At 31.4% G+C, this 107,246-nt stretch overlaps 8 protein-coding genes and 8 long non-coding RNA genes across 21 annotated transcripts; 10 read left to right on the top strand and 6 right to left on the bottom strand.

The window, feature by feature from the left end:
* Positions 1 to 10,661: 10,661 nt before the first annotated feature.
* LOC139905872 (uncharacterized) lies at positions 10,662 to 11,704 on the top strand. Its single transcript, XR_011780978.1, has 3 exons — positions 10,662 to 10,739; positions 10,839 to 11,123; positions 11,184 to 11,704. It is a non-coding gene; the product is annotated as an uncharacterized lncRNA (long non-coding RNA).
* Positions 11,705 to 23,986: 12,282 nt separating this feature from the next.
* LOC121120291 (uncharacterized) lies at positions 23,987 to 26,241 on the bottom strand. The gene is made up of 2 exons (XR_005864997.2): positions 25,994 to 26,241; positions 23,987 to 25,356 (listed from the first exon to the last, which is right to left on the bottom strand). It is a non-coding gene; the product is annotated as an uncharacterized lncRNA (long non-coding RNA).
* A 12,613-nt stretch (positions 26,242 to 38,854) lies between these two features.
* LOC121121099 (uncharacterized) lies at positions 38,855 to 43,462 on the top strand. Of its 2 annotated transcripts, none has more exons than XR_005865344.2 (5): positions 38,855 to 39,166; positions 39,220 to 39,939; positions 40,497 to 42,342; positions 42,441 to 42,580; positions 42,750 to 43,462. It is a non-coding gene; the product is annotated as an uncharacterized lncRNA (long non-coding RNA). The 2 variants fall into 2 exon arrangements; XR_005865343.2 differs by having other exon boundaries at positions 42,719 to 43,462.
* On the bottom strand, positions 43,444 to 47,738 carry LOC121121097 (uncharacterized). Of its 2 annotated transcripts, none has more exons than XR_005865339.2 (5): positions 47,599 to 47,738; positions 47,298 to 47,510; positions 44,696 to 44,968; positions 44,372 to 44,636; positions 43,444 to 44,316 (listed from the first exon to the last, which is right to left on the bottom strand). It is a non-coding gene; the product is annotated as an uncharacterized lncRNA (long non-coding RNA). The 2 variants fall into 2 exon arrangements; XR_005865340.2 differs by having other exon boundaries at positions 44,712 to 44,968.
* On the top strand, positions 45,151 to 45,399 carry LOC139905855 (uncharacterized). Its single transcript, XR_011780947.1, has 2 exons — positions 45,151 to 45,275; positions 45,348 to 45,399. It is a non-coding gene; the product is annotated as an uncharacterized lncRNA (long non-coding RNA).
* Positions 46,845 to 47,387, top strand: LOC121121098 (uncharacterized). The gene is made up of 3 exons (XR_005865342.2): positions 46,845 to 46,981; positions 47,075 to 47,176; positions 47,249 to 47,387. It is a non-coding gene; the product is annotated as an uncharacterized lncRNA (long non-coding RNA).
* A 183-nt stretch (positions 47,739 to 47,921) lies between the features above and the next one.
* On the top strand, positions 47,922 to 52,008 carry LOC121121095 (traB domain-containing protein). Of its 2 annotated transcripts, none has more exons than XM_040715975.2 (5): positions 47,922 to 48,060; positions 49,334 to 50,031; positions 50,112 to 50,330; positions 50,452 to 51,144; positions 51,213 to 52,008. In XM_040715975.2, the coding sequence occupies exons 2-5, from the start codon at positions 49,617 to 49,619 to the stop codon at positions 51,590 to 51,592; spliced, it is 1,707 nt and encodes a 568-aa protein (XP_040571909.1). In that variant the 5' UTR covers positions 47,922 to 48,060; positions 49,334 to 49,616; the 3' UTR covers positions 51,593 to 52,008. The 2 variants fall into 2 exon arrangements, with proteins under 2 accessions (XP_040571909.1, XP_071745729.1); XM_071889628.1 differs by having other exon boundaries at positions 47,927 to 48,060; positions 49,316 to 50,031.
* On the bottom strand, positions 51,840 to 52,869 carry LOC121121096 (uncharacterized). The gene is made up of 2 exons (XR_011780946.1): positions 52,532 to 52,869; positions 51,840 to 52,316 (listed from the first exon to the last, which is right to left on the bottom strand). It is a non-coding gene; the product is annotated as an uncharacterized lncRNA (long non-coding RNA).
* A 2,637-nt stretch (positions 52,870 to 55,506) lies between these two features.
* Bdp1 (transcription factor TFIIIB component B'' homolog Bdp1) lies at positions 55,507 to 58,447 on the top strand. Its single transcript, XM_040715895.2, has 2 exons — positions 55,507 to 57,099; positions 57,164 to 58,447. Exons 1-2 carry the CDS (start codon positions 56,201 to 56,203, stop codon positions 57,882 to 57,884), a joined length of 1,620 nt encoding a protein of 539 aa, XP_040571829.1. The 5' UTR covers positions 55,507 to 56,200; the 3' UTR covers positions 57,885 to 58,447.
* Positions 58,227 to 61,307, bottom strand: Aasdh (Aminoadipate-semialdehyde dehydrogenase). The gene is made up of 3 exons (XM_040715894.1): positions 60,660 to 61,307; positions 60,166 to 60,595; positions 58,227 to 60,105 (listed from the first exon to the last, which is right to left on the bottom strand). Exons 1-3 carry the CDS (start codon positions 61,305 to 61,307, stop codon positions 58,436 to 58,438), a joined length of 2,748 nt encoding a protein of 915 aa, XP_040571828.1. The 3' UTR covers positions 58,227 to 58,435.
* LOC121121034 (uncharacterized) lies at positions 60,953 to 61,799 on the bottom strand. Its single transcript, XM_040715896.2, has one exon. It carries the CDS (start codon positions 61,797 to 61,799, stop codon positions 61,311 to 61,313), a length of 489 nt encoding a protein of 162 aa, XP_040571830.1. The 3' UTR covers positions 60,953 to 61,310.
* Positions 61,800 to 70,166: 8,367 nt separating this feature from the next.
* On the top strand, positions 70,167 to 71,245 carry LOC121120482 (uncharacterized). The gene is made up of 2 exons (XM_040715368.2): positions 70,167 to 70,515; positions 70,618 to 71,245. Exons 1-2 carry the CDS (start codon positions 70,300 to 70,302, stop codon positions 71,020 to 71,022), a joined length of 621 nt encoding a protein of 206 aa, XP_040571302.1. The 5' UTR covers positions 70,167 to 70,299; the 3' UTR covers positions 71,023 to 71,245.
* LOC121120481 (F-box/LRR-repeat protein 20) lies at positions 71,169 to 74,540 on the bottom strand. Of its 2 annotated transcripts, none has more exons than XM_040715365.2 (2): positions 74,290 to 74,540; positions 71,169 to 74,235 (listed from the first exon to the last, which is right to left on the bottom strand). In XM_040715365.2, the coding sequence occupies exon 2, from the start codon at positions 73,598 to 73,600 to the stop codon at positions 72,128 to 72,130; it is 1,473 nt and encodes a 490-aa protein (XP_040571299.1). In that variant the 5' UTR covers positions 73,601 to 74,235; positions 74,290 to 74,540; the 3' UTR covers positions 71,169 to 72,127. The 2 variants fall into 2 exon arrangements, with proteins under 2 accessions (XP_040571299.1, XP_040571300.1); XM_040715366.2 differs by having other exon boundaries at positions 74,330 to 74,517.
* A 946-nt stretch (positions 74,541 to 75,486) lies between these two features.
* Positions 75,487 to 77,257, top strand: LOC121120480 (SET and MYND domain-containing protein DDB_G0273589-like). The gene is made up of 2 exons (XM_040715364.2): positions 75,487 to 76,160; positions 76,325 to 77,257. Exons 1-2 carry the CDS (start codon positions 75,582 to 75,584, stop codon positions 77,231 to 77,233), a joined length of 1,488 nt encoding a protein of 495 aa, XP_040571298.1. The 5' UTR covers positions 75,487 to 75,581; the 3' UTR covers positions 77,234 to 77,257.
* An 83-nt stretch (positions 77,258 to 77,340) lies between these two features.
* LOC121120478 (uncharacterized) lies at positions 77,341 to 80,883 on the top strand. Of its 2 annotated transcripts, none has more exons than XM_040715362.2 (7): positions 77,341 to 78,172; positions 78,492 to 78,789; positions 78,854 to 79,018; positions 79,088 to 79,846; positions 79,912 to 80,185; positions 80,349 to 80,510; positions 80,576 to 80,883. In XM_040715362.2, the coding sequence occupies exons 1-7, from the start codon at positions 77,987 to 77,989 to the stop codon at positions 80,673 to 80,675; spliced, it is 1,944 nt and encodes a 647-aa protein (XP_040571296.1). In that variant the 5' UTR covers positions 77,341 to 77,986; the 3' UTR covers positions 80,676 to 80,883. The 2 variants fall into 2 exon arrangements, with proteins under 2 accessions (XP_040571296.1, XP_040571297.1); XM_040715363.2 differs by having other exon boundaries at positions 77,365 to 78,434.
* A 3,625-nt stretch (positions 80,884 to 84,508) lies between these two features.
* LOC121120416 (uncharacterized) lies at positions 84,509 to 86,205 on the top strand. The gene is made up of 2 exons (XR_005865056.2): positions 84,509 to 85,484; positions 85,541 to 86,205. It is a non-coding gene; the product is annotated as an uncharacterized lncRNA (long non-coding RNA).
* Positions 86,206 to 107,246: the final 21,041 nt, after the last annotated feature.

Below are 107,246 nucleotides of genomic sequence, written 5' to 3'. Positions count from 1 at the left end.
TACCATTTACTTCATGATCAGAAAAATAATCAGATTCACTCATCCTTGTGTGTAAACCATTCGTATGATATAAAGATGATTTCATTTCATTTATCTCGACTCAAAATTCAATTAATTGATACTCGTTGGTTTTAAATCAAATCCAATACTAATAATAATCATATAGGACATTCACGAAGATGGACTCCTATTTCACCGTTTTTGGGTGGAATGGGAAGAAATATCTTACATTAAACTTTATTAACAAAAACAAATATATATATATATAGTCAATATGTTTAAATTTAATTATGAACTGGCCAAATAAATACGAGTATCTTAATACACATGTATCTTTTGATATGTTCGGAGAAAAAAAAAATATTATCACTTTTATTTTTTGCACTTAAATGATTTTGTATAATTAGGTATATACTTAAACATAGGCGAAGTTTACAGGAGGTCCAGGAGTCCGGTCTCTGAACCTCAAGATTTACTATATGAACTGAACATGTATATTTTATATAAATACAATTTGGTCATCCCGTCAACGAATTTCAAAGTCTTAAACTTCTCCCTACCCCTAGTATAAATTTCAAACTCAGCCTATGATAAGTACGGATCCTTCAATTAATAATTAATCATCAATAAATATTTAATAATGTTATGAATTAAGTGGTTTTCTTTTTCTTGAAAGTCGTTTAAGCTTCTATATCTTGATCCTCATCTGTAAGAATAAATTATTTATTTTAGAACAATGTATAACAAATTATATATTTATATTTTATTGGGGTACAGAATTAACCTTTATTTGATTTCTATTAATACCTACAGATATGACGAAATGTCAAATAAATTTGTATATTGTATATTATACATACATTGTTGTAGCAGTATTTGATGCGTTGATTATGAAAATATGTGTAGCAGGTCAGGTTTTTAAGTATTGTTAACTTCAATTTTGACTATTTATATAGCTTATCTAAAAAAATCACTTGAAAATATTCAATTTATTTATTTTTATATGTGTGTGCTTATATTTCTTGTGACATCAGTATAATTCATACCCTAGGAAAAAGTAATGTCAAAATCAAAAATTAAGCAATTTTAATTTATATTTTAGGATGAAAAACACTTCAGTTTTAAAGTATTCAGAAGCAAAATGAGGTTAAAAATATTCGAGATTTAGTGCTTCGATAATAACAACCTGAAAAGATTTATGATTTTTTTTTAAAGTTAATAATTTAATACATCAGATTTCGATCATTATTCGTTTCAGAGAAGTATTCTTAATCCAAAATAATTTTTAATAAAACCTACCTAAAGCTTGCCTGCCTTTTCAAAAATGATTTTACTTCAATTCGATGACAAGGACCAATTTTATTTTCATAAGAACCTGAATGGTTCTGGAACGATGATTGTATTCCACAGGGTTAGTCTTATTGGGAGAGTTACAAGTAATAAAAAATTACTCGTAATCAAAGATATCACTCGTTTACCAAATTGAAAACAACACTCGTTATTCGATGCATTAACAAACAAATTGTTTTATATTATGAGGTATTACAGTATACAACAGAAGGGCTAGTTGATAAAAAATCCACTTTTTAGCATATTACTTAGCTCGTAAAGTTTTATTGAGGTGTGCATTTAAATAAAAATTTAGGGAATGAAAATATTCATATTTTCTCTTCTGATATGAAACACTAATATCTCACATACTTAACCGATTGACTTTATTTAACTCTTAAATTAAAGAAAAATATTGTATTTTTATTCAATCACAAGGGTTTAAGAATTTAAGTGACTACTTGAATTTTAGAAAAAATTACTCCGAATGTGTCTCAGCTCAGAATTGTCTGTACTCACCCCCTTTAAAGAACCTAAAGTGCACTAAAAGGTAGTTATTCCACTAAAGTGCTGAAGCAAGCACAACTCATAGAAACTTCAAATAATATTGAAATTCAAACTATCACTGCCGCCATTAATTTTGGTGTTTTCATATTATTATGTGATCAATATCTACATCGGTAAAATAAATTTGATAACAAATGATATTTTTTTTTTTTTTTGTAAATTAGCCAGAAACAAAAGTTTTTCATGCCATTCCATAAAAAATTAATTTACAATCGAAACATAATTATAATGTAGATATTTATTATATTATTTGCAAAATATATTTTTTTTCAATAAAAGTTTGTTTCAAATATGTATTGATTATCACAACTGCGATAACTTGCTCAATCGATGGGATAAGTTAGGTAAAACAATTACCAACATATATTACTACTAAAGTACCATTAACTATCATATGAAATCGTTGTCAAAAACTGTATATTTTTTTAACTTTGCAAGACATAAACTCAGATTTCAGCTTCACTTTTATAAGCTGAGTAATAAGACAAAATGTGGTAAATATACCAAATAGTCCCGATGTTTCCATACTACTGCAATTAAGTATTGAAATATTTTTTCTAATGGGGGGGGGATGATTTCACTTCTGCAATACTGTTTTTCTCCTAAAATTTCTTATTTTTAATCGATTTCAAATTGATTTTGTTTATCAAAACTAATGAAGTCCAAGAAACTATGTATTTAATATCACTACCATTCAGGATGGGGAAACATATATTATCTCTTAAAATAAAAAAGTTATTGAGATTACGCATTTGCTCCCACCTGAATAAGGAATCTCTACCATTAATTAAGGCAAGGATTAGGTTGTTGAAGGTCCATTGTATCATTACGTCACTCATGAAGTATATACCTGCATAAAAATAAAATGGAAAACTACTTTTTGACATGCCTCAAGAGATCTGTCAGATTTTGATATGAAACTCACGTTATATTATACCAATCAAATATATGTATTAGGTAGGTGTATATGAAAATATATAAACTTTCTATCGTTTATTTTTTTAAATGGGGACCCAAGAGGGTTTCATGTTTCTTACTTGTACAGAAACACATTAACATAAATGGAAATTTTCTAAATTGATGGTTTCATCGATAAAATTTATTTATAAGTTAGTAGTAACATAAAGTCATTTATTGATTATAAAATATGAATTAATCAACGTAGAGAATTATGTCTTGTCGTAAGAGCATTTATGACATCATTTCTTCAATGAATTTTTATTATCCAATAGGTAATAAACCCATCAAAAACTTTTTTTTAAAGGGAATTAATAAATACCATTGATCTAGCTGTATTTGTAAAGAGTTTTGAGTTTTCAAAGAAATATTCTATAAATTGTAATAAATAAGCAACAACGAAGAAACTTATCTAAAATATTTCGAGTTAGAATTAAAAGCAATTTCAAAGTTTTTTCGGATTTGAGAAAAAAAAAAAAAGTTATTCCAGAAATTTACAACTTGGTGTAAATGTAATACTGACAAACTTATTTAAATATATATTTTTTAAAGTATGATGAATCACAATCCAAAAGTTCCGTGAATAATTATTATTCAACTGTAATTGTGCTCCGTTTAGAAAAAAAAACAGTTTTCAACACATTTTTGAGATAATATAGGAAATCCACATTCATATTTTAGGCCTACTGCGCACAATGTGTACAAAATTTGTAACGAATTAAGCGTATCGTGGTCAACTATACATAGGAAAAAATGACTTCTTATAGGAAGAGAAAATCATACTACTAAAAATACAAATGTATTTCGGGTGAAAATGCTTTTTATTGCCGAAACATCTTTACCCTCCATCCTTGATTACAACATATGAACACGCATTGAGGCCTGCGTATGAGATTAGCTTGTACAAAAGTTGAGTGTCCTCAATGAAACTACAAGTTAAAAATGGAACAAACTTGAGGAGGCTATTGTATCAGAGTCTGCTTGTCACTTCGAGGCCGGTTGAAGTATGTTATTGAAGAAAAATTCTATTAAATAAAATATAATTTTTAAGTTTTTTGTACGATATATATGAATATAGAAAGTGTTTAGTAATAAATATTTAATTGATAAGCTCAAAGTAATCTAAATTCTGTCATAATTATATTTAAACCCGCAATGTATTTTTTCTCTTTTTCCCCTTAATATATAATTTAATGTTTTGAATTGTGTTAAATCTTATTACATGAAGCCAAAGTCTTAAAAGTAATATCAAATAAAGAATACTAAAGAATTCATAGATGTTTGTTTATTAGGACTCGGGATCTGAGTAACCTCTTGCGTTATGTTTTGTTGTTGGCCCATGTTTTATTAGATAACTAGTCCGATCTAAAATCTCAAGAGCAAGTCCGATTGAACGCAAAAGTCGTCTATAGTAAATCTTTAATTAATCAAATCTAAATTATATATAACGACAAACCATCTATCTTGGTTTTACTGGCATTAACCTCATTAACACAAAAATTTACAACTTATTTTGTTGTCAGCTGTCTGTTTTTCTGCCTCTTCCCCCTTAATCAGTGTTCTGAGCGTTGATTGGTAGAAATAGAATTAACTTTTATTAATTTTAAAATAATTTCTTACCATTATTAAATAACAATTCTTTTTTGAATGTATGGAATTTGCTAACTACCAACTGATTTTTTGTTATTGTTTTCTTTTTGTGAGTTTTTTTAATGAAAGGTTGCGGTATACAATCAAATTAACAGAGTGCCCTTAGCATAAACATAAGTGTGTTATGTCTATGTTATTGTTGTTATTGTTTTTAGTTATAAGTATGCAAGAGTTTCAAATTTGTGTAATTTTACATACATTAGGAAAGAAGTATTAAAAACTTAAGTTGTCCATTCATATGGAGGGCTCTACCACTCTTCAAAGTTTTGTAAAAATTTATTTTTTCACATATTTAAACTGTATGTCTAAAAAAATAAAAAGTGAATTTTTAAACGTACTTTTTGTATTAAAATTAATAATACAAAACATAAAACAATAAAATAACCTAGATAAAACTTATAATCCTAGACAAAAACTTAGAATTTAAACTTATTTTTGTTTGGAAAATTTGGTATTTCTGCTAAAAATTAAAATCTAGTTCTAATAAAGCCATTTCTATAACTAGCGTTAGTTACAATTTGTGAGGGATCGGATATCAACTTAGCACATCTTGGAACCAGTTCAAAAGGCTTGATATATTCTATACATATATTGTTGATCTGTTCTTTGTCAAGTTAGGCAAATTACCAGTCTCTGCACTAAAGCGCGCGGCAGTTTTATTTTTACAACCAAGTAATCGTTTTCCAATAGATCCGGAATATTTCCTTGGACCCAAAGTGATTTCAACTAAATAATAAATGGCAAAGGAGTAACTTATCGATATGAAAGATACAAACTTTAGTATAAAATACTTTAATGAGAAATAGCTTTTTTGTTTCTCCCATTGCTTCTGACGTCGTTTAATGAATATAGCCATTTTTTTCTAATCACCGAACCCTATAACCATTTCACTCTTATTCATTTAATCCAAACAAAATATATGTCTCGTAGATGGGAAGTTTTTTAGATTTTATAAAGATCCAAATGAAGTGAATTTAGGAAACAACAACGTCAAAAGCATATCGAATGACTACAAAAAATATTTTAGTTTGTTTGAAACCCCTTATTTTGTTTGCTTTTTAGGATATCTTTTCAAATTTAAGTAGTTTTACATTTATTTTTTTAATTCATGCTGAAAATTGAGTATCAATCTTTAATACACAATAAAAAAATCCATCTGTAGACCCCAAAAGAAAATATAAAATAACCATTAAACCCCGGAAATAAAGATAAGTTGAAATTTTGTTAATTAACTTTTGACATAAATGGTATTAGCTTTTTTTTTTTTTTTTTTTTTTTTTTTTTTTTTTTTTTTTTTTAATATGAAAGCTTTTATTTTGGTTTATGAGCACTTTTAAGGACATTGATATTTCTTATGATCCCAAGTATTGCATTATTTCCATGAAATATGAAATAGATGAAAATAGAAAAAGTTATTTCCTAGGGTCAGTAATTATTAGGACATTTCTGGTTAAATTTCTTTTACTTTTTTATAACTTTATATCTTTATAAGGTGCAAACTTTAATTAAATTGAGTAATACTGAAATTAAGGTTTTTTTATTGGGGTTCCCCGGTTGGAGTTTGATACAAAAACTGAGGGTTTTTCAGACTTTAAAAAGCTTTTACAAGTATAAAGGTTTAGCCTTTAAAGCATTTACATAAAAATCAAGTTTATATGGAATAACTATGATTCAGTGAGATATTTCGACATGAAAGAACTATATATATGAAAATCAAAGTAAATAATAAATTGATACAAACATTTCAGTGTTTGAAAAATGAACTATTTATTACTTTATCTTGATTAAAATTAATAGAAAATGAATATAACCAACAAAAAAATCGAGTAAATTAAGAACCTTACTTAGAAGCTAATATCTTTTTATTTTTTCTTCAGGTGCTTTATATTATAACTGAAGTTATAGAATAGACCTGATATTTCAATCTAACAAAAAGTCTTTAAAAAAGATTGATTTTATATTGACTTTAAGCCAATTTAGTTTTTTATATTTGCTAGAGTAGGTCTGCCCGGCGTTGCAGGGACATTAAGAAATTTGAATTAATTAATAACTCTTCTACTTAATGTTAGATAAAAAATAAACACCGTAAAATTTTAAAATTTATTTTCATGTTGGTTTTATGAGTATCTGTATACTAACGTATAGGAATTATAAAGGCACTCTTCATTCACGTGATGAGGAAGTAGTTGCTTTATTCTAGGTCAGACGCTGAATTCGCAGTCTTACATCCACTTTCCTGAGCATCAATGAAACCTTCCAATATCTCAAAATATACCCCAGCTCTTAGATTGTACAGATGAAGTACTGTGCCAAAATGCATTTTAAACCCTATCGCTGCTGCGTTTCTAGGCCCAAAGGAACCCTTCTAATATGTTATAATACAACCCCTGCCCACAGATTCTACAGGTGAACTGCTGCGCTCGAGGCAAATTAAATTTATATGCGACCTCTTCCCCGAGCATCAAGAAAACCTCCTAATATCCCAAAATACCCCCTGCTGTCAGGCTGTAAAGGTGAAGTGCTGAACTAAATAAAGTATAAAATTTTACTCTCGCCGTGTTTCTACTTACCAAGGAACCCTTCTAATATGCTTGAATACACCCCGTCTACGGGTTGTGGGCTTCCACCACTGCTTCCTTGAGTATCAAAGAACCCTTTTAATAGCTTAAATATACCCGGCCCTCAAGTTGTGTAGGTAAAGTCTAAAAATTATATTTTAAGGCCGGCATGACCCCAAAGACCAAAAAAATATTACCAAACCCTTTTTGGAGCTATAAAACCTACATAAAAAATTTCAGAAAAATACATTCAGTAGTTTGGCCGTAATAGAGGTACAAACACACAGACATTCACATTTAAAATATACTATTAAAATTTTTAATAAAATAAGCGGGTTAGGTTGCGTTGAATATAGATAAATATAATATTCCGGGGGGGGGGAAATTAATTGAGAAGTCAGAGACTAAAACAAGTTTATAGAGGCTTCATATTCAAAATAATTCATTATTATTCACCCACTTATTTATTACATAGCAAGTTATAAACTAAAAAAATTATATCTCTCAATAATTGAAATGTAAAATTAAAGTGTAATGTTCTACGAACACCACCACACAGACGGAAGCAACGGACCGGAGTAAAGTCAATAAGAACACCTTTGGATTGGGGGTACAATCATACACTCTGTAAGGGATTACATTTAAAAGGATGTACATACTATGACTATTAAAATATACAAACTCGTAAAAACACCTACCTATCTATTTAAAACAAATCCCTACGTCATGATTTAAAAGTAAATAAAAGACAATGCATTACATAAAGTTAGATAGATAGAGTTATCATTCTTCAAGATCTTAAAGAAAGTTTCCATTTAATTCTATTATTGTGTAGAAGTTAGAAGACTTTCGCTAGTAAAAGTTTATATTGGTCAAGTTTAATGTCACCGATGTAGTCAAATAATGCCTTATAAGTTTTCCATTACAAGAATCTCACCCAGAAGATCAAGTTAAGAACAAGTTACAATCTACTCTCAATCATTCATATATCCAAGTATTTAACTATTTATTGTTCAAAATCCATCGACCATGCTAACTTTTAATGAGAGTGCCATCAACCCTACTTTGGAAAAAATTAGTGGCAAGCAAAATTAAGAATAAGAACTCTGCTTCTAGAATAGCTCAGCAAAGATGTTAGAGAAACAGAGCTTAACTTAATCAGGTTAGCCTGGATGTGATTCACAAGAATCCTTTTACCACAATGAATGAAAAAGGGCTGCAATATAGAGTGGCCACATAGTTCATTTTCACAAATAAATCAAGTTCTGATTCTGTTTTATACTCCTTCTGTGAAGAGGTTGTAGAACCCTCAGAGCAGTTATTAATCTTATGTTTCTTCGTCTCCTCTCTAATTTCTGCGGAGAATACGATCGTTGCAAAACATTACGGATATTTCCTCTCCAATGAAGATCGGTTGGTCTCAATGGGGCCAACTATTTCATCGGAAAGGAGATAGGGACAGTCATTTCAAAGTTCCATAATGTAGATCATCTTAGTTTAGAATTTTAACATAAAGAAACTAAATATAAACAAAAAAAAAATTAATTTTTCATTGGCTATTTTAATTTTATTATATTTGAAGTTATAAAAATCATTAATAGGAAGCTTTAAAAAAATTAATTTTATTAACAAATAGATTCCAACTTAAAACCAAGAAGTGTAAAGATATCTTCATCTTCAAAGCTCCACAACTTAACAAATCCTTTCAAAACCAAATGCAAAAAAATTAAGCAGAACAAGGAAATAACCTGGATATTATTATGAATACACTCTTTTTTTTCATATTTTTTCTTCTTTGACTTCTTTTAACGTATTTAATCTGCTCAGCCTTCTCCTTATTTTTTTATAAAATAGGACATAGAAAGTGAGATATACTTTTTGTATGTTTTTTTCTAACATTATTTCTTAAATTCTATATCTATTGTTATTATTTCTTTTTTAAATTACAATCTAGTTAACATTTAAAGTTATAAAATAAATATAATATATATTTGTAACATATAAGTAGTGATGGAATGATTAATCAGAATTGGAGAATTGGGTGGTTTTTTTTTTGGTATCAGCATTGCGAAAATAATGTTTAATTTGCGATTCCGATTCTTATGTACTATTATAATGTACATAATTCTCTGATTTTCTTTTTCGAGCCGATTATAACATGTAAATCTTTCAAAACTGACTTCCTTTCTATGTGGAATTTATAATTTATGTTTTCCCACAGGCAACACTATGTAGAAACTTGTTGACTTTTGTGCAGTGTGTACTCTTAATTCCAGTTCGTTTCAAAAGGAATCTTTTTTGATTTTCCTAGACAAGCGGGAGTGCAGACACTCAAAAGTCCCCCTCAGATCCAAGGTTATAGGATCACGCGTTTACAACTAATGTTTGACTTCTACCAAGCTTCTAATATACACGTCATAGTAGATGAGTCGTTGCGTGTTTTGTCAAAATCTGTTTTTCTTGCCCAACAGTCGGTACTATACATAAAATTGAAAATTCTAGCAATAGTGACGTCATAAAATATGAGTGGTTGCGTGTTTTGTAAAAATCTGCGTGTCTTGCCCAGCAGTCGGAACAATACATGAGATTGAAAATTATAGCTAGCCTGATTACATGATGGTCTAATCTTATATTTCTATTAACCTTGCTCGTACCAATAGACATAAGAGAAACTTGTCTGCATTAAGATAGATGAATGATAATTAATAAATGAATATTTGCTAATGCATGAGGGCGCTATTAAACATAAATATGAATGGTCAAAATTGATTTGCTAGCTATTAATTCCTTTGGCATATCCTTTGAGATTTAAGCATAAATATAATCCCTATTCCTCAATTTTAGCATTTCTGTACTAAAGTATTATCTATGTAACTATCATTATCTTCTTTGTTTAAATAGTAGTTATAACTTGAAGTGAATTTACTGGTTTTAAAATTTTAATAGGCATTCCTATTCAATAAATATATATTTTTTAAATCAATTTTCCCTCTTTAAGAATGAATATGAAAAAAATAATATTAGCTGTCTAAAAACATTTATTTTTCTAAATATTATCATATGCATTCATATTAACAAGCATCAGTACCAATAAAAAACATATTGATTATAAGTTATATCCAAACTATAGTAAAATATTCCTGTGTAGACTATATTAAACTGTTGAATTACGCTTATGACTATGATTTAAATAAGTTAAATTAATTCTTAAAATCTTAATCTTGGAAAATAAATTACGAAAACAATTTTTCAAATACAAGTTTCAACATTTGTTTAAAAAATTTTGATTTTTTTTTGTCTGACGAGTTTTTTAGAGAAAAAAAGTATTATGGTGACTAACACGTATTCTGGTAATTAACGATAATTCAGGCAATTAACGAGTATTCAAGAGAGTAACGAGTAAAGTTCGTTATTCCTCGACTGTTCTGTTATTTTTATTTTAAGAGAATCAAAAATACGCATGCAGCAAAATTCAATTCTCGGCACATCACTATAAATATTAGTTAAATTAAATAAAGGAAGGCGACTTATTTTATCAATTGTAATTCTTAGAAATTTATAGCAAAATTGTATTTTTTAACTATTTTTTTAAATATTAAAGTATTGGAATCGACATTTGGATTTTTTACTAGAATCGCTGCTGGAATTTTTTTGGAATCGTCCCAGCACTACACATAAGTATGTATATTATTGCAAAACACATGGAAGTGCGCTTTTTTACTACCACTCAGAGGTGATGTTTCAAATATGAATTATTTTACCTTGCTATGTTGTTAGCTGTCGATCACACTCCTTCAAATTAGCCTCGGCCGTGGTTTATACGTGTCCTACTCAAAGATGTAGTTCCAGCCCAAGTTAGGATTCTGAGGTGAGTATTCATCACTTCCCAATGGTGGACTCATGTTGGCCAAGTGGCTAAGGTCCATTCCGAGTGACACAAGTCATTACTTATTAGACGCCATCAGCTAGCTCAAGATTGCGTGGCAAACATTTTACGTCCAATGATTTCGTTGCTGTATCTGTGGACACAAGACGTGATAAAGGGAGATCTCTTCAGCTCAGGTAATGAATTTAACTAATTACAATAAGACGGGTACATTTTGAATATTTTTTATCTTTCAGACGTTTGAAAGAAGATGTCATTCCATCACAATCGCCTAATCTTCCTCCCTACCTATCATCACCACCACCCATCCCTAGACCAACGAGAGCCTAAACTACCAGCCAAAGTTTCCAGTTACAAAAATGAACGGTTCAAAGCAAACGAAAAATGATAAGTTTTTGCAAACAGTCCTCTCGATAAAAAATACTTGCCGAGCATGTATCTCTCTCCTGAAACATTGCATTCAAGATTTGTTTTACTACAAGTTCCAAATGTTGTTTGGTCAAAATAGTCCATTCAGATGACAAAGAATTTGATATTTTTGCCAGCTTATTCAAAATATATCATAATCATACTCAACTCAAAAACAGCTGTGTATACCATAATCTAAGATTTTCTGAAAGAATCAACACTGTAACGGAAGCCATCAACGTTGCAGCTTTTTTGGGATCCAATGAGATTCAGAAAGACACGGATATATATGATAATATTTGTAACCAATTCCTACAATTCATTAACTCAGCAAACATTAATCATCTACAATATTCGAAGTTATCATTTTTTCCCCAACAAATTATCCCCATCTTCAATTATATTCTAGTAGGTTATAAATTTTGAGTATTTAGGCTAGAAATGTTTACCTCTTCTTGGCCGGGCACGTTTTTTCTTTCACTTCCATGTGTTTCTAGTCTTCCTTGATTATTATTTATTGACATAAGATAACTTTTTATCTAAGTAATAAGGATTTTCTTTGTTTTTCCTCTATACTTCTCCGTCCCCCAAAACAGAAGTGTCCAACTACAGGGCAGAGTGTACCTATATTCAGCGTGCAGCGTGTGTTATCGTTGTGCTAGAGACCATACCAGCACTAGTTACTAGTAATGTATTAGCAGGAGAGAGAATTAAAGAAAAATGAGCAGCAGAATCATTTATGATGAGAATCCAATGCAGAATGGGCATGTCTTAAAAAAAGGACCCGAAAATTAACATGGTAACCCTCACAATTTGAAGAATGTTTTGGAGGAGAGAAAGTATAATGTTCATGACGTTTCTTTATATCAACTACAATCAGCTGTGATAAGGGGAAAAGGAGAAAAGGATATAAACATGGACATTTGCTAGAATTACTCCGATGTCTATCCCCAATTCTACTCTGAGTCCAACAATTATAACTCCGCAACAAACCCTCAGGGTTACACTCGATTTTATATGAGGACATACGAGTGTTAAATCAGGTTTTGAATATAATTGAATCTATGGAAAAAGGATATTCACTATTCAGGAACTAAATGATAATGACAATTGCTATGGAAAAGATCATTCCTTCTTCCCACGTACGATTCTAAAAAAAAGGGCCAACTAAAAATACACCCGTTTTTTTTATCATGGATTAGCATTATTTTTTATCCTTGAGATCTAAGTATAAAGTAATAATTAGCTAATAAATAAAATATTATTAAAAAAAAAAAAAAAAAATTAATAATTAAAAACGAATTATTCATTGAATAAAAACAATTGACTTAAGATAAATTTTTTTTCAGTGCAAATGACAAAAAATGATCCCCAAGGAGTACTTACAACAAACTTACAAATGAATTTGTTATCATAACTTCACATTTGAACTTAGGAAGCATGAATTATTTTGGGATCTTTCAGGAATGTAAGGGTAAAACTAGATTACTTTTTTTTTCTTCTAAAACTATAAAATAAATTACTTAAAATTCAAAGTATTTATTATTTACGATCGCAATTCGGAATTTCTTATAATACCAAAATTTCAAAATTGAATTCTTGGGATCTTGCTGAACTACAATTTTCTGGGAATGAAAACCCCATGTAGGTATTAATGAAGGTAATGATAATATTTCTTTAAATAACCTTAATTTAATTCAAAAATAAACTTTTTACTTTTGGTAACTCACACTTTTTCTTGGACATGAGGCATGAACTAATATTTGCGTAGTAATGAGCATCGAATCGATTGTTTTTATAAGAACTTTCATACCAATCCACGATAATTTTTTCCATTTTTATGTAATGAATTTGAAGACGATCGTTATTCTCCAAAAATTTTGAGTTTTTTTCCCTTTTGGATTCAATCGGAAATATGTTGCTCCAATTCTCAGATGAATTCCGGTACGATAAAGCATCCCTCTAAAACAAAAGAAAATATTATTTCATACATGTTCGTAAATACACAATGTATGCAATATCTTGAAATAATCCATTTAAATTACTATAGATAAAGATTTATATCCAGTAAGTTGTAAATTTGTCCAAATTATAGATGAAGTCATTTACAGTTCAAATGAGCAAAGGTTAATCAAGTTTGAAGGATTAAACATTGCAAGAATGTTATATAATACGCACGCTTTTTTAACCTACAAAGACCTAAAAATTTTCTATCTTAAGTTTTATTATTAGAATAGTTATTAAGTGAAAGAGGGAATTTGAATAAAACAGGAATGTAATTAATGTTTTAAGAAATGACAAAATCTTTATTTATAACTAATAATTATTATTCTGAAACATAAAATAAATAGATCAACCAAAAAAATTATTTAACTTCTTAGGACTTTACATTCAATTCTCTTATTCATTTCCTAACTGTTGTGATAAGGATAAGATGTAAAAAATAGCTTTAGGAAGTAAAAAAAAGTGTACACGTTCAATGTATAGCGAATTCTTTTGCGTACTTATCACTTTTTAGCATATGTATTACTCAGCTTATAGAAGTAATATTAAGATCTGAGGGATTTATTTTTTTCAAAGTTCAAAACAATATGCAACTTTTAGCATCAATTTCATGACATAGTTAATGACTGATATTTATATAAATAACCAGTGGGAGTAACCACAATTGCTCAAAATTATTAGTCATCGACAAACAGTGAAAAAAAAGTAAAGTTTGCTTTAATAATATACATATGCAGAGTTGTATAAAATATGAGCTGTCGCTAAGTAAAAATAAAATAAACCAAGACTGGACATTACAAACCTCACAATTTGAAGAATATTTTGAAGGAAAGTAGCTTAGCTGTGATCCTGTTTCATTACATTAGCTCCGAGAAGCTTATGATAGGAAGGAAATAAACACAAATCCCACTCTATATCTAGCAAAGAAGTACCCAGGAATTACTTCGATGTCGATCCTCAAATCTACTCTGACCCCAATATTAACCATCCAACATCTCTTTAGTATTACTCTCCGTCATTCATGAGCATTCATACTCGTGGTTCCTTTATGTTTATATGTTATCTTCAAGAATTAATGAATGAAGATTACAACTTTGGAAAAAGAAAATCTCGAGATTGCTATCTTGAAAAAAATATCGTATGCGTTAAGATCATATTTTATATAACTATAAATATGTGCTCCCCTTATATTTTCTTTCGTTGCTACATTGTTATCTCTCAGATCAACTACTCAAGCAGTTCTAAAATATTAAATGCAAACACAAAAAAGGGTATCAACAGATTTACAAACTTTACTTTATTATTAAAGGTAATCGGCATTACACATATATATTGAATTATCTTTTTTTTAAATAAATTTTATTATAAGATTCAGTGGCGTCACTAGACCCTGGGGGGGGGGGCTTGATGCCCCTAAAAAGTTTCTAAAGCCCCAAAACATATGCTCTTACATATATATATATAACCATATATATTCATATATATTTATAAGTCTTTCTTTGATGTTTTGATGTCAAAATGGTCAAACAGATCAGTCTGAAATTGAGCTAGTAGACATATAAAATAACTAAGCAGGTTCTGACGATATTTTGTTGGACCGCCGAGGTCATTAAGATATTGTTTTTGTCCGAAATAAATTTGTCCTGCCCTTCTCTATTTCTATACATCTCTCCTTCTCTCTGTCTATTCCCTATTCTCTTCTTCCTCTGTATCTTTCTACTCTCTCTATCTTTCTCTTTTCTTCTACCTTCATTCTTTGTTTCTACTTTCCTCAATTCACCCCTGCAACACCGGCACCCTATGTTAGTACATATCTAAGATCGAGGAGCTAGATGATATTGTCCGACACAGGTTTATAAATTCTTGAACATCAGAGATATCTCTTGTTCTAGCATCCTGCGGAGGAGATTATCTTGATGTCTTAGGAAAGATTAGCTGAGCAATTGCAGGATTTGCTTAATCCTTAGATTTAAATAATATATTTATATTTTATATAAATATCTATATAACGTATTCGCAAATGCACGTAGACTTCCATGGATGAAGTCTCCACCTTGATGTATAACTATAGTACAATAATTGATGTAAGTAGGGATTTTAATATCTCTTCATGGTATTTTGATGACGTAATGGACTGCATATGTGCCAATGATTCTTCACAACGGACCGTAGCAGTGACATTCCGTGATTCCTTCCCAATGCTTTGAATCCTATGTATTAAAGTTTGAAGAATTGGGATTGTCTAGCTTTTTTACCTTTGTGTTTCAAATTTCTCAAAGCTGGAATAAAGCGGTAAAAAATCAACTAAATATATAAAACTAAGAAGAAGTAGTATTCCTTCTATTATTATCCAAGGTGGAAACGTTGCAAGGTAAAACAGTACAAGGCAAACACGTCTCAAGTCGAAAGTGGCACTAGGCAAATACGTACAAAGAGGAACCGTTTTAGGGGAAAATGTTCAAGGCGAATCTTCCTAGAATACATAATATAGTTACATAATAATATTAAAGATAATCACCTACTGATTGCCTAATAGATATAATAGGTTGGAGAAAAAGTATTTTCGTATATTTCGATTAATTTCAATCCTTTATAAGAAGTGTCAATTCAATTTAAGCTTAGGATACCCCGTTCTATTTGAGAACTTGTTGCCAACCAATCCAACTTAATAATTCCCTTCTTGCAGAAGCCCTGGTCCTGTGCTAAAAAAAATAGGACAAAAAATTTTCACAGACCACTATTGAGACAAAATTTGTACCTCCAATTGCCTTGGCCATAGACAAGAACAGGTAGTAGTCACTTGTTGCGAGGTCTGGACTGTAGGCTGGATGAAAAAGCATTTCCTATCCCAGCTTTTGGAGCTTCTGGTGCTTCATCAAAGATTTGTGGGTCCTGGTGCTGTCTTAAATATATCTTGTTGTCTCCTATTCATTAATGCTGGTCGCTTCTGTTGAATATCCAATTTCTAACGATCAAGTTATTCACAGTGGAGGGCAAAATTGATTAGGTGCAAAAATCTTTCGAACCACTGTTGTGTAACACGAACCGAAAGAACATCGGCTCAGTATATATTACAAATGTTCTTAGTCGCTTTCGACGCGTTTTCTCCTTTTGGGTAGTAAAAATGTAAAATATAGCAAATTTCTTCCTTTGAGACCTCTATACCTGACACAAGATCCGATATGGCTAATAATGAACAAGATAAACTTAGTTTTAAAAAAAGTGGTAGGAACTACGAAATTTCTTTTTTCCCAAACTAATAAATTGTTACTCTTGAAAATAATTGAGCTTTAACGATGAAACAATAATAAAACATTTATGACTAGGAATTTTAACTGTTAGATTATATAAAATTAGCCAGATTTTAATGTTCTGCAATTAATTGAAAAATTAGAACATGTATTTCTTTTCATTTGGATAATTGCCACTGCAATCAATATGTGTGGACTGTAAACACAAAATTAAGTCTAGAATATATTTGTAAAAAATTATCATTAATTTCTAAAATCGAATTAATTTGATTAATTCTTTGAAGGCCCTGCAACCTATAAGGGTCAAACTATTTTCTGGCAATTTTCCAAAAAAAATTATGTATTATTAGTATTAATGTGCGTCCTTTATTATATCACTGGGATATAATTTGAAAAAATATTTTCACAATTTATTGAAATTGAACATATATAATTTGTGAATAGATGATAAAACCATTCTCCCCAAATGACACATTAGTAGCACAGGCTAAAAAAGTTAAATGCTATTACTTATTATAATCTTTTTTTTTTTGTCCATAGCTTACCTATAAGTAGAGTAAATAGAAAAAATTAGTAGAGTAAGATGCTCCTGAGCTCTACCACCATTTCTTGCAATGTGATTAATGATACAAGACACTATATAGGTCGGTTAAAAAAAAAGAATTGAGTGAGTGATAACATATGGAATAATACACTACGACTCCAGTTGTCAAATTTTCTTTCAACAAGTTATTCCTAATTATATCCACATTTGGTTGAAATGGAACATATATTTGTTCCAATGGTCCTTTTAGGATTAAACTAGTTAAAATGCATTGTCATAATGAAATATATAGAAATCTATAGATGAATTTATTTTATTAATCTTCTTATAAATCAAATGAAGATTCTAAACTATAGTTAGCAGTTTCGGATATATCAATTCATCCCAGAAATTTGAATTTAATACCTCCAAATTTCTAAATGCGCCTATAAAATATTGAACTCTTGCCTGTATGTATAGATACATATAATGAAAACTAAATTGGACATTCCTCTTTTCTTGATTTTTCTTCAAGGTTATTTTAGTACTAACTCACTATAAAATACATATGACGTCATTATTGCATAGTTAACAAATTATTAATTATTCTATTTTTCGGCTTCAATTAATCAGAAATGGTTTACAATTGGCATCTACTAACTTATATTGATGGATTTATCTACATATTTCTAACTGAATGTTTTCTATTTTAGGAAAAAAATTTCACTTGATCAATATGTTTTATTAGAAACGAGAGACTAAGGAGTCTAGCAATTTCATTTAGATACAAGCTCCAAAAGACAATGACTAATTTATATAGGTATGCATATGTAGTTTTCTATTCAAAAATGGCCTATGAGGAGGGAGAAAAACTGAATTATTCGATAATCTACATAATAGACATTACGTAATTTTTGATGAGCAATTATATAAAAATTAAGCTTATGAAAGATTTCATATCTGTAAATGGTATAATACAAAGATATATATTTTTTTTCTTAAAATGAAATTAGTATGTATATATTAAATGGCACAAACATAGCATTTTCTACATAGTTACAGAAACCCGACAAATATAAATATATTCTGACTAAAAATGGGCCCAATTTTGCAATGTTACATCTCTTTCTTAATTTAACTTATGTTAGTGAGATTTGGTATCAATTGACTCAATCATCTGTTTCGGCTTACTACACGGGGATCGGGACTTCTGGATAAAATATTATGACCGATTGTGGTATTATAGAAAGATCTAAGAGATTATCACAGTTGTAGCGTTTCGAAGAGGACTCTCGAAGAACTAGAATTAGCTTCGGATTCAAACATATCAAATGAACAGAGCAGGATAATAATATTGAAGCAAGCCATACTAATTGCCAGTCAAACTAATATTAAATTCAAAGAGTATTGTATATACTGTTACTATTAATCATATATAATTTCTAGTATTATGTATATGCTGGTAATATACTGTTGTTATTCTCTATGACGTCAAAATCTGCCTGTCTTACCCAGAAGATGGTACGACACATCAAATTGAAAATTTTAGCAAGCCCGATTACATGATGGTCTAACCTTGTATTTCTATTAACCTTGAGTACCCCTACACAACAAGGTTTACTCTTTGTTAAGGGAACTTTGAGTCTTTTTAAAACATACATTTGAGATTATCTTTTGATTAGGTCCCCTCTAGATTATGGCAAGCCATTCAAAGTATTATGAAACACCCCTAAGCAAAAGATTTTGTAAAATTGAAGAAGTTTATTTGTTTTATTTAATTTGACACCCCTAAGAAATTCATCGCATCAAGATCATGGACCCTGCCACTATTAAATGTAAAATAGGATTATTGAACTTATTTTGAACAAGTGATCTTACTAAACTCATAAAAACTTCACCAATTAATTAATTTAAATATTATCTGACTGGAATAATAAAATGTATCTAGTTTGTTTAAGTTAAATCATTTAGTATTACCCCCCTTCCCTAATAATATATATTAATAAACTGATTAGTGTACAATTCTTCTTTTTGGAAATAAAAATATGGTAGGTGGAATCGACGTAAAACTCAAGAACAACACTATCGGGATAAATAATTCTCTTGAATCAATGTGTGTAGTATCGTGTCCTGACTATTCCTAGAGAAGAAATAAATATACTTTATGTATATGGACTTCACACAAGATTCCTAGGTCAATTGGATTAATGGATTAAATGTAATAATATAATGTTTACTCATACTTAATTAGTGCAAATATGTTTAACCAATTAAAGAAACATTAAGAAAAAAACTTAGTTTAAATATGATGTTATCATTTAATACAATGATTCTCAAACTTTTTAAATTACATGCCACCTGAGAAAATATCAAGATCTTCAAGTCCAAGTACCACCATTGTTTAAAAAATTATTAGATGATTTTTTTTATATTATATTTCTTGACCTTTTTTCTAACACTCCCCCTTAACTAAAGTCTCTGCATACCAAAGTTCAAGAACTAATAATTTAATATATCCAAATGATAGAAGAAATAAATTAACTTTAAGTATCTCTCATGGACAACAATAGATTATCATTATTCTTAATGTAGGCATAATTGAAATATTTATTATCTCTTCAAACATTGAATCCTTGATAGTCGAGATTGATTTATGAAAACATCACCTGATATTTATGATAACTAGCGATTGAACTTTTGTATAGAAAAAAATACAGTTTTAAGATAAAAAAGGATAAATGATTGGTACTGTTTTTCTTTTTTGAAATTATGTTGATTTTTTGTTAGATCGCTACAGTGGAAATATTCCCTTACAATGAAGAATTTATGAACTCTTACTCCATCTTTGTTGTAAATAATGTTAAAAAGACATCTATTTATAAATAAAGTTTATCTAAACTATTATTATCCGTATTTTAATTATGTTATGTTGTATGTTAAATGTAAAAGGTAATCCTCCGTATGGCAATGACACATCTTTGCCTCTCAAAATTATTTATTCAATTATGAGATCTTATCAGTATTTACCAAGGGGTACCATAAGTCTCGCTCCCCCCTTTTCCTTGTGTTCTACAAAAAAAGATGTTCCTAATTATATTTAACCAAGATTCAACAAGTTTTACGTCCAATTCGGAGGCATCCGGGGACGGTTTCTATGGTAAAGCCTAATAGCAAATATATCAGGCCCTATGCTGGGTAGATTAACAAATTTTAAAATACCATAAATAATAAAAAAATAAACATCTTCAATAAAAAATAACTTATTTTAAGAAAGTAAAAAAGTTTACTTTCCAAAAAAAGTAATTTAATGAAATATGCACAAAATTTATAAAAAAAGAAATAAAAAATTATAAAAACGGTCAATCGGAAAAAAAGGAAAGGCTTCGTATTTATTTTATAAGCAAGTGATTTAAAAAAAAAATCCAATTTGAATTATCAAAAAATGAAAAGATTATCCGCATATTTATCCTTGCCTAACACCCTGCTCACGCTAAACTCGTCCCTGGATACTTTTTTTAAAGGTTTTGGAGAGAACTAAACAGTAATTTCAAAACTATGAGATTGATATATCCCTATTACTTAGACCTCCGCGCTTACAAAGCAGATAAATCATCTTTTTAATGTGACATTTGTATTAGGATGTTTACATTTACAAATGTAATTAACATTATTGCATCGAATCACTAATTAAATATACGTCCATATTGTGCATGCTAAGATATACCTTCATCTGTTCATCATATCATTAATAAATAATTAATTTAACTTAATGAGAGAAGAAAGGAAAGCAGGAATGATTTAGGATTAGGCAAGTTGTATTCATGAATGCATTTGTTATTCCATAAAAATGTAGACATTTTTTGTGAGTATATTTATACATACATGTATATGATGGAACAGAAAAATAAGCATCGTCATTAAATAAAACAATACCATCGAGGAGTTATAATATTACGTATAAATAAATTAATACTTCTAATAAAACCCATTTGTTCATTTTGCAAATGCTATATGGGCCATAAGTGTTAGTGATATATTGAATAGAATAACACAATTTATCCCGTTTATGAACTATTTGTTTTCATAATGTTTTTATTGGATTATATTTAAAAGGGATAACTGATGCCACGCGACCAAAATATCTTATATAAAGGGAATAGTATTTCTTTCCAAAACCTTGTTTTCGTAAAAAATCAGCATTTAATTATTTCATAATATAAGCTTCATTTAGTTATACAAACATATATACTCATTAAATAAAATATTAAATACACATGAAGAATAATTTGGTTTTTTCGAGCTTTGTTTTAGAAATGATACAGTATATATATATATATATGCGCCGATACATACAGTAACATATATATGTTGCAGTTAAAGTAAGGAATCCTAAATTATGCTGAATAACTAGTTATTGTGCATAATAACTGAACAAGACTGTTAATATCCATAATAACTGAAAAAGATAGTTAATGTGCAAAATCCTTCAAATCATAAATTTTATATTATCTTCCGAGACCCTTTCCAGAGACGCAAATTGATGCAAGTCTATAGGGCTGGATTAAGAATAAGCACCCTTTGTCAATTCATGTATTACAATCAGGTTCCCCATCATCTATATCCCCGGCTGATATCCCAGCCCACGGGCTGTGTTGCGTGCCAAGACGACTAACAAACGTACTGGAACCCGCCACCAATTCATGTAATATCATCAGAGAAGCCATCCACTGTATACACGGTTGATATCACAGCCACAGGTTGTGTTGCGTACCAACACAACTAAAAACTGCTTGGAATCCACCGCCATCCCATGTAATATCATCTGGAACGTCATTCACTGTAACCCCGGTTTTTATAACAATCCACATTTTGTCGTCTTATGTGCTAGCACGACTAATAAACGGGTTGGAACACACCGTTAAGTCCAAATATGATGATATTACAAGAATTAGCGTTTGGTCATAACCCGTTTGTTATTCGAGTTGGCATGCAAGACAGCCTGTAGGTCTGGATATCAACCTTCTATATAGTGGATGGCGTCTCTGATGATATTAAATGTATTCGCGGTAGATTATACATTAGTCGCTTTGGTACGCAAGACAACTCGCGGACTGGGATATGAGTTGCAGCTGTAGTGCATGCCGTTTCTGATTATATTATATGAGTTGAAGGTTGTTTACAACCCGTTTGTTAGTTAACTAGTTATTTTGAATATTCTCGGATTTCTTACTTTAACTGCAACATATGTATTCACTTATACAAGTACATCATTTGATTTTATAAGAACCGCTGAACCTGTGCCGGGCACAACCTTGACAAATCAAGGTCAAAATCACAGAAGAGGTCAGAATTGCATAATTTACCATCCCTTTAACAAGTTAAGATATAGAGCTGAAATAATCTGTTGAACTACGAAATAGTGCTGACTCAGCATACTGATACCATCACTACAACAAAGGAATATTGGTATCATCTCTAGATCAAATTATTATCAAAATAAGTAAGCTTGAAATCCAATTTATATTGTTGAAAACTAGTTATGGATTTCTTTGCGCCTGGTGGTACACAATATATATACATATTAAAGTATGAATGCAATATATATTAAATTTCATTAAATTCAACATGTTCAACATTGCACATTTTTTACTTTAACATGGAGAAGAAATTATATGACCATCCCTAGGCGGAGGTGTGTGCACTTCCAAGTCCCCAGTCTAGTCTTATTTGATAATAGGTATGAAATGAAAAAGGGATTTAAATTAAAACAATCGGGTAATGAATATCTTAATGACTTAAAAAATAAATTTATTTATATTATATATCAGAATAATAAATAACACTCTTATAAAAAATTTAAAACATTCATTACACGAATATTTTAATTAATTCTTATTTATCTCTTTAATTTTATAACTGTATATTCTACTAATAAAAAGACTATTTATATTTTATGTCGTCTGTACCATGATCACATTCCTAGATTGCACAAGAACATGCTAATCTATCAGAATACCTATTAATTGATTTATTGATAGTTTGGCTCTACAAATGGGAAAGCTTAACCTGAAGACAAAAGAATTAGTAAATATTGATATGTTGAACAACACAGGCATTGGAAGAACTTGACTGACCTTTAATCAAAAATAAATCATTCTGATCAGTTGTTTCAAAATTTTGGAACGTTGAAATAATACTTCTTTATAATATTACCGGCAGAAAAAAAATTACGAAATTACAAAAAAAATTGCAAAGTTGGGATTTGTGAAGCAATAGGAACTACTACGAATGTAAATATTACAGATGTCTATAACAATACGTTATCCCATTGGCCCAAATCTAGAGATTAAGCGTAATAAATGCATTTCTTAAATCTTTTTATATACCTATACATACATAATATATATGTTTGTTTGAAGATAAGTGGGCTATTATTGTGTTCTTTTATAACAAGTAATAAATCATTTTAAAAATTGAATATGATAATTGATAATTTGTTATATGGTAAATTTTAGCTACGACATCTACATAAGAGGCTTTTTATAATGATTTGGCACCAAAAGTGTATGATACTTGTGGATTATACAAGCGAAGGAACAAGATGGTTTTTTTTTTCCTTGTTATATATTAGTCGTCTTAACATTCCCTTCTTGTTTTCTATAGCTATCCTTCAAATACCAGAAAATATCTTATGTTATGTTATGTTTAAGTTATGTAACAGAGGTGGGAAAGCTTCTCTGCATCATCACAAATGTTATATATAGTAGTTTTATTTGTAAACAATTTCTATAAAGAAAATTGGAGACCCACATCCCCTGAAAGTTAATTATAAATTAAATAATCAATCAGTGAGTATTTGCATAATTTTTATAATACAAGTCGAATTATTATTTATATAATTTAATACAATGATATTAACGAGTGAGTCCATTAGATATAAAAAATTATACAGTTTCTGCTGCCACAACTCAACAAATAAAGGTGCAAAATATAATAAAAGAGAAGAATGTAGATTTGTTAACAAAGCAAAAATCAATGATAAGAAAGTCCTCTCTGTATTTAGGGTAAATTTTGTTACAGAAAAGAGAGATAAAGGTTCGGCAAAGTAATGTGGAAACCCTTCGCAAAGAAAGATTGTTCCACTAATCAAAGAAATATATCGTAATTGAGTGCTGGATTATAAATATTTTTTTAGTCAATTAGAGATAACTCTAATATCATATAATCAAATATTCGTTTGGGGAAAAAGTAATTTCATTTTTCTGCCCCTCTTTTCTAAGTAAGTATAATTTTTTTACTATTGGTCACATGGATCATATACTATACAGCGTTGTAAATGTGTGAGTATATACTACAAACGCTTTTTAAACAGTATTGCGCTTGACTAGTGCAGTCGTGACTTATCGTTCATCGAGTATGGAGGTCTCAAGGAAGAAATTCGCCATATTTTACATTTTTAATACCTGAAAGGGAAAAATGCATTGAAGACCACCATAAAAATTTGCGATGTATAGGGGGGCAATACTCTTTCGGTTCGTGTTGCACAACATTGGTTCGAGCTATTTTTCCTCCCGATCAATTCTGCCCTTTACTTTGAACAATTCAACCATTTGAAGCTGGCAATTGAACAGAAGAGGCCAGTATTGTTGAATAGGATACAACAAGAAATCATCAAGACAACGCCAGGCCGCACACATCTTTGATGACGCGCCAGATGCTCTGGGAACTTGAATGGGAAGTTTTCAAGTATCCAGCCTTCAGTCTGGACCTGCCACCAAGTTCTTGTCTATGGACAACGCGCTTTGGTGCACAAATTTGGCCTTTTAAAATTGACTGTCCGATTTTTTGCCAATTGGTACAAGGATTTCTACGAAAAGGGCATCATGAAGTTGGATTTTCGTTGGCAACAAGTATAGAACAAAACGGGGCATGCTTTACTTAAATCGGATGATTATAACACTTCTTATAAAGCATTGAAATAAAGCGAAAAATAACCCAACTTACTTATTATTTTCATTGAATGCTTATCAAGCTATAGAGTATGTATATTATATATACTACAAGTGTCAAAACTGAGGGTTAAGTATGATTTTAGGTATCTTTACTTTTGAAACTAGCTCGTTACTTCTCAAAGTCTAAATGATTTTACTTTTCGCGATAGGTAACTTTTTTTTTTTGATGACCATTCTTTGAGGTACTGATTCGTCGTATTTTTTTCCAAACCTGGAGAAAAAATTAAAGGATGAAAGAAAGTATGAAAAAGGGACTTGATAATTTTTTTAATAAAAAAGTATGATAGATAAAGATCTTAACTATGTTGTTTTAAAGTTTCATAGAAAAAAAATTGACAAGACATATTTAGAGACTCATCTTAAGAAAAAAAAAAAAGACTTGTGTCAAAGAAGTAAGTTTTTTATAAAAATAAAGATAAAAACAAGTTAACTTTAATATTTCATCAAATAATTTGAATTAGAATAACATCCAAAAGTAGTTTTTTTGTCTATTAAAAATTGAAAAAACAACAACATTCTGACAAGTAAACGATGCACCACGTAAAACGCGCACAAAAATTGAATTATTGAATTTTTCGTTCACATATTCAATTTTATTGGCTTAAAATTTATTATTGAGTAATTAAAAATATATTTTCAAAATATATATTAACTATTTTTTCAAAAATAATATACTTTTTCTTTATGATATTTAGAAAAATACTTGCAAAATTGCTTAGTTAGAAAATCTTCACTTTTTAGAGATTACTTAAACAACAGTAAAGAATGAGAAATATAAGACTACAACGGAAATTCAATTTTGTCGTAATTGTTTTGTAGATATCAAATTGTCCCTGACTTATACATACATCTAAATGGATATAAATCGTGCTGTGTCACTCCTTATTTAGAACTAAAGACTGGAATCCCGTCCAGTTCAGTCTCGGTCCGATCCAGTTCAATCCTACATCTCACTCCTAAAACTTATAAAATTCCGTTCTTGATGACATTACTCTACTTTATTTCTTCTTTTTTAATTAGTTTTATAACTGTCATTCTCAAGGACTGGTCCTAAGGATGGACTGGACTGGACTGAATATATAAGAAATGACTCAACACTAGATATAAAGGTAAAAAAGCCATTTATACTTGATAATGAACATATATGTACGTCATTTCGCTAAAAATAACGTCAATACAAATTATCATCCTATGTTCATGGCTAATATTTACTCAATAAATAATAAGGCTTCTAAATATAAATGTTGTCATTGCTTATAACGAAGCATATTAAGAGCACATGACTGAATAAAACCAAACTAGCTGTTTAATATAAATACATGTATATCATAACTTATGATTCACAGGTATATTTATGGTAACTAAATTTTCTTTCTTGGGATCCTGTTTTCCCGGAATTTCTAGATTTGACACCTACGGGATATTCCCAGGAAATCCCAAATTGAAATACTTCGTTATATAAGACTTTCATGCTCCTTATAAGACATCAATAAAATTGTATACTTACAATCAAAATAACAGAGTGTAGAGCTTCAGCATCGCTATTACAGGGTAAATAGTTTTTTGCTCCTCAAAACATCATTTACCTTTTTAAGTACCCAATTTTTTGTATATCCTTAGATAAGAGAATTTTGACCTTTGTGTTTTCTTGAAGTGATCACTAACTCCTATTATCTGCCAATTTATCTTATGGATCTTCGTTTTCGTTACCAATTTTTCATATGGATTTGATTAGTGGTGTACATAAAGTTTCCCTTATAGGCTATATATAATTAATTTTCTCTGTGAAAAATTGACCTTAAATGTGCGCTTATACCAAGAGCTCGCGATACATAATTTGACCGTATAAGGTTTTAATATAAATTCCAAATAGATACAGTAAATAGTGATAAAAAATATATCTAATTCAATAAAAAAACTAAAGGAACACAGGATTAACAGAAAACACTTTAGAAATAAATTAAAATTGCCAATTGACGATATATCATTTTGATTTTTTTATCATTGGAGACTAATGAGTTTCACATCTTGCACATATGTAGTAGGAAGATTCTTCAATAAACGAACCTCTCGGATGGCGATATATGAGTTAAGTGAGCATCTTCACATAAATGAATTTCAAAACTGAAGAGCAAATAAAAGCTTTGCTCAAAACAAGTTGGAAATAAGGAACACAAATTCAAGCATAATTTATATACTTTATTTCTTTTAATTTATTATTATTATACTAGCAGCCAATAAGGGGCTCCATGCCAAATTTGCACGTGCCAATAATATGCAATCCTCTATTAACTTAGTAAAAAATTTATTATTTATGAGTTAATTTAACATCAAGAAATGTCGAATTGTGATATTCCCCCTCAACCTCTTGTAATTTTTTTAAATCAGTCCCATAAATAAACACTAAATAACAAATAGACTTGATATCTCAAAGTATCCAACATAAAATACATATATGATATTTAAAATTAAAATTTAATGTGTAAAATGGATAGTTTCTAAATGTATTTCTATGTGCATTTATGTTTAAAGTTACATGATGTGCTTTTTCACATCAACATCTCTGAATTTGATGAAATTTTGACTAGAAAAAAATGAAAAACCGAAATATGGATTCCTATTTTTTGGCAATTTTATAAAAACTGTGGTGCACATTTAATTTCAAATATTAATACCTTCTGAACCTGTTGTTTAATTTCAACAAACATTGTTTTTCTGAAAATTTAAAATTTGAGAAAAATGTTTTATTTCGAGATTATTTTTATATTAGTTTGATTGGGGAACATGAACTTTGACCTTAAATTTTACCTCAGGAATTAAAGTTATCTAAATAAATTTGAAGTTTTTTTAGCTCAAGATGTTGCTTACAAGAAAAGAAAATATGAAGATGATTTATATATATAAATATTGGGTGATTTGTGATATCTGGATTTGAATTAGAAATTATATGCAGTGTGTTATACAAACACACTACTATTATAAATATAAGCATTTATTTCAAAATATTATATATAATTTGAATTTAAAATCTAGTATTTATTTAATAGGGTGTAATTCAAAGTTTTTATATATTAAAGATCTTGGCCTCAAATCAAATAAACATAAAACAATTTTGGAATAATTTTTTTTTTCACATATTTATATTTTTCTGAAATGTATTGTTTATTGAAATTAAACAGTGAAGATATGGCAAATTAAAATTAGGTATGTTTCAGAGTTTTTCCTAAAATTTTAAGAATAAATCTCGGGAACTAATAGTCTCATAGGAAAAAAATGGAAATGAAGTTTCTAGGTAAAATTTGAAATGTAGAATAGAACAAAATTTCATCAAACTAGGAGGTGGTTAATGAACAATTGTTTTTTTGTTTTTTTTTGCAGTTTGATGTGGAATTACCCTAATATATTCGTCATAAAGTTTCACTTTTGAACTATGCAATCAGTACAAGTTATGAATGTCACAATATATTTCTAGATTTAAGTACACGTTACAGTCCATTGCTATCAAATTTAATGTTTCAATTCCTGGAATTTATTGGGGATTTTGATTCAAAACTAGACGTAATAGACACTTGATAATTTAATATATATGCAATACAAATATTGTTTAAAATAATATATATAGATACGTACATTATGAAGAAAAAAAAACCCAAAAAAATTAAGCTATGGAGGAAAATTGTTTTTTATCAGTTTTGTATTATCTTTTTGAGGATGAACCTCAATAAAAACTCTTTCACCCAATGCATATTACTTAATGCATTGGGAAACATAAGATTTTATTGAACTTCTTTAGAAAAAGTATCCCTTTTTCAATTATATTATTCTATAGTATCTTCTAGGATAGGGAACTCCCACTTCCATCAAATTTAATGCTGACCTTAATGGTTAAAAAATGAATTTTTAGTCTTACCACTTCTAAATCACTTAAGCACCTCTAATATATAATATGGTAGCAAGAGAGACCAGTCACATTAATTTCATTAATCTTAAGATTTAGTTCAAGTATAGATTTGTACAAAGACTACTTATCAAATTGGATATTTTTTATTTATGTCTGGAGGACATTATTTATAAATTCTAATAATGGTAATGTTAAAGAAAAATAGATCTCAATATATGTAACATAACTTGTGATGCAAAATTTCATTATTATTTTAAATGTGTTGAAGAAGTAACTGATATTTTACTGTGTGTTTTTTTTAACATACGGTAATAATTGTAATAATAAGGTACTGGAAGAGAGTTCCTACGTTACAGGGCTGAATGAAGCACTGGTTTATTTAAAATCCAAATTTATTTTACAAAATTCACCAAGGACCTCATTATACAGCATTTTGTATCCTCCAATCTGGAGAATTGATAAAAATATTTCCTTTACTACCAGTCCTGGAGTAAGCTATATAAATTTGGTAGTGAGAAAAACTAGGATTTTTTTTTATTACTATTAAGGCTCATAAACATTTATATTATAATATAATATATGTAAGTAGAGGAATTGAGTTATGTAACATTAATAAGCATTTTATTTCAAAATTATTCGCCCACCAAAGAACTTTTCAGTACGTGCTGAGATACGATAATAAAAAAAATTGGCCAATTAATAAAACATGATTAGATGTAGTAAAACGTGCATAAATAATAAAATTTATAAATTAAATGATTTTCTTAGTCAACTCCGACCACCTTAACTGACTGACCTTAGCTCTTGCATATAGAAATGCCAAAAAGTTTCATAGGTAGTTGGAATCTTTTAAATGGTAATATGTTATTCGAGGGCATTATAGGAATTTCGGGAGTAAAACAAATTCCCCTAGGGCAGACCCTGTCAAGATGGTAGCATCAGTACTGTTCCGGAAAAGTTGTTTGACACAAAGCTTTGTTCCATTACACAGGTGTGGAGGTTCAAAATTTCTTATAGGCATAGCAGGTACTCCAATTTTAAGATTTAATAGGTGAGATGGAGTACTATTTGGGTTAAGCGAATTCAGAAACTAAATGGGATAACGGACTGTATAACTTGAATGACACTGTCAATAGACTTGTAAGTCTTAAGTTATCCTAGTACTATAAGCATCAGTTGATGGTTCGTTCTATTGACATCATCATTTCAGGGAGCTGAAATAGCACGCTTGTAGAGCCACTCATATGAATAAACTTAATTAACTTGCTAGGTAAGTATGGACACACTTTTGCGACCAATTATTTTGGAGACTGGATAATGTTAGGAGTACTAGATACATCTTTTTCCCCATTGTCACAATAAGGTACTTCACCATCACCAACTTGTTTGAGATTGTCAGCAAAATCTCCTTCATTTGGTCTCCAAATAAAACCACTCAAACATTGTTATGAAGCTCAAAGTGCTTATTCCAGAGAGAAAAGGGTTTGAAAAATGCATTTACTCGTATCTAATCTGCTCAAGTACCCTTTGATATGACAGGATGAGTTTGCCTAAAATTACCAATTACAACAGTTGTAAAAGTATCATGGGAATATGATTGGTTATTTTCTATTTCTAAATTTCAGAGTCAACTGAGCCAGATGGTTGCATGGGGCTTCACTCGAAAGTGCATGTCAATGCTTAGAAGTATTTCTGTCAATATATCTCTTTTTGAGTGACATAAGAGCTATTTGAAAGGAAAGAATATCAGTTAAATCTACAAAAAAAATTCAACTAATCCGAATATGACCTGCTTTAAAGACAAAATTTAAATTCTTAGCCTGTTTAGTCTGTTATTCTAACGCCTTTCTCTCAATATATATATATATAAATAGTACGAGTTGTAATATGGACAGGCAAATTGTTAAGGTTGCAAACAAAAAATGAGGCTAATAATTTTAACTAAAGGATTTACACTACTCAGAAAGAAGATGCTTACGTTTAAAATATTTGATAGTGTATTTTTGAATTTGATTTATTTTTTGAAGAGGCTCTGTCGTGGAAGAATTTGTACTAGTTAATATAATATATATTTACTTATGGGCAATTTCACATCAAATTGCCCAAAGGTTTTCACCCCAACATGTCAGAATTTGCTGAAAATACTCCAACTCCTAATTTTTACTTGTTCGTTTTGCTATCATAATCTGATATTATGACAGGGAATTTTTGACAAATCTTTGTACATTTTGACAGAAGACTTTTTTTAAAAGAAAATACAAATTTAAAAAATGACATTTTTTTTTATAAAAATAAACAATTTGAATATCTTTTTTTCCAAATTACCCAAAAAAATGATAACAAGGAAGTATATATTTATTTGGAAATGTGATAAAAAATCCATATTTTGACAACTATCAAAATATTATGATCAAAACTTACACAAATTTGGAAATAATTTTTAGTCCATGTGGTGTAACATCCCCCACTCCTGTAGTCACAGCCCTAGAACTACAATAAATATGTTGTATTTCAGGGAAATTAAAGTTACCACTATCAAACTAGCAACCAAACCCGTTAGCAAAGTTTATGGCTTGCAATGACGGAATAGCTCTACTTTCACAAGTCTAAATGTCACATGTCTAAATTTTAGCACCCCTACTATTGACAAATTTATATTAATTTTTTTAAATTACCTCTTTGTTAGGGGAGCATCGGCTTTTCCTTTTTCGATTAGATGTCCCCTAGATTTTTTAATTTTTTTATAGGAGAATTACATTATTTTTTCCAATTTGTGATTTTAAAAAATAAATTTCAATTATTGTTTTTTGATAATTTGGCATCCTTTAAAATATACATCCCAGGGGGGAGGGTATGGACCCTCCCGCTATACTACCACTAGTATTAGTATTAGTATGAACATAATTATATGGCTACTTGAGAAGTTGGAGAAACAAGTAACGGAAAAACAGAAAATATTATATATCCATAAGCACTTAAATGAATAATTTAAAAATATTTTTTTAAATATTAATGTCTTATTCAGTTTGATCTGTAAATGTGCTGCAACACGTAGAGCATAATGCAGCTTATTAACAGAGCTTAGAACTTGTACTCGAAACTTGCGATTCAACTCGTACTTTAGTCCGTATATTGAAAACGTGCGACTCGACTTGATCACACAATCAAAGACTCGACTTGGACTCAAAGTTAATTTCAATTTTTTCACTCATTGAAGTATCTTTTATTTTCTTCAAATTTGAACTGGTTCGATGAAAATATTCAAGGACTTGTAGTTGTGAGCAAATGCTTCCAGTACGACTTGGCCTTTAAGGGGGAATTATTTTTTTCTGTTTTTGCAACTGACATCTTTGACACTTTCCCCTAAAATAATATAGGGCCTTCCTTAATAAATAATTTAGTTTAGTTTTAATCGGATGACATTCGTCAATCTTTTTTTTTGGTCCCTTTTCCTATATTATGTTAATATTTAGTTTAATGGCGTCTTTTTTGAAATAATAATCGTGTCAATTTCTAAATAATCCTTTTTGCAGAAAAAGATTTTTAAGTCATTACGTAAATAATCCAAAATTTCCCACTACCCACACATATATTCCGACTCTAATACCCCCTCCCCACCCCTCTAGTAACACCTTCCCTGCTGACGACAATCTATTTGGTCATTTGACTATAGAAAATGCAGAGTCCCATTTAGAATTACTTTCGATAGAGGAATGCTATCCACTTTTAATATATTACTAATGATGAAAATCCTGCGAAAATTGGCGTATTAAAAAAAAAAGAAACCGAAAATCAACATGTTAGCCCTCAAAATTTGAAGAATGTTTTGGAGGGGAGAAAGAATAATGACGTTTCATTTCATCAGCAACAATAAGCTGTGATAAGGGAAGGAGAAAATATCTAGGTAATTTGCTAGAATTACTCCGATGTTGCTCCCCAATTCTTTTGTGAGTCCAACAAGGATTTACAATGATAACTACCTAACAGATCCTCAGCGTCACATTCCATCATTTATGAGCAAAGTGAATGTTTAATCAGGTTTTGAATATATTTAGCAAAGGATGTTCACTATATAGGAATTAAATAATAATGACAATTGCTAAGCAAAAGAAAATTCATTATTCAGATTATCAATTCCAAAAAATCCGTCTAAAAAATTCACAAGATTTACTTTTGTTTACTTTACGCCTGTTTTCAGTGGATTCTTGCAAGATTAATAGAAATATTAGTATTTTACCATGAACTTTTGTAGCTTTTATTGACTATTTATGGAAGATTTGTATGTATGTGTACTATGCTTTATACAATTGGCTTGCAAAGTAGTGTTGTTTGATATACTGGCATTACAGGGCTGTCAGAAGTGGGAACAGGAGGCAAATGGGCTATTTTTTAATTTAGGTATTCTACCTAATGCTACCCCCTTTAGTTACGGGAGTGATACACATAAACATAAATTTAGATTCATATGGTTTCAATGGTCATCCAAATAAATTTTCCGTAATTGGTGAATCGGTTCAAAAATATTGGTATCGTGACAACACTATTTTATATTTTGTAAACCACAAGAATGTTTCACAGAAAACTAAGTCACTTTTATTCCATTTAATTAAAAAAATTTCGTTATTAAAATTTAACTGGTTCTTTACTTACTAAAGTTTTATTCGATAAATGATCTTTACCAGATGATTTTGCCATCCATTTTGTGATTGAGTATATAGTATAGAGAGGATAAATATATTTTCTGACTTTCTTCCATTTAGACGACATGATAGAATACGTTATCTTCAAGATTATTGAACCTTGAATGACTTAAGTTTTACATGCATAAATAACTAAGAATAATAATTATAGTTAATCCGTGCATCATGTTTGTCAATAATAGAAGATTATATCTATCAATTGACATTAATCTATATTGTCTAAGCAATATTCATGTGAGATCTGGAACAACTCGTTTGTATTTGCATGTTTCACTAAGGATAAACCTCTTAATATCAGATTCCTTATCGATTTGAGAACACAAGTATGTATACTTCCTACTAGTCTTACTTCTTACATCGTGCGTTATATTTGAGATTTTTTTAATAAACAAATTGATAAATATGTTAGTAAGAAGTTTTTTTATCAAAATATTTTCATTAAAATATCGAATAAAGAGATTATTAAAGATTCAAAAACACTATCAATAAGTGCCCAAAATTCATAAATACGGACAAGTTTCAAATCAAAAAATTTAACTTCGGACGTTATTCGAATCATTTTTTTAAATTTCAGACACCATGAAAAAGCAAAAATATAGGAGATAAATATATATAAATAGGAGTGCAAATGCTGTTTAAATATTTATCTCTTGGTGGATAAAATTCAAAATGAAACGTACCTATTCTTGTACGCAAGAAAATCCTTGATTATTTGGCAATCCTTGATATGAAAGATCTCATGTTATTTTATGAGAACGAATAGAGAGAGGAACAGACACACGGTACATAAATTGGAAGAAGAAATTATAAAAAGAGGTATTATCACTCCTCCTCCTTTTGTCGTAATAATAATTAATATAATTTATACATGATCATGTCTGTGTTTCCAACTCTGTCTCGGGAAAGAATTTAATAGATCCAGTTCTGCGATATGATACCATATATTCCATGGATACCGTCAATATCCGATTTACTGTTAAATCTTTAATCGGATTATAACTCTAGCCAAGTATATATAGAGTCTTTCGGAGTCCAAGTTGCTTCACTTCAACTCATGGAACCTCGGGAAATAATCAACTTTGCAAATATGTGCTATAATTCTCGTATCTTGTTTGCTCCTATCGTCAACTCCAGAAAGTTAAATCCTCATTTCCAATACGATCCTATATTTCATTGAGACTCTTCCATGTCAAAATGTATATTATAATCTTGATAATATGTTGGATTATTATGAAGAGGAATTGTCTCCAACTCTAAATTCTTCATTCACTTCAACAATCAAGAGTTATCATATACCTATATTCCGACATCCGATGATGTTGATGATATAGCCTGTTACATTCTTTGGTTTCATTTATCAATATTATTTACAACATCGCTATCTGCATAGATATTTTGTATTACCGTTCTACAAAATCCAAGTTGTTGAGAAAGGCTTCATTTATTAACTTGGAAGATTCATGTTCGATTATTATTTCAAAAGTTGGTAGTCAATATTATTATACATTCAACTGAAGGCACTGTAATATAGTAGATAAAAGTATATTATGCCAGTAAGGGTGATAATTTTGGTAAGAATAGAAAAGCGTGCGAGGAGAAGAGAAGAAATACTTATGGCATCATTTATTAAATAATATACATATTCTTCTATCAATCAAGAACGTTATCATTCCCGCTTTTATTATTCAATATTAATATAATATTAGATGCTGATAGTCGATAGAGAACTGAATAAAATGCCTAATATAACGTCGCCTTCTGTCTGGATTTATGAAAATGGAGGCCCCGGAATTTGGAAAATACTTACCGGATGAGAAACAGATGGCTTATCGGATTTTTCATATAAATGTGCCTTTAGTCCCCTGTCTAGAATTCTACGACACTCATTATCCTCATCTCATATCAAGAGCATGGATATTCATCAAAAAAATCAAGTTAATGATGAATATATCAAGTCAGACTTTAACTCTGATCTCACAAAGATGCTTATTGCATGTATATACCCTTACCCATTGCTAATCATCTACGTTCAAAAAAATTATAGAAAAATACACGGGTAAGTCTATCCCTTCCCGAGGAACTATCATTTAATTAATGGAGGATGTTGTTACGGATGTCATTTATAGAAATACATATAAAAATGTTTTGAGTCATCCACACCAAATGACGATCAATTTAAAAGTAAAAAGTAGAAAATATTTACTAATTTCGAAATGGAACTCTGAATTTTGTACTATCTAACAGTATGTATTCAATTATTTTTTAAATTTAGCCATAAAATATGATTCTATTTTAGCTAAACATATCAAGAATTATGATACACAACTCATTAAAGGGCAAAAACAACTGCTTAAACGGTCACAACAACGGGGGTAGTAGCTTTGGATGGTTCGCAACTAGTTTGTCTGAGACTAGTTTCCTCACTTAAAGACTTGGGTATGATAATTAGGTTTTCCAATATTACATAGTCAATAAATATTCCTTTTTTATCACTTAGCTATGGTTGATGGGCTCCAAGAAATGGTGTTCAGAAAACTCATAAAAGGCAAAAACAACTGCTCAAATGGTCACAACAACGCGGGTAGTGACATTGGGTGTAGTATTATAATTAGCGATTGTGTATATCTTTCATGATAATAGTATGTTATATAAGCATAAATAACGGGGGGAAAACTCTTTTTTGATGCTCTTAATAAGGAGTATTATCGCCGGACATTACTACATAATTAGCTTTTGCTCTAAATCTTTAAGATGGATTTATTTCTAACATTTTTTTATTAGTATATTTATTTTCTAATTTTATGATTTTGACATTTACTTTATTATTAATAATTGGTTAGATCTCATCGGTAGAGATATATCTATCCTGTGCACAATTGTATATAGCAACTTTTTGATTCAACTCCACGTCTCGCTTGTGTTATGGAACCTAAAGTTATGACATATTTAACTGGATTCCGATGTCAGAACAAGGAAATATTATTTGGATCAATCTATTATTTCAATATTCTGTATATATAATTTATTGTTATTAGTTATATGATTCCAATTGTTTAATTTTGTATATTTAACATAAATTTATGATGGTATAATTTTTAGTATGTAGATTATATTTAATTAAAGCCTTCTTTTTTAAATCTGGAACTTCAAATATATTTCGAAATACTCTACTTTGTCGTTTTATTAGCTATTCTGAGAATAACAATTGATAGTCCCAAAGGACAACCGTTCTTAAGGACCGTTTGTGGAGTGTGACGTTTTCAAATCTACTGTAACGGATAAAAAACGTCTAAGTCAATTATACGTAGTATATCTTCATTAAACATTTTGCTAATAAATAGTGTCGTTATACCCTTAAAAATCATAATAAAGCAGCCAGATGATAATCACATCAGTATTTTAAATAATGATACCATATGTCTTTTTTTTTCCTTCTCCTTGCACGCGTTTTTCTCTACAATATTATCTACTTTAGTTATGATAAAAAATCTGTGTTGGACTGAGACTAGATCTTAGGATCAACTTCGAAGTAATTCTTACCAATGGTTTTACTATATACGAGTAGGATTTGTGTTTACTTCCTTTCAAATCCTCTCAGGACTGTTCACAGCTAATCTAATAAAACGTCATGACAGTTGATCTGCTCTTTTCCAAAACATTATTCAAATTGTCGGGGTTACCACGTTAATTTTCGGTTTCTCTTTTTAGCATACCAGTGAATACCATTTTGGACGGTAAAACTATTGAATGATTTAGAAATATCCCAGGATAGAACCCTTCTGATATGTTATAATACACCATGGCCCACAGGTTGTGTAAGTGAAATGCTAGGCCCCGACACGAAAACACAATAAAAAAGAATTAAATCCAAAGTATTCCAATGTAAAACTTTGAGCTAACTCCCGTCTTTAAAAATTGTTTTTTTATTTCATTTAACAATGTTTATAGGACTACCAAAAAGTTTACATAGGTTTCCTTTGCTTCTATTAAAACATTAAGTATGAAAATATCAAACAGATTTGACCTTGGACAATCCGTGGGCTGGGGTTTATTATAGTTTATTAGAAGGGTTTGTTAGTACGTAGGAACGCGGCGGTGGTGGAGTTTAAACTGCCTTGGGCCCAGCACTTCACCTGTAAAACCTGAGGGCCAGGGTGTTTTTTGGAATATTACAAGGGTTTCTTGATGCTCAGGAAAGCAGCGGAAAATAAATTTAGCTTACCATGGGGTCCAGTAGCTCACCTACACAACAATTGTCTACAACCTTTTTACAACAACCATTTTACAGTGAACCGTGCCGGTCATGAGATGAAGGAAATAAACAGACATATATATATATATATAAATAAACACCCCGTATCTAGCAATGATATAGCAAGGCATACTCCGACATTCCATCCCAACAAGAACTTACCCTTATAACTCCGCAACAAATTATCAGTTATACCTTTTTGTCTTTCACATACATGTGATTACTTTATAATTATTCACTGTTCCCTCTTCAAGAATTTTTTTAATTATTATAGCTGTGTAAAATAAAAACATATATTCAGGGAGTAAGTGGCAAACCACCGAATGTATTTTGCTAAAATGTTTCATGTAAGCTTTTAAAGGCTCAAGAGATGGTTCAGTCAACAATTTTTTTGGCCTTCTTAGCCATGCCGGTATAAAATATAAAAACTATAAAAACGAATGTTTTGATTAACAAACGATTACTTCGTATAAAACAAAAAATGAAGACCGTGAAATTCTACAAATTAATGTGGATTCAATGTGAGAAGAAGCGATAGCGCGTAGCGTCCTTAGGTGTCATCCTATGTCGTACTCTGTATACGATACAACCTTTATATATCACCGACTATAGTAACGTTGCACTGGAAAATATTAGCAGAGTAGATCATACTATGTATGTAAATGTATGAAAAATGAATGTTTGTACTTCACTTAGATTAAAATTGAAGTGACTTTGGTTTTAACGCGCGTCCTGAGTTTGATGATGCCTCTGGACGCTTCAGGCCACGACGCCTCGTCTTGCGTCGTATTGTATGTTGTGTATCACCCTTGTTTTATTTACTTTAATAAATATTATGTAGGGATTTGTTTTAGCCATAGTCAACCAATGTGCCTTTTTTAGCAGTAGTGTCTACTTGTATATTATTTTATTATCGTAGTTTTAATGTATAATCCCACACAAATATATTGGTGTATGATTGTACTCCCGATGCAATCGTCTACTTTATCAGCTCTCCCTCCGTTCTCTTACTTCCATACTTAGGCAGTGTTCTAGGAACACCACAAGTGGCGACGAAGATTGAAAATTTATTACCCAATCTGACACTCGTGGATGATCATGTTCTCGGTTGGAACTTGGAAGTGAGGATAAGTTGAGGGAAAAGAAGAAACTAGAGCTCGTGGCATTGGTGAGAGATTATATTGTTATTCCAAGTCCACCGATTTTAGCTATGATACTCAGGCCTCTGGAGATGGTGTGTTAGGCACGACGGTATAGCTGGGGCACGGTAGTCTTCCCCATTCGTGATGGATGGTGCGCAAAGGGGCCATAGATGGTCGTTATGATAGAATGAGTTGTTTGGGGAATTGTACCCGGAGCGGAAAAAGTCTGCTGGTTAATTGTGCTGGGACAGAGGTCCAGTCATGGCTCAATACCATACAAATGATCAGGCTTGTTGATCGGAGTTTTTTCTGATCGGCGATCAATTGCGATATAGCGATATTATATCGCTGATCGCAGTATCGCAATCGGTCCTGATCTTTATATTGCAGTATCGCAACAATAGAGGGAGTTCTCCAATCTTTTTTCTCCCTCATGTATTAAGTTGCTCGAACAGCTGACGATAAGATGTTTCGTGACGCATAAAACACCATAAATATGTACATCTTTTAAATCATAAATTTGATGCTTAGTTCTTATAAACATTATAAAAAATTTATACTATCAATGTTCTAGATGGTTTTAACCATAATGGCATTGCAAAAATTCAAGAAAAAGTCACAATATACTGCTTCATTTAATAACTTAAAATTACCTCCGAATTGGCTTCGAAGTTTTGGGTCAATAATATTAATAAATATTTTTCTTAAACGTAAGGAAGCTTGAACATTTTTCTATTCATTAATGAAAAAAATCTAAAAATTGATTGAGAGCATCAGTTTTTATGAGATGAAATATTTTGTAGTCGCTAATGAATAGAGGATGTAATGAACTGCAGATTTGCGTTTGGCGCAAAAAATCAGCCCTTCTAGTTGACAAAGAAATTTAAAAAAAAACAAAGCTGGAATATTTATCTATTCATTAGTGAAAAAAATATAAACATTGATTGGCGGAATCCGTTTTTATGAGATTAATAAGTTTGTCGTCGCTAATTAATAATAGAACTATTTCCTTATCTTCAAATTGACTTCGAAGTTTTGGGCTAAAAATGACCCTTCTAATTAATAGAGAACTTTTTTTAAACGTAAGGAAGTTTGAATATTTTTCTATTCATTAGTGAAAAAAATATATAAATTGATTATAAAATTATGATAGGAGTAGCTTATTTGTGTTATGTTTATTCTTTTACGGTCACTGAGCCTCGTACAATTCACATCTACCAAAGGGTAGGTTCCGTGATGTAATGGTTTAGTTAAAAAAAACTATTTATTTTCATGGAAAATAAACAAATATATTCAAAGGTTTATATTTATAAAACGACAGGCAATATTGCAAAGATATATTACGGTCAATTATAGGCATTGAATTCAAATTTCTGGGATGAATTAAGATACCCGAGGATATTAAATTTAGTGTGAAACATCGTTTTATATATTTGACTTAATTTGGCCCCAATATTGTCTTAGAAATATAATTTAATAATTTCCTAATTGTAAAATGTGGCGGTGAATTTTGGCTACTTTAAGTACAATTTGAGGTACCTTCAAAGGATTCATCAGAATCATTTGTTCATTGAAATAAACTATAATTTGTTGGAAATGTGTTCCATGTTCAATTTTGAGAAAAATTATTCTAGCTTCGTTTTGGGTTGACGTGCTACGTGCTATTTTCTAACTATTTAAATATTTAATGAATTGGAATCAGCATCGGAATTTTTTACTAGAATCGCATCGGAATCAGCATTTTTACCAGAATCGCATCGGAATCAGCATCAGGATTTATTTTTTTTTTTAAATCGTCTCATCACTGCTCCTAGATATTTCCCACCATAGTTATATTGTGCTTTTTAATCCGTTTCCCCCCTTTATACGATCCCAATCCCAATTTTTTCATTACAATATACTCGTCTTAAAGACAACATCTTATTCATATTTAAAGTAAATAATACAATCCACTAGTCCACTACCCTAAATTATCATTGACACCTTTTATTAGGGGAGGGGGTGTTAAGTCTAAATTCCACTTTTGCTCTGATTTTCTGATAAAATGGGATGTTCTAACAACTTCCAAAAAAAAAAAATTTCCAATTCTGTGTTGCAAAGTTCGGGAGACTATTTAGTATAACATAACTACTGTTGTAAATGTACATATACAATGAAAAAGTTATTTTCATTTTATAAAAAAAGTAATTTGGGTGATGGGGCCCCATCACACAAATTACTTTTTTCGCTACCAATTTTAAAATTATTTTCACCAAAATTCTTCTAAGATATAGTTGCAATAGAAAAGTTTGACAAAAATTTGATTTTCAAATTTTTAAACCAATTTTTGGGATGAACGATGCTGACAAGAGCAAGAAAGGAAGAACCACTATTTTGTACACTTGCCAAAACTGTCCACCTGGCAGAATAGCCTCAAGGATATCTACCAACACCAACTCGAGGATCAATCTCAACCGACACGTCAAGAAATATCACCTTAACAAAGTTAAAGAGTTCGAACTACTACTGGTGGCAAAACTAAGATTGTGGATAGGCGCTCCAAAACGGCACATGCAATTATAAATGGGGATAGGCAAACTTCCACTTTGTCCTTAGCCAAATCTCACCAGAGCTCACAGATGCCCCAGGTCACTGTTGACAATATGATTTTTGACTGGGTGATAAACATCTTCCATTTTCATCAGGATGATCACAACTTTCACTCACGGCAAAGAGGTTATCTCCAAGGCCAGGCTTATGTCCAAAATTGATAACGCCTTGAAGGATATAAAGGAGCCGATAGTCAATAAATTGGCTGAGGCAGATCATATCTACGCAAGCACATAAATCTGGTCAGGTGGCCACTGCACCTTCCTTGGTGTCACAGCTCACAACCTGACTCCCAAATTGGGCAGAAGAAACTTTGCCATCGCCTGCCGAGGATGAAAGAGAAACAAGATCACCAGAACATCAAGAAACAGCTCATCAACATCTTCAGGGAGTATAGTAACCAATGGAAGTTGATTTGTGTAGTCGCCTACTATACCAGCAATTTCAACAAAGCCTTCCAGCAAACTCCTCGTTCCTTAAATCAAGCCCAAACTCAAGAGAAAGAACCCCTCGACTTGAACATGTGCCTGAAGAATCATATGATGATACTCAGCCCATCATTACTGATGAAAAACGCGGACGACAGTGATCTGGATCTCCCCATGCACTTCAGGTAAAACATTATTATAATAATTTTTTTAAAGTGTAGGTGCGGATACAGTATGTATTTTATTTTTTTATTATCATTATAATTTATCGTTTTTTTTAAAGGTGTGCCTGTCATAGCCTAAATTTGGGGGCCACAGTCGACAGCATGAATGCCTCAAACTCGTTCAGCGGGGTATACGCTAAGAACCATTTTTGTCCCCCTATAAATAACAGTCTTTATTTGATTAAATAATTACCTACAGGTGACTATTACTCGTACTTATAAACATAGATAAAAACATAAGAGTTGTGTACATTGCAATATATAATAAATATAATAGGTTACAATTTTATATAACAATCTATCACTAATATCAAATTTCTCTCCCCCCCAACAACAGCAACCACTAACAACCATTATTATATCTTCAGTCTCCTCTAGAAGTTGTGGAGTAAGAGCAACCAGTCGACAAGATTCACAGACGAAGTGAGGGAGAATTTGTCTCGCCTCTTCATCCCTCCCATCACTACAAGAGGGTGAAGGAACTCAGAGCCTCATCACTCTGCTTGCCGGAGCTAACCTTCTTGCTCAAACTGAAAGAAACATGATGTTCATAGAGGAGTGGCTGCGTGTGATGCAGCACCTAGCTGCCGGCGTTGAGGTGCTCTAGGGAGACAAGGGCATATTTTTGGGGCACTGGACGAGGAGAAGGAAAACATCGACAAATGCAAGCCCCTGGTCGAAGCCTTAGTAGCTAAGATTAACAAAAGCTTCGGACCCTACATTGAAATGAGGGAGATGCTGGTCGCCTCTGTTTATTTCACTCAATCCAAAGAAGCCTTTCATACTGAGGACACTCGAGAAAAAGCTAAACAATTGCTTCTTGAGGAGACCACCTTATTTGAAGATCGGCCATAGAAAGGATCTTGACCTACCAGAGGACCAAAAATGGAAAAATATAATGTCGTGCATCCTAGTAGTGGAGCAAGGGTTTGTTCTCCAAGACCAAACTGATCCAGAGGAGTACTAGACAGATGCTGAAAGACGATACTTTTAAAAAGCAGCTCCTGTTAATTTCAAATAAGGACCTATTAATATCATAGTAAAATATTGCACATAAATATATTTGAAAAAGGTGTATAAATCGTTTATTTCAGTTAAAGACATATATATATATAAGTTTAGTTATAGGTTTAAAGGAGTAGTATATTTGAATATGATAGCAATTAAATTGGTCGGATCGCTGATCACAAATGGTCCTGATCGTTAAATCGCTAATTCACGGTGAATTTCTGATTTCAATTTTTGATCGGACCGGAATTTTTTTCCTAATCGCTCACCAGCCTGAAAATTGTTGCTTTGCCTGAAGTGAAAGTTTTTACCTCGACGGTTAGGGCGATTTGTGATGCCTTCTCCCAATCGAAAAGTCTGCTATTCAAATGTTTCCTGCTGTCTGAGATTAAACAGGGAGTCAGGAGGATATGGATGACTACGTAACTCGGTTGCGTCGCTAGGAAAAGTTTGGCCGATTATTGTGTGGGAGATGGAAAGTTTCTTTCAAAGACAAAATTATTCTGGACGTGTTGGTCAAGAATATTTCGTCTCCACGGTTCATTCAAATGTCTTCGAGAGGGGAAGCACAAAGTTGACAGACGCACTGGCAATAGCAAGGTCGTAGGAAATCTCCATCAGCCACGCTAAATTAATGGGGTCGAGTGTATCTGTCATGGCATCCCAATATAAGAGCCCAAAAGGTCTCAGTAGTTCCAAAGTGATGTAGTCTACTTCCAAGGCAAATCCAAATATGGACAGAGGGAATTTCAAGTTTTGTGGGAGAAACCATGTCTTTCAGAAGTCAAAATGCCCTGCGTTTGGCAAAGAGTGAACCCGGTGTGGGAAACTGGGCCATTTTAGGACATGATGTCCGTCATCTGCGCCTATCAGTTCGTCTATCTCTTTCTGGTTTAATGATAGAGTAGGGAATAGAGCCTATGCGTTCTGTATGATAAATGGGAGAAGAATTAAATTTATACTCGTCCTTTTACTCTTTTACCTAAATATATGGTGGACATGTCAAAGGTTGTTAAGAATACTGGTCCAATAGAGGTCTTTGGTGGTGGAAAAGTAAAACTCTGAGCTCTGTCAGGTTGTCTGTTACCTTAAATGGCTCTGACCCTTTTCGTTGTAATTTTATTATGTCTCCTATTGGGCAGGCAATCCTAGGTTTTTAGGATTACTTGGATTTCAGTTTGCTTAAGAAAAATAATTATCTTAATACATCCAATGTGGTTGATTCTATGGAATCCCAAGTGGAGGTCCTGAAAATTAAATATTGGGTTATATTCTATTATTCGAAAAAAAGTACAATTAGGCATACTCAAGCAGTGGTTTACCTAAAGACAATACTTGTCCCGGGTATATTAGATCCTTTTCAGTGCATCTGGGGCTTCGAGAGATGGAGAAACGTGGTACCATTTCTAAGATTAATTGTTTGGAATGGGTCTCTCCAATAGCTTCTGTCCTCAAACCAGATGGAAGTGCTTGGACTTGTGTCAACTTACCCAAACTATCTCTCCAGTGGTAGACAAGATATTCACCCACTCCCTCATCAAGATGAATTTTTTGCAGATCCTGCTCATGCCTGATCCTCCTAAATGGATTTTGAAGATGTTACAAGCAGTATTAGTTTGCAGAAAAATCAAAGGAGTTTTTGGTTATTAATGCTCAGTTATAATGTCTTACAATATTGTCTTGTCTCGGGAAGCAAAGTATTGAACGATAAAAAAAATCAATCCTATATACTATAACACATCCCAGCCCATGGTTTGTGCATATGAACTACTGGGCCCAAGGCAGGTTATATTCTTGCACAAGCGCTTCTCTGAGCATTAAGGATCCCTTGTAATACATCATAATACACTCCGGTTCGCTTGATAACTTGATGAAAAAGTTCACATGTAAGTTCAACATTCTTTATATCCTATAACTTTCATAATAATATAATATAACATCTTTAACTTGTCCTCTAGTTAACCCATTGTTAATGTAAGCGTTCATTTTAGTAAATAAACAATTGTTAGTTAAGATCGCCTGCACAACCCCAGGGGTATTAATAGAGGTATTTGATGTTGAAGGAAGTAACAGCGGAAAAATTTAACCTGATTTTGGGGCCCAGCACTTAACGTGCCCAATCCGTTGGCCGAGGTGAATTACAGCATATTAGAAAGGTCCCTTGATACTTAGAAATGCGGTGGCAGTGGATTTTAAACTACCTAGGGGTTCATCTCTTCACCTGCACAACCCGTGGGGCGTTGTGTATTTTTGGATATTATATGTGATTCATGATGCTCAGGGAAGCGGCTGTGGTAGAAAATTTTCATTCAATAGTTTGAGTAGACTCAAGTGAACTGCTACCTAAATCTGGAATCTAATAAACATTGTATTCTTTCATTTTATCCTAGCCTAAATCAAGGACTACTAGAAGAAAAGGACTAGAGACAGAAAAAAATTAGTAGACAGCTGCAGTCCCATTTTCATGTTTTGTTCTTGTGAAGTTATGTTTTACTGAAGGAATTGTGTATGTTTTTTGGACCTCGGAAACTCGTATATCGTTATTCTTAGACTAAAATGCCAGAGAGATTACATGTACGAAGACTGGAAAGTTTAGTCGATTCCTTTATTTTGATTTCACCTTGAAATGAGGATGTGTTATGGATTTAATATGTCCTTTCTGGTTTTTATCTTCCTGTATATTCGTTTATGTATTTAAGTACTGAGTTTTATGTATTATAAATAGTGTCGTCTCTTGTAAATATATTTAGAGTATAGTTAGAAGACACAGTGTTACATTATTCCTCCACGTGAATTATTCTCCTCATGTCTCTTGGTCATCCTGGATCTCTCCTATTATAAATAAGCTTGCGTCTCTCCCTCGTCAAGACGCAACAGGATGGGATTCTTCTTCAGAGTCCTCATACAAAGGAGGGATTTAATCAGTCAAATTTAACTTCCAAATCCCAGCCATGAAACACAATTCAAATTCATGGGTAGAAGAATCACATCCTCATTTCAAGGTCTAAGAACAACAATAAACGAGTTTTTCTGTCTCTAGTCGTTTTGTTCTAGTAGTCTTTGCCAAAATGTACGAAATAGAAATTATCTTTAAAGGAGAGTCTGGACATTCAACAGCTCAAACGTTAACTGATTCAAGTAAACATATTTCTAAAATTCTAAGTAGATTAAAAGAATAGAACTATTTGCTTATTAGTTTTTGTGTGTGAAAATGCCTGCTAATGCTGCTTTTGGATGCCAGAATAATCATTTTCCAGGAAAAGATACATCGTTTTTTTGCTTTCCGAAAGGTTTACACCAAAATAAAGCATGGTTACGTGTTCTTAGGCGTAAGTACTACAAATAGAAAGTCTCTAATGCTTTATGTTCTGCTTACTTCAAAGAGGAAGATATTTTTTATTCAATAAACCGAAAGGAAGGCATTTAAGACCTGGTGCAATCCCCAGCAAATTGTCTTATTCTAAAAAAGAAAAACAAAGAAAAACACTTTATTCCATAAAGTTACATGATCAAGGTGGAGATAATTCATCTGAAAATGACACAGAACCGGAACGTTGTATACTCCTTGAACACTCCTATGCCAATTCAACAGGTACGGTATTGAAATCATATGATCTTATAAAATGTATGAATTGTTTATATATTAATTTGTATATATTACTAGAACTGAATTTTATTTTAATAGATGAAACAGTTTCCAAATTACGGCTACTCAAATTATTGAATTCAAACTTAATGTACGAGAGTGTTCCTCATAAACTGACGAACACCAGCCTAATTCAGGGAGGTATGTCACATCGACTGTTAATTCTTTAGGTAGAATTGACTCAAATCTTTTTTTTTTTTTTTTTGATCATAGGAATACATTAGTAAATACATATTAAAGGTATTAATGAGGCAATTCATACGTTATCTGTGCAGTTATACAAAAAATATCGCCGTCTGGTCTCCTTGTACCATAAAAAAGCATTGCAACTACGAATTGTTTGTGGTACCACAGAATACGAGATGCTACTTCGACAAGGATTTCCTCTACCAAGTATAAGGACATTGAGAAGACGGTTGGAAGTTTTGGACTTCAAAATTTTTCATTTTTGAGGAAGTAATTACTTCTTGTCACCCTGAAACATTGGGTGAAATTGTACAAAAAAATTGTAATTCGATGCTTCACTTTTATTGTAGAGAGAAAAATATAAAATTTAATAGTACCTCATGCGTTTAAGCTTAAAAATGACGCAAATGAAATTGTTTCTTAATTTGTAAATCCTCTGTTTATTTGTATATTATTTTCTATGAATGTATTTGATTCAGTTTGACATTATTCATTTATATAAGCTTAGCTACGTTATTAGTTCATATTTTTATTTTTATGTAGCGCGCATGATGACCAGACTCTCCTTTTCTAAGGCACTGCTTTTGTTAAAATAGTTCGGTTAGCGAGTGTTGCGTCTTGACGAGGGAGAGACACAAGCTTATTTATAATAGGAGAGATCCAGGATGACCGAGAGAAATGAGGAGAAGAATTCACGTGGAGGAATAATGTAACGCAGTTTATATGTTCATGTGTATTCTAACTATACTCTAATATATTTACAAAAGACGATACTATTTATAACACGTAAAACACAGTACTTATAATACATAGACGAATATACAAGAAGATAAAAACATGTAAGAGATATTAAATACATAACAGCGAGTTGGGGACTTTTCAGTTGTTCGTGCGCATGAATTAGAGGGCACTATAAGTATCAATCTAATAATGAGTAATAATTTCACAGTAGTTTATTATTAATAAACTACTGTGCGATATACAAATATATGTTTCTTCATTTGAATATATTCATATTTCATTATAACTTCACCAAAAAGTAAAAGTGGATAGAAATATCTGAATGAGATTGAGTGATTTATTCTATATGTCGGAAACTTACATTACAAACGAACGAATCACCCATGCAACTGTTATAAGTCAGTTCGTTCACTAAAAAGAGACGTTCATAAGAAAAAATCGTTTGCAAACGACATAGCACTAATATTAGTAATACCAACATGCAGCGAGAATCATTCTTATAAAATAACGGTATTTAACATTATAAACATTATATTATTATAGTTAACACTATAAATGCGGATTGATTTTAATTAATCCTAATAAAAATTATGGACTCATACTTGCACTCACTAACATTATTTTGGGTGCTCAAAGTTGATATTTTTACTACATCAAATAAATAAATTCTAATCAATCTTGATTAAACTCCATAAAATGGCTTTAAGAATGAAAAAAAAGACTTAGCATATTAAACATATACATCGAATAGTTCACTATTTTCCTTAATATTAATGAAAAAAGAGTTTTCATTTCCATAAAGTTTGTTTATGCCAATAAAATGGCCAACATCAACAATGCTGACGTCACTTGAAAATGCTCTGTAGCTCGAGGATAATACACTTGTTGCTTAAAAGAAAGAAAAAAAAATGAGATTGTATTTTATATTATAAAAACCATAAACCTCTAATTAGTGTTGTGAGTCTTTATTTAAGCGAATAAATAAGGACTGAAGCAACATTATCTTTCATCATATAGGTTAAATTATTTATAACTGCTGTTTCATCAACACTATAAAAAAGTTATAATTTGTTTTAAAAAATGTGTATGCAATCTTTATCTAGCACATGAAGTCAGACAAAATGAAAGAGGGCCCTCAGTCTTATTATTACTTAATATTTATGTACTCAAATATCTAGTTGCTATTGCCACTTAATCTATTATAATTCAAAGGATCTGCCTTTCTAAATTTTACATCACACATTTTGGCAACTGTTTATTTCATTTTGAAAATATTTTAATGTACACTGATATAACATTTTTTATCTCATTCGTGTCTTTTTTTACATTTATGTGATCTTATTACTTTAAAAGATATATTTAACATAACAGTAGAGGCCCTGGAAATAAAAGAATGGATAGAAACGGCCCCTGTTGCAACTTGCAGATGGCTCCTCTGATATTCGTTTGTTATGTGACGTCATGGAGATGAAAACACTTGAAATAAAATGAATTCTCTCATGTGGTATTATTTCATCTGGCGGTCGATTTAATAAAATTAGGAACTGCTTTAGTTTAACACTTCTTGGTCCTGTTGTCGTTAGAACATATAAGAGAAGACGTTATTTTTTAATTATTATATTTATTGTCCATTGACTGTGCTGAACTCAGGACTATGAGCAAGAACGATACCGTTGATTTGGTCTCTTCTGATGAGGAGGATGAGGAGCGAAGGGAAAGGAGCCCAAATAGAACGGTTGAGCTAAGTACAAGTAGTAGTTCCTCTGAGGAAGGCCCAGATGAAGTTTCAGATGAGGAAGAGGATGAAAAGTTTGTGACTGGTATTTCAAGTCCCGGGAAAATCACAACTCCAGTTCCCGAATCTGGACCTGTCCAGGCCTCCTCCTATGTGACTAGCACTCCAGCTGCTCCAACCATGAGATTCAGTCCCAATGAAGAGGTATTCGAAGGGGCAGGGGAGAGTGAGGCTCCAGAAGAAGATATCCTCGATGAACTGACTGAAAAGCATCAACGCGGAGTGGCTTCACGTATCCTAGATAGTACTACGGACTCTACTATCGTTGAGAAAGGTAATCCATATTTCTGAATTCTTAAGAGTCCTTCACTTCTTTTCCATGATTCACAATAACTTTTTAATATTGTTGTGCAGGAGATTTAGACGAGACCTTAGAATCCAAGACAACTCTCCGCAATGCCAATGAGTCCATAAACGATCCTTCCAATGGAAATAATAAACGAAAAAGGATGACTGAAGACCCTATTATCTCAGAAAAAACCTCTGAAGTTTCACAAAATGCCAGTTTCTTCCAGAATGAGTCTCTTTTGAATGCATCGACCAAGCCCAACTTTGATTCATCAGATCTTAAAGGTATATATTACATATTATATTTGTAAGATGTTGCGCAAAATATTTGTTTAAACATCAAATTTGATAATAGTGTTAAGCATTCCAATATCATATAATATATATTTTTATCTTTAAATTTTAGATCGAAATTCGGAATTAAGTTCATTCATGTCCTCGAATAGGGAAGATGACGAGTTAAATGAGACAAATGAAAACTTGAGTCGTGCTATGGCTAATCCTAATAAACGTATTCGAAAGAGTGAAGTGGATGCTTTTCTACTTCCTAAAACATGTACTGTATTAAGAACGGATACTGCAATCGTGTATCTTGTTGGAACAGCGCATTTTTCCAGAGAGTCTCAAGAAGATGTTAGAAGAACGATTACAGTAGTTCAACCGGACGTTATCATGTTAGAGCTATGCAAGGCTCGTACTAATGTTTTTCAAATGGATGAAGAAACGATTTTAAAAGAAGTTCAGTCGATGGGAATGAGACAAGTCATTGACATAATTAAAAGAGATGGTGCTGTTCGTGGAACTCTTGCTCTTCTCCTTCAGAATTTAAGCGCATATTTAACTAAACAACTGGGAATGGCACCCGGTGGAGAGTTTAGAACTGCATGGAGAGAAGCAAAGAAAATACCAGGATGTTTAATTCATTTGGGAGATAGACCTATTGGTGTAACTTTGCAAAGAGCCATTGGTGCTTTGTCACTATGGCAAAAGATTCATTTAGGAATTCATTTACTTTGCACTAATGAAAGTTTTACAAAAGAAGATGTTGAAAAGTGTAAGGAGAAAGATTTGCTGGAGAGCATGTTGGAAGAAATGACGGGTAAGGATGTATATGGATCCGATTAAAGTCAAAAATTAATAACCTCTGCCGATTTACTTTAATTTCAGGAGAATTCCCTGCCCTAACCAAGGTATTTATTGATGAGAGAGACTTATTTTTAGCTCATTCCCTCAAGATTGCTGGAAGTCATAGTCTATTGCAGCATCGAAGGTTGAACACAATTTCTCCTCATAGTGATCCTCCACTTATCACTGGAGATGACCCTGCTGTTGTTGTTGGTGTCGTTGGATTGGGCCATATTGACGGAATTCTCAAAGTGTGGGACAAAGTAACACCAGAAGATGTTGCTAGAGTTATGAAGATTCCAATTCCAAGTGCTTCAGAAATCGTCGCCCGAAAAATTTTCAAATTTGGATTTTATTCTTTAGTAGCCTATGGAGCATATAGGCTCTTGCGTGGACCTATTTCCAAAATTGTTAAAAATTAATTTCACATTTGACATTTCCACTTCATAAGGACGACAGTAGACAACACTTGTTCTGGAAATCGCTATTTATATTTTCTCAATTGACCTCTCCATCCCCTCTTTCATTAATTTGTTAATTATTGATGCAAGGATTTAGGAATTCGACTCTAATGAATATCTTTAGGCACTTTTTCTTTTACGAAAAAAACTATTATTTGAATCTACATAAAATATACAACAGAGAAAAAAATATTATTATCTGCAAAAATGTTGGTCAACTGTATATAATATACATAAATATTTATACTTATTTATTTACGTGAACAAAAAAAATATCATAACACTTAAATAACTATTATTCAATATTATTGCTTGATTTATACATGATTATATCTATTAACCTTTATAATTAATATAATATCACATGAATGTCCTTAGTTATACGTATACCAATTTTAGCTCTTTTGCTAACGATTCACTAACTCCTACAGTCTAGCTGATCCTCTGGAAGAAGTAGTGGGAAATCTGGAAAGAATTTGAACGCGTCAAATTCCTTATCCAAGGTTTTCTCCTGGAATGCGTTGTTCTTAGGACGACATGGCTCACCTGAGATTTTCTTTGTAGCTGGGTTTTGCGTTTTTAAGCAATAACGCAGACATATATCTCCATATATGTGAAAATACTTGAAGCCTCCGCAACAGTAGCAGGGACCGGTGGTTGATAGAATCTCCCTTCGTCTGCATATCTGTTAAAAAAATAAAAATATTTGATATATGGGAATAGAATGCTGGATGATTAAATTTCTCATATTCATTTAATTAGTTAAAGAGTTCATTGCGTTTTTTGCTCATAATTCAAATAATTGTGGTTTATAAACTCGTCCGGATTGTGAATCAATCTGCAACTTTTTATAAGTATATGACGCCATTTTAAAATACAAATCTGTTGACTTATTCTTACCGAATCTAATATATTTGGGTTACTAATTGACTTGAGACATTTGTAGGAAAAACATAAAGACCCTGCGCCTAAAGATTCTCCTTGGTCCATGGTGGTAATTGAAGCAACTACAGTGAAGATGATAGTAATTAATGTGATTACAAACACACTTTGACTCCCTTGACTTAGCATGATTAATTGACAAGTGAATTTTGAATGAGCTACAATATAGCTCTTAAATAATAGTCATTCCTTCTGTAACATCAAGGGAAAACCAGTTTTTTAACTCACTGAAGTAGAATTATGATGGGATTTTCCTCGGGTGGGCCTGAGTGGTAATTTTCTATTAACTACGCACTGATGACTGGGCGGGTATCTATAAATGAGTCGTATCTATGAACATTGTTAACTGACAGGTCCAACTCTTTTTTTTTTTTGTTAATATTAATTATTTCAATATGTTCTTTCTTGAAAATGGTAAAATAAATATATAATTATTGAAGATTAACTTCATATATAATATATTCCAATATTATTGATATGGTAGAAGTAATTGTATTTTTGGTTATTATGAAGATTATATTTAGACATAATAAATATAAGCTATTAATTTATCAAATGAACGGATTATACAAACACTAACACTTTTCAATAATGGGTGAAGTTTCCACTCCGCAAATTAGTTTATATCTCTGTCACGTCTATATTAAATAAAAATTTACAATTTGTAAAATCAAACTGGAAATGGTCAGATTGTTGATATATTATGATTGTTTTGTGTTGGAATTGAGATTCCAATATTAGTAGAATAATTATAATTGAGCTAAGGGTTCTAGAATAATTTTCAAGAGCTTTTACAAATATGTATGTACATTTATAATAAAACATAAATAACAGAATTTTATCAATTCAATTGATGTATAAAATTATTTATATGCTATATATATATTTTTTTTTTCAATCGATCAATTACTATTAAGAAATCATATAAACATGCGTTAACATCTAATTATAATTTTCATATATTAGAAATATGTAAAAGCATGTAGTAGTTTTTTCAATCCATTCGAAGAATGTGTATTACATTTTCTTAACCACTAAATTAAGAATATTCAAACAAATTGGGCATAATGTACACCCTTGTAAATAAATTGAGTAATCTTTTAAACATTAAACATGCTTGAAAAAATGTAACCTGTACGGTAATTTTTGTAGTTAGAATTAATTATATTGAAATGGGAAATTCAGAAATATTTTGGACTATTAAAAAAATGAATTTAAATTATGTAATGTTTTATCTTATTAATGTCCGTTCAAATGGAAATAACTTTTATTTAACTTGGAATTTATTATTTTACACCGGTTTAAAAAAATTATAAATGAATTCTATGGATACGTTTTATGATTTATAATAATTTTTATACTACTAGTTACTAAAGAAGTAATATTATTACAAAATATATTACTAATACTGTATACTTCATAATTAATTTTAGAGTAATATTAAAATTTAAGGAGTTTTTGTAATTTAGTAACAATAAGTTATAATCAAACAAACATGCGTACAATAACAAAAATGATTGTACAATAAGAACTCAAAATATAAATTAAAAATTTTCATGGGGAGCATACATCTTTGAGCAATGTACATGCCTCTCTTTGTTACGTCTCTGTATCCTTATATTTTGCCCAGGGCAGGTCCCCAAGATCCATATGATGTAAAAAAAATGATAAATTTTGTCACTTCAATCATGGATTCTTAACTCTAGCACTGATTTTACCATAAGCCAAACTTTGTAGGAAAGTTAGTTAAGAATCATTATTGGCAAATCTTATTTTTATCATAAATATTTATAGCATTATCTAGATCTCCCAGTCTAAATAATATAAATTTTATAAGAGTTTTATTAGTGTTATATAATACGAATTGCTTGAAAATTATAACAGAAAAGATAAGTATTCTATATTATCATTTTTAATTCGCATTGTGCCGTAAACTAGGAAAAGGATCCGATGTAATGGGGTTAACGTCCTCGCCAAAAAAAAATGGTTTTTTTTTAACAAACCCCACAAGATTTTTTTATAGGCCTCTACCAGACGGTTCAGATATCGATTAATGGTAAAGGTAAAGTGCATGTTAAAGAACGAGCATGATTTTTTATGCATTGAACAAAAAGAAAATATATTTCTAAGCATATCGAAGATATAGTGACTCAAAATTTGCTCTACCAAACGGTCGAGCAGGAGGTTGATCTTTCCACGGCCCTAATGAGGTAAATACATACAATGGAAAACATCAATTGAAGTAACCTGTAATTTGTAAGTGTCAAAAAATAATTACTAGATGTAATTTCTCTGTATTGATGGACATTACGGAACACCATTTTTGAAACGTTTAATTAACATTATTATTATAAAATATTTATATTCTCTATATTTGAAAGTTTTAAGCCATATTTGAGGGAAATCCCTCAAGAGAGATGTCGCAATTTTATCGATATTTAGACCCCGTTTTTATGTAAATTTATTTTGCGTAATTATGCGTCATGTATTTTGTAAAACAATTTAATATTCATTAATATAGATAATGTATATTGTCTTCTTACGTCATATAATCTTGAAATATTTTCAAAAGGCTAATCTTATTCAATCTGATCATACTCTGACTTAATCATTAAAGAAGGTTCACCTTGAAATTTAAATATTTTCTTTCTGTTCGTTAGAGATTTACTACAAAAAGTTCATGACCAATATCGGTCCATCATATACAAAAAAAATAAAGGGAAGAAGATTTTGCTTTTATATTATATAATATTCCATTGACATAAATAATGAAATACCCTGTTCGTATACATAATGTTAGTGTTAGACCAGTGCCTTAGAAAAGGGCTATTTTAAGGCACTGTATTATACTACTACTATTGTTAGTTATTAGTAATAACTAACAATAGTAGTAGTATAATAACTTATTACTTATTACATTGAATTCTATGGTTATTACTAAGGTGAATTAACCAATAGGAAGGCACGACGTCAAAGTGCCTCTTCTACTCTAAGTCTGTATAAACTACTGGACAACATTTGTCTTAAACAACTTACAACCTCAACGACATCTTTGCAATAATATATATCTTGATAAATTCGTTCAAATCAAGTAATATAAATTTATAAAATTATTACCTTCTTGACCTATTTCGTTGTTTCGTAGGTTTTATGGAATAAGATGCGTATATTAAATAGAAAAATACAATATTGTGATACATCCCATTTTAAATGTGAAATGTTATAGAAGAATTATGTAGTAAAAAAACCCATTTTTTCTTAATTTGAAAAGCAACGAAAGTCTTTAAGTATTATACTATGAAGTTTAATTAAATAAATAATAATTACTTTTTTATTTTTACTTATTTAAGAGGTTGTGTGCTTTATTTAATTCTTGTTCAGAGTATACTTGTAAGTGAAGTTTTTCTTTATTTTTTTTTATTAAATATGATGTTATAAAGTTATGCTATTTCACCGTCTAATGTCAATTCGGCTGTTAAGTGGGCGCATCTTCGTTTTCGGTATTTTAACTCAATAGGAGTCAAGTGTTTACCTACCTTGCGAATTCAGAATTCCTATTCATCCAAAATGAAATAAAATTGAGTGAATGATTGACAGTTGAACGTGGAATTGTCATTCAGTTGAGACATGAGGCGTGCTCGATTAAAAATCACTCCGAATCTCAAGAACTTGAGTCGAAATAAAGCAAGCATTGCGCTTGAAGGAGTTCCCTTGGAAGTACACAACCCTGCGGCTCCGAAAGAAATACAGCCATTAGTAGTAGAGGAAGAAAGGAGTTCCGCTCCTGAGGAGACGCTTCCCTCTCCTCCACCTCCATCATCATCCTTTTCTTCGTTTCCAACATCTCGGGAAGAAAATCAGGAAGAAAAAACTTATTCCGAGAAGGAGAATGATGAACGAGAAGTCCAAGAGTCTTCAGAGCAACTCCGCTCCAAAAAAGCGGGTTTCCCAAAGTCTAAATTCATACCCAACTTGAGTCCAAGTCGGAAAAGAACAATCAGTTCAAGCTCCAATGGTTCATCATGTCGAACAAGAACTATTTCGAGTACATTCATTTCGGATTTACCCATAGAAATCCCTGTTTTTGATCAACGCAAAGCAGATCACAAAAAAAGATTCAATAAAGGTGTTCCAGAACGGTCCAAAATGACAGTTTTTGATTTTATTTTTCATAACCCTTCGGAAGGCTCCAGAATGAACTCCCAGACTCAATGTTCTGTGCCGGAAATTGTTGAAGAAATTACAAGGGATGAAGATAATCCAAGTCCGATTAGAAATTCATTGTCTGATAAAGAGGATGAGCCTGTTGAAGAGGATCAACACATGCCTGTTCCTCAAGTTAAGATTGGTCCTGATGGGCAAATTGTTTTGGATGAGGATTCGACTTTCATTGAAACAACAGCAACAAAAAAGGCCAAAGAAGATCTCTTAAAAACATCGTTAGTCTATGAAAATCAATCAACCAACTATGGAACATGGGCCAAGAAACGAAAGAATTCAGAATGGGGCGAAAAGGAAACAGTTCGGTGGGTTATTATTATTATTTTTTGTTTTAATCTTTTAAAACCTTCATAATGGTTTTTTTTATAGATTTTATAAGGCTTTGAGCATATTTGGAACGGACTTCTCTATGATGGCATCTATATTTAAAAAAAGAGACCGCTATGACCTAAAAATGAAATTTAAAAAAGAGGAACGTGGAAATCGTAATTTAGTGGATCGTTGTTTGAGTCAAAGTGGACAATTTGATTTATCTACTATTGGTTCTGAAAGTGAAGAAGAACAAGTTGTGCTCACCAATGGGAAAAAGAAAGGGCCATCTCGTAAACGTTCCGCAGATAAGAAATCTGACAATACGAAATCAAAGAAAAAACGTAGAACATCTAAAACCCTCAGACGAAGTAGAGGTTATTACTCTTCATCCCCTTCCTCTGAGAATGAGGAAGAAAATACCCAAAATGATATTTCATGGGTTCAAAATGCTAGTCCTACTCCTGTTCCTAGTGTGGAAAGAAAAAACAATGTTTCAAATTCAGAAAGTTCGATCCTTGAACAATCTGACAAAGATAATACATTCCCACCAGGATTGTTAGCTGCAAATCCAGGTCTTGCTAACGCAACCTCAGGATCTTTAGTTGTTGTAGCTGCATCTCCTTCGCCTGCTAATACGAACCTTCATGTCTACATGGTTGCCAATGATAAAAGTGACAATTCCAAATCAACTGGAAGAGTTAGGACTTTATCTTCCTCAGGTACCATGGAGACTCCATCTCCAAGACAAGTATCAAAAAACGATGATAAAAGAACGTAGCATGACTGCTACAGGTCTTAAGTTTTTATTTTCAGTCGTTAAATTTAATTATAATTTCAAAATCACGAGCTTATTCGTGCTTATAAGTACAATACCAGTCTCTGGACAGTATGAAATATTTTTATTTTTCAAACCTGTTGTAATTCAGATAATAAAATGTGTTACTTCTAATGTAATATACTATAAAACTTTTCAAATTTACTATAATTCAAACTATTTGCTCTTGGCTTAAATTAATTAAAAAATTATTCCTTTAATGGTGCATACCTCTCTTGTATATTATACATCCTTAATGAATGAATCCTGAATTTATTTGATATAGTTAGCATTTTTAATTATTCATTTAGTTATGATATAGGTTTATTCTAATTTTGATATTACATTACGTAACAAATTTCATGTCTATGAATTAAAATAATGGTAAGATGTGTTTTTATCGATCTGTTTCTAAAAATATTATGTACTTTTCAGTTATCAAGATAATGTACCTTATAATAATTTAATTGTGTATACTAGTGTTATAATTTCTAATTAATAAATTTATCACAAATTTATATATCAAATCCGTATAAATGATTATCTCGACATCCAAAAACTAATCTTTTATCAAAAATTATGGGAGACGAGAATATTTGACCATTGACAGGAAGCATGACATCAAGGGATACCTCCTTGGATTCAACAACAACAAAGCGACCATCTATTGAAATACCTACGAGTTTTTGAGGCCCAAAAAAATATGGTGTTGAATAAATTGGGTGTCCTAAATCAATCTTTGCAGTCAAATCAAACTTAGTTTCACAGATGTACCCTATATATAAGTGATGATCATGTGAACCGAAAGCAATTGTATTTCCTTGAAGAGCTATTGATGAAAAAATAGAGTTCTCTGCAGAAAATGTCCACATGATTTTAGAGCTGTCACAATTAATTCCGTACAGAATACCGTTTGCGCCTCCAAATATAAACAACTCTGTAGTGCCGATCCTGAGCGTCACTCCTGAAGAAAATATTGGAGTACCGAGTTTAACTCTCCAAGTCTCCTCACCAGAGAAGGTATTCAATTTAAGAGCAAATCCATTCAGGGACGCAACATATCCATATCCATCTGTAACGGCTGGGGACGTTAGTATACATGAGTTTACAAAATTTGTCTTCCAACATAGGGTGCCAGTATCACGATGAAGCGAATATACAAAATAATCATAGGAGCCAAATATCACTAGCTCATCTATGATAATAGGTGATGATTTTATCATTCCGGATGTAGAATAAGACCATGCAATGGCTCCGGATTGTTTTTCTATCGAATATAGTGCGTGATTATAACATCCCACGATGACGAATCTTGATGATGCAATGGCCGAAGACTCAATTCGATCCGGCAACTTGATACTCCACTTGACTACACCTCTAGCAACACAGCACGACAAAAAAATTCCAGAGTGAGATCCTACATACGCTAAACAATCATCCACTACCAATACACTTGCATCAATGCATTTCTCTAAATCTATTTTCCATGCTAAATTTATCGACTTAATTGAAGATACATTTGATAAAGCAGTAGAAAATCCTCTTCTTCGATAGCTGGGTTGCGTTTCTACTATTTTTGATTTATGTTCCAAGACATTCATTTGTCTTTTAGAGGGTACCATCATTATAATGGGACCTTTTAAAGCTGTAACAAGATCACTAAATGATTGATTCAAAACAATTTCAATAAAGATATCAGGATCAACACCAAGTTCTTCCAAAAACGCAAGAGAACAATGAGAGTCTCCTCCATCCAAAATAAAGTTGTTGGTATCTTTTGGTAGAATACCAGTGTACTTATTCCAAAGGTCCTCAACGTCTTCCTTCAAAATGTTATTCTTTGCTTCTTTCCTCTTGGTATGAAATGAGGGTCTAAGTTGATCTTTATTCACTTTTCCATTGGCATTAAATGGGATTTTACCAACCTTAATAATCTTTGACGGCATAATAAAAGAAGAAAAATCCGCCATAGTCAGTATTTTAGAAGATACAACATTTTCTAACTCGTTAACACAGTATAAAGTTAATGCATTTTCATAAAAATCCAGATGAAATAACGTTGAAGGAAGTATGAATTTTAGACGTCTTTCCATTTCCAGTAGGTTTGTTCTTTTCCCGTTTATTTTAACAATATTAGAATCATGGTTGCGTCCATTGAAATATAGATATCCTTTCGCATAATAGCCTAAAATGTTGAATATTGACTTTTCAATCCAAAAATAAGAATATGCAACTACATACGTACCGATATCTCCAGTTTCAAATGCATCATAGATGACACAACTTTCCCCTCTAAAACACCTTCTTATTTGACTGGAAACCACTATTCTTCCTTCAATTTTATCCCCAACCACTCGATCACTCTTATCATCGACAAGGTAGACATCAGTGTTGGAAATTAAATTTGATCCCACATGTAGAATAGGTATGTCTAAAATCGACTCAATCTTCACCATGGACTGCCAACAAGACATCTCTGTGACTCCGAATACATTATAGTAAACGGAATGAGGGGGAATGGAACTAAGGCTAGGAAATTGTTCCCCACCCAAAACAAATGTAATTTTTTTGGATGTATCTTTCAACAAATCGAAAGATATGGAATTATACAAAGTGGGAGTCATTTGAAGAAGAATGTGAGATGAGGTAATGTCCATTATATACTTTACGTACACCTACAAAAATAGATTTAACAATTACATAATAACAATGATCAATACGAAGAAATATTACTACTACCTTAGAACGGATTCTCACGTTGGAAGTACTCAAAAATATGGGTAGACCTTTGGCTACACTAAAAAGTATATCGACATAAAATGGATCAAATATTGGAGGGGATGATACAACAACAGCGGATACACTATCAAAACAATTTATAAAGTCTTTGACATTGGAATCCACGCTTGAGTGAGAAGCATAAACTACTTTTTTAGTAGATGTAGTACCAGAAGTTGTTATGGCATATAGTATAGGCTCACTTTTGTTCAATTGATTAAAACTTTGGAGAAGAATTGGATTAGAACAATGTATTTGGTATAAAAAAATGTTTTTTTCAAAGATTATTTTTTTTTTTACAATTGAAATATTTTTTGGAATGTAAAGTAGACTCCGAGAATCCCCAAGAATTGCAGTAATGGGGAATTGAGACAGAGATTCCTCTGACAAGATATTCATTGTATAAAAAGGGATTGAGCATTGTTTACATGCGGTTATAGCGGGAACAATGTAAGGGAAATATGCAAAGTTTGGGTGGAATGCTAACGCAACGAGTCCTTGGTATTTTTGTGAAATGAAGTGGGAACACAGAGCTTTTAGACAGGCATTAGCCTCGCCCACAGAAATCAACGCTCCATTAGATAAATATATTGGGGATTTAAAATGCATGATTTAGAGTGCTAGGGGATTAGCATGAATTGTGACTTTATTAAGCCTGACATCATGGAGGGGTCTATATTTGGCAGAGACAGGTACTTTTTCTAATGCATCTAAAACATCAAATCCATGAATAACTTTACCAAAAACCGTATATTTGAGATCTAATGAAGGTTGTGCATCATATGTAATAAAGAATTGACTTCCATTTGTATTGGGAGACCCGGAATTAGCCATGGAGAGAGTGCCACGGGCTTTGTGCTTGAGAGAGTCTTTTATTTCATCACTCAACGTTCTTCCCCCATAAATGGACTCGCCACCTTTTCCTGTTCCAGAAGGATCACCCGTTTGGACCATAAATCCCTTTATGTTTCTATGCCAAAGACATCCCTCATAATAGCCACTTCCAGCAAGGGCCAGAAAGTTTTCAGAGGTTTTTGGACACTGCTCACAAAATATTTCACACTTGATATCCCCCAAATCCGTATGGAGAGTCAAAGACATTTCACCTTCATGCAAGTGTCAGTGAAGTAGCTAACAATTAATAAGGAATCTGGAATTCAAATGACAGACAGTGACTAATGAGTCAACGCAGTTTACTAGTGTATGTTTTACAGCTTTAAAAAAATGAATTTGATGATCGAGCACAAAAATCAAATGGAATAGTCAACAAATAAATCTACGTCATAGATAGATCTACTCAATTTTGTAAAAACCAATATGTAGTGAGACCCAAAAGATGTCCTTGTATAGAGACAGGCAGCAAGGAAATTCTACTCTTGTGGGGGGTTTTTTTCATTATCAAGAGAAGAAGGAAAATTTAATGACGTCAGTGCTGATACACATATCCAATGAGTTCTAATACTATCTGGAGGAGACAAGCTCCAATCATGCAACCTTTTGTGGTGATGAATATTAAAATATAATATTTTTAAGTCATAGTTTGTCGTTGTTGTAGATTTATATAAACAAAGCAATAAAGGCAGTAGAGTGACTTAGGGGCCCAAACAAGTTTCTTTTGAAAATGAATTATTTGGGAAATCATATTTCCACTTTTTTTTTTTCAAAAATGTTTTGAGATACATTCCTTCACATATATGACTTATTGAAAATCTCAACTCATCCCGTTTTTTTCTCCCAAAAACCTATATTTGACATTACATATATTAAAAACCTTTCTAAATATGTACAAAAAAATCACTATATCATCAAAGACTCTTTTTTTTTTTTTTTATAAATTAAAGCGTTGATTGTAGATTCATGGAAAACTTTATCTACATGCTATACAAATGTTTTTTCCATATTTGATGTATGAAGAGATTTATAAGTCAATTTGTTAGCAAATCTTAAGTTTTCATTGATTTCGTTGTTATATAAATCTTCCATATCAGTATAATTCGGATTTCCTATTAAGTTGGACAACTGATAGTCTTCAACTTGTCAAAATTATTCTGGCAATCTTTAAAATTATGTACCATATCAAAAAAAGGATATGTTCTTTAGTTGGAATTTATTGGATTCCATATTGAAGTCGAAAGATATCCATTACACATATAATCAACAAACATTGCTCTGTTAATTGGATGATTGTCAAATGACATGCTTATGACATAGAAAACTAAATCATCCAACATTTTTAAAGTTTTAATAATTATGTTATATTAATAAGATGCTGACAACTTATTGATTTTGATGAGGGCAACTACATCCTTGTATCAAGATGTTAACGAAGAAATCATTAATGTTAAAACTGTTTTGCATACATTCCCATCAACTTCTCCAGAGCATTTTCCACTTGCAAACTTGAATCTTTGACTTGTATAAACTATAATTTAAAAAAAAAATAATAATCTTCATAAGTTTACAAAATTACTTAACTTCATCTGTCATCAAATGACGTTGGAAGCTGGATAGTTCTTTTATTCTTTGTTTTAAGTAAATTTTACTATAAACATTTATTCCACATTCTATACTTAAAAAGCTAGTTATTCTCCTCAGATAGTTACTACCTAGGTTAATAGAAATACTATTATTTTATTGTATTTCTATTAACCTTGGTTACTATGAGGTAGCAATAGGAATTTTCTAACACCATTATACAACTTTGGTGATGTTTTAAACTATGTGGCAGCCAATGGTAAGAGCTTATTTGATTATTTCTCTTTATTTTGAAATAAAAGAATGAATTATTGTTCTTTTATAAAATTAATTTTAACTAAAAGACCTAAGCAGATCCCTATAATAATTAATAAGTAGAGTTACATCACCAAGCTATCCGCTTTGACGATAGCTGACTTTCTCAGGTGTCATGGCCCAAAACATTCAAAATTTAATACTATATTTAATGGTGAAGAACTCTACTAAGGCGATATATTTCCTTAAAATACCCCAAATATGCCCTCTTGTCGTTCGCAGTAAATTACAGAAATCGTTCTTGAGCTGAGGTTATGACACCATTTTCATTTCCATGGGACAAATTTCTTGGAAGACAATTGGTCCTAAAAATGAAATGAAATCTTTGGAAACCATAATATAATTCTCGATTGTGCTTATTTTAAAGAAATAAAGAATTCCAATTCTCAAGCCATTCCAATATTGTTTAAACATCTAAAACCTAAAGTTCCAAGGCTTACCAAAAACTCGGACAGCCCCATTTTCATTCGGGAGAACAAAGCTGATGAAAAGCTAAGAAAATTTAATAATTAAGGAAATTTTAAGCAACTTTTTTACTTAGAATTTCAGATAAAAAAAGATCTCCACAATTCCAGGATCATACATACTTCACTCCTTATTTGGAACCTCCTATTTCCGAAAATAGAGAAATAGAGTAAGTGGAAATGAATTTAATTTCATCAACAATAGAAGATGAAACTTCCTATAAGGATATATATATATATATATTATGCATTAGTTACTTTATCGTTAGAAAATGATAATTCTATGTTGAATTACAGATATTTCTCCTGAGGTAAAACATCTAAAGGAAATAAATACCAACATACAAAACCAACTTGGAGTCTATGAAGCATAAATAAAGGAATTAAAGAAGAAGTTGAAGGAGAAAGATGTCAAAATTTGGGATTTAATTCAAAATAAAAATTTTAAGTAGCAAGTCTTCACATTCCAAAATCTACCTTCGGTCTAATAAAACCATGGAGACTTCAGTTAAGATTTGTTGAGGAACTAGATGTTGTCCAATTAATCTATTGCGCCAAGAACTGTTTGGATCAATTTGCAAAAAATATTTTATTTGAAAAATAAGGATTTCCAAGGACTTTAGTTTCCTTTAGACTTTTATTCAATTATAATTGTAGTGTCTCGAAGAGCATGTATGACTTGACATTAACCAATTCAGCATACTTAATTTATCAATTACTAATAAATGTAACTTATAACTTTTTTTTTTAAATCTTTTTATTTTGAGTAAATAGGTAAGAAAAATTTATGAAGACTAGGATATCTCAGATACACTAGCAACAACACGAAGTATAATTTTGAAAAGAGTAGATATATTTTAATATACATATTTATTTTTATTGTATAATTTAAGGTAAAATTTTTGTTTTATTACATTTCTTTGGATGTTCAGTCTCACTACAATCTCTTTTTATGCTCCAGCAATAGTCTGCTAGCATATACACATCCCATCTTCCCCCATAACATTTTTCCATAACCATTAAATCTTGATAAAATCTTTCCCCTTGTTCATCTCTTACATCACCAAGATTATCTGGAAAGCTTGCAAGATAGATATGAAGTAAATTCATTTTTATACTCATTTTACATCCCATTACTTTGTAGTCCTCCATCAGTCTATTCACTAACTCTTTGTAGTTTGTGGCTTTGTGGTTCCCCCAGGAAGTTATCCACTACATATTTGAAAGAACCCCAAGCATTCTTTTCCTTATTGGTCATTTTATTAGCGAACTCTTCATCCCCAATGAGTTTTCGTATTTTTGGTCCATCAAATAAACAAGCTTTTATTTTCTCAGTTGAAAGTTTTGGAAATTTCGATACAATGTATTTGAAGGATTCTCCATCATAGGGTAGAGCTTTGATAAATTGTTATATGAGTCCTAGTTTTATGTGGAGAGGTGGGAAAATAATTTTCTCCCGTTCAACTAGCGACTCATTAATAATATGTTTATCTCCAGGATTTAAATTTAGTCTCGGAGACCAATCAGTTTTAACCCAATGCTGGTATCTGCTGTCCCATAAACATAGAAAACATGGATATTTTGTGTAACCAAGCTTTTGTCCAAGAAGGAAATATACCATTTTGAGATTAACACAGATTATCCACTTGTGTTTATCATAGTGAATTAGTTCAAGAAGTTTCTTAATGTCCCCATACACTTCAGAAAGAATAACAGAATGTCCAATTGGAATAGTACCAAAAATATTTCCATTGTGTAGAAGGACACATTTTAAACTATCCTTTGAGCTATCTATAAATAACCTCCATTCATCGGGTCGATAAGCTAGAAGTCCTAATTCCTTTAACAAGCCAGGAATAATGTGGCAATAAAAAAGGCCCTCTTTACATTGAAAGTATTCCAAAAAACTATTTTCCCGTTTTCTATAGAATGAGACATGCACCTCGAGCTTAATTTTTTTCCCCCCACTCAACCGTGAAGCTAGGAGCTCAGATGTTTTTTTCCCTAATCCTAAACCACGAATCAAATCATTTAATTATTTCTTCAACGTCGCCTAGATGTTCTAGAGGAGATTCATATGTTGGGTCCATAATTTCATAAGAATGAGGGATGGGTCTGGTTGCTGAACACAAATTTGGATACACAATATGACTTATTTTTATTCGTAAATCCAAATGTCTTCACCAGACAGAAATAACAATAAGAGAAATGATCTTTTGGTTCTCACCGAGCAAAAGGTACACCAAACGACATCTTATTCAGTTTTCCTTCGATCCATTGACTTAAGTTTATTTTACAAGTATTACACACTAAGTAAGGTGCCACGACTTATCTTAATCTTTAAAATATTAGGATAAAAACATGTATTTATATATCTTCCAGAGGAAAAAAAATAGTACATTTAATGACAAAGTATTAATAGTGTAGCGAACAAGCTACATCACCACGTACTACAATAGTTATTCTGTTTTCGAATTTGCAATATTGTATTGTTTTTAACACATCTTAGATCATATTTGAAAGATCAATTCCACCTAATAGTGCCAAAAATGATTGCATTAAGGATTTATATAATACAATATTACGTAGATCCGCTTTGGACCTATCTAAAAAATAAAATTCTTATATATGCTACTGTTAATTAATCATTAAAGAGTACTCTTGCATGTTCTAAAAATACTACAAATGAAAAAAACTACAAGGCTTCATAAGAGAGCAGAGTAGACTCTTTTATTCGGAAAGGGAATTCCAGGATAGAAACAATGAAGAGATCCATTCATGATGAGTGGATAATTTTAATATTCAAAATATACCTAATAGTAATTAATAATTATTTTATTTGAATTCCAGCGAAGCACGGTATTAATTATATTTATCTTATGATTTAATTTATCATGGGGTATGACGTCATTATGAGGACAATGTACACAATATAAGATAATGTAACATATTTGCTTGTTCACCCCCCCTTAAAAATGGGATATCTCAAAAAATACCAAATCGAACTTAAGTCCTTGGGAATCCTTATTTTTTAAATAGGTATTTTTTTAAATAAAAGATGAAATATTTTTTTATAATATGAGCTATGTTACTCCTTATCATTATGAATGATGAATAAGTTATAATGCTTTCAAGAAGAGTGTCGTTTTTCATCATTTTTCAGCCTAAAAATGGAAATATGTTGAGTTTAGAAGATAATACAGAATAAAAAAAACACTTTTATAATCATAAAAGACCTTTTTACATCAGTTTTATTCATCGTACTTCAATTTGGTGATTGTTTTAATGATGAAAATATCTTTGAACGATAATAGTCTCGAATGACTACAATCTCAAATATTTCTGAAACCTAACGACCTAGAGAAAAACTGAGATCAGTTTTGGATTTTGCGCTTGAAGGTTAATTATATTCTAGGCTTTATTTCATTGCTAAAAATTTGGTGTTCCACTGTGTTATCAAAGAAAATAAAAGAGCTTCTTCTACTTTCGGAAGACTAAAAAAGTGTATGCGAAATTAAGTCAGTTAAATAAATTATTATTAAAGTAATTATTCCATTTTTTCATAATAATTAGGCACAATAAAATTATTTTTTCAGTATTCATTTATTGTATTAAGTTCTTTTTGGGCCATTTGATATCTGTCGCCAGGGGGCACTGAAATCTCGTGACGTAACTCTTCTTATAGGCCTCTGGACTAAAGGAAAGAGCGGTTAAGGGATAAAGAAACAATTCAATCAAAAGACAAGGAAGACTATGTTTCTAACACCCAAGGTGACTCTATATAAAGATGAGGCAACAAGAATCTTCTTAGGCAGCCTGGTTGGCGTTAGCTGACCTAGTGACGTCACTGTTGCGGCAGTTCAGATAATTTCATTGAAGTGAAGTGCACTAATTTGTATTTGTTAAGCAAAAATGGCATCATCTCGAGGTTCAAAGTGTGTTTGTGCTATTCCTTACTATCCCAATCCACGGGATGCCCAGTATTTTTCCTTTCTTCAGAAAATTTTTATGCTCCAGTGTCTTTAGATCTCAGTTTGCAAGAAAAAAGATCCAATTCAAATTAAGAATGCTAAGATTTTTGATAGGCATTTTATACCCAATGATTTTGAGGGGAATCTCCAGGCTGAACTTACTAAAGTTAGTTACTAAATCAATAACGACTCACTTCTTTTCGTCAAATATACAAGAAAATGTACATGATAAAGATGCAATTGAATCATAGGAAACTTTAGAAGATTCTGGAATTGAAGCTCTTGTAGCCGGAAAAGGAATTACCGCAGATACAAAAGAATGATGTCAAGTTTCCAATGATTGTTCAGATCAGGATATGGCTTATTGTAGGATTTTTTGGCAAAAAAATTTAAGAACCTGATAAAGGCAAGGTATATCATGGAATTCTCAATTGAGAAAATTGAGATAAATATATATTTTAATAACTAGGAAAATCAATTTTTCTAAAGTATCCCCACTTCTATATAGGATGGAATAGTTAGTAATACAAACCAATAATAGTTATTTAACTAAGAATAGGAGTGATTTTGAAGCCTCTACTCACCTTACAAGAATCTCAATACCGAAATAGCATTTGCAAATAAGCAATATTTTATATATACTAATATATTAAGTCTAAAATAAAAACCGAATGAATCAAATAATTGTAATATATAATTCGCTCGTTTGGCACACACTTAGTGATTGATTTATTTTTGTAAAGATACCAGATTTAATAATAATAATATTCAAACACAATCTTTCAATCATTAAAATACTTTTTTGTACTATTCATGAACTAAATACATTTGCACAGCCTTTTAAAAACGTTTACTCTTTTTTCAATGCCGTCCTCATGAATATTATTGGAATTTATATTCTAATTGTTGGGAAATTTTCAATAATTCCTCCGAATGAATGGCAAGGCCTCCCCGAGAAACAAGCATAGTCCAAGAACGAGATGTTTGCCTGTAAATTTCTGTTTCACTTGTTTTCTGCCCAAGATATGGATATAAAGATTTGAATTCTTTTGCTAAAAATCCTGCAATGGGGAGAAATCCTGGTCTGAGCAATCAAATCTGGGATCGAATCTCAAACCATCTCATACAAAGAAGTCATGAGTCAAAGATTTTGTAACAATTTCGACATTATCTATCAAAGTTGTTCGATCATTTTCATTATCTTCTTCCTTAACTGCTGGATTTCTAAGGATTAAGTTATGATTTTTGACAATCATTATTTTAACTTTTCTCGACTCTTCTTGGGATCCCTTGAACAAGTGCTTCACTCGAGATCTCATCTCCTTTAATGAAAGGATCTTTCATTGTCCAGGTGCATCTTTATGTAAAGGTCTATGATCGGGACATCTGATCTTGTTAATCATTGTCCCTATACATAAATTCATCCAGATCTTTTACGGAATCATCTTGTACTTCTACAGATCCTTCTCTTCATCCGTAAAATTTTCTTCACTTCGCGTTCCTTCACTTGACGTACCGAAGTTATTTCCTTATTATAAAAAGGTTGCGATAATTTAATTTCTATTTTCCTCTTTCGCTATCTCTAATTTCCAGATAGAAAGAGAAAGTATGACTTACAAAGTAGATAGATGTTCTTCTCCTTTTTTTCCTTTTCATACCTAAAAGGGTATGAAAATATATTTATATAGTCGAGGAGAATTGTATTTCTAAAAGTAAAAAAAAGTAGTAATTTAAATTTGTTTTTTCCATTATTTCCTTATTTATTATCGCTATATTTAGATTTTTAAATTATTTTCTATCGTTATATTTAGAGTCCTAACGACGTCATTCGATTTGCTAGTAAATTTTCAGTTAGAACTAAAAATTGTTGCTGACGAACCTTGTTAATAAGGACTACTAGAAGACTACTTCTTTCTTCTAGTAGTCCTTGATACTTAGTTATAACTTATAAGTTATAACATAGGATGTGCCAATGGGTTCTAACAAAATTTGAAATTTGAAAAAAATCACAAATTTCAATCATGCAACAGTTGTGAAACCCCCTCATTTTTGATGATAAATTCCACTTGGTAAACTCATATGAACTTTGAACAATTATAAGGGTGCAATATTTGTTGTAGTTTTTTAAGTACGGATCAATTCCGAATTTGAGAAAAAAAAAGGATCAAATAAAGAGTCACTTAATATGACGTCAAGTATGAAGCGAGGTTGTGCGATACATATACATCCGATTCCAAACTTTTTGTCATACAAATGAAAAATAGGAGGGAAAACGTTATTTTATAAATTAAAATTATAATAAATCTTTATTTTAGTTATTAAATATTAATTTTATCACTTCTGTCAATTTGACTGTATCACCGTCCGTCATTAATTATGGAAGGTATGGGCATGAGAGATTTGGATATCTCAAGTTTAGACTCTCGGATTCAGAAATCTATCCAATGTAAGGAGAAAAAGGAAGGGATATTGGAGAAGCTCCTTGAGTCTCAAAAAGAGCTCCGAGACAATATGGAGCTTAATCTAACGGAAATTGAGTCCTTGTATGATATAAAATTGGGGCGAGTGCAAAGTAGTATATCCACTACTCAAGTAATTAACTGACAATGTATTTGAGAATATTTCTAGTGGGACTAGATAGACTCTCTTTATTTCTCATTTCATAAATGTCTCTTTCACTTCTCTACCCTATAGAACACGATAGAGACACTCAAAGGACTTGTTGAAATTCAAATGTCCGAACTTGAAGCCCTTCAAAGATCCAATACACAGCTAGAGGTACGAGGAAGCGAATTTCAAAGGATCCTAGAGGAAAAAAAGGCAGAAGCCAAATTTATACTTAACCAGAAGAAACAGTCAATTTCATTAATGGATGAAATGTCTCCTTTTCAAACAATTCAGGCTTATAAACTCCGTTCCTACTTGTATTCCATGACAAATCTCAACTGGCACCAAAAGAAACTCAAATGTTACTCACTTTCCTCTGATCACAATGATGTTAAAATGTTTAGCATTGAAAATACAGAAGGTGCTTTGGAAAAGGAAGGGGCATTAATTTGGAAACATATGAGCTACGATCCGCAATGGGATAACCTATAAAAGAGGATCAACAACTTCGATTAGGGTTATGGTAACAAATTAAATATTAATGCGTCCTTAATAAAGGTACTTTGATACGTAGATGCTGATTTAATTAAATAATTTTTAGCATTTCTCTTTGTATGTCAAATTATTATATAGATAGATGATAGTTCATATTTTTAATCATTATTTTAGTTATTTAACATTCCTGAAAAATATATTATAAGAAATGGACAGTCAATTTTGGGCAATTATTATTTTTGAAAAAGGGTAGGGGAAAAAAAAAATCTTTGTGATACCCTGCCAATATAAAACAATACATATAATATTTGTGACCTTAATGTACGTATATTTATTTTTCATTATACGAAAAACATATGATAGAAAAGCAATAATATAATAATTTAATGTATAATTTTGGTTACTATAGTTGTAGATGAATATATAAGTAAATAAATATATATTTGGTTTGGGAGAAAGGGGTAGAATTTATGGGGATGCCAACTTGTATTACCATAAAAAATTCCGTGATTTTTATCTTAATTTTGAACAAATTATCTTGGCGCAATTAATTTATAACACAACAGAATTCTTTCATTTAATAGAGTTTATGATTATTTTTTTTTGCTTTTCATAGCCTATAAGTAATTTATGAGTAAGTAAGTAACACGGGATGGCAGCATTTTCAATAAGTATTTCTATTATTTTCTAAAATATTCTACTTGTAACTTTTTTCAAATAATATTGATGTATGTACATTTTCATACTTCAAACTTTATCTATAGGCTGATTTTGAGTTATGTATTGGATTCAATTATTTTGTAATGGGTAAGGAAGAAGATCCATTTTTCTGTTGTTGTTATTGTATTCCAAATAAAAACAAAGTTAGGTACAAGTAGTAAGGTTGTTTCTATAAACCTTATGTGCTATAAAGTTATCTTTACTTTGTATTTATTATTTTTGGTTTCTTTTTGAATGAGAATAATATGAATAATGTAATATAAAACGTATCATTAAATACAAAATAATTTATAAATGCACACACTACTTAGCGCTAATTATGTAATATGTATTAATATTTACTTCATCTTTGCTAAAAATACTCTGTATGATAATTGGTTCTTCATAAAATAATACAGCACCTGCAATATCTTTGCCGTGGACCTCCAGCAGATGGCGGTGGTGTCGCAGGGGCAAAGTAAGCATGAACTTTAATATTGGGTAGGTGGTTTCTAAGCCGTCTTATTCCAGCACGAGTGATCAACTGACAATCATAAAGTTCAATTCTCTGCATGTTATGACAAGAAACAAGATGATCAAGAGATGTATCAGTAATAAGGGGAAGATTGTCTAATTCAAGAACTGTGAGATGCTCTGAGGAGCAGGGACTCAATCCAAGTTGTCGTATTCCTTCATCTGTTATTAACTCACAATGACTCAAACTCACTGACTCCATTCTTGGACAGTAAGCAGAGAGGACAGAGAGCGTTGCGTCCGTAATAAGTACACATTCCTCCAAGTCAAGTCTCTCCAATAAATGACAATTTTTTGCTAGGGCCTGAAAACCCGTGTCTGTAAGTTGTGATACGGCTGCACACTCTAATTTACTGAGTTGAGGACAATTTGAGGCTAAAGCAAGGAGAGTTGAATCAGTCAGATGTCCACAGTTCGAGACGCACAAGTATCTAAGATCAGGACAATTTTCTGCCAAGAGGATGACTCCATCATCTTGGACATTTCTACATCCTTGGATATTCACTGTTTGAAGTAATTTACAGTTCCTAGCTAGATGAATGAGAGCCTCATCTGAAATGTGGAGACATCCCTTCGATATAAAATGTTGTAGCTTCCGACATCCATCTGAGAGCGCTTTTAAGCCCTTTGCTGTAACTAAATCGCACCAACTGATGTCCAGATGATATATGTTGTTACAGCCTTGAGAAAGAGCAGTCAGAGATAAATCGCTAATGGCAGAGCATGAGCTCAGGTCGAGGTATTGTAATTTATGACAGTATAGACTTAAACTTTGTGCCGTTCTATCCGTAATTTTTTTACAATATTTCAAATTTAGGGACTCAATGTTATTGCAATGCTGACTAAATGTGGCTAGTGCGTTATCCCCAACGGCTTGACATCCTCGTAGAGAAAGCTCCCTTAGGAAACCCCCGCATCGTCGAGCAATGTTTTCCACAACGACACCCTCAATATCAATTTGAAATTCAAAGAGATCAACTCTTTGCCAATTACTTCCATCCAGCGCAAGAACATTCCAGGACTTGGAGACCTGAGCACAGCGACAAAGTGAAACAACATCTAGATGGCTAAATATTCGAAGCAAGAGTTCTTTGGGAAGCTTTCGGTTAATGAGTGACTCGTCCCCTTCACCAAATACTCGATTTCCTAGTTTGGACCAGCTATTGGCTGTGGATCCATTTCGAGAAACTTGGTAAACATCAGAGGTGTGTGGATTGTTATTATTATGATGTGAATTAGTGAAGCCATTGTTCGTTGAGGGAATCCCTGAGGGTTTTATGGATCCACTGCTTTTTCTACTACTACTACTATGACCATTCGTCTCTCTTCCATAGCGTGTCATGTTGAAGGGAGATATCTCCGGGATTTCAAATGAAGAAGACCTATCAATTAAGAGCTAATAATTTCCTCCATAGTAAATTCCATTCGTACAAAATTGTCCATATTGAAAGATTCATACTCGATTTTGATGCGTAGAAATTTCAATGTTCGATTAATGTTGTGTAGACCTTTTCTCTCTTCTTGTATGTGTCTATATACATAGAATATGTATTCTGTACTCGCGTTTTGCACTCTGAAGAACAACAACAGGGACGTCCTTCTAAGTTCTTGTTCAATATAGTAGCGTATTTTTTTCCTCTACTATAAAAAATATGTAATATTTGTACTTTTGAAACAAAGAACTATGTATTTATTATTAATATGTATTTTGTAGGAGTTTGTCTATGGAGCTTAATTTATGATGTATTTGATTGAGTATTAGTTTATCTATCTATCTCTGATTCCGAATGAGTCGAACACCACACTACAATAGTGAATGGATGGAATAAGAAGAATCCTCAATTTTTTTTTTGAAGAATGAAACTCTCCTTTCTTTCTTTCTTTCTTTCTCCTACCACTTTGTTGTTTCTTCTTTATTTCAGTCTCTTTCTTCTCGACAAGAAAATGACCTCATTTTTATAAACATACACGATGAGCCTAAAACACAGAAGTTAGTAGTTGTTATACAATTATAGATAATAATAAATTAACTCATTGAGGAAAAAAAATCACGGTAATGGAGATAAAATACTTTTTAATTTTCGATTAAAATGATGAGGATGACAGTAATAGAAGAAATGCATTGTTGCAGTACTCCTATTGAATTATACAATGATAATTAAGCAAGAAAAGTGATTTTGACAAAACAAAGACAATGAAAAATGTGTGCAACACTAAATAAACTACTGTTGTTCTTTCTTTTTCTCCACGCGTGCGAGTAAGTAGGAATATTCAAGTTCTCTACTGTTGGTAAGCATTAAGCTACATAGAGGCAAAGTTTTATTATATTATTATATCAAAGGCCCTTTCATAAAAATGTCTGCACAAAAAAAAGTTTCTACCTTTCCCGTGTTTCCATTTCATTTATTTTTTCCTCGCCTCTTTGTGAACAAATGATATGCATAAAGGGTTAATTTGAATAGTAAATAATATTTGCTTTAATTAATCGGGAACTCAGGGAATGTTGCAATTGTTAAACATAACAGAATACAATTTAATGTTAACCCTGACTTAGATTATTTTCTGACTGCTGTATCGTCAGCTGTGATTTGACAATACAGTATGTTAGTCGAGAACAATGAAAATGAATTAATTTCAGTGTTCCCTCTGCTAGTACCGTAGCTGTATTAGGCCAGCCTCTTTCCTTTTCTCGTACACTCTTTCTTCCACCAGCTTCACACATCTTCAGAAATTTAAATATTTATATGTAGCCATGGATGGGTGTGGAATGGAGAGTCTGTTATGTTAACGTCAATATTATTTTCTTAGCTTTATAAACGTGACTTTAACATACTTCGAGGTCTCTCTCCATCCCCCTACCATGATTTGATCTAACTTAATTAATATAATTTAAGTATGTCCTTAGGAAACTCTAAGAAATTATGTACATATTATATTATTATTTTTTGTGGCTTTTTTTTTAATTATACGATATTTAATTAGGGTATTAGGAAACTGAGGCAAATTATTTATTAATTTTGGCTATACTATTATGTATGACTACAAAAGGGAATATCCCCCCCCTCCAAGCCTTATTTTCAGCATCTTCATAGCTTCTTTGTTTGCTTAGAACATGGTCTGATACACATATTATGAACATTTGTATCTGACTGTACTATTACTAGACAATGACAACCTGTACACATTGTGGTACTACCTCGCATGCTCTTTCTAGCAGCTTTTCGAATTCTTATGAGGATTCTCTGAAACCATATATGTAAATTATAAATATATCTTTATTAACACATCCCATCATACAAGACCGAAGGCAACATTTAGTACAAATGACACAATCTCCTCAATTTCGGAACTTGAATCAAATGTGCTTTGAAGAGTTTCTTCTCAAGTGTCATCAAGATGTGATAAATTCCAGACTCAAGCTCTCAGCGATGCCACTAGAACTAGGCACCCCTTCATTAGGGTCCCTTACGGAAATTCTTCCTTATTTGAATCTAAACGTAGATCAAGGGCTCCCAGATGAGAATTTGGCTAAATTTTTATTGCTCCGATGTGAGGCGCTCAACGAATCAAAATACAATGGTCTGCAAATCTCTTTGGATATTGTAAGGGATGTGAGGATGGCACTTGGATCTGGTTATCTAGGAGCAGCAGAGCGATGGAGGGCTCTTGTCTTACTTGTTAAATACATTTCCTTCCATTATCATTCAATAGGAGCTCCTTCGATCTCTTCTGATTTAGACTTTAATAATAAACTAGAGATCCGCTATACTCCTGATAAAGGACGATCCATTTTTGCTAAACGGGATTTGGGAATTGGAACAATTGTTTCATCTGAAAGACCTCTAGTTGCATTCATTCATTCTAAACACTCTGCTTATTCACACTGCGTTCATTGCTTTCGGGTAGAGGAACATAAATCATACATATCTCACATATACTTTTGTAGAGCAGCTCCTGCACGTAGTTATGGATCTTGATTGTGTACATATTTAATTATCATCACATTAGATTGATAGAGCTTATCATCCTTAATTAAGACATCATCCAATATATATTTTTATTTCAGACGACCTTTAATCCATTACCTTGTCCTTCATGTAATCATTCAGTATTTTGTTCCTTGGAATGCTTGAGAAAGAAGAAATCACATCACTACTATGAGTGTCAAATGGGTCTAGATGGAATCATTGCCAAACTTTGTCCCAAAACGTCCATGCCATTAGGGAAAATTCTCATTCTCAGACTAATTACTCAGAAAAAATATCGTTTCTTTCGTTCTAAATATTCTAATGACAAAATTGACTATACTTATTTTAGGCCAGAACCTGAACTCATGGATGAGTCTTATGATCGACTATGGCATAAAATCCGTATTTTTACCAATGATAGTGGGACTAAAAAACTATCCTTTATGGATGGTTTTTTTTATCTTCTCAAAAAAGCTACGAACTACTTTGAGGATGCTTTACCTTCTGACTTTGAAAATGTGTATAGAACAATGCAGCATTACGAAGCTATCTTGGATGGAAATTCATTCACATTGGAGGAATTTTATGACAGGAAACGGATCTTAGGAAGTGCTTTATATGACTATTCCTCATTTTACAATCATTCTTGTGATCCAAACGCTTGTTTCATCTTTGATTCTGCTAAAAGAATTCGTGTTATAGTAACAAGCCCAGTATTGGAGGGGGAAGAAATAACAATTTCCTATGGACCTTTAGTGTGGAATCAGAGATATGAAGAGCGTTTGAATAAGTTAAAAAACTACAATTTCATTTGCAGATGTATTGCTTGTAAGAACAAAATTTCACCTGGAGAGGAGAACGACCCCCACTTTAAAATAAATGAACTGCAGGATCAACCAGAGGTTGTATTGGAAAAAATAGCAAAAGGAGAGTACGGAGATGTTTGCTCTAAGTCTAAACTCAAAAATATAATTCATTTATGTTCTTGGTTTTTGTATGGTCAATAAATTTAAAGTAAACAACGATCCAAACACGCGTCTTTCTACTCATACTATTTATGCTAATAATTATTTGGTTATTGTATGAAGTTCTTTTAAGAAAACTTAAAAGACTTGAGGAATTGAGAGTTGGACTCATTAGGCCGAGGGTTTGACTGAGGCTTAGATGTGTAGGGGAAGAGGAGAGGAGGAGAAGTGAAAATGCGTAGAGTGCTGTAGAGTGTATACATACATATATATTGTGAAAAGAATTCAGTGGTCTGTAGAGGAGTAAAATAATAAATGATGGGAAGCTAGGACTGTGCAGACTGCTAGGACTGCTAGGAGGCGATGAGTGACTACAGTCTATACACAACTCGAGGAGGAGAGAAGTAGTAGACAAAAATAATAAAAATAAAAAGGGAAGAGAAGGCAAGCAAGTAAGCAAGCGAATGAGGAGGAAAGATTCGCCCCTAGGGTCCGTCCTGCCGCGCCAGGCAAATCCACTATTTTCTGAAGGGAAAGGAGGGGCTGTTCGCTCTCACTAGCGAGCCCATTCGGCCGGTGCTAGGGGGGAAACCCGGGGGCCCGCTTTTGCGCAGCTCCTCCATTTTGCGTTGGATCGTCGAGGGGAGTTTTTTGTAGTAGTGCTAACGCTTTTTCGGTCGGTTCTACACATACTATAGCACATAAATATTTTAACTCAGATTTGCACCAACAAGAAGAATTCTAAAATAGAAATCGTTAAATCTTATTTGTGAAACAAGAGAATAAGAGAATAAAATGTCGGATGTGGATCCTATGTTTCTAAGGGTTCACTCCAAGGACTTGTTTGAACATATCGCTCAAGAAGTTGGAGAATGTCTCGAATCTGGCCTCTACACGGACCTCATCATTCGTTGCAAGGAGGGACAAACGCTTCATGCACATCGATTAGTTCTCAGTGCCATCAGTCCTTACTTTAAAATGGTATTTATTTTTCCATTTTCCTTATTTAAAGTGTTGTATTCCTTGACTCTTCGCCCTTGTGGACGTGGCATTAGTATTTTGTACTGTCCTTTTCACTAGTAAGAAATAATTCATTCAGTTCCTTGCATATGTATTCTACATCCAACATATTCATTATCATTTGGAATAATATATACTTTAATATATTGCTCATCATAATTGATGAATAATTGAGGCAAAATATAGATAAGATATGCAGTGATTAAAAGGATTTATTTTAAAAGTAACAAGTGTATAAGTGTAAGCCTATAATTATATTCATTATTCGTCTCTATTGTAGCTTTTATTAAATCAAGATGCAAATGTTGGAGATATAAATAGTATAGAATTGCCGGATATTGATTTTATTCAAGTACAAAGGCTTCTAGAAGTTGTTTACAATGGATCTGTTGAAGCCACCATGGATGAAATTAGTGACCTTATTTTGTTTGCACACTCTTTGTACATTAAAATTCCCGTTTCAAAAGATATAATTGAGCTTCTGGATTTAAAACTACCTGAATTGAGACCACTTCCATCCACCAAAAGGGATTCTCAGGAATTGGAAAACAGTTCAGATGCCAAAATAAAAAAGTTAGGTAAGTTAGTTTCCTATCACTTGAAAGCTAAAATAATTATCCCTGTTTCCCTTTATAATAATAGAATCTCCAGGAGAACGAGAATATATTTGTCCCATCTGTAATTCAACTTACACAAATTTTGGAAACTTTGGTCAGCACATGAAACGGCATGATAATGAGGAACTATTTCAACATGTAGTGGAGGAACGAATGGCTCGAATCAATGAAATGATCACCTCTTGTTTTGGTGAGGATTTTTTAAGAAACTTGAAAATATGAAATAATTGTTTCTTAATGTCTACAATTTTATTTATAGATCCTATCACATCCCAATATAGTTGTGAGATTTGTAAAAGTACTTATTCGCACCCCGGAAACTTTAAGCAACATTTATTAAAGCATGAACGAGAGGCCAATGGTCTTGGAAAGAACAAAAATCGGAATTCAATGCAGGGGTCTAATAGTAATAGTCATCTCAATAACGTTCTTCATTCTGCATTTGCTGATCGTGTAGATCATGGTGACCGAAATCTAGACGCAAATATTAAAATGTATGAGTGTGAACAATGTGGACGAGTCTTTAAGCATCCTGGAAACTTTAAACAACATATGTCAAGTCATTTTCGTGCTGCCGCGGCTGCTGCAGCTACTTCTGCGATCAGCAGTTTTAAAAAAGTGAAACTACCTGATTTGCCCAAGATTCCAGTACCTCAATCATCTATTTCTGGCGTTTCCCCATCTCCAGCTCCGCCCAAGTCTATTTTGAATTCTCGTTCGCACTTTTTGAATCCTCGTCCTCACTTTTTGAATTCTTCAGGGCAAGTTTTGGATCCTCCTCCTTGCTCTGTCATGACTAGATGGAGGTGCAATCATTGTCCCCAACCCACGTTCTTTCAGAGTCGAGAAAAATTAAGACAGCATGTTGCAGCTAATCATCGAGGACCTAATGCTAATCATGCAAGGAAACATACGCCTTTGCCTGCTAATCTCATTCCAAGTGTTCCACTCTCGCCCCCGTCAATTACTGCTAACTACAAGGAATGCGAAATTTGCCATCAACTTTTTGACACTGAAAGTAAGATTTATGGAATTTTTTTTAAAAACAACTATTACTTATTTGATATATGTATATACTTATAGGTCAGCTCTCACAACATATGTCCACTCATGTTACAATTAAAGAAGAACCTACGAATTCTTTGTCTTCAGAACTTACATATCATTGCGATGAACCTGGATGTACTCAAGCATTTAGTAAGGAAATTTGGGTTCGTAAACACAAAGAAACATTCCACGAAATTTCACCTGAAAAACTCAATGGATCTGAAGGAGGCTTTTTTGAATGCAGAATTTGTAAAAAAGTGTTTTCCAAGAGCAACAAGCTTAGTGCACATATGAGGGTCCATAGATATGAGTAAGTATTTGATTAATATATTTTTACTTTCATTAATGAATAAATCCATTTGCATATCACATATGCTATTAAATAAACTATGCATGCATAAACTATTAAATCATTTAATATACGTAATATATAAGTGATATTTTGAACATTTTTACTCAATTTGTATTTCAAGTGCTCCGCAAAATCATTATCGATACCCTTGTGACATTTGTGGAAAACGTTTCACGAGGCCTCAGCACGTCAATCGACACAAACTTCTTCATACGGGTGAAAGAATACACAAATGCAAGGACTGCAATGCATCATTTGCTAGAGAGGATAAATTGAATTATCAGTAATTATTTAGATATATTTCTGAAGAAACCCCCTTTTAATTAATGCATTATCTTTATTTTCTAGCATTATGAATGAGTGTGAATATTCTGTTGTAAATATGGAAAATATAGAATATGAACTAGATGACGGAGAGCTTATGGCTGAGGAAACGATTACTTCATAGTGAAATATGTTATAATTATAGCAACTTATTCTTTAGTTAATTTTCTATTATTAAAGTTAAATAAATTATCAGATTTTTATTTATTATTATTTATGTAATATTTAAGACGAACAGATGTAAGCAGCAAAATTATAATATTGTTAATTTATTATTTTCAATATTTTACGTCGTACACTTTTTTCAATTGAATAAATTCATTTATGTTAAAGAATTGCACCTTTTTTTGTCTTTAAAACAAATAAAAAAATAGTTGTCATTGCTTCGAATAATTTAAAAATCAATGCACTCCATAATATGAATCTTCAATGAAGGAACGAAAATCGAACATACTCCAGAAGTAACTAGAAACTTTTGATTCTAGAATATTAAATGTCATTAGAACCTTTCTCTCTTAGTCTTAGTGAATTAATTATTGATTTGGAATAAAACCTTATTACTGACGACATTCTATTGTGTTCTCGGATCACCTATGTACTGAATGTTATTAACGTCGATCTTGTGGCACATTTTAGTGACAAATCAAGCAGATATTATTATCTGCTAGATTATTTATATATGTACATAAATACTGAATAGAGTCGTAAAGTCAAGCGTTTCTTGTTCCAGAAAGATAATCTCAGAATAATCAATCTTGCCACGTATAATACATAAATGAACTACTAAAATAACAATTCATACTTATTATCCTTAATTTCATAACTTGTGCCTTATTCCTGTTATCCTTATGAGACTATCCTTGGCAATCTTGCATCATGCCTGGCTTATAGAGGTATTTAAGATAGTACACACGTCAGATTTGATTGCATTTTGTTTTTTCTGAAGATAATTATTTGCTTATAAATTTTAATGATTTGTCTCTTGTTTTGTATAATATATTAATAAGTTTATAAGTTTTTAAAATCTTGGTGTTAAGAAGAAATAGAGTACAAATATAGACTAAAGTTTTTCAAAAGGTGTCAAAATATGTTGAGGATTAAATTTTTAGTTGCTTTCGAAACTCTTATTATGAACAAAAGAGAAAGCTAGAGGAAATAAACTCAAAACGTCATGTGTTGTACCAATAATATAATTAGTTGTACATATTGTATATAGAGCCATTGTACTTAAATATCTTATGATACATATGCTATAACTTATAAGCTATAGGTTATAACTTACAGGTAATTGTAACAATTCCTCCCATCAAAAATACGTAATATACTTTACAGCACATTTGCTCTGTGAAAATCCTTGTCCACTACTAAGAAGAGAAACCATATTGAATATATTATGGTCCTGATTATTACAAGAAAATACAACTTTTTTGGATGCATTTTTAAAGAAGGAGCAGTATTCAATTTTATGTCTTATGATGTAAATCTTTTACATAGAGTTGATATTTCTGCGGCCAAATGGATGAATTAGATTAATTAATTATCTAAATATAAGATTATTCACTCTAGCTTTTTTTTAAGTTCCTTTTCTCTCTATATTGGATACAATTTTTTTTGTAGTGTTTTATGTCATATTTTTAATTTTAAAGTGAATATCGTATCAAATTACATGTTATTATTATCAAAACAGTTATTTTTAAATCTTATAATTTGTAATGACGTTTTTATAACTGATTTTTTTATATTATTGTATTCCCACCATTAATTGATTTGGGTATGGAGTTGACAACTTTAGTTAAAAAAAAATATCAAAAATTTGTTGATATTAACTGCATATTCAAGATAAACTCAAGAGTAATTTTTAGAATTGAATTAATAATTCCGAAATGAAGAGATTTATGTCTTTCCATTAGAGTGTGCTATATTTAAAAAATTGACAACTTTTTGATAAAACTAAATTATTATTTAGTCATTAGTTTATATCTTTAAATTTTTGCATTCGTCAATTATATGTTATTAATATATCATCTGATATGGATGCCCTATCAAGTGGTGTAGATGAATTTTCGAATATCAACACTCTTACATCTGTACTACTATATCTCTAGTTGCTTCTTTTACCTTTCAAATAAAAATATAGGGAACATAAGTTATAGCTGAAATTCTTCAGACCATAAGTAGATAATGTGTAAACGTTACCTTTATTTTAATGTGAATCCTAGGATTAGATCCCAGGTGAATCCAAAGTATGTAAGGTTTAGTGGAAAAATAGTAATTGGAATGCTCCGTTTATATAAATATCATATAAAATACAATATCTAAGAGTTCTAATCATAGAGATATAAAGTATCTGACAGGAACAGGATTTCCAGACCGACCCAACCCCAACACTACTAATGATGTGTGGAATATATATATATAGTCACCTTGGGTGTGTGGTTAAGATACTTGCAACGCTTGTCTAGCTGACGTTAGCTGACAACTTTTTGATGACGTCACAACGGAGCCAGGTTCAGTGTTACTCACTACTGATAATTAATAATTATAGATAAACACTAGAACCTGAAGGGGAATAAAAAAGTTGTGAACTGCATGAAAATATATATAATTCATAGTGATTTGGATGGATCTTTAGAACGTATAATTTGAATATATTAATCTGCATCCACTCATCCTTTCCTTTCCTAAGAATTCATATTTTTTCCATTTGGATATCCAATAGGCAATACGTCTTCTGATCCTGTCTTCAACTTCATGTTAAAGGGATCTCACTTCTTAGACTTTGTGCCTCACTCGGTGGATACCATCTCTTTTAATAGAAGAATCATGCATTGTGCTAATACGCTTCACATCAAGGTCTATGATATTGACTTCTGGTCTCATGAATCATTGCCTCTATGCTCAAGAATACATAAATTCCTACAGATCTTTTACTAGATCATCGTATACTTCTACATATAAGAACTGTGGAATTCTATAAAACGGTTGAATAATCGACTGAAAGATCTAGTGAGGAACAGGAAGAGTTCACATCCTCCATTCACTGCTCCTTAATTGAAGTTCTTGAGTCCTTTTCTACTAAAGTCAACTCTGCTTCGTCTCATAGTCTAAGAAAACTATTTCATTAATTAGTGTCCTTGATGCATATAAAGCAGAAATATATGATCGATATGGATAATTATATAACCTGTACACTTTAATCCTCACTCCTGATAAGTGATTTGTTTATTACTTGTGAGTCCTTTTGTGATTGGGAAACAAGTGGAAGTCTATTCTAGACTATAAAGAGAATGTGTCTCTCTTTTCTCGATAGTTTATTCTATTCTTCTATTGCATATGAAAAGTTATTGCGAACTGTTAATGGTTATGTGTTAAAAAATATAAGTGACTTCTAAATTTCTGTAAATTTTTAACAAATATTTGAATGTCGTTGCAATTTCCAAAGAGATTGACTCAGGAATCACAAGGCAAAATTGTCTTATTCAAGTCATCATATTCGGTTATGTTAGCAAGATAATTATATTGAACTCTATATTTATTATATTCAATATAAATGACAAATTAAGATCTTATTGTTAGTTTATGTTTTTCAAATGAGTATTTCATATTTAATACATAATATCCACTTATTGTTAATATATTAATGATTTCTTCACTATACTGATGGTTATATTTATTTGAAAATGTATGTTGTTTTTTTTAAATTAATTTTTGTACCGTAATTGTCGGTTAAAAATTTACAATAATAGAATTGTCCGATAAGAAAATATAATAATATTTTAAGTTGTATTAATACAATTAGTCATTTAATTAATATTGAATTTCCTCCTCAATTGACACCGCTATGACGCCATCAAGATAGCCAGTACAATTGTAAACAAAAGAAAAAAAACCTCCTATCGACACACTTCATACATGAATTACTATACTATATGGATTATCACTATCTACGCAACCTCTGAAGCTCACCTTTTTTGTTAGTTATTCATATGATATTGTTTATTAATTATTATTTATTAGTTATTACTGTTGTGATACTTAGGACTTTTAATAATGAAATTAATTACATGTGGTTGACTCTTAAACAATAAAGTAATCAGTTACTGAACAGCAGCAAGTCTTCGGGAGTCCTTATTTCTTCCTCTAACCACAAAAAGGATAAATATTTACTTCATTGTCGTCATATAGGATTCAAGATGTCAAATTTTACACCGAGACAGCAAGTGTATTTTCTTATAGTGGTGGAGGATATCCTCCTCCTTAGGGAAGGAATTTAATGAGAGGAATATGGAAATCACCAATCTGATCCCTCATTAATTTGGATGGGCCTTTCTGACCTTAAAATTAATCAAGAAGAGATATATTAATTATAATGTATATAGCTGGATACATTTCTGGATCATTAGTACACAAGTTTTCTTAATTTACATACTATAACTTCAACATTTAGGATCATATCTACGATATCTTTATGAATGATCAAACACGTTGAGGTTTTCGAGGATGAGTTATCAGCATAAGCGTATGGAAATATATAATATTCTATGACTATTCATATATACCCTAATAAAGTTATAGCGATTTCCCGCTGGGCTGACAGGATGGTTTTCCTAACCACAAATGGAATAAGCTTGTCAATGAATCCTTCTGAGTAATTTTCCTTATCCCATTCAGTCCAAACCTTACTCTCATCCTTTGGCCGTGACTCCAAAACATTTTTTAAAACGCAATTTTCATATAGAAACTCCTTTTGTCATTTCCTTTATTGTTGATCCCATCATTGACCCGGCATAAGCCTCATATCAATATATTCTATGAGCGAAAATGTCTTGATTGATAATCTCCTAATGATATAAATTCGCCATTTCAACGTTTTCAAATATTATAGAATTAAAGCGAAAACGAAATATACAATGCTGAAGGTTATCAGATTATGGTATTTGTGGGCTCCTTATTTTGAAGTATTGTATTAAGATCATTATTACATTTCAGATTTAGTGTTTCTGAAATCTTCATCTAGAATAATGGACGTTGTAACTGGTCAATTTAATTGCTTCATCGAATTTCATATAGTTATTAAGATACTTACTGTGACTGTGCTTCATCCAACTACTGTGAAATCTAGATACCTCTAATAAACGATCGGAACGACAGGATAAAATCCAATTAAACGAAGTATATTTTCGTTGTAAAAACGTTAATATTATATTAATTTAACTATAACCCTACTATTTACATAGTCTGTTCTAAATAGTATATAGATAATATAGAATATATCTGCTTGAATATGTACCTTTAATCTCAGGAATTTTAAACTTATATTATAGGTACAGAACCTATGTGTAGATTATTCATCATGTTAAGCATGAATTAATCCATATTTTACCTATTTTAATGCAACCAATCGTTATTATCGCCACAACTCAAACTGAAGACACGGCACATAGAGAAGTTGGGTTGATATTTATTTCATTTCAAATTTATTCTGATAATTATTTGTGACAGCAAGTTCAACTTGTACTTTTGGATATTTATGTATTACATTATATTTAGATATGAATGGTATGAATCTTTAATTGGAATAATTCATGATTACAATTATCACTCGATGTAGAGTAATTCACTCATAAAGTAACAAATAAACTATTTCTTGTTCAGTTCTATAGTAATTATTTTTATTTAAAAATCCTATAATGTATTGTTCGGAAACAAATGATATTTTTTTCATATTAAAGTAATTGAGCTAGATCGGAAAAGGTTTGACTGAAGCTGTTTATTCTAATAATTGCATCTAGTTCGATATAAGAAAAAACAATTAAATTTAAAACTTCGCTACATGTATTTATTCGCACTGCAACCACCAACGACTTATTTCATTGATTAAAATCTTATTTGCAGTATTCCACATTTTATATTTAAAGTCTCTTGAATTATTACACTAAATACACTGGACAACCTAAAATGAATTAAAACTAGTTATCAATCATTAATTAAATAAAAGTATAGTTATTAAATCAAAATATTAATAAATTATCTTCCCAAAAAGAGTTATCATATCATTAATATTATGTGTTGTGCAAATTACATGAATCTGATTTTGTTATGTACAGAAATTGAACTTCATCTTCCATTCAATCTACTCTTACTTTTATAGGCACAGAATTGATATTTAATTTTTGTTTGAACACCAACAAATTTGAAATATTTTTTTTCTGTTAAAACTTTTGCGCCTTTAATTCTATTTCATCACTTTTCCGTTTAAGTCTCACCTCAGTCATTGACTTTATACTAGTTTTTTGTTTAATTCTCACTTTTGTTTTTAATCCTAAAAATGGTATAGTTCCATAATATAAATAGATTTTTTCCTAAGATAAGCCTTTTTAGTTCTCCATTTTTTCATATATTTTCCGTTTCAAAATCTTATTATGTTCCGTATTCTTTGCGTAACACAGAAGGTTCACGAAGAGACAATGAACGTCGTTCTCATCTTTTTACTCAGATTCCAGATTGCTCCAACTATAGTGAGCTTTACAGTTTTCTTCCCTTACGTCTCTCATTTCCTCATGCTCTCCTTAGACCCGACCTTTGAGTGCCTCTCCTAATATTCTCATTGGTTTGTTTCACCACAGCCAAGATCCTCTTCTTCCAAAACATCCTGGATCATAACAAAGTAAAAATCTGCAATCACACTGATCTGATGTTATGCTTGTTCGTCCATCCATGGGCCTTTTCAAGTATAAATAATCTATCATTTCGAGATCATGTTGATAACAGATATATCCGGGTATTACTTATTAGCACTTCGCCCATTCGATTGAATCATTGTCGTGTTTGTTTATTATTTAATCTATATAAAGTACTACGACGATAAAAAATTTGAACTACATGCTACTGTGGGGAACAGGCCATCTACTCGCCTCTTCCTTTCACCCCAACCAACTATCCCCTCCCCCCTCCCCCCTCCATCCTTTTCTATTTTTATTATTGAAAAGTACAGTTAGTAAATGATAGAAGGCCAAAGTAATAAATATGTACAAAGTGCTAATAAGTAATATTCGTAATATATCCGTTATCAACATGATTATGGTTTGTTTGGGGAGGTTGTTAGACTATGCAACTTTCAAGTTCGAATCGGAAAGTAATTATGAGTTTTATAAACCATCAAAATTTTAATACCAAAATAAATAAAAATTTCAATTAAAATAGATACTTAGCCTGATTGTTTAACCATAGGCATGATATATAAGATACAATGAATATTTGTAATAATGCCTAATCTAATTTCCTTCAGCCCATAACAAAAAGTTGGTAAAACATTGAGTTTTAGTAGGTTATTTATACGATGTTTTTAGGGGTTGATCATATTGAACGAGTATACACATGATGTTATAATAAATGTTTGATAAGGATTTTCGGATAACTCCTTAAATACAGTGAAATAGAGTCATGCAGATCCAAAATAAATTGGTTAATTATATCTAATTATTAATATATGTGTTTTAACATCACAAAATCAAATTGAATCATCCAAAAATCTTCTCAAGTAATATCAAACGCATATTTGTAATGGAAAGATTCAAAATACTTACTTAGATGCATATAATTATTATCTCGTATTTTATTAAATATATTAATTAATAATTGTATGTATCACTAATATTTACGTCATTAAGTTAAATCATGGATTCCTTGGTTAAATTAATAATTACGTTTGTATGGTTGTTAAAAGGTTGAATGTTTGGTCGTATAGTTGCTATTTATAGCATTTTCCACACATATGTGACGTCATTAAAATAGGCTGCTTACTTTTGTCAAATTATAAAAGTCGTGACGACATACCTTTATAATTCAGTACCTTGGCAATTACCCAGTTATTACCAAGTGTCGTACATCATTTAATATTAGATATTAGGTTAGCAAGAGCACTAATAAGTAAAACAAATGACAACTTATCAAATAAAGCAATTTATTAGTGGGATAACACCGTAGTAAAGATTCAAAAATTAAGATTGGTTCCTATTTTTATGTTTAAATGCAGGGCCTAGGACCCCAATTCCCCTCTAAACCTGTACAGTTGACTAGCCTTGATTATGATTTTTTAAATAAATACTCATGGTACTCTATACTTTTTTAATACGTAATCATATAAATAGTGTTGTGTAAGTCATTCTTTATTTTGTTCAGTCCAGCCTTGGGACTGATCCTATCAGTCCCTGGGACCGCTCCTATCAGTCCTTGGGATCGCTCCTTAAGACTGTCAGTCCTTTTGAATACTTGACAGTACAAGAACGTATTAGAAGAAGAAGAAATAAAGTTGAGTGTCGTATTCAAGTTCTAAACTTTATAAGTTTTTAGGAATGATATCCAGGACTGAACAGGACCGGACCGAGACTGAACTAGATAGGACTGTAGTCTTCAGTCCTAATTAATATTTGACACAAGCCGACATATACATACGGAGTTCAAGTGTCTCAAGAAACACTTGGAATAAATGAATACTTTTTACTTATATGTATGTATAGAAAAGACTTCACCTTGATATATAGTTTATTATAAAAACATACATAGTTTTTCATATATGTATACTTAGTGTATATTATGTATAGTGTAATCTATTTGTTTGTTTCCCCTTTGTTTTTGAAAAATGCCAATTTCCTTATCTTCTTTATGAAAATGAATAAAGTTTATCTCATAATATACATATACTTATGAATAATATAAAAAAACAAATCGATGAAAGCTGTCTAATAATACTGTTCTCATTATTTTTGAGGCTAATCTCCATTGGACAGATACCCATTAGTTAGTGTTTACATTGTACATATATATATATATATGCATGCCTATAGTTTATAGTTATTACATTATACTCAGATCTCATCCACTTAATAAAGATTAATGATTCTACTCTCTCCTTCATTAAGGATATTGATAAATATCACAAATAAATTTATAAAAGAAAACGATTATTCAGTGTACATTATGTATTTATTCAGTTATAATATCTAAGTTAAAATATTCATTGATTAATGTTATTATCTGAAAATTTAGTACGAAACCTTTTAATTCCATCTCCATTATGTGTAATAATTAATTATGCTTCATGATAGCCTCATGTAGATATAATTCCTGGAGAGGGAGGGGACTTTTTATTAATATAAAATTATACAGACCTGGCCCTGACCAATGACCAAAGCTATGATATATAATATTTTTTCTACACAACACTTTTTTTGGTAGACTAGAGCTGTTGAAAAATACTCTATAACTGTATAAGCTGCCTCCTTAAATTCACCCTTTAAATTGAATTAAAAGATTATACTACGAAAAGTTACAAAATTCATGTGGAAAAATGATAAAACGACGTCATCTGCGGTATAATAAAAGTAATTTCGCGGACACGTATTTCACTTAATACATAAATGTCCTCAAGAGGATTATGGCCTAGAGCCAGTCTTGGGGTTTCTTTACGGTGTTTGCAGGTGCCCCATTTTGTTGGAACACCAAGGGAGAATTGGCAACGATGGATTTGATCCATGGAAGTACTTTGGTGACTAGAATTTGATGTACTCATCAGCTTTCAGCCTGTATCCTAAAAGGAACCAAACGGGATTCATGGCTCTCCTATTGAATGCAACCAGGCCTAACATCATCAATAAAGCAGGGTGTTTGGTAGTTGAAACATATCGGTGCTCCTCAGCTACATCCTCAAATGTTACTGCTCTATCATTCTGCCTGTTGAAGACAAGGTAAACAATAAAGGTCTCCTCATTACAAAATACTTTTCTCTACTGTTCTGTCAACAAAAGCCGCGGAATACACCACCGATACTTTCCTTCTGCCTTGTTTAGAGCCCTCGACACCACTAATGGGGACTTGTTCATCTTCCTGGGAATGCCAGCAATGGAAGAATTCGGCTTTTTCTGGAAAGCCTACTTCAAGTAGTGTCTGAGATCCTCCTCGACATTCAACTGCATGGATACATTATAAATCGTCTTCCTCGAGGCCTCGGTTTGCTCCCAATGGCTTTTAAGAACAATAGGAGCGCTGCGATCTCAATCCTGTTCCCGTACCGTGTGCTCATAGTACATCTAGGACAATGTTTTTTCTTAGCAATTGATAGCTAATTATATGTTGTACAATATTACTCATCGGCACATTGTAAAAAATATGACCCTTAATCTCTCAAAATTTGAATAATAGAGATGAGTAAATAATAACAGTTGGCACAGTATATAAGGTATTGTTGTCTCATATGGTTCTAGATAATTTTACTGCGAATATTTTTGGCGTCGGTAATTTTTACACTTACGTTTTTGGGGCTGGTAATTTCGCCTTGATACAATTTTGCCGCATTGCATTCGCTGCCTTTTTATGTTTTTAATGAAAACATTATCGGTTCGAACTTTCCTCTTGTATCTCAGTCATATTAGTCATAAATAGAGATCGAAATCTTGTAATTCAAATATGAAGAACAGAAAAATGTAATATATCATAATTAAATAATTTGATAAGCATGCTTATTTTTGGTAACTTTGTGTAAGATAGGAATGGAAATTTTTATTTGTAATTTTAGGGAATTTACTTAGAAATTGCACAAAATCACATAAATATCAAGGGATTTCCAGATGTATCTTGCCATCTAATATTTTTTTTTTTTTAAAAGTCAATAAAAATCATAATTTTTGAAAAAAGTTATTAACTTTTATTTAAAAAAGGTTATTAAATTAACCACAGACAGGTTTTCTTATCAAAAAAATAGTTTAAACTACTTCTAAATTATCCTTTGTAATATTTTTGTATTTTGTAACCTTCCTTCAGAAAATAAAATTAAAATATACCATTAATAAGACAAAAATCAGTAAAAAAAACGACAACTGACAAAAAATAAAGAATCAGTTTCATTGTTAAGGGAATAAGGTTGAGATAATGTAAGCGAAAAAAGAATTTGTATCAAAACATTCATAAGTTTAATTATAATTCTTCAAGGGAGATTATGTACCATTAAAAATGAAATTCTTCTAAAATACACACTACTATCAAAAACTAATTTCAACTAATACTTTATCTTACCAAATATAAAGTTTTATTCGTTTTAAATCCACTAGATATAATTTAACAAACTATGGTATCATTATACATACACAGGTGAAAAATTAATTAATTTACGAGGGATTAAATCCTCTAAAGATCTGTTTCCTACATAATTCATATACATTACACATACATACAGTTTCACAAATTTTATGGTTCTCATAATAAAAGTATAAAAGACAACACCATTAAAACCTTACAAAACCCTAATTCCTTTAATGAATTTCATTAGCACAATATTCTCCCTATAAATTTTTTATAGTGGCATTCCCGAAGCATCAATGACTCTTATATGTCAGCTGTTGCTTAGCATAATCATCCCCCTTAATAATGTTCTGGATGTTGATTTGCTTAACTCAAACTAACTCATACTAAGCTGTGATTTGTGAATATCCCCATGATAAATATGTCATATTTATAATTAAATTTATGAATGTTTTGATACAAATTCTTTTTTCGCTTACATTATCACAACCTTATTCCCTTAACAATAAAACTGATTCTGTATTTTTTGTCAGTTGTCATTTTTTTACTGATTTTTGTCTTATTAATGGTATTTTTTTATTTTATTTTCTGAAGAAAGGTTACAAAATACAAAAAATATTACAAAGGGTAATTTAGAAATAGTTTTAACTATTTTTTTGATAAGACAGGACAACCTGTCTAATAATAATATGTGGTTAATTTAATAACCTTTTTTAAATAAAAGTTAATAACTTTTAAAAAAAATTATGATTTTTATTGACTTTTTAAAAAAAAAAAAATATTAGATGGCAAGATACATCTGGAAATCCCTTGATATTTATATGACTTTGTGCAATTTCTAAGTAAATTCCCTAAAATTACAAATAAAAATTTCCATTGCATTTGAAAAAAAAAAAATCATTTTTGCGGGACATATAGATAGCAAGATAAATGCGGGTGGCCCATCTAGAGGTTGCATTTTAAAATACCACTTTTTTGACGTTTGACAGCTGTAGTAACATTCTCATTGTGTCTAATATTTTGTAAAAGGTCTCCGGCTTACGAAATGGTTAAGTTTACGCTCGAAGAAAATTGGGAAATACTGAAGACTTACTTCCAAAATGGAGAGTCTTTTTATCGAAACTGCAAGAAAATTACGCACGAAATTCGGTCGAAATAAAGCGCCTTCCAGGCAGTTTGTGGAAAAATTTGTAAAACATGAGTGCAAAACTGTTTCGTTTATGGATCAAACAACGCGTTCCCGTGTTCGTCCAGTGTGCTCAATCGAAAACATTGCTGCTGCTGCCGAAATCTAAGTGAAAACCCATCAACATCAACTCGACACCGTTAGCAGGAATGGGACATTTCTTGCACGTCTCTGCAACGAATTTTGACGAAAGACCTCGCCCTGACGCCATACAAAATCAAATTAGTGCAGGAACTGAAGCCACACGACCATCCGATGCTTTTTCGGTTCGCCCAATGGGCCGAAGACCGCTAGATCGAAGATGAACATTTTTACCGAAAAATCATCTTTTCGGATGAGGTGCATTTCCACCTCGGCGGATATGTCAATAAACAAAACTGCCGAATTTGGGGATCAGAAAATCCTCACGCAACTTTGGAAAAGCCAATGCATCCTCAACGAGCGACTGTTTGGTGCGGAATGTGGACCAGCGGCATCATTGGCCCGTTTTTCTTCGAAAACGAGCAAGGAGCTGCCGTTACGGTCAAAGGTGAGCGCTAAGGGCAATGTTGGAAGATTTGTTGTTTCCCCAAATGGAAAAGGAAGACATCGACGACATTTGGTTCCAATAGGATGGCGCTACGTGCCACACAGCCAACGTTACAGTGGATCTTTTGCGCACTGTCTTCGACAATCGCATCATAAGCCGAAATGGCAACGTCAACTGGCCACCTCGTAGCTGCGATTTGACTCCGTTGGACTATTTTTTGTGGGGAACCGTCATGGATAAATGTTATGACAACCCTCCAGAGACGATTGACGATTTGAAACACGAAATTGGAGTCGCCATTGCAGCTATTGAAGCTCACACAATGGAAAATGTATTGAAAAATTGGGTCGACAGAATGGGCTACTGTAAGGCTAGCCACGGGGACCATATGAATAAAATGGTGTTTCATCATTAACTGGAATGTTGAGGCATTCAAATAAAAAAAATTATTGAAAATATCGATGTATCTTTTTTTTTTAGCAATATCAAAAGAAAAAAGTTTCGTGAGCCAATGTTACTACAGCTGTCAAACGTCAAAAAAGGGGTAGTTTAAAATGCAACCGCTAGATGGGCCACCCTGTACATCTGGAAATCCCTTTAATAATTACATATATATCTTATATATGTAATTATAAGTATTTACTTTATACTGACAAACTGTACGAAAAAGTAAAATAAATGTTTTTATAAAATGTTCTTGGGTTTCTGAATATTACGAAACATTTTAAATGGGATTAAATCTATTGCCATTGATTACTGAATATGAAATAAAAGACTTTAAAAATGGGCCTTAGCTATTAGTGGGGTTTTTTACCAATTTTTTTAATAAATAAAAGGAGACTTCAGCAGCTTGCTAGAATTTTCAATCTGATGTATTGATAATCAGATTTTGGCGAAATACGCAACAAATCATGGCCTATGACGTCACTATTGATAGAATTTTCAATTTAATGTATCTTACTGAAGAAAAAACAGATTTTGAGAAAACATGCAACCCCCCATCTACTATGACGTCAATAATGAAAGTGTGGTAGAAATCAAACATCCGTCGTACACGCGTTATGGAACAACCTTGTTTTTCTATTAACCTTAATAATACCTAGTTAAATAAATATTATAGGTACTTATATGGTTTTGCATCAATGAATATTCAGGAATAATTATGGGTCGATGTAGCGATTTAATTAATAATTAAAAATAATGACAAAAGTTCAGAATTTGGTATCACAAAAAGTTTATATTTTGTTCATTTAAGCAAGAAATAACCTAAGAAGGTCCTTCAAGGACAATTTTTGATTTGAAATGCTGTAAATTTTCGAAAAAAATAACACATTATTTGGGAATGAAGAAGAATATAAATAATATCTGCGGACTTCCATCATTCACAATCGTGAAAAACACAAAACAACTTAACATCTCTTTACTAAAAGTCTAACTAATTAAATGACATTTTCTGTTATTTACTTTTGAGTATAAATTAAAGCGGTCCACCCCACGTGTAAGTCATGGTTTAAGTTTAAGCTCAAGCAAGTTTAATTTTTTTTTCATATTTGTGAAGCTGAGATGACATAGAAAAAAAATAGGAGGGATGCACCACAGATTTTGAAGGGCAAAAACTTACTTTATAATTTATTCATAATTTACCTTTGAATTCCCCAAAAGTGACATACATAGAACTAAAATGTTTCAGTTATAACTAATGGAAATATGAATTGAATATTACATTACAGTACATTATGGGTTATCATTTTTTGATACAAACATGCTCATACTTTCACTATAAACTGAAAGTTTGTCATATCCTATAAGGGGATGAATGGTTTAGACCAGGGATCAGCAACCTTTTGAAGAGTAGGGGTTTGTATCATGGCTGAAGGACAAATAGGTATTGCTGCATAGTCGTGGTGGAAAACCATGTTATTAAATATATAACTGAATTCCGAGGTGTTTAGAGAGAACAAGAATTCTATTTAATTTTATTTAAACAATACCCATATTTTTTGCAGTCTTGGTTTTTTATAATGCTTTGATGAGATAGTACTATACATTAATGCAATTTTTATTTATATACTTTATGGGGTGAAGTAAACTGTAAATTCAACGTATTTCAGGCGGCTTTGGGGGTCGGACCTCACTTTTCCAGGGGAATTTTTTTGTCAGTCTTGATATTGTATGACGTACTTACATAGTACTATATATTGATGCAAGTTTTGTTCATATAACTTTATGGTCTGAAAAAAGTGTAAATTTGACGATTTTTTGGTGTTCCTTGTGTGTGTGTGGGGGGACCTCAAGTTTCCGACCGAATTTTTTTATCAGTCTTAGTTTTTTATGATGTCCTGACATAGTACTATACATTGGTACAAGTTTTGTCCTTGTACCTTATGGTTAAATACACCTTACAGATGCTATTTTCAGAGGGGCCAGGAGCCCAAACCTAGCAAGGGGGATCAGGCTGACAAAAATATGAATGTTATAGGTGAGATAAGTAATTTCAGGGCGGGGGGATCAAACCTTCTTTACATTATGGGGTGAAATTTCCGTGGTAGGCTCCCAGACTATTAGGGCTCTTGTCGAACTATTTTGGAAAGTAATAAGTTATAACCTTTAAATTAAATGATTTTTAGAGTTTTTATAAAATTCTCCTTGGGTGTCTCAACATTAAGAAACATTTTAAATCACATTAATTCCTTGCTATTGGTGACTACGTAAATATAAAGCTTTCAAAATAGGCTCCAGCTATTAATGGGATTTATTTTTTACTTTTTTTATTCTGTTCACCGATATTAATATAAATATATAACAAAAACAATATAAATTACAAAAATAAATTCCAGGGCAACTAAGTATTGATGCATTTAAAAACATTTGAATTTAAACTTAGGGCCCCGGAGAATAACTTTTTTGTGGTTTTTTTATTTTTTGTGTAAATGAAATGAAACTTCAGCATTCATCAATTTTTTCTCTCTCGTTAATTTGCAAAAGTTACCTAGAAAGTTTATAATATCCAGTTAAGCAAATGTTATTTGTACTTATATGCTTTGCATAAATGACTATTCAGCGGTTATTATGGACCGATGTAGTTATATAGATAAAAATATTGAAAAAGGTCAACATAATTTATTTTTAATATTTAGACCATAGAGATAAAATACAAAGAGGGATACTGAGCAAAAGTAAGGGGATTTTTTTGACGTCGCGACAGCAGACGAGAGAAAAATGAACGTTGATCAAAACATTTGAAAATACATAATATTTCTCTTTATAAGCTCCAACTATTTTATCAAATTAAAGTGAAAATTTGCATCTCATTGATCATTACATGAAATCAACGTATACATCATTACTACTCTCATATATTATTTAAATAAGGTTTATATATAGAGTGCGACAGGGAAATTTTCTGCTATCAAGAATCAAAACCAAAACCTTAATAACTTTTTATCAGAAAAGTTGAATTAAAAATGTTATAAAAAAAACTTTTAGCAATCAATCTTGGCAAGAATGACTCAATATGGCCGCCTCCAGCCCATATCGCATCCTCCACAAGAGGTCGGAACTTGGCGCAGGTTGGCACAATATAATCGGAGGACATGTTGACCCATTACTTCTTAATGGTGTTCTTGAGCTCCTACACATTTCTCTGTAATGTCTTTTTAACCTTGTTCTTTAAGACTCTCTACCCACTGAAGTCGAGGGGATTGAGATCAAGACTGGAAGGGGGCCAGAAGGTCTTGTCCCAGAAGTCAACAAAGTGTTCTTTGTAGAAGTTATTTGTCTTCAAGGCCGTATGGCTTGGGGCACCGTCTTGAGTCCACAAATAGTTGTTATCAGTATAGTTATCCTTCAGCCAGAGCAAGATTTGAAACCTTAGGACCTTATAGTAGGCCCCTGCCCCGATTTTCACATTGAGCTTGAAGAAGAAGGGATCCATTTTCTTCCCATGAAAAGCCACGACCTGCAAGCCTATTGTTTGGGCTGGATATTTTGTCCTGAAGGTGCCCTGGACTTCCTCAGGTGATGTTGCTATAAATATATAGCTTCTGCGGTTCAAAACCTGGTTGACCGTGAAGATCTTCTTGAATGAGATTATCTCCACAGTCGATGGATGACTCATCAAGTAATTAAGGTATTTTTTGCATCTCTCGACCCTTAAGACCTTCATTCTGTAGGTGAGGAGATGTCTTGGAGTCCTGCCGAAGCTTTTAAGGTTGAGGCCATCATGAACTACCCCCGTAATGGGGATCTCGACTACGTTGAACTCCTCAGCCAAGCGGCGCATTGATGCTGTTGTATCTTCCTTGATATTGACCACCAGGGAAATGAGAAATGTTTCATCTCGCTTCAAACCATTTCCTCCACTTTTTGCCTTCTTTTTGACTCCTTTCAAGAAGTTTGGAACTCCATACATGAAATAAGCAATCTTTTTTTCCTTCTTTTTTTGAGCAACAAAAGCTAGTTTTCTATTTTTGGATTGTTATGAAATGAAAAGGGAAATTGAATTAATAAATTAAATTAACCTTTATAATTATTGTTAGTATAATATATAATTAATAAATCAAACAAAAAAGTTCTTTTAATTCCTTAAAACATTCATTATACGATTATTTAATTCAATCATATCTTTCAATTCATAACTATTCAGTATATATAAAAACTAGCCAGAAGGAGAAAAAAGAGTGTGCGTTACATGTATTGAGTATTTCTTGAGCTAGGCTAGGGTGAAACTGATTTTTGGTAGACAATACTTATATTTTAGTTTAAGAAGATACAATAGTCATAAACTATTGAAACTATTTGTTTGAACAATTACTACATTTGGGAAAAAGTGAATGAGAGTTTAAAAAAAATTAAAATGCCCTAGATCCTTGTTGGTATTAGGCAAATTGTCTGACATTTATGAATAACTTAATTTTTTCTCTTTATGTATCTATATCAAATTGAAATTGACCATTTTAGAATATAAACAAATGGTTAAATACAATATGAAGTACAAAGAACCCAGTAACAGTTGAGATGAAATAATTATGCCATTTACATTGTAAACATCTACTTGTCAAATTAATGTTCTTTAATTTTATTTCCAAGGAATTATTAATTTGCTAATAATTTTTACAAAAATATTGATAATATAAAACATACATAAAATAGGCCATAATCACCTATTTACACAAGTATTGACTCAATACTTGAGACTGTGTAGGCAAAAATATAATAAGTCTTTTTTGGATATGTTAAATGTTCCAAAAATTGATCATAAAATATATTCAAAGTAACATAACGACAAGGACCATCCTGTAATATTGTGGTGTCCTATGCAAATAGAATATTTTTAATAGCCTTTTAATTTTCCCAAAAATAATAAAAGCCCCTTCTTAATAAATATTTTGGTTCATTTATAAATGAAGGATTTAGTTTTTTTTAAAGAATCTTTTATTTCATGATGTATGCAATTTTTTCCTCCTTCTGCAGAATTCGCCTTGTTAATTTAATCAAAGGGTTGAATTCATTTAGTTAATTATATATTTATATTTATGGAACCCTCACACCTCTAGAGAGCAAAAAAGGGTTAGGTAGACAACTACTTTGTACAAAATTGATTCATGTGGTTATCATTTTGTACTTGTTTTATAGCTTTGATGTAGTTTAATGATATTAATTATATATCTCAACCCTTACTCCATAAGAAACAGAAAAAATAGTAACTAAATGAATTGATAGTATACCTTTTAATTAATTCTTCCCAATTATTCGCAGATTGACGTTAATGGATTATGATGCACAATTTGTCCAACCATACTTTGGCCAATATAATTTTTTTTATTAAATCATATAAAAAGACAATCTTTTTTCTATATTTCAATTACGCCTCTGGAATACTTATTTTAGCTTAGTTTGCCATGATTTTACTAATTTAATTCGAGTTAAGCTTGATGTTCTAAGCAAATATAAATTGTTCACAAGGATAACCATAGAAAAGTTTAATTTTATTTTGTGGAATTAGAAATACTAAGTTAGAAATTGTTATTTAATCCAGAAACAAATATGTTCGGTTTTTGCATCATGTAAAACAAAATATTTGACTTAACTTTTATTATTATCCATGCATATCCTTTTATATATCTATCATAGTATGAAAAAATATTTTTTTTTTCTCTGCTGAAAGGTCACTTCGTGAAAGTAACAGGTATCAAAGGGCCATTAAAATATATAGAAATGCTTCACATTACATTTTTAAATTATAGTGTAATTTTTATAATATCCTTGAAAAATAAGAACATAATATATTCATTACATCTATTTATGTATTATCTTTTTTTTAGTGAATGACAATGATAAAAGACACACAAGTCTCAGAGTATATATGGGCTATGACTAACAACACTTGAGTGCTGAATAGATGATCTAAATTGCTTATGAGTTATGATTTTTAATATTGTTTAGTTCTTATAGATGAAGATAATTCCAATTTCCTAGATACCTAGGATGGCGTTACCCCACTTACTCAAATACTTAAATGGTATTTCCTGTCAGTTATCTTTTTTCTTTACTTTTTTTTTCACCCTATCAGTGTTATATACGTTGATTGTTTGAATCCCTCTTCATAGCTGTTTAACTATTTATAATTATTTAAACAAGATACTAGTAAATGCCAATATCAGAAGGGGAAAAAAGTCCTTATAAGTCCAAGTACTTGAATATTTTAAGCATTCCAGTTTGAGTTCTCAAATATTTTGAGTTCATTTCAAGCTCATAAATGTAATATAGGATCCATAACGCATTCAGGCTTTTCATGAGCCCAGTATATACTAGCTTTCGAGTCCATGTCTCGAGTCTTTGATTGTGAAATCAAGTCGAGTTGCAAGTATCAGGTCTAAGTTTTCACCTCAAATTAAACTTAATTTCGTTCCAATCACACATGAAACTAGTAATATTCGGTAGTTCTAAAATATATTTTCTGGTATTTCTTAACATCTTTATGTAACCTACTCGATTAACTTAAGAATAGTTTTGAACAAATGGGATTGAGGCTCAATTTGCTAGTTAAAATTGAAGTAAATTGGTAAATAATGAATATTTTTTAAAATAATGTTTTATATTCTACCACGTGAGTTTCGAATTACCATATTTGATGTCTTCCAAAACATTTAAAAATCAATCAAAATTGATAGGGCATTGATCATAGCATTGTCAATTTGTCATTACATCCTGAAGCAATCATGAGTTAATCATGTTTTTAGTTTAAAGTAAAAACCGAATTTTACATATTTGAGCAATGTTTATAATTTCTCAACTTTCGTCGCTTTTGGAAGGGATTCATTTAGAATTTAGCGAATAATTTTAGTATAAATTATAATTTATCTGTAAAGTTGCAAATTCTAAGCATTTTCTAGCGTGAGAGATTTTTTGTAGTCGGAAATCTAAGAAGTTTTGTTTTTATTTTGCAAATCTGTTATCAATATGGTGAGGCCAGATCTATCATGTGTGTATGTAGAATTATACGTCTATATTGTATCGAGAAATAGTTTCTAAAATCATTCCTTATTATAGTTTTCAAACTTCAACAATTTTTCCACTCAAAATGAAAATATTTTGTGAATTAACTGTGGCTTGAAAATATCATGATCAATTAAATATTGGTATCACGAAAATTACTACTTATAGCATTTCTTCTCCTCCAAGACAGAAACATTTTAAGCCACAATACCCCTTTATTTTGACAGGGACTTCTTAAAGTTTGAAGATTATAATATGCAAAAAGTAATAAAAGGCGTGCACCCACATGATAAATTTGGTAATCATTAGCCAACATCTATTGTCTAATTCCTGAGAAGAGAACATCTAACAATAAATATAAAATGTATGTGCTCATGAAAGACGAAGTGTAACAATATCCTTACTAGAATCAGAGTTAGATTAAGGTTTATGTTGTGTCTTGACGAAGGTGACGAGGTACCAGTTATTTAATTAAAAGAAGGGATCCAAGACGGCCGAGAGAAATGAGGAGAATGAATGACGTGGAGGAATAAGACAAGAATGGTTTATAGGAACATCTAAATTCTTATTAATACAAAAACCTACTCTGCTATATACATAGAATACAAGACTATTTATACTTATAAAAAGGTAAAAACAGTACTTTAAAAATATATATACATACAAGAAAATACAATAAAAGAGAATCAGAGGGAAGGAGACACGAATACATTACAGTTTATTTCCTACCTCTCATAGCTGCCTTAAACCCTAAAACCTTAAACCTAAACTAATCTTATGAAAAGTCATAGAAAGTACTCTCGTCCATAACGTTCTTCAAATTGTCAGGGTGACCATATCATTTTTCGGTTCTTTTTTTTACATACCGAAAGTACTTAAAATTTACAACTGTATCTATTTATATCCATAGTGATAATACTTAAGCTATATGAAAGATGCTATTGATTTCTAAAATGTTACAGTAGTTAGGAGATAGCACCAAATTATAAATGAATCCCTTCCCCGAAATAGATGAAAGCTTATTAAATAAGTATGATGATATCTAAGAAGTAATAACAATAAAATACATATACGTATGGTATATTACATTATTATAATAATTAATTTATGTACCTATTTTATCAATTATAATAAATTATTTGAAAGATTTTGTGATTCATATCATTCCATGTTGCGTTTATTAATATAATTTACTTTGTAAAACATATCATATTAAAATAACAGATTTGATATAAATTATGCATAATATATCTTCAACATATTATTATAATAAAAATAATTTTTTGAATATCCACGTGCTACTCTAATCCCCTTCCTTTCACCCACCGCTTCAGTTGCCCTATTATTTCATTGTGTATATATGTACATAAATTATCATTTTATAAGATATGGCTCGTGATTAAAGCTATTGTTGTAAGATCAGAGACATGATCGTTTTTCTAGGGTTGAAGCTATCAACTATGTACATATATTGTTATTTCATATCATATAATAGTTCATATGCTTTCTCTCTTTCTCTTTTCACCATAATTTTCGTTGACATTTCTGACAAAAAAGAATATTCTATATATATATATCGTTAAACGCATCTACATGACATATATATCAATTATCATATTATATGAACGTTCATATCTTAACATGTTGGTCTTTACAATAATATGATGTTTATATTATGTATATGGATAATAACAATTATTTTATGTATAGTAAAAAAATGCCTCAATATCGCTCGGACCCTTTTATATAAAGAGATAAGTTAATAACTTTTTTAATACTAACTTAATATCAATTTTTATTTGGACTAAGTTAAACTACATATATTCTTAGAAGTAATACTTTTCAAAAATTCCACCCTCTGCAGAAATACATCTCTCTATCTTTTCCTAAGCCTTAAGCAAATTAATTCTATGGTTGGCACTAAAATTTTGGCCCAGTGCTCATCCTCAGAGGTCTTCATGTTGTTGATATCTTGTTGGTAGGTAGCAAATGCCTTTTTCTCAATGGTTGTCTACTTATAGTAGTTAAGATGGATTTAGGTTTGGCGATGACGGGGGCCAAGTTATTTTAGTTGGAATCCCCTTGATCCTAATTTTCTTCTAAACTAAGATTGAGTGGCCTTTGATGTGTGGCATGGATTCACATCTTGAGTTCTTACCCAAGATCCTAGCCACATAGGTCCTGTGGAGAATAGAAAACACATTGTGGAAGTCTTTTTAGCAAGGATATGCCATAGTTCATAGAAAATTATAAATTGCTTAAGGGTACTGGTGTCACGTAAGATCTCGTTAACTGTTATGTGAAGCCGCTTTATAATATACTAATACCGAAAGCTGGGTATTAATCTATGATAAACATTGGTTTTGAGATTAGAAAAGTAAATCGGTTGTTGTGTGTGCTCTTTCTTCTTTTTTATTCATTATTTGCTACATCATTGTTGTGAAAACCTCTTTTATTAAAGACTATAGTTTCCCTCTTATAACATAGTGCAGTATTGAATATAAATAATATTATTAGTCAAATACCTTTAAAAATTTCCCCCTTCGCGTGGATTGCAATTTAATGAGACCTGCATCTATCCATTGTTGATAGGAGGTCATATTTGTCATTTTGAACATCCCAGCCCCACGCCTTCTGATCTAATCTCCTTTAATGGAATTATCCATCATAGTCTGTGATAGTGACTTCTAATCTTGTGAATCATTGCCTATATATTCAAAATACATAAATTCCTCCAGATCTTCTACGGAATAATCTTATACTTCTTAAATATACCTACACTACTTAAGCAGTTCCATAAAAATACAATATAATCGACTGAAAGACCTAGTGAGGAATATAATATTTTCCCATCATCGATCCACTGCTCCTTTATTCAAATTTTTTAGTTGTTTTCTCAACTCTGCTTCGTCACCTATTCTAAGAAAACTGTTTGATTGATAAGAGCCCTAGAGTTTTCTTGATATATATAATGCAGTAATAACTCATATGAAGTTTTGCCTCTCTCCAATCCTCTTTCAATTACTGTTGATTTACCGTTTTATACTTTACTTTTTATATATTTCCCTCCATCAACCAAGGGGTGTCTGCAGGGTTATATTGGGGGGGTTATACAGCTCGTCAAGCCCACTCCCTGAGAACACCCCTGCAACCTCTTATGTACATTTAGCTATTGTAGGGGATTTATTAAATTACTGCTTGAGAAAGTAGAGTTGGTCTTAACAGATCAAACAGCTCACAACTTCAATGTGGATGAACTGCAAATTGTTTAAATTCTGAACACAACCCTGTCCACCCTTCCTGTAATGCTCACCCCACTTATTATTTATTACAGGCAATTGTCTGAAGTAGGAAGAACGCTTGGTAGAGATTAAATATATTCCTATTTATTTTTCAATCTACAACATCAAGTGTCAGTGAGAAAGCCTTTGATGTTTGACTTTCTTAATGAACCATGACTTTTATCACAAGTCTCGTGAACTTGATATCCACATTTTACCAAAATTAAATATGTTAGTCTGTTTCAAAGATGAACAATTCAATCGTTTGACATTGACATGTGCTATTACTCTGTACCATATAGAAGATGTTTGCATCTTTTCTTATTAAGTATAAAGATGTTACTAATCATTAGTTTGTATATTAATATGCATTATCGACTTGGAATTCATGAAAGTTATGTTTAATAGAGTTGCCCTCATATTAGACTACATCTTGTTGAGCTTTTCCTTTGGTGGACTACATCGGGTAAAATAACTTATTGCGAAAATATTTCAGCGTTTCAAAAGATACACAACGAATTATTAGATATAGATTTATCGATCCTTTACTTTTGCTACAAGCAGAGAAACCAAAATTAAAGTTTCTTTCCTAGGAGAAGTTCATAACTGAAAATATTAAGAAGAAGGTTTGGATATTATACATGATGTAGGAAGTATGTTTATTTCACTTCAGATCAACACATGTAAGCATTTTCACTGCATATACATACACATATATATATATATATATATTCATGTTCTAAAATGAGAGTTGTTGGCATTTTTAAATAACTTTAGAAGAAACATAAATAAATTTCTATAATTAGTTTTAGTATAATACAATGCATGTAGATAAACAGCTATATAATTTCTAGTAACCACAGCTTGCCACATTAGTAGTCAGAACATTGCATTGATTCAATATGTACCTCCTTACTATATTTATGCTACGTGTTTGTATTGTCCAAAAGTGATTATTTTGGAAGAATCTATCATGGAAATCAAGAGTAAAGGTATTTGCAATATTGTAAGACTCATTTTATTGATTTGCAATATACTTTTCAAACTATACATTCGTCTTGGTAAAAATACGATAATTTTTTTCCTATTTCTGATGCAATATTAATTATTTTAAATATGTACAATCCATTACAACTGTATCAGACCTATATTTTTTTAAACTCAGGATATCTTGAAAAATCATTTTGTGAATTAAATTAATGGATATTAAAATAAATTCGTATTTTATTTATTTGTTACTCTTTATAGGCATAAAAATTGATAAAATATTTTTGGCCCGGTTTTAAGTGATTTTACCCGTCTATTCACCGTGTTATATAACGTTTCTAATTTCAAGGTCTATATAATAAGGATTGGCCAATAGAATATAAACAGTAATTTCTATCTGTGTTACTGGAGAAATGACGTAACTGGGTAGATAGTTGATAATATATATATTTTTTAATTTGTAGAATTAAGATAAATAAATGTTTTAGGAGAACGTTTGAGTTTGTCACCATTTACATTATAAAACGCACTCAATACCATATAAAAAATTACAAGACCTTTCTCAATCGAATTAGATAAATTCAATCATTTAAATTTTCCTTAAACAATGACGTCACTTGTACCACCAGGTTTCCCCCTTAATTCTCAGATGTATTGATTTAAATGAATTCGGTCATTTAAAGAACTTTGATTAAACCGGTTTGATAGTTGGTCCAGATCGGTCTTATTTGAAATTTGGTCTAGACATATTTTATTAAAATTTTTTTTACGACGTCATGCGTTTTTCACAATGACGTTACATAAATCTTAAAGTGTTTCTAATTAAAGGACTCTAGGGAAAAAGTGGTTAAGGGAAAAATAAATCATTTAATCAAAAGACAAGGAAGACGCTATAATATCGTATTATTCTTGTGACGTAGTCACCCTTATTCTTCAGAGAGGAGACAGCCTGTTCAAACTGGCTGTCTTTATGGAGGAAACTCATAATTTTAAGCTAAATCAGTATTGAGAAATACTTAATCCTACCTTCCTTGCCTTGAGTGTCCATTCTTTGCCTAGAGTCTTTTACGTCAAATGTGTATAGTTTTCAAATATTATGTACCTTAATAAGCAAAGAAACAAGAGCTCCAATCCCTCGCTTCACTTCTCTCCCCTTTTAAACATTCCCTTTGTATTTATATATTCAATTAATGAGATCCCCTTTTTGTATATATATATATATATATACAAACGGTTTTTAAAGTGTCTACAAAAATTGATTGGTTTATATAAAAGTCGATAAATTATAACAGCTGTTTCATATCGTTCTTTCCTTGTTTTAAAAAATTAAATATTCACTCTTGATTAGTGATTTATAAACTGGAAAGGGTAGTTAGTTAGTTTCTCTTGATTTATGGTTCTTCAAAGTGGAGCCTCATATACATTCTATGTTATGTTATGTTATATGTATAAGAGTTCGCAACTCTTACAAAAAAAAAAAAAAAAAAAAAAAAAAAAAATATATATATATATATATAAATCTGATTTATTTGATTACAATCCGATTTTTATGACAGCAGTATTACTAAATATAATTGTTAATATTTACCTAGTGTTATTGACACATTCACAACACTAGATACGAGAGCTGCAGAGTCGGAGTCGAACTCACCCAGAGTTGGGGCTTTAGCCCGGACTCGCTAATTGTTGGATAACTCGTGAGTACGAGTCCAGATAAAGCTGTGTAGTCTGCAGCCTCGAAGAAAACAACAACACAATCATGGTTGTTGCATCAAATCTGTTATTTTAGTTTAATTTTACATTATACACCTACGTTATCAAAACTACAAGTTTGTTCTTGTTCATTTCGGTTCTCATACCAAACAAAGGAAGATGATAAAGTACTATTCATAATCTAGTGCACAGGAATAATCATCGTGCAGGTGCATAATATCGTCAAGAAGGTGGCCAGTGTCTGATAATGCCCCAAGATACTAGATGGAACATTATGTCAGTATGCCTCAAGATTTAGGCAAACAACTGGCCAATTAAGATCTTTGAAGTTGACAGATAAATGATTGATCCAGCTGTAAGGAGTAAGGTATCCAATATTTGACTCACTCTGCTGAGAAGCTATTGGCTCGATTTCAGCCAATAGCT

The sequence above is a fragment of the Lepeophtheirus salmonis genome, chromosome 6 (genome assembly GCF_016086655.4).
Source record: "Lepeophtheirus salmonis chromosome 6, UVic_Lsal_1.4, whole genome shotgun sequence".
Lineage (NCBI taxonomy): Eukaryota > Metazoa > Arthropoda > Copepoda > Siphonostomatoida > Caligidae > Lepeophtheirus > Lepeophtheirus salmonis.
Note: the sequence above shows the minus strand (reverse complement) of the source record. Positions and strands in the feature narration are given on the sequence as shown.

Bases quoted from the DNA above. Each gene is read 5' to 3' on its own strand.
- LOC121120481 (XM_040715365.2), bottom strand. From the start codon at position 73,600: ATGACACGCTATGGAAGAGAGACGAATGGTCATAGTAGTAGTAGTAGA.
- LOC121120482 (XM_040715368.2), top strand. From the start codon at position 70,300: ATGGAAGGTATGGGCATGAGAGATTTGGATATCTCAAGTTTAGACTCT. The intron at 70,516-70,617 runs GTAATTAACTGA...TCTACCCTATAG, and splicing joins GTAGTATATCCACTACTCAA to AACACGATAGAGACACTCAA.
- LOC121121095 (XM_040715975.2), top strand. From the start codon at position 49,617: ATGAGCAAGAACGATACCGTTGATTTGGTCTCTTCTGATGAGGAGGAT. The intron at 50,032-50,111 runs GTAATCCATATT...ATTGTTGTGCAG, and splicing joins CTCTACTATCGTTGAGAAAG to GAGATTTAGACGAGACCTTA. The intron at 50,331-50,451 runs GTATATATTACA...TTTAAATTTTAG, and splicing joins TGATTCATCAGATCTTAAAG to ATCGAAATTCGGAATTAAGT.
- LOC121121034 (XM_040715896.2), bottom strand. From the start codon at position 61,799: ATGTCTTTGACTCTCCATACGGATTTGGGGGATATCAAGTGTGAAATA.
- LOC121120480 (XM_040715364.2), top strand. From the start codon at position 75,582: ATGACACAATCTCCTCAATTTCGGAACTTGAATCAAATGTGCTTTGAA. The intron at 76,161-76,324 runs GTAGAGGAACAT...TTTTTATTTCAG, and splicing joins ACTGCGTTCATTGCTTTCGG to ACGACCTTTAATCCATTACC.
- Aasdh (XM_040715894.1), bottom strand. From the start codon at position 61,307: ATGCATTTTAAATCCCCAATATATTTATCTAATGGAGCGTTGATTTCT. The intron at 60,596-60,659 runs GTAGTAGTAATA...CTATTTTTGTAG, and splicing joins ACGTGAGAATCCGTTCTAAG to GTGTACGTAAAGTATATAAT. The intron at 60,106-60,165 runs GTACGTATGTAG...TCAACATTTTAG, and splicing joins ATTTGAAACTGGAGATATCG to GCTATTATGCGAAAGGATAT.
- LOC121120478 (XM_040715362.2), top strand. From the start codon at position 77,987: ATGTCGGATGTGGATCCTATGTTTCTAAGGGTTCACTCCAAGGACTTG. The intron at 80,186-80,348 runs GTAAGTATTTGA...TTGTATTTCAAG, and splicing joins ATGAGGGTCCATAGATATGA to TGCTCCGCAAAATCATTATC. The intron at 80,511-80,575 runs GTAATTATTTAG...TTTATTTTCTAG, and splicing joins GAGGATAAATTGAATTATCA to CATTATGAATGAGTGTGAAT.
- Bdp1 (XM_040715895.2), top strand. From the start codon at position 56,201: ATGAGGCGTGCTCGATTAAAAATCACTCCGAATCTCAAGAACTTGAGT. The intron at 57,100-57,163 runs GTGGGTTATTAT...TTTTTTTTATAG, and splicing joins GGCGAAAAGGAAACAGTTCG to ATTTTATAAGGCTTTGAGCA.